Below are 121896 nucleotides of genomic sequence, written 5' to 3' on the forward strand. Positions count from 1 at the left end.
AAAACCATGGTGGTGAAAAGCTCACGGCAAAACAGGCTGATTTTCTGACTTACCAGTTTTAGTATCTTTGGGAAATACTTCCTGACAGCCCTGGACGTGACAAACATATAAACGTATCAGTGAAACCAAATTACATGACCTTGGTACATGGACTTATGTGACATGGAGTTCTGATGGACACAATTCGCTTTGCCTTTTTTGACATGCATACAACTGAAGCTTCAAATTTTCAGCACTGCTTTCAAACTTATTTCTCAAAATTTTTTGTCATACATGTTTCAAAACTTTTGCAGCTCTCAAAATGTTCAGGCTTACCTGTTGGGGAGTACTTACATTCAGCCACTCACAGCTGACAACAATAAGCAAAACAAGTCTTGCGAGAGAACAGCCATCTGTCTGCTTGGGGCACATCGTACAGATTACAGTCAGCTCACGACTGACCGAAAATCAAAGCAGACACCTGTTGCACATCGTAAATTACTAGCCAACAATTTTGAAACACTTGTCCTTTTAAAACTTCATACTGCAGATGTGAAATAATTGAATATTACTCCTTACTTGTGTAATTATATGAACAACATTTTTTCCATATTTTCAATGTGTTCCCTTTGCAACCTGCTGTTCTCAAGAAATTGTGCTATTGTGCATTTTCGTTTTCATAATGGCATCAAAAATTTGATTGGTGTGGATAAATTAAAACATTTCTGGCAGTTTTTTCTTCTGTTAACACCCACACAAACAAAATGAACAATGTAGTCATGGCGTGATCACCTTGGAATACCAACAATGCAATGCAATCTACTGACAACAGCGCTCGTCACCTTTCTTTCATGTGTCTCAAACTGAAGAGTTGGGAAACATCTTCATGCCACAGTTGGGCTGCCATTTACCTTTGTTGCGCCATTTTTGACTGGTTACAAACAGCATCTTGGTGAGTGGAGTGCTAACTCGTAGTACCATACCAATAGTGTGGAAGCATAAATCAACATAGATAAATTTGATGGTATGACTCACACCTCTCATCTCTCACAAAGTTAATCCCTGGCTGCGCCTGCTGTAGGCCGCCACCCACACGAGTGGCCAGACCCGTCATTGGCTGACAGTCTCAGGAAATCAACAATAGAGGGCAGTATAACTATTTAGTCAACCATCTCCATGTTCAGTGACAAGGAACTCTCCTGGTAGACTTCTTATGACCTGGTCTTCTTCTGTGCAGAATTCTCCAAATAAACATTTTGGCAGCTTTATAGTTTACTCATCAGGGTTCCCAATCACTTCAGACGTACACAGCACTATTACTGGTGACTTTTGCATTTTCAATATTCAGTGGTATTTCCCATATCAATTTATGACAGTATCAACACCTCTACAGTCAAATCTGATATCAAAAAATATCTCTTGCATTATAAAATCCACAATTATCTGCTGGTGCTTGTTTTTTTCTGGAAAAGTGGGTTGCAAAAGGACAAATCTACAATCAAGAAATGTCCAAAAGTCTTCCAAATAAAGTTTATCCAAAACATATTTTGTAAACGCCAATTTGTATGCATCTTTCACGAGTATGGAGCAAATTTCGGTATCGCACATTGCAACATGACAAGCATTTCTACTCTAAAATTTTCCAGGTCCTCTGTCGGGGAGAGTTCATGGTCACATTATGAATACACAAAGGTGTAACCAGCCACTGCTGAATTGTGTTACCTGATATACGAACTCTGATCGCTGAAATTATCACATAGAGGGTTTCCATCCAGAATGAGCTCTTCAATTTTCAGCCGTTTAATCTTTTCAAGCTCCTTCTCGTATCGTAGCTGCAGGGAAAAAGAAGAATACAGTTCAAGACAATTAATCAGGAAATACATAAATTTGTCTCACAAAAGTACCAGCAGATTACTTTCCATGTAGACAGAAAATTTCTAGTTTCCAGTAACTCTTATCCATTTCTATCATATGGTTTTTCTGGAGAAGAATACTGATGTCATTAAAAGCTAACAGACATACACTGTAGGAAGATTTAAATTATTTTATGGACTACTTTACCCTTGTTGCAGTAAGTTATTCTCTTTCTACAGTGATTTTTGAACAAATATATTCAAGCAAATGATTGCATTAATATCTTTATAAATGCATCTACGATAAACCAAGGTGTATGCTCTTCTAATATTATCTAACAAAACCAGTGTTTGTTCTTCCCTTTGTGAAACATTTCGTACACACTGGGTTCAACAAAACATGTTTCCTGGCATGAGTCATTCCTTGAACTGATGCAATATATTATAATGCTGCATATTAGAATTTCAAAATTGTTATGGAATATACTGCGCATATACGTGAAGTATGCAGAAGAAACATTTTGCCCAGGTAAATATTGCGGTAATTTTGCTACACAACAAAATACATTTTGTGATACATAACATTTGCTACTAAAGTTTAATCATTAAAATAAGTGTTCAGTTTATGAAACAGTTAAATATGTCCCATATAAAATATTGTCTTTGACAGTAGATTTTTCAGTTTTAATTTCTGTGGACACAAATTCAAAAGTATATGAAAAGATGAAAATTATTTCTCTCCACAGGCATAACTTACGTCAGTATCAATTTGAGTAAACAGGAACGATGATAATATATTGACTGAATATGAAATATGTAAGTGGGTATACTGGATGAAGTGATGTTATGATACCAACAGTGGAATTGGTCATCATTATCAAAGAAATCGATAGCAAGTTATCTTTATTTTGTAAACATTCCAGAAGATCATGTACTTACCGAATTCCTCCCTAGGGACAGTTTCTTAAGGTGTGGTGCTTTGTTAGGAAGGTTCTGGAGATTTTCCAAGAGAGTAAGTCTGTTTTCACTCAGGTCTAACGACTGCATCTGTAAAGTAATGGCAATATTAATGCTCCAGGCTGAGGCAGAATGCACAGATTTAATGGCTGACCCTTTTAAGGTAGTGTCAGGTTACATCAAAAGTTCATTGAAACACCAAATTTCAACAAGAGTTTTTTGCGGGGGTATCAAGTCAATGCTTACATTCATGTTTGTGGATTAAATTGAAAAATAACTTGCATATTTTTTTTATTATTCAAAAATTATTTGAAAAATCAGTTCGCTTCATTGAAAATTAGATTCAATCTTCATGTATTGTTCAAATTCCTGATACACTGTCAACAAACACAAATTATTTTACGAACAAGTGTCATGGAAAAGCATACATAGTTCAATGTCAGCAAACATAGCAATCTTTGAAATATTCTACGAATTCATATCTGAGTTATGGTTCAATGTACATTCATATACACCTATGCATATCACCATAAAATGTTGCCCATATTCCTTGAGTTTACCAGGATGGAAAAAAATTAAAAAAAACATTGTGAGTGTAAAAGTAAAAGTAAAACGGCCAGTAGCTGTAACTTTTGATTTTTTTGTTTTAGATGTCAACTATTGTTTCATGTTCTACTCCCAAAAGCACATTTGAATACACAGTATTGAGCTTGTCATCTCAGCCTGTATACAGATAGACTCCACTGTTATATTTGACAGGTCAATTCTGGTCCGGACTACAATTCAAATGTCAACAATAACAGTGCAATGTTGACGTACGGACACTGTGTTGACAAGCTTAATCGTTGGTGTCCCAACATGCTTGGAGGAGTAGAACAAGAACTTGCAACTGATATACAAAACGAAAGTAGTAAAAAAAATATTGAAAGTTACAGCAACTGGCCCTTTAGAATACATCACAAGTTTGGTTCAAAATGTTATCATTCTATTTCCATGGGAGTGAGCAGAGCACTTCCCTATTAGCAGTTTATGATCTAGAAGCAGATAGATTTTTCGTGAAACCTGCAGATATTCTATTGAAGCTAGAAGCAGACAGACTTTTTTATGAACCTTGCCGATATTCTATTGAAGAATTCTTACCTGTGGGATGTTTTCTTCAATTATTTTCAGGATGGCATTCATAATATTTGGTTTGTGAATCAAAAGTTTCACTCCCTGACTCTGTAGATCTGTGGACAAAATCACTAAGACCTGAGATTTGAATGGTGAGAGGGCAATCTTTGTATGTACATTGGTGAACTGGTTTCAAGCTAAACTCTTGAAGACTTGGCCACGAAATGGTAGAAATTTACCTCTCATATCTCTTGTACATTGAGAATGTCAAGTATACCAGTGTTGCATTGACTTGTTCTTAAACATCATATGTATTGTATATAATCCATTTTAGTGCACATAATTTGCTGACAAGCTGAAGGGTAAATTTTAAAAAGATAGAGGCAGGACTTTCGAATGAGCAAAAGTTTACATTCAGCCTAAAGGCTCAGCGAGGAACATGTGAAATAAATTCACATATGGCTAGTCCTAAAACAGCACTGATTTCCCTGTAAACACACCTGTCTCTATACCATGTAAAAATGATAGGACTGTACTACAGTTTGACATTGACTGGGTTACATGAAGTCATGAAAAACTCCAGAAGGACAGACCTACCTTCATCCCTGTATATATTGCTGAGATTCAAAGCCTGTGTTGGAACATCGTATCTTTTACTCATCACAGTCTTCAGAATTTCCAGCTTGTTCTGATCTAAGTCAGGTACATTCCGTGGAATTCCTGGCTTCATGAGAATGACAATCTGTAATTTCAAGATAGGAGAGAGATTGTTTTAGATACTTAGGGGAATATAATAACCATTACCAGTAACATATGAACAAGCACTCCAGTTTTGCAGCAAAATGCTGGCATTATTGGGGATGGGGAGGTTTCTTACAGTTGTTATTGAGCATGTTTCTGCTACACTTGCTTAATATATGCTAATATATTCATGTTTATGGGCACTATCAAACTTTCAATACTTTCACAAATCTATTTATTGAAACAGAAAATGTGGAAGGCAAAAATATACTGACAAGATTCAAATTTGATAAGACTATTCATAACCTCATAACCACAGGACACTAAACATACAACACTGGCAGTACAGTTGGCAGCTACAAGTGTCCATTATAATCAATAGCAGCAAAGCAGTGACATGTAAATTTGCAGCTCCTCCCTACATCCACTGTCTTGAAACCATGACACTAAAAATCAAGTATAACTTTAGAAAATTTAAGAAGATTCAGAGTCTAAGCAAAAAGTACTGATTAAACAAGACAACATTATCGACTCTGCTGAGTGTTGATAAATCAAGAATTCTGGCTACATGTATGTGTAAAGCCAGAGTGTATGTAAGTTCATCTACATGGTGGGCACTCTTTGTTGCATGCATTAAACCTTCACAATGTATCGGCAACTGATCTATAAAATCATGTGTTTCTAAGACAATGTAATCGGATTTACCTTGCGTCCATCTTTAGGAGTTATCTTTCTGGTTAGCGATCTGATAGCTTCACCAGTTCTTTTGTCTTCAACATAAAAGCTTGCATTGTGATCAAAGTAGTGAAACTGTAGGGGAAAACAGAGATGTAAACATGTTTAAAACTTCAACAATTGATAGTAAGTAATCCCATTAGCTTCCCTCTAAATACTGAACACTGGAGCTGAACATGTTATCACAAACAGTATAACTATTTTCTAGCTTTTTTTTGAACTTGGACCAGCACCAAATGTTAATGCTACGATCAACAACCACTGTTGTTTTATGGAAGTATGCATTGTAGAAATTAAAACTTGTTGCTATTACTTCTCATGACCTTTGTATGTAAGTCAAATACATGTATACAGGTACCTACATAATGTGGTATTCCTAGCCCTAGGTAGAGAGATATTAGCAAGCTTTGAGAAACTGAAACTCTCTCTTAGTCAATCAATTCAGAGTGAGTGTTTCCGTAGATATGCAATTCTAGTCCAAGCTAGCAAAATTTATCCTATCTTGTAAACTTTCAAGGCCTTCAAGTGCAATAGGAGCGCTCATGAAGTCAAGTTAAGTTGTATGACCTTGACAAATGCTGGTTTGATTCCTCACAAATGAAAATGCACCTGTTTAGTCATAAATGTCAGGTTGCATGTCAATAAAAGTTTTTGCACAAACAATTAATTCATAAACATGTTACTTTCATAAGATAACATGACCAGTACTCAAAAAGTCAACCATCATCATCACTCTAAAATATTACCACACATGAGATTCATAAACATAAACATTTTGACCCTTACCGGATGTCATAAATATGCAATTTCTATACATGTAGTTTAGTGATCAGTTTTCAATGTAGGAGATCTGACATAACTGTGAAACAAAACACTGGACTTGTCATACCAGTATTCCCAACCACCAATGGAGGGGTAGTATTGTATATATTGATTGAAAATTTTCCACTCTTATTAATCAAAAGTTATCTTCTGTACCGATATCAATCTGAGCATGATTTGGGTAAAATGACAGATTATGCAGATACATTATGTAATACTGCCAATGCTCACAACCATTACTAACACATTCATTACACAAAACAATGCTTAATACACTCCTACCCATGCACTGCATAAATCCAATCCCTTGGCCCTAGTTCTTTGGGTTTAACAGTATCATGTGTACTTCCTCAGAAATGTTAAATATACAAGGGTACATGTATGCTCATATGAACATGGAACCTGACGATGTGCGTTACAAAAAAGGGGGGACAGATACTATTACCCTCTAAAACGTCCGCAAAAATAAAACCCTTTTTTTATTTTTGCAATGTAACTCACTGACGATAGAAAGTAAAATATAGAATGAAAACAAAGAAAAAAAATGTGAAAATGTAACCCTTGACCTGCCAGGCTTGTTCACGTTCCGTACGACCAAAACAGACTGAGTAAAAAGAAATGCACATTTGAAAAAATCTTTCGGGTTCTATTGAAAGGCTTTCACTAAAACTGAAAAAAAACTTAAATGTTCTTCTTTGGAATATTATATTGGAAGGTTTTTACTACGAAGAGAAATAAAAAAATATGTCCTTTCTTCTGCGCATGACAAAACCACAGAACGGCATTTGCTATATTAGCGTATTTTGCGATGTTTGAACATCTAAAGTCACTACGGGATAACGGCAATTTGTAACGCACATAGTCAGAATTAGCGATGCATTTATTCTCGGTCATATTTCGAATATCTTCTACATGTCTGTCATTTTCATAACTTGATGTGTGCTACGATGCCATTTCAAATTTCATACGTCGTTTTCGCGACGGAATTCGACTCACTTCATCGGTAAATAATGTCGTCCAGAAATGATTTGCACACCCTTGTGTATATATATCATTATGTGAAACGACACAGTGCAGGTCGCGCGAGCGTACGTATAGTACGCGTATATATGCGTGCGTCGTTCCGCCGCGGCGTTTAGCATCGAAAGAATGCGGTCGATGTGGTCGCTTGTGACGTTCACGTAGACACGTCCGACCTTGATCTGGTTTTGTAGCTAAGTCGGCATTTCAATCTGAACGGCATTCTGTTATAAATTTCTTACACAGTTATCATCAAAGTTCGTATTTACATATAAGCTGCTTAGTTTATTCAGACTATCAATTCAGAACAACAGAGTGCCCGTGTCTCAATATGATCAACTGAGGCAGAGTACATGATACAAGACTAGCTAGATCAACAACTTACATCATGTATCTGGAAAGGTTCTTGGCACAAGTTCTGTATGCTTCTTATCAACCAGTCCTTGTCATACTTGCGTCCATATGGTATCTTGAAAAATGAAAAGACATAATTCAAAGCATTTGATTTGCAAATCATAATACTCAATACAGATTCCCTCTGAGCTGTTATAGGCTCTTGCCACTACGTTGAGTTGTGTGCCTCAGCTTTACTGAGGAGGATCACCTTGCAGAATATTGTAATTTACTGGTTGGTATTATGGTAATTCATGAAAGCCCTAAAAACTGGACTCTCGTGTAGCCAGTGCATGATATACAATCTTCACATTTCCATCTTCCATTTGGGGAAAAATATATGAAAACTAGTGTCAATAACATAGGGCTCCCATGTAATCACAATCAATAAATACAGGTATGACCTGTATCTATATCAAGCACTTTCTGACAACATCCACAGACTAAAGCTCCCAATAGAATATATACATACACTGAATGGCAGCTAAAATTAATCAGTAGTTCCGCTTTGATCATCATCATGTTTTACTGAGTATTATACGGGAGAACTTTCATCTAATTAATTGGTCATTCACAAGCAAAAACTTACTGTAATTTTGGCCCATGTCATATCCGGTGAATCCCTTCCCATGTTCTTCTCTCTTTCATTACGGCGACCTTTGACACCTGGATCCAAAGGAAGTCCAAGTCTACTCATTGCCCCTCCTCGAGATTCTCTGTCCATGTGGGCCTCCATCCTGCCCCCTCTGCTTTCTGGGTGATTTGCTCGACGGGACTGGGGCCTTGGACCATATGGAGCACTGAATGGATAAAAAACCAGAACCATCAACATTACATCCATATTGAGTTCCTATCGTTTTTGGTATAAATGTTGATAGTCAAGTCTGGATCTTTGCCTCCAAGATTTGCCTTAGATAATGTACTGATGTTACTTTAATAAATGGCAATTGTAAGGTTTACTTTGATTCATTCCAAACCCAACTAAACAACAACCATACTCAAGTACAGGACACTGCCATCACTAGGCCAGAACCTGTTAGTAATGCACCTGACCTTTGTTATCAAGATTTTTTTCCTATCATTTATTTAAAAAATTGCAGTGAGCCACTTAAAGTACTTCACACAATAATCTATTAGTGACAAAGACTGGATTAAGTAATGGAGCCAAGTTTGGTCACAACACCTCAGAACTGACAATTTGCAACAATGATCTACATCTACATATATATGTAGGGGTTAGCAAATCACTTTTTGAGTCACTAGCCCTTGGGCTAGTAGCTGAAAATACATTTCTAACCCAGGCTCAGTTTCCACTAGCCTGCCAGTGACTTGTTAAATTTTGTGAAGTTCGTGGTTTTACTGCTTGTTCTTCAACTGCACAATGTGAGGAAAACAATTTTGTTTGCACAAAAGATACAGCAAGATTCACCCAACTAAAGCAATACAAACAGTCCATCCATTGCTCAATGACGAATTTCTTTAGACTATGACCATAAGTGCTTTAAAATCACATAAGCATTATAAATTCAGTATTTCTAGGTGTTGTCAAATGCTTTCCACACCGTGACTTGGTTTGCATAGAATTGAATTACAATATTAATTTCGAGTAAAGGTAAGATGACCATTAATCTCCACAGAGGGCGCTACATTGCCTCGTTGCAAGACATATACTTTGTCCACACTTGATGGTATAACAACTGTAGGGTTTCCTTCTATACGACTGGAAAGGGCTTCACATTCTGCAGATAAATACTAATTTCTGGGAGACCAGTCATGTACTACACACGCTCCTGAGACGGACAACAGTAAGATAAAACGGAATGTCAGAGATGTATACGTACAATCTGGAACCGCCGCCTGACGTCGTTGGATCGTCCATGGCAATATCGCCATCGTCGTCCTCCAGTCGTGACCTTGGGTGCGGTGCATTGTTACGACCACGGCGACCTCGATTTCCACGTCCTCGTCGTGATCTATCCCGCCGTCCTCTCCATGACGGGGGAGAGGATCTATCGTCGTGTTCTGTGAAATAAACCACCATGACTTGTTCCTTTAAAACTGGTATGTGGTCAACGGAGTAGGTAAATCGAACGCACTCCTGACTGAGATAATGAGAATGACCATACGGGTAATTACAGCACGACAAAAATAGTTCTGATGATCTCATTACTTGTTTTGCTGACAGAGCAAAATGCCGAATAAGTTATTTTGGAGAGCGTGCTTTATACTACCATCGGCATCGGGAATTTCCCATTTCCCCGTACCTAGGCGTCGCCGAGCGATCAGTTTGAGGTCGAGCGTTGCAAGGTCGAGCGCTGCTATATAATAAACTGACGCCAAGCTGCTGGCTGACGCCAACAAGTTCATCCGTAATACTTACGTCCGAAAGATCTGATTCCACTTCTTGATGTGGTAACCTTAAAATCCTTAGAATGGTGAGAGGACATGGCAGCGTTCTCAAATTAAAACGCTCGCATGTGAAAAGATATTCATATATTTTTCCTGTGAAGGTCAGAAATGTAGCGGAAATATACCACAGCCACAAAAATAGCGGAAGTAGTACCCTCTAACTTAGTTATGTTGCACCCTTTCCGTCTGGCTTTTGATAATTTGACCTTTATTGATAAAAATCCATCGTTGATCAAGTAATACAAGAGGAAACTTTATCATTTGAAACGTTTTTTGCCGCGAACTTGTTATTGTTCTGGGGTAATCTTTACAGAATTTTGATAGTGTTATTTTTCAACAACTTAGAGAGCCGTGTAAATTGCACTGAAGAGGGCGCTCTGCAAAAAAACGATTTTTGTGGCGGGTTCACTATATTTCAGAAATCAATCAGTAGGAGTGAGTGTGTTTGGGTTGTAAGGGACTGGTCAGTTTCTTCGACGGGGGGCGACGGATTCATGGGGGTCACCCTGTTTTTGACTTTGGTGATGGGGGATACCATGTTTTTGAAAGCCCAATACGGGGGTCAGTGTGTTTTTGAATTTCGACACGGGCTCATAAGTTTACTTGCCTAAAGTGCCAGCCACAAATTTCATCATTCAGTTGCATTTTTCGGGGCGCCCTTCGGGCGCATAACTTTAATATTAATAAGACATATTTTCAGAGCCCCCTCCAAGCGCAAAACTTTAATATATCAGACAAATAGTATATCAGCGATATAAGTATGTTTAAAATTTTTCAACGTGCCCTTCGAGCACGTTGCTTTACAATATCAAACATTTTTTCAGCATGCCTTTCATCCGCATGACTTTCATAAATCAGATATATATCAGAGATATCTGGATTTTTAATATTTTTGGCGCACCCTTCGGTCAGTATTTTAATATATCAGAGATATATGTCAGAAATATCTTGATGTCTATAAGGTACCGTTCAGTTTTTACGGCCGGGGGGGCCGGCAAAATCCAGGGGGGGGGGGGGTCATCGTAATTTTGGAATCCGCAAAGGGGGGTCATCGCTTTTTCACTGGTAGGAAAGGGGGGTCACCACATTTTCAAAAACATAATACCAACAATAAAGTTCACTTTATGCCATGGCCATAATCAACCCTCTTTACCGGCGGTCATCATTTTTTCAAAAAAATGCAGGGGGGGTCTATATTTTTTTGAACACCGGCGACAAGATTTTGCCGGCCTCCCCCAGGCCATAAAAACTGAACGCTCCCTAAATTGAAAGTCTGTTTTGCAAAGTGTACTAAGCTAATAATCATTATGAAATCTGCAGTTCATATGAAAAGCATGACAAGTTCCTGATACTTTTCTGTCTCCTCTATGAGAATTCAGTATTAGAAAGCAACATGCACTAACATTTTCACAATCATGTTTTTCTTATAACAGTTCTGGACATCTGGTTATGCATAAACAGAGTGGAGTACATTCACAGCTCATTCAAAATACTGTATTCAAACTTTAGAATTGACAACTTACAACTGACATGACAACGATTTCATTAAAACACAGCATGACAATGTGTAAAATATACCCCAAAAATCATATATACATATATATATATATATATATATATATATATATATATATATATTATTATATCATAATTATTGAATTTATATTCCACCTTTTGTTTTACCTTTGTAGCAGGGGGTCACCCTGTTTTCGAAAGTTGCGAGGGGGAGTCAGCCACTTTTCGACGTCGACAAAAAACAATATGCGCCCCCGCAGGCCGAAAAAACTGACCAGTCCCTAAGATCTCAGCCCATACTCAAGTAAAATGCATCGTACCAGCATCAAATTGCATCATTCTGTTGCAATTGTTGGCGTGCCTTCTGAGTGCCTAACTTTATCTATCAGAGATATCTCTGGATGTTTGCAAATTGAAAGTCTGTTTTCAAATTGTACTCATAATGGTGAGATCTGCAATTTATAAAATTTGCAAATGATAAAAACCTGGTCCTTGACTGGTTTTTCTATGAGAATTATGTATGAGAAAACAACATGAGCTAATATTTCATAATACATTGATACAGTCGCATATATTACAAAAGGAAAATGTCAGGACATTTTTATTCTTATTGGTGCATCTCATAGGGAAATTTTCTCTCTATGTCAGATTCGAGTAAAATGCGTGTTTTTCATCAGTAAAATAACAACTTATAAAGAGTGGGTTTGGTCATAGCTGTTTGTACGGTCTCCAAGAGAAAAGGTCGTTTAAGCTACTGTGCACACCATATTAGACTAAAACTTTGAAAGATGTAATATTGGAATAGTGCTGTTCACGATTACATGGTTTGTCACAAGATACAGCCGTATGCGCGCGACATCGGCACTGCTTGAAATGCGGTTAAATTTTATCATTGTTGCATGCATGACTGTTTTTTGAAGCTTATACACTGAGTTATGAATATGTGAATATGCCTTTTAGTATTCATTGTTACAATAGAAGTCACCTACCAAGTTGTATTTTCATCATACTTGCATGCGTAATTTTCAAAAGCGTAATCTAAAAAAGCGAGCAAATATTTATTTTTGCATATTAGGCCTAATGAAAGAAAAATGACGTCAATTGTAAATAACCCTGTCAAGTAAAAAAGCCCATTTTTCTTGCCTTCTGCCCATGGTTTTTGTAATGATATGATTCCACTTTGTTAATTCTAGTAATAGTGTCCTTTAACCCTTTCACCCCCAGTTCCCTGTATACAGATCCAACTTTACCATTGAAAACAATGGATTTGGGACAAATCATGGTGGTGAAGGGGTTAAAAAGCGTCTGCCCCTGTCATTAAAAAGGTAAAAGAGAAACAAAATCCATATTCAATACCTTGGAAGCTAGGAGAAAAGACAACTTGGTTTCGGAGGATAGTGTATAGTCACTGAAAATAAATCTTTACGCATAAATTATCATAGAAAGACAGAAATTAAACTGGTCTTGTCTTAGTCCTCCTCTAAAGGGAGTGTAGCTGTATATTTCAACTACAGTTTCTTCTACACTCTGATCACCCCATTTACCTCTGCAAAGGTCCACCATGATGGTAAATGGGTTAAAGACATATTGTCTGTATATGTACAGACAGCAAGGGAATTTTCAGTCCAGACGAAAATAATGCATAGGCAATAACACGACACTTTATACATATGAATGCTATGTTGACAAACAACTCTGGCCATTTCTGACGTTGATATACAGAACTAATATCATGATGAAAAATTGTTGTGAAAGATATGGCATAATATTAAGCTTTACCCACAAAGGAGAAAAACAGACTTCAAGGGTTTTCAAGTTAAAGGCCAGTGGCAATATAATTACCACTAAAGTTTTAGATTTACTGATGTTACGTTGTCTCTGCATTAGATTGACATCCGCTCATGTACAACAGTTCCTGACATCTGGTTATGCACTGAAAGTGTGACATACATTCATGGCTCATTAAAAATGTTGTTAATTTCATACTTTTCATGTTGAAATTCCCATGCCAACAACTGACATCTCAAAAGTTTCACTAAAACATAATGTTTAAAATATGACAGTAGTCCTTATATTATGACTAATCAAATTTAATCATATAATTTACGATAATCGACAAGAGTCTCAGAGTTGTCGTCATGTTTTGCTTCATCAAAAAAGGAAAAACAAATAGGGCCATGTTACCCCACCAACGCAGTTGCCGCCAACATATGGTTGTATCGGTCCTGGTAGCTGCAATAACTGTTGCACTATTGGTCGGTAGGTTCTGTAGGTGTGGCCACACCTACACAACCTACAGGCCCATAGGGTTACTATTATTGCATCTACGATCCTTAAAACTTTGACGTTTTCTTTTAAATATTCTGTTACCAAAGCACAAATCTCCAAGCAATAAGCCCTCAACACCCTTCGACCAAATTCTCGCTCAACTGAATATGACACTCTGACAAGACATGAATCTACTAAACTAAAAACTGAATGCACATTATCATTAACTTCAACCATATTTCCAAACCAAATTATGAATGTATTTATCAAACTGAAACGGAATGAAATGAAATAATCGAATGGCCGCATTATGTAGATTCAAGGAATAAAATGTTTAAAGTAAGCACATCGTAAGCAAAATGCATGATTGCATATAAAGTGGTGGCGCGTATTCAAATTTTTTATCAAAAGATCTAAATTTCGGTTTGTGTTTTTCCGATCTCAAAAATGATATTTTTATAAGGAATATTGTTAACACGATTAATATCCACCAGTGTTGTGGCGCGTATTCAAATTTTTTATCAAAAGATCTAAATTTCGGTTTGTGTTTTTCCGATCTCAAAAATGATATTTTTATAAGGAATATTGTTAACACGATTAATTTCCACAAGTGCTGTTGTTTTACTTATTAACGCGATCCTCCTGCCAAGTTGAAAAAATGAACAAGTAAGAATTCAGGACACTTTCACTTACGTGATGATGTCAGACTAACGCGCTTGTACGCGTCTGCAGTTATCAGGATAAAATAATTTTGGTTGCATCAGATTGTGATTGTAACAATGAAAATGACATAGATTCAAGTTTACAAAAAACACATCGACTTATTTCGACAAAGATCAACAAACTTGCCATAGCCATTTCAGCTGAAAACAGCGCGTTGCTTTGCAGTTCAGTTCATGGCAAATTAGAACGGATATTCATACATTCAATAGTCATCAATGCCTGAAGTATGGATGTTCTGTGGTGCCTACGAGGCATAATAGTAGAAAGCCTGGAGCATAAAATGGTTGAATTAATGTAAGACGAGGATTAACTGTAAATATGTTATGACTTTGTTTGACTTATCAAGGGTTTCACATGAATGTGGTATGAACACTCTTCTTTGCAGTTCAGTTCATGGCAAATTAGAACGGATATTCATACATTCAAAAGTCATCTATGCCTCAAGTATGGATGTTATGTTTTGTGGTGCCTACGAGGCATAACAGTGTGGTTTCATTGTTGTAAGATGAGGATTAATTGAAAATATTTCATGACCTCGTCTGCCTTATCCAGGATTTCACAGATGTGGTATGCACCCTCTTTGACGTTTGAAACCTAATAGCTACAAATATCAAAGGAGAGCGTGTTGTGACAAAATTTAGCACCGGATTATTATTATTTTGTTACAGCTACCACGAGATCCGATGTAAATGGGATATGACGGATTTTGAACTGCACAACTACAGGGGTAGGATTTAGCAATTCGACCGGATTTCTGCTTTCTACCACATTATTAATAAGTGGATGACGTTTGTGACGTTTCTATGGTTACCATGAGGAAGACTGCGTAAGCAGTTATGTTGGTTTAAAGAAAGTACCTTTTCAGACTTAAAAACAGCGAAGTTCAGTAAAATGTTTATCAAGTTGCCATGGATACGATACTAAATTTGAAAAGAGTTTCGATGATGTTTCTTAGTAATATACAGGGTCGCTGGTATTTTATTCATGTGGCTTGAAACTTGCTAGATTTTTTTTACATATCGCCCCTCTCCCTCCCAAACTCTAAAAGCTCAAGTTGATTAAACTCCTATGTATCATGATTTTTCCTCGACATTGTTTCGTTAATGTGCATTAATGGTGATGACGACGAATACAACGACGACGACGGCATTGATGAAGATTATGACAGTACATCGAAGCGATTAAATCCACTGTACGAATGATATAATCTCATATTTCAAAAGGAAAACTTAATGTGCCTTGGTGTGATGTTTCTGATGCAATAAAGTTGGACTTTCGAATTCGTTTGTAAGGTACGGTAAGTACAAATTTCTGTCGGCCTGTTTGATAAATGAGGCTTGTATAGTTGTCAGCAGAGTGTAGAGCGACAGTCAGAAGATACCTATGTCAGATAAAAACACTTAACAGTTTGCGTGCTCTCACGGAAAATATAACAAAACTGATCGAGCAAAAAAGATTTGATTAAGCTCGAAGTCGAAATTCTCGAACACTTATCGACTTATTAAGTCTCACAGGTACCTGATGATAATTACTGTAACTGTGAGCCCTGAACTATATATCAAGCTTTAGGCGCTACCCTTATCTCTTCTCATGTTTGTGGCTGTCAAATGACATGTTACAATAATAACAAAAACATATTGTGAGCCCAAAAGGCAGGAAACCTGTGTTGCTCTGAAAACCTAAATATTTGCATTTTTTGGCCGAATTACTCCAGCGTGAAATCTTTATTTGGAACAGAAAACAACAAAATAACACAGACGTTGACAGCGTCCTATTGCATGAAAACTGCAACGACCTTCGTGTAAATTAGTTTGATGATCTTTTAGGTAATTCCATGAGTGATCCATGATTAGCCTTGCGAATTTCTTTATATAAGTATTTCACAGTTGAAACCACTTCACAAGGGACTTCATGAGGAGACATTAACATTTGCGAAAATGTAACATAAGACAACTTTTGCCCCATGTTTCTAGGTGTCAGTTCCGAAAAAGGGACAACTTTTATCTCTCTTTCTCCAGTATGTTGTCGCTCGCATTTTTTTTCCCTTTTTTCGTTGGATACATTGCTGTATTGCAAGGGAATAGTTGTGCAGTATACGTGAGCATCTTTCTCTTGGCCTCTCTTCACGCATCCCTGGCAAAGAGAAGCTGAATAAAAGAACCGTTCGACGGGATGCTTTCAACGTAGTTCAGAGTCATCCGTGTAGGGAGGTGTTGGCAGGCGTTGAAACTGTTCGTACAACGGGTAAACCATATTGCTTAAACACACCGTCCAACAATAAGATCTTTGGCATGTTTTTACCTGTCAGTGAAATCTATTTATTAAATAGTGTGATACAAATACAGTATTTACTTTTTCCTCAACCGGTTGTGAGCGCTATTGATGCCAGTAGATCTTTTGGTGAAAATTGAGTTTTCTATTTATTTATCGTTTGTGATTACATCCCTTTCATATACATTCCAGAAAAAATAGTTCGTTATTCAGATAACCCCATTCAAGCCACGTATGCCATGGTGAGAATCTAACGGGGACAGGTACACCAACATATATATTAACAGCTTACACGAACAGACTGTAGAAGAATACCAGCTGCTCTTTTACAATCATGCCGAAGTAGGAGGATTTGTTTTGTGATTTTGATATTATATTTTCACGACTTTCTCGAAAAATGTTACGGTAAGAGTGTAAACAATGATCTACGTTACCGTTGACAATAGAACTGAAAGTAGACACAAATTACGCAGAAGAAAATAGTGCGGTTTCAACGATGGCTCATCTTTCGTTAAGAACAGCCTATATCATGAGTATAAGGTGAGCTGCAACCGAATATACTCCTACCACACTTCGTCACAAATTAAAGAACGCCCTTGTTGTTACTTCGTGGGCCATGAGCGTACATAACCTCTTGCAAAATTCATATGTGAATTAACGGCGAGTAAAACTACTGGGTCAGCGTTGATTACAGGTCGGCACTGCTAAGCTGGCACAATTCTTTCTCTTTTTAACATATTGACGTTGTGGTAACAATAGAAGAAAAAAAACATTAATGAAATGTTCTCCTTCAACTTTATATGTCTAATCTCACTTATAAGAGTTTGCTTTGAATTGCAAATAAAGAAATAAAACTGGGCCAGGAGATTAAATTATCCCATGAATATATTATATTTCATTATGATGACAGATAGAAATACTCACAGATATAAATTCAGAGATAGAAATACTCTCAAATTAGGTCAGATTCTTCATGAAATTTCGTATATTTGGAAGATATTTCTGACGTTGAATGTTGGTGTGGGACGTTACCTTACCCGATGATCAAGCCAAAATTTGTGGCTTCAAGTTGAATTACCGATTTGTATTCTAAAGTACACGTCGATAAAGCACACGTCACGCGCTGTCACTCGCTTTGATGTTTTCATGACCGCGAACTTCTTTACCTGCAGATTAAGCCCGTGTAAACTTCGGACGTAGCATGGCGAAATGACTGGTAACATCAGTGTTAGTATTAACATAAGCTTAATTACATCGAGAAATAAAACGACGTAATGTTCAGCTACATTTTTCTCAACCTCTTCACTCCTTATTCCTGTAAATAGGTCCACAATCACCGTAAAAAAAAACGGTTGATAACAGAAGGCTTTGGCCAAACCATGGAGGTGAATCTTTGGAATCGTTTTGCTGGAGAAATCAATCAGTACAAAACACACTTGGGTTTTTTTCAGGCTAGCCTTATTTTCTGCTTTTGGAAATATAGAAAATAAGCATAGCAATCTTAGTTCACCCATGTTTTCCGGCGATTCAAGACCGTACTTTGCAATGCAGTGCATATGCTATGTTTGCTCGGGAACTTGGATTTCAAAGTTGTCACAGTAATATCATAAAGACTGTGCTGTCTTTTGTTGGTGTTTTTAAATGTTTTGGTCGCTGGCCTGCACTCTGCCCCTTCGAAAGCTTTGTGCTGTCTTGTCATTTTGCGAGGATAACCATGATTTTGACGTGTCCTCAAATTAAGGTAGTATGAAAGAATCAAACTGTCCCTCAAACTTTCCCGATGGAAACTTTGAACCATTCGCTTTCAAGATCAAGAACAAAAATGAGGGGTCACTGTGCTAATTTTCGTACCAGGGAATACAAATTGCCTAAATTTACCGATATGTGAAATTCAAAATGGCTACCATTCCTGGGTTAACTCTAAGCTTACTGGGAAACAATTAAATTTTCGGTTTTCACAAAATAAGACAGTAAAAAATTTACCCCGAGAGCTTCAAAATGAGCCCACATAAGTGGTAGATCAGAAAAGTATTGTAAAAATTTGAGAGTCCGAATGTCTGTCCCCTGGGTGCGTTCTTTGAATGTAGAGTCGTACGAGCTCGATGTCTGTACCGTTTTCAGAATCTAGTACAATCATACGCCATCGCATGGTAGGCAAGAGAGCATCGTTTAAACCACGTTGGATAGTCAGCTTTATGGTTGATGAGAAATCAACATGCTCACTGTCAGACAGATGTATGTTTACACTGAAGGTACTACTGTTTGGAATGATTTTGATGATTCAAGTAAAGATGATATAAGTGATGCCGTCATCAGAAAATTGTAACTTCTTAGGATTTCTATGAGAAAATGTTTAGCTGCGTATAGTTTTTCTCTCTGTAAAATGTGTATCTTTCAGTAAATCCGGTATTTCCAGCGTCTTTAATACTGTCGTGTGCCTATACAGTGGTTTGAACAAGCAACTGCATGAGGCAGCCCACTCACTCTTCGACCGTAACTTAATTTTTAAATATTCGGATGTAACCCTTTTCGCACATCCAATAATGTTTGTCATACATCTATGTCACAAACATCGTTCCCATAGGAATCGACAGGCTTTATAATCATGTTTTATGTGTGCTCTTTATATCAGCTGTTTGAAAATGAAATAGCATGCATTTTTATCCAGATAATTCAACGCTACTATTACGATTTTAGGAATTTGGCATCTCCGCTTGCCAAGGTCTCTTGTCCGAGCAGGTTGATGCTCCCCGAAAACAGGTAGTTAGTGGGGGACTGGGGCGAGGGGGTACGGTGCTGTTGTCGAAGTAACGGACCAGCGCGAGCAGACGATGGGAGTTTGGATGAGATATGTCTTCTTTTCGTAACACATTGTTGGTATCGCAAATGTACAAACAGCAAACGTATTCAAGTTAATGTAATGCATGAATTACGATACCGTGATGATGGTACATGTACTCTCAGTGAGCAAAATCTGAGACTAACGTGTTTGGCCTTTGACTTGCATCGAAATCTGTGCGATCGTTGGCCTATCCTTTTAGTACACGGCTGTTAAGTAAAACGCCGCCGATGCACGATGCGCCTATTTACACAAGGCCCCTATTCTCCCTAGTGCAGAATTATTTAGGCAACAAACGGCACAGAAAGTGCCCATGGCTTGTGTTCCAATAGTCACTCGCAAAGATCAGTATACTTCGCCGTATACGGAGTAGTCCCTTTGATTTTGTTCATACATCAGTTGTGTTAACAATTAAAAACATGAGAGTTTTGACGTTTTCACAGTTTGAAATCTACAGAGACATCTGATAAAATTACGCACCAATGTCAACTTTGAGCTTAAAGTTGATGTACGGTGCGCCGGAATGGTGCGTGACCGACTTGTCATCACTTTCTCAGGCTATGTTTACGGTTCAACAAGCCACCACTTTAAGGTAAACGGAACGCCTTAAACAAAAACACTGCTAATGTAGCCAAACAGATGAAACTGATATGAAGACAAGCAAAACAAACAACATACTACTAAGTAGGAAATTACGTTCACTTTTACTCTGAAACTATTAGCCTACCCTCATTTCTACATCCAGAGACATACGGTCCTGACTTCAAGACAAACGGTGATAGATTGACCTCTTTAATGCCCCTGGGCATTCCCATCAATATTGTGGTTATTTTGCGGTTGGCACATAAGTACGCATACTGTGTCAAACGTCCCGTCGGCAAAGGTCGAACGACATTGGTCCGTCATTTCTAGGCCACTTGGTTTTGGTGTGGCACCCCTCTATTCCATTGTGCGTGCTCATAAAACCGTGAAGCTGTTCAATTGTGCTTCATTCATACGCCTCATCTTTGGAAGTGCGGACGTGTAACTTCATCTCTCCACATCTGATCTTTATCGAGCAAGCAGACTACAGGCGGACATGGAGCTCAGATTCGTTGTACTTATCGGTGTTGTTGTTGGTGTTGTCGGGGCCATGGCTTTGGAAGCTAACGTTGAAGTAAGTGGTGATATTATTTGAAAGAGTGCATTTGACCAAACACTTGACAAGGTAAACAGGAGAATGGCGGTTTGATTCAGAAGGACATGGTCTTTTTAACAGAACTGATGTTTGACGGTGTTGGTGTCGCCAATTACACGTACAGGCGACTATTTCATATAAGCTTATTCTCTACTAAGAGCTGGAGATTAAGCTTGATTTTGTACAATTTCAAGTGATTTCGTTCAAATTCGCTCATCTTGGCAAGAGACATGTCTAGTGACCCATTCATTACCTGTCAGTCTCGCTCGGTTCGGAGGATATGCATTTCATCTACAGTCCCGTGTAAGATATCTTATTGAAGTTAATGTTGGTGACATGATATATTGCAGTGGAAGAGCAATTAAATGATTAATAGTGTTTCTCTGAGAGATGTCAACATAGGTTTAACATTTGGATATGATCCCCAGTTTGTTTGTTTATTGTTATTCTGAAAAATAACGTGGCCACTGTTTTCCTGTTTGTAGTTTGCCAAGTCCCCATACGGTCACAACCGTCTGTTGGTACGTGTTTGATTTACCGACAGGTGAATTCATGTATATGTATACATAACGGTACAGTGCTTTCACAAGAGACCATTCCATATATAAACAGTCGGTATTTTGTAAAAAGTATATGCCCTGACGAAACCATTGTCATGAAAGTTGCGATTACCTTTCTCTCGGCTGGTTTACCATTTGTTCCTGTTATTTGTTGTTTAAATGTTGCAATGGCCTAGAGCTTGAACATATGCTGCCATTCCATGTAGGTTGAGAAACGCAAACATCTACATTGACAGGCTCTCTGTGTTATATCAAGCCTTTGGAGGGTGCCAGTACATGGTGGCAACTATAAATGTCAAGGTGGACTTTTGTGACTCGTTTGTCTCACCTTACATTCATATTCTCATCCCCCCCCCCCTCTCTCCCTCCCTCCCTCCCTGGTGATTTGGTCGAGCGGTTTTGACTGCGATTTCTTCGCTGGGTGACTAGGTACCGTACGTTGTGAGTTCAAATGCGATCGAAAATGAATTCCGTGTGTGAAGACATTGAAAACAGGCTGTTTGGCGTCAAACATAAACGATGAATTACCTTTTTATCGTGCACGCCATGCCCGATATTACAATTATTCTTTTCAACACAGTATTTAGTTTAATATTATAAAGACTTGTTTATTCGAGCTACTATAAAATTTATGAAAAAATAGTGGCGCCGATACTATACAGTCCACGGGACAGCATGAGGTAGCGATATTAATTTCAATGTCGCAAATACAGTCAGTCATTAATTTATGAAAAATTCACAACCGGGGTAGTCCAGTGTAGGATAAAATACTTTTGAATTTCCTGGTTTAACCTGTTCACCATTTTCCCTGTAAAAAAGGGAATATTGTTAGTAACAAGGGGTTAGGGCCAAACCATGATGGTGAAAAGATTAATTCCATGAACCATAACAACTAATGCGGGCTGAGCAAGATACAGGTAAGTCTTCAGATACAATTTCCAGAAGAACGATGTGGTTTACAAAGCAGTAGTTAGCGCATATATGTAATTAGTGAACGACAGTGCATCGACCTGCATTGGCTCATCCATTAATCTTTGGCAGCGTGACCAGAAACAAATTACACCTACGGTTTGGTTGGTCTGGTTTCGTATTTCGATTAGTATTATATTAGGAACATAAATTTATGGGCCGATTCTTACTGAGTTGATAAACACATCCTACGTGTGTCGCATCCGTGTGACTCTGACGCGACGTGTCGTTGGGCTAAATGCCACTTTTTTATGACCAGTGAATGAACTAGTGGTTTAATGTTGGAGCTACCTTCAAACATATCAAATATAATGGGCTATGCCAGGTAGGAAAAAGGTTTTGGTATTACGTGTAAAAGGTTCAGCGTGGAGTTTTGTCCGGCCCCAACTGTCGGAAAACAAAATGCTTCAGAATTTTTATAAAGAAAGACATGTCTCGACAAATCGTGTGATTAGTTCACTATTAACCCTTTCACCACCATGGTTTGTCCCAAATCCATTGTTTTCTATGGTAAAGTTGGACCTGTATACAGGGAACTGGGGTGAAAGGGTTAAAGCCACCTGTTTCGCCCGGTTTATTAATATAACTCTAAGTAAAAGGAGTTAAACGATTGACAATGAACAAGGTAAGGATTGTAGAGGCGACCGGATGTTTGCCTTCCCCAACACGTTCAGAGGATTTGTGACGTTTGCGGTTTCTCCATGGTAACCACGGGGAAGACAATTATCGTTCATTGGCGAATACAGAAGCCGTATTTTTAGAGAGGGTTGCTAGTATCTGCATTTCCGTCGCTAGTGTGAGGGAGAAGGCAGCGGCATGTCCTTAATAAAAGAGTGCAATAAATAAGCTTCTTAAGGACAAAAAACAAAAATGTTTCTGAAGACAGGGTTTAGAAAGTCTCACAAAGGATTTCACCCTGGGTTACACCCATTACACTTCCATAAATCAAGCTGGACATTGTGGGACTGAATGAGTTTAGTATAAAACATTTCTTGCTGTGACCGATAATTATTGCAAGTCAGGGGGGGATAAAGTATTGGTTCAAGGGCATCAGCAGGAAGACACCATTGAACCGAAAAGGGCAAATGCTCATGACGGAATGTTTTTACAGCGGGAACTAGTGTACAAAATACATGTAAGTAGGAAACAACGGGTGCTATTGGCAAAAGCTACAGGGAAGCGTTCGCACTTCCGAAATATATAGAACACCCTGTCATTTGCGGACATAGCAAGTTTGCAAGTTTACACGTCATTAGAAAACCCCGGTAAAGGATAAATGCTAAATAATTATTGAGTTTGGCTGTGCATGTATCTTGAACGATTTCGCATTAATGTATTTGAGAAATGTGTTCATCTGTCTTAAAGTACCAAGCTGAACTGTTGTAACTGTTTGCCTTTCACACCATGCATTATAAACATGCATAGCGATGACTTGGCCTTCTTATTGTTGTTTAATGTCTGGGTGTACCTTTATATCGATGTACACTTCTTTTACCTGCTGATAAAATATGCGGTAAATGTCCCCGTGATTTGTCCATAACGGTAAATTCTGTTTCAGTGTTAGTCATGACCCTTCATGAAATGCAGAGATTTCATTTCATTTCGTTTTATTAGTCATTAACTGCTGACCACACAGTGAGGAAACAGTCTCTCAAATTGGTGCTACGGATACAGTGCTAGTGAATCACTAGTTGCGGATTATGAATAGCAAAAAATAATAATTTTGATGAACCAAAGCGAAACCATGTACAGTTGCTTGTCTTTGAGGGTACAAACACCATTCACAGTCATCCCACGACGATATCACGTCCATTTACTCTGTACACAACACATTTCCTCTGCCAATACACGCAGTGCACGTACCAAGGCATTCCTTGCGGTGTCTTCTCGGAGATGTGAGTTTTTCATCTCACTTTTCACCGAAGAGAGATTTTCCACCTTCGTTTTACTGTCATATGCACTTCCAATTTATATTTCTCTCCTTTTTTGTGACATTGTCGACGATTTTGTCTTGTTCCCACATGAAGGGTGGGTTCACTGAAAACTGTTTATGTCCTGAATACGAGACAGTTCATGACTGGATTTGCACACATGCCTTTGTCTACTTCCGCTGGTTCACAGTTCATCACTGACGTATAGATATCAAATAGATGACGCCGTCAATGCAACACTGGCTCTGTCATTCAGCACCATCTTTACGTTCACCAAGTCCATCCGTCCACCAAATCAGATAGTCAAACTTTCGCTCACTGGTGCCACACAATGACGAAACCATTCCCAAGTTTACCTACGAAGAGAACAGAATATAGTTGATAACAACTCACTGATCTGTCATTCTACGATGAACTCTATCCAGAATTGTTGTATTAAAGGGATATAGTCGTTGGAACACTTTCGATAAAGTTTTACGTTAACCATTTCTGACATTCTCTCTCTCTCTCTCTCTCTCTCTCTCTCTCTCTCTCTCTCTCTCTCTCTCTCTCTCTCTCTCTCTCTCTCTATATATATGTATATATATGTATATATATATATATATATATATATATATATATATATATATATATATATATATATATATATATATATATATATATATATATATAATGTGTTAAATATATAAAAGAAAGCATTGACAGACGTCAGTTAGTATATTGTATGGCTGTTTGACAAGTAGAATTACTGTTTGTGCTTACCCACTTGTCACAAAATTACCGGGAGAAAATTACAGAAATTTATGATAGTTATTTTTAAGCACCCTTTCATGTTTAATAGCCATTTTACAAGAAAAAATTAGTATGAGCGAACTAGAAGTCAGCAAAACTTGTACTGAAACTGTCAAGCTCTCAGAACGCTACTTTACCTTGTTGAGACAAAACACAGTGATATTAAATGGTGACCTTTGATTTTAATTCTCGCCCAGAAAAGTGAATTACTTTTGTTCCAACGGAGGAGTAATAATTTCAATCTTCGATTTCGAAACTTTCGGAAAAGTGGAGATCAAAACGTATCACCAACGTCATAGATATTAAGACAGCTAAGTAAAGAAGTGGCAGGTTTCACGTATCTGTCAGATATGTTTGCACAAAAAATGCCAAAACGAGCGACTTTGTCATGCAAGCACTTATTGTTAACAATTATGCAACACTTTCATTTCAGACTGCATACGCGGATGGTGCAGGATACGATCATGACGAAATGGTCCTGAAGGCAATGCTAGAGGAGCTTGAACGCAGATCACTGCCATTGCTTGATTCCAGAGAAGCGGAAAGACAGCCACCTGAGAAACCAAAGTCAATCAGAGAAGTGCTTCTACGACAGATTGCTACGAAACTGAAGGACCTTGATGGCACTTTTGCAAGACAGCCACCACAGAAACCAAAAGGTCGTGACGTTGAAGTTGAGAGACAACCGCCTCAGAAACCGAAGGGTCGGGATATTGAAGAGGAAAAGCAGCCACCTGAGAAACCAAAGAAACCAAAGTCAATCAGAGAAGTACTTGTACGGCGGGTTGCTATGAAACTGAAGGACCTTGATGGCGCTGTTGCAAGACAGCCACCGCAGAAACCAAAAGGTCGTGCCATCGAAGATAAGAGACAACCACCACAGAAACCAAAGGGCCTTGACATCGAAGTGAAGAGACAACCGCCACAGAAACCAAAGGGTCGTGACATTGAAGTCGAGAGACAGCCACCAGAGAAACCAAAGTCAACAAGAGAAATACGTCTTCGGCAAGTAATAAAGAAACTTATGGGCCTTAACACTGCAGATGAGACAGAGTCTTCAGCTGAAGCAAAGTCCTTGGTGTCGGAATTGATAAAAACGGCTGCCGAACGTTAGATAGTGACGATGAGATGAAGTACAGCCACCCACTGCATCGAAGTTAATTTAAAAGTTGTCGACCTCTCATAAGTAATGAGGTATTAGCATATTCTACCAAGTGCAATTTAGAATTGCGAAGCTATTCAGTCATTAGATCACCATTTTCTTTCCAACTTTCACCGAAAATCTGGTCAGAAATGCCATATTGTCCTGAATGTTTCTAAAAAATAGTGTCACTATGCTTGATTTCAAAGCAAATAGATGGGATTTTACTTTCTTATGAACAACTGAGCTCATGTTTACAATACTTTATAAATATATAAATTACTGCCATCATTGATTGAACATTCGTATCTTCATATATATTTCTAAGTATTTTGTTGGAACTCTGGTCGAAAGTAAAAGGCAGTTTTTCAATCTTAGCTAATTACTTTTATGAAGGCTGGACAAACATGCAACTTACATACCACAGGGTAAGGTACGTGTATTTAAATTTGATTCATTTCAAAAGGTAGGCCAGGAGTACATGCTTCTGTTCCCGAAATTTTCCTTCAGAATTGACATCTACCTACAAGCATCATATCGCAATTATGAAGAAAATACAAAAGTCTTGATTTTGTGTAGTCCTCCATCGACAAATCAGACAAAAAAGAGATCAATTTAGAGACTTTGAAGTGAAACACAACCGCAACATTTTTTTCACCTGATACAAAGCTGAATTAGATGACAACGGCCGATGAACGTTAGATATCAATGACGCACAAAGTCCTTGACATTTAATATGACAAACAGCCACCTTACAGACGAAATCAGAGACGCTTCTGATAAAGTTGCTACAACTCGTACTTCAGGGATGACTTTTTTTGAAGGCACTCTATCGCAAATCGATTCAAGCAGCTTCCAAGAGACTCTTAGAAGCCGAATTCAAAAAATTCCCTTCTTTATTGTGGAGTATGAAAGGTAGATTTTAATCAGAGGTATTGTCACCATTGAGGGCGATAGACTCGGAAGAATGGCGTCCAAACCACTCAAAAGATGAAAGTGATGAGCTTGCAGTTACTAGTGTGCAATAAAGGACTTACTCTTAAAACTCCGACAGAAAGCACCATGTAGTTTAACAAGTAAGATTTCGAAAATTATAATAAGTGTCATAATAATTTCAACTCCCCGCAGTCTTTGACCAGTCTGTCATAATTTTGTCGCCAATATTACTTCCGAAAACTTGCAGCTGATCATTCATATACTAGTTATATATATATATATATATATATATATATTATATATATATATATATATATATATATATATATATATATATATATATATAATATATATATAACCATAATATCTCATACCACGATAATGCATAATACGTATGCATTATCAGTAGGTTAAGGGGATATTGCTATATCGCTTGGTCGATATTGCTGTCCGTGTTATTTCGAAGTCATACTTTAGCGATGATTCTTTTGTCAATAAATTCATCTGCATTTTATCTTTTCTTCAAAAATAGGTCGACATTAATTTTAAATACATTTGTTTTAAAACTAAAAGGACATCTGTATGAACTTTGACAGGGTGGTTGTGTTTTACGTGCAAATGGATCCTTACCAACACAACGCATTGTGTACACTATTGTTATTGTTGTCAAATTAATTTCAGTCCGAACTGAAATTCACTTGGCAACAACGCTAGATTGGCAAGCATGGTTCTTGAGCAGAAGAAGAAACTACGTTTCACGGACAACAAAAATAGTGCAAAATAGAGCTTAAGTCGCTTTACATATATATATATATATATATATATATATATATATATATATATATATATATATATATATATATATATATATATATATATGTGTGTGTGTGTGTCTGTGTGTCTGTGTGTCTGTGTGTCTGTCTGTGTATACACACATATGTGTGTGCACCTCTCTCTCTCTCTCTCTCTCTCTCTCTCTCTCTCTCTCTCTCTCTCTCTCTCTCTCTCTAAACATTAGCAAATGGAAACAAGTGGCACCTGTCACAATCGAATTAATCTTGCTTCCACCAAACACATTTGTAAGCGCTCTTATCGGAATATACATTTTGAATTCTCTTACACTGAGTACTGGCATGATTAGTACTATTACCTTATCTAACCAGAGCGAGGCTCGCCCGAGGTTTACATCTCACACAAGGAGGCTTCAATGGCTCGTTGGAGTTGAAGTTCATTTAAGGTCATGCTTTCGAAAATGTCCCTGCTGTGAAGGCTACCGCCGGGGTGGTCGATTCCCTGTGCCGCTTCTGGAGTTGAGATTGGGCTTTGAGCAGACAATTCGGAAGAGCGTCGGTCGACGGCGGAAGGGTTGACTTGGCCAGAATCGGTAAATGAGAAATACCGACGAGAACCTGACGGTGATGATACAGAAGGTGTTGGTTTCGATTGTTGGCCCAGGCGCAGTGACAAATTTGGACGAAGGGAATCGAGTCCGTGCTGTATTTTATGCACTGGTCTAGCACGGCTGTCATTTCCCTTCGGTTTGTTGTCGCTTTTCTGACTTCCATTTTGTGTTATCATCGCACAAAGGTCTAATTCGCGACTGTCCATTTCGACAACACCAGAAGATGCACCTCCGGCTCCACTGGTAAGAACGGTGCCACTCGCACCTTCCTCGGGATTTCCACCGTCGTCCAATAAGATACCAATAGCGGCTTCATCAGGGTTTTCGCCTTCATTAAACACGCTACTGTAATCAGGTTCGATGGGATCCAGTCCTGAAAGTGGTATCTGCGGACCAAGCCTTTCACTAACCAAGAACTTGGAGAAGTTGTTTTGTGGTACTTTGATTTCCACTGCACCAGGTGGTAATTCAGGTGGAGTCGTACTCTGAGTTGACTTCGGTGACTCTTTCGATGGACCGGCAGCAGCAGATGATTCTGTTGCTGGATCGTAAGCAACGCTTGTGGCAGATACATATGATGATGAACCAAAAACCAAGCTGGTCGCAGATGCGTATAGCGAGGAACCAGAGGCCATGCTCGTTGCATCTGAATATGATGATGCACTAGAAACCATGCTTGTGGTGGAGGTACATGGCGATAGACCAGAAACAAAACTAGTCGCAGATGAACATTTCGATGGACCAGAAACCAAGCTGGTCATAGATGATGAACATTTCGATGGACCAGAAACCAAGCTGGACACAGATGAAGATGGCGACGGACCAGAAACCATGCTGGTCATAGATGAACATTTCGATGGACCAGAAACCAAACTGGACACAGATGAAGATGGCGATGGACCAGAAGCCAGGCTGGTCATAGATGAACATTTCGATGGACCAGAAACCAAGCTAGACACAGATGAAGATGGCGATGGCCAAGACAGCAAGCCAGTCGTAGAAGAGGATACTGATGGACTGGAAACCACGTCAGACTCTGATGCGCATGTCGATGGACTGGAAACCATGCTGGTCGTAGATGAACATGGCAATGGACCAGAATCATCGCTAGGTGGCTCACCATCTTCACGATCAGCCTGGCCGTAAGAATATCCTAAGACTATAGCCACACCATTGCATACCTGAGGTCCGTTATTTTCATCATCTTCTGGATCTTCATCGTCTTCTTCTGAATCTAAAGAACAGATGAATATCAAAGAGTGAGAATGAGACAACGGGCAAAGAACTAATTTTGACAACGGGGTATTTCAAAACTTATTCTTTAAAGGTGTCGTTCTTGCGAGTGAACCATTTTTTTCAATAAAGTGATCGGGTTTAACAGCCATAGGGTTCGGGGATTTTAGAGATGAGGGGCAGGGGTCGGATATTATTGGGTACAGAAAGGATTTCTAATTTACTTTTAATCAGCTCAAAATACAATCAACTAGCCTGCAAAAAATGATGCAGAGATGTTTTGTTAAGACAAACTATAAACTTTATCAACAGGTTACTTAAATCTCTTACGAAAAATCATCTTAGAATGTACCGTCAGGCCAACTTTCACAATCACCCTCACTGAATGAAGTCCTATGAAGCCTATACTCAGAGTTTCATCGGTGACTTTAAGAGCCGTCAGTGTATTATGATAAGATATATTGTGCAGGACAAGTAATATAAATGACTAATTTTTAGCCCCTAGGGTAATTAATTAGCGCATATTTGCCCTCCAACTAAAACTTTTTCGACTTACCCGCACGCACTCAAAACTTCATTTCTACCCACTCCCCACATATTTATGCCTATTTCCCCTCCCCATTGTGAATTGTTGAAGTTCCCCTGCCTTGTGGCGAAGTAAACTTGCCGATTTCCCCTGCCCTTGAAAAAAATTTCCTTAAAATTTTATAATTCCCCTGCAGACATGAAGCTCCCCTGCCCCGTGATGTCCCCCTCCAAGGAAACACCATACCCATATTTAATTTTGTAAACAGGTTCAACTTCCCTTGTCCCCGTTTTACAAGTAACTTCCCCTCTCTTCGTTTTTTTTCCCCAATCCCGGTCCCAAGGCAAATCAATCGATATATGCCCTGCCCGACAAAAAACTTAAATCTGCTCCCTGCCAGTTAAAATATGTCCCCTGCCCAAGCAAAATTAAAATTTCCCCTGCCCTCAAAAATGCTCACGGAATAGCTTTTTCGATGAATAGCTCCGTTTGCTGCATCTGTTGTAATTACATACTAAATATCACAGACTTGCTGTAGCAAAGTATTACATGGTGTAATGACACATGATAATTCAGTTAAGTCGTCACGAGATCGACGCTGGAAAAAATGACGAGGGTTCGAGTTTATCGCGTGCGTAAGCGTAAAAATAAAAGTTTGCCTGGATGTAAATTATCTTGGAATAAATCTAGATGGATATTAGCATCCTAAGTCTTCACAAGCAGATATATTTGAGGCAAAGCCCGGGAAGTCATTTCTGTGTCAACACAATTCGTTTGGAATGTTGTTTGCCTGCCGACATTTTCAACAAGAATCTGATCATTTCGATAATCAAGTTTTAAAACGCCTACTTACTGATATATTACAACTTTATGTAGGCCTACATGACGGTATCGCCGACATCGTCTGTCATCCCACTAAAAACACAGTTTTAATGATTAAAAGACAAACCCGAATTATGTACGCAGTGTTCTTTTACACCGAAAAGACGTTGCAAGACTCACCGGTAGGCCCGTCCGCCGTGTTCGCAGAATTTTTTGCTTCGGCTGACCGCGCCCTGATGGTTTCGGCCACTTTGTGAAACATCAAAGTAAGCACAGTAATCGCAGTGAAGAGCATGATGGAGAGTCAAGATTCAAGCAAATTAAATGCTGTGAAGAAACAGAGAGATAAGACTTGCACCATAATAGATAGCGCGTATCACAGGAATGTGTTTGTCATCAGAACTGGAAGACGACGCGTTACCATGTCGACATAGGTCACGTGGTTTCCAAATTCTCATTGCGTCTTTACATCTCGCTTTTTATCGCGGACGAAACTCCGCTTGAAGATTGTACGCAAGTCCCTCCATGTGACGTTGATCTTGATTCTCTCTACTTGTGGCGTTAGGCTGCATGCTTGTGCCACATGACTTGGAGTGAACGGGGAAGTTGTGTACGCCTTTCAATCACGGGCATGCTGTCGGTCCTGGCATGTCCAGGCTAAATAAGTCTTGTTTGCATAAATTACAAATAGAAAAGCAAAGAGACGAGCAAGCCGTAAAGCAACATTAAAACTATAGTAGCAGGACAGAGCAGCAAAAAGCAGCAAAAATAAAACAACGACGACAAACTCTACAAGGATAAAAATCTCCGTCGTGAGCACCATTCTGATACAATTACTCCTATCATCAGACTCAACTTATGCCCTTCGACCCTATTTGTTTTCCTCCACTTGAAGGAAAATTCCCGAGACTTTGTAAAAAAATTTGTGACCACACATGATTACTGCTGCTCGCTCTGACGCCAGCCTGTTCTCCGTCACATGTGGATAAAGCAATAACAATTAAATCCGACAACATTAGATCAAACATAGACGTGCATTTAGTTAGGTATATTGGAACACTTGTACCATGTGTACTGTATGAAACATCGAATATCGCCGCTATGTGATTTATCACTCAATGACTTCTGACTGAACGTGACTAACATTCTCCAGGAAAAGTCCATTCATCGTTCCAATCTTCGGACAGTGTTCCGACTGTTTACGAATACCACCGAATGAACTATGAAAGTTACAATGGCTGACCATCATATCGTTTTCTAATTTCCCGGTTGTTGGGTTACAGAGCAAGCGTAATATTTTGAGGTATTATAGCTCACAAAGAGTAAGCCAGACACGCTACTGCAGTTCGACTCTGATTTTTGGGTGGTGAAAAAATCAAAACAACTGAGCCGAATTAATATTTGAGGTGTTTTAAATATTCTACCCCTTTTTTGTCGAAACTTTATGTTGTTCTACCAATAATTCAAGTAGCGTGACCAAACACTTTAACGAAATCCTGCTCCGAAAGAAGAAATCTAGTGATCATTGCACCCTAACCATGCAAAACCAATTTAACTCAACACGCCATAAGGTTACATGACTTTGACAACAACTAAATCCTTATACTGAGGAAATGTGAACGAAAAGTGGACAAGTTATCAGCTGTCCCGATTCTGTCTATCTGTGACAATAGGTGTAATTTCCAACCTTAATCTGAAATCACTTATTTAACTTGTACATCGAACTATGCTGAAACCTTAAAATTTAAACCCACCTGTAGTTCTGTGTTGGATAATATGAAACTAAAATAGTGAAATTATATAAGTACCTGAATGAAGAATTCATTTTCAAAATTACAGAAAAAAACCGCAGCTCGTTTGAATATTTTTCACAAATGCTTTCGGCCTAGCCAAAAAGAAAACTATTAAAGTTTAAAAAGCCAAGCTTGCGACCCTATGAAGATTTCACAGGAAGAAGATATTTGTTTTTTAGTTTGGCCTTAATATTAGTAACATATTTCATTGAAATTATTCTGGTCCTTTGTTCTGGTTGCTGTTGCCCGTTGCTTCTTTTGCTGCACTGTGATTTTTTTTTATTTGTGTAGTTTGAGGTTTGCGTGTGTTCTATAATGAGAAAGCGTCATTATTTACGGCCTAGGGGGTCGGAGGAATTTGTTGTTTAACTCCGAAATTTCGAGTAACCGCCCATGAATTAAGTAACCCCCTCTCTATCACAGAAATTTTGACTACCCCCTTAGAAAAGTTAAATATCAATGCATGTATTTGTAAAATGTACACAAATACAGCAATAGTAAAGGCATTTCAAATCCTTGTGTATCCGGCTAGATTATCATCAGTTATCTCATGACGGTTTTCAAAGGTGAAACCATCAAAATGAAATTCAAAGTCACAACAAAATATAGATGCAAAAGCTCACGCTATAACAAGTAACCAACTATATAGTATTATTAAATTTGGATGGGCATCATGACAGACTTTTCACTAGGATATCTGACAAGACAGAATTTGAAAGTACATGGGGAGAACAAGAGAGAGCTCGAGGGGGAAAGAGTCAGAAGGGGTTTCCTTTTCTTGGGTAGAACATTTGAGAAATTGACATGTGAATGGTGCAGCCTGGTGCAATCACAGAGCTAGAGATGTTTTGATTTGGTTTACAAGTAAATCTGTTAGAACACCCAAGGGGAGAGCAAGAAAAGGGGTGTCCTCCCTCTCGCATCAAAAATTTTGAGAAATGTAATGTTGCAATCTGACAGGTGTTTCACTATGTTTGCACTCGGTAAAATTGTTTGAAAATGACAATGAACACTGTTATTTTATTACATTTTTTGCATGATCATTGTTTAAACCACAATATTCAACAACCAAACAATGGCATTACATTTTGGGGAAAAAGCAGTTCTCAGTTTGCCAGAGATTGAAGACCAAAGAATATACAGGAATGGAAAATCTGTGACCTTCTTGTGTCATTTCTCCAGCTGCCAGCTTCTGATCCAAAGCCTGAATATGGTACGGTTAGTTGTCAAAATGTTATTGAACTAAAGTCAAATAAAATATATGTTTCTGTGATAATGAAGGGTGAACTCACAACAGTTTAGTTTTGTCCTAGATCCTGTGATGGTTATTTTAAATATCAAATATTAAAATAGGGTCATTCGTTTCTCTGGTATACCGGGGCCAAATTTTGCAAGGTATCCCGCCCGTGAGATATAGGCTTGATTTCGAAAGAGAATGGTTTAAAGTTTCATTACGAAAAATGTGAGCAAAAGTTTGTCTTTCAATTTCGAGGCGGGGGCACTGATGGAGGAGTGCCAATTGCTCTTTCAGTGTCAGCCAATCCCAATGCACGTAGATATGCGGGAAAATCAATTGTAATATTGTCACATTCTCGAACCTTTCACCAAATACTCACTAAGCGAACTTACATTGGGAATTTAAAAAAATATGTCAACGGGCTACATTTCAAGGCATAATTGGCAAGATTCTTTCCTTTTTCTTTACTTGTTCTTCACCCCTTTCATACAGTTTCCATGCCTTTTTGTCTAATTCGGTATTGCAAATAAAATGCTTATCCAGCACTAGTAAGAGGAACGTTCTGAAAGTTATGATGTTGATAGGAGATGCCAAGGCTTAATTTGTTCAGAAACAGATGAGCCCATAGCTCAGAATCGGGGACGTCGTGATGTTCAAATGATGTGCTACTATGAGAGTACCACCATTGATGTTTTTTCAGTATTAAACATGGTCCTTTATGAAAAGCAGCCGAAATTGAAGTTTAAACAGTATTTTTATTGCCAGATTAATAAATGACAACACAGCGAGGAAACGTTCTCTCAACATAAGGTGAGACGGACACAGTGATTCACGGGTTGCGCTTATGAAACGAAGAAAAACCGCAATATATCGATCTTGAGTAAAGAAACCGAAATTATGTGAAATTGCGTGATTTGAGCGTACAAGCACCGGGAAGGTTCATCCGACGCACAGCTATCCATGATAAATGCTTGCTTCCCGTTGTTCACAATTCATCACTGGCCAAAAGGTGACACCGTCAATTCGTTGCTGGCTCTCTCATTCAGTACCGTGGCCGTCCGTCCACCAAATCCGATGATTAAACTTTTGCTCACTCGTGTCGCACATTGACGAAATCCCCATCAACTTTTACCTATAGGATAAGAAAAATAAAATGAAGAAGATGACAATTACTCTCTGATCTGCCATCCAATGGAGAACCTGAGATCCAAAATAAATGGATGAATGTATCATACTTTGATGATTTTGTAAGACGTTTACAACTTGTTCACTACTCCAATGATCCATATCTAAAAAAACTTATCCAGTGTCTAAAGTTTGTTCACTATTCCGATATCACGTATCTAAAATATTATCCAATGACTACAACTCCATTTACAGTAAAATTTGGCGAACTTTGTTTTCTGCTCGTGAAATACGCATTATTCTACTCCCACAACAGGTTGATATACCCAATTTTCAACGTGACATCACAGTTTGCAAGTTTGTAATGTTCAATGTTATGGTCAATATCAAAATGGATTGAACTAAGGGCAAGCATTCTTAGGTCAGCAATACCATCGCATAATGTATGTATTCGGTTGTGCTGGCAAGGCTGATACTTTGTAAATTATAATACCTTACGTAAGGGGATAATGTAGATTTTAAACAAAAACAATAAGAAAATACTATCAAAAGTGTTACCCCTTTAAGTGTAGTATTATAGAGGGTGCCGCTAACATAAGGTACGGGCTCATTTGTCGTTTTCGTTGTTATGTAAAGTCCAGTTTCTTGTTCTGCTCCCTAAATCATGTCAATATGTCAGGTTTTCAACTATCACGGTCTATATGTGTGTCAGATGTGCCTGATATCCAAACATTTAGGCATCTGATAGGGAAGAATGCCGAGGCACTGCAGTCACACCACCAATATCACTGTAAGGCTGCGGTCACAACAAAAAAACTGAGGGGGCTGGTGGAATTCGGAGGGGATTCGAAAATTTTGGGGATAGTACAGGGGTGGGGGCTTGGAAGTTATGTTCTGTCTATGGGGGACCTGAATTTTTTTTGTTTAATTTATTTTGTATGATTCCAAAATTTGGTGGGTAATTCAATGAAAAAGGTTAATAACATTTTAATATCATCCAATTGTTCTAATGTTAGTAATAATTAAATAAGATCTAGAACCATTTTGTCGCATTTTATGACTTTCGTCTGGACAAAATTTAAAAATGTATAAATTTTCGTAAAAAAACCCCAAACAATTAGGCTCAGTATCGGGGCAGAAACTGCGACTGTTGATATTTTTTCTATATTTCTATGCAATATATCAAATACAGTTTCTTGCTGTACTCCACAGCATCCTGAAACACACAATATTCAGTTTGTCGACAAAAGCCTGCATATATAAATATTAGGTGATAATTGAATCAGAGTCCAGACTGAAAGTCATTTTCAATGATACACATGCACGGTACACATACACAGGCTGTGTTGGCAAGCAGTTCAACACGCTGTATGGAGTAGAACAAGAACGCAGTTGTATATACTGAAAAAAATATTGTCAAAAAGATCAATTAATACAGCTACTGCCTTGCTACTACATACGGGTATTGTCATTGTCATTGCATACCGGCAGTGACAGAGATAATGTAGCTTTGACTATTTTGTAGCTGAAGAAGAGTTTGGATTATAATTATATGACGGTCATGCTCTTGACATTAAAAGATACTTGTACACAAGATTAGGCCAGAGAGCAACACATGGAAGAGCAGGAGACTTGAAAGTTATCGGGATGTTTTAAATTCTGGCATATGAGAATAATCAAACATTCAAGAAAACAGACGGCGTCACCATGTTTGATTTTCTACATTTTCACAACCTTCTCATAATAGGTAGGGTTGAACATCTACGAGCAGAACTCCCCAATACATGTTTATTTTTTCTTTGCGTGCATCCCTGATAAACATGCGGCTGTATGATAAATGGGGGGGGGGGAGACTTGAAAATTTTAATCATATAGACGGGGGCCTTGAAAAATTTATAGGGTGTTGAGGGATGATCTAAAAAAAGATTCAATTGCGATTCCTCCTGCCCACCCCCCCCCCCTTATTTATGAACGCAGCCTAAAGAGCTCCAATGTGTGAACAGAGGGACAATGAAACTGTACACTGTGTCACATATTTTATTAAGTAAGCTGCAGGTTATGACTAAAATGTTCAGATAAATATTGAACATGCTAGTTTCCTTGAAAGCCAAATGAAACAATCCAAATCAAGTTCTCAGACCTCCTTAGCTCTCTGGCAATATATGACAGTACCGTCACCATACGAATTTTAAAAGCGATCCTCTGCTGTGATATGATTTTCCATTGAGTACACACGAATGTCAGAGTAATCAAAATTGCGTCAGAAAATCAAATAATTCGTTCGTCCGAAATCATTTTTGAAAATATTTCTCTTGGACATCATCATTAGCCTGTCTGTCTGTCTGTCTGTCTGTCTGTCTGTCTGTCCCTGTCTCACACACACACATACATACATATAGGGAAATGTTAAGCCCGTCAGAATTGAATATTACATACCAAAAATGACCATAAAGACATTAGATTATGTGATGGCGGACTATAGAATAGGGTACGGCCTTTAGTGTTATGTCAAAAACTATCTTGTTTCCACCAAAATACATTTGTGAACACTTTCATCGGAGTATACACTTTGAGTACTGGCATATGAATAGTACTATTACCTTATCTAACCAGACCAAGGCTCGCACAACGTTCACATCTCATACAAAGAGGCTTCAATGGCTCGTTGGAGTTGAAGTTCATTTAAGGTCATGCAGTTGATAATCTCCCCTTTGTCAATGCTGCTGCCGGGATTGTCCGTTACCCGAACTGGTTCTGGAGTTGAGGGCTGGTATTCAGCAGACAGCTCTGGAGTGCTTCGGTCGGTGATAGTAGGGTTTACCAGGGCATAATCGGCAAATGAGAAGTATCGACGAAAGTCGGATAAAATTGATGGTGATGATGAAGAAGATGTTGGTGCCGATTGTTGGCCCAAACGCACTGAAATATTTGGACGAAGGAAATCATGTCTGTTCTGTGTTGTATTCACTGGTCTAGCACAGCTGTCATGTCCCTCCGCTTTGTCGTCGCTCTTCTGCCTCCCATTTTGTCTTATCATCGCGCAGAGGTCTAATTCGCGAATGTCCACTTCCGCTGCACTGGTAAAAACGGTGCCACTCGCACCTTCCTCGGGATTTCCACCGTCGTCCAATAAGGTACCAATCGCGCCTTCGTCAGGACTTTCGCCTTCATTAAAGGCGCTACTGTAATCAGGTTCGATGGGATCCAGTCCTGAAAGTGGTATCTGCGGACCAAGCTTTTTGCTAACCAAGAATCTAGAGAAGTCTTGTCGTGGTACTTTTATTTCCACTGCACCAGGTGGTAATTCAGGTGGAGTCGTATTCTGAGTTGACTTCGGTGACTCTTTCGATGGACTGGCAGCAGCAGATGATTCTGTCGCTGGATCGTAAGCAACGCTGGTGGCAGATACAGATACAGATGAACATGGCGATGGACCAGAAACCACGCTTGTCCTAGATGAACGTGGCGATGGACCAGAAACCACACTGGTCCTAGATGAACGTGGCGATGGACCAGAAACCACACTGTTCTAGATGAACGTGGCGATGGACCAGAAACCACACTAATCTTAGATGAACATGGCGATGGACCGGAAATCACGCTGGTTCTTGATGAACGTGGCGATGGACCAGAAACCACACTGGTCCTAGATGAACGTGGCGATGGACCAGAAACCACACTGGTTCTAGATGAACATGGCGATGGACCAGAAACCACGCTGGTTCTAGATGAACATGGCGATGGACCAGAAACCACACTGGTTCTAGATGAACATGGCGATGGACCAGAAACCACACTGGTTCTAGATGAACATGGCGATGGACCAGAAACCACGCTGGTTCTAGATGAACATGGCGATGGACCAGAAACCACGCTGGTTCTAGATGAACATGGCGATGGACCAGAAACCACGCTGGTTCTAGATGAACATGGCGATGGACCAGAAACCACGCTGGTTCTAGATGAACATGGCGATGGACCAGAAACCACGCTGGTTCTAGATGAACATGGCGATGGACCAGAAACCACACTGGTTCTAGATGAACATGGGCGATGGACCAGAAACCACGCTGGTTCTAGATGAACATGGCGATGGACCAGAAACCATGCTGGTCGTAGATGAACATGGCGATGGCCAAGACAGCAAGCCAGTCGTAGAAGAGGATACTGATGGACTGGAAACCACATCAGACTCTGATGCGCATGGCGATGGGCTGGAAACCATGCTGATCGTAGATGAACATGGCAACGGACCAGAAATCATCATCTTCACGATCAGCCGTAAAACTGTAAAAGTATCTTAACACCATAGCCACGCCATGACATACCTGAGGCCCGTGATTATTTCCATCAGCCCTTTCTGGATTTTCATGATCATCTTCTTCTGATTCTAAAATAGACGAACATCAAAGATTCAGAATGCGCAAAATTGTAACCCGACTACAAGCAATGTTGACTAAAACAAGGGGTTCTAATTTAAGTTGAAAAAGTCCTAGTTTATAACCATTTTTTAAAGGAAAACTATCAGCAAGTACATTCAGAAATGTGGTTTGTTTAGAGAAAATATCATTAACATTTACAGGTAAATGTTTGACAATGTTTACTATTTGAATAGACAATCATTGAGACTCTGTCAATCAATCACTGTCACTGAAAAAAATACCTCCTTTCAAGTAAGGCTGCAGTCATGAACGTCATTTCATTTTCAGTCTCTTCTCGGCCAATGTAATTTTTTGCGCTTATCTAATTTATTCGGTTTTATAATCGTTTCTTCTCCTTGGGTTGCAATACATTGGAGCCTATTGAAATTATTCAGCTGCTCGAGCTTTGTGCATAGATATATCCAAACATACAAACATACCAGAAACAATTTTTATCTATAAGAATATACATACGAAAACAAACATAAACACTCACACACAGACACGAACAATTTTATAGTTGAGCTATTTTAGAAGATCACGGAAAACAAAAACAAATCATCCGGTCACTCTTGAAAATGCAGTATACTGGACATTTCGGGCTCTCACTGACTGCCGGTGGCATCATCAATCGCAATTTCAAATTTATACACACGTGAACATGATATCACTGATTCTTTTCGCCAGTGAGATACAATTCAAAGATGGTGTAATAACACATTCTAAAAAGACCGTTTGAGATACATGCCCAAGTGACCACTAGACCAAATTTCAGAAAAAGTTACTGAAGCGTTTCTGAGATACCTGCGTCCACAGCATACGGCCCACTAATTTAGCCCGCAATGGATCGACGCCGGAAGAAAGAAATATCCTTAATGGCGGGCATGCGAAAAGTTCAGATCCCCAAACGGATTTTAAAAATACCAGAAATAAACTTAGATACATTAAAGCATATAAGCTTACAGAATGAACCGATTGATCTTAGGCAAAGTTCGAGGAATTCATTTCAATCTACACGCAATATTGAACTTTTTTGAGTTTCTTAACTTTTCTTAAATAAACCAATCTTTCGTTATTCTAAATCCCTGATGCATTGTGTAACTTTTTATACATGACGACGTTATTGGTAATGTTTACCCATTAAATTATAATATCACTGAACAAAAGACAAAACTAAATCGATTAATGTGCGCCGTGTTCTTTTACACCTAAAAGAAGTTGCAAGACTCACCGATAGGCCCGTCCGCCGTGTTCGCCGAGTTTTCGGCGTGGGCTGACCGCGCCCTGATGGTTTCGGCCACTTTGTGAAACATCAAAGTAAGCACAGTAATCGCAGTGAAGAGCATGATGAAGAGTCAAGATTCAAGCAAATTAAATGCTGTGAAGAAACAGAGAGATAAGACTTCGATCATGATAGATTGCGCGTATCACAGGAATGTGTTTGTGATCGGAACTGGAAGACGACGCGTTACCATGTCGACATAGGTCACGTGGTTTCCAAATTCTCATTGCGTCTTTACATCTCGCTTTTTATCGCGGACGAAACTCCGCTTGAAGATTGTACGCAAGTCTCCTGATTGTCTTTTCCATGTGACGTGATCTTGATTCTCTGTGCCATGGGGTGTGAGTTTGATTATCTCTGCCACGTGACTTGAGTGAAACAGGCAAATTGTGTTGGCATTTCAGTCGCCAGATATGTCATTGCAATGTCGGCCTGAGGATGCGCAGACTAAATCAGTTCACTCTATGCGTGGTAAAGAAAAAGAAAATAAAACTAGTAAAACTGATAATTAAAAGGATGGGCCTTGTAGAGGAAAAGAGAATTAGAGAACGTATAGGCCAACTTGTAGTACACAAACTAACACACAATAAAAATTAAATTACAAAACATAACATGTGATAACAACCAATGAACTTGATACAATAACAATGAACACTAGTACTGCAGTGAGCATTATCCTGTAATTACAATGTACATTTTCATGTAACATACGTCGTCGTCGTCGTCGTCATCATCATCATCATCAGTAAGCTTATACTCTCAGTATAATTGAGTTTATAAATTTTGTGAAGTCTTGTTTCTCAGGTATACAATGTCGTCAGCCATCAGCATGATCAGATTGGAGTTACTTAAGCCCACTCTACTATCTAAATTTTCCTACTGTAATCACTTGGTGTTCAGAAAATTTGCGACCGTACTTCGAAACTCGCTATTCAGGTAAATGAAACATACGGAAATGGCAAAAATTTCAAAAACTCAGATAAAGTTTTTCATCGATGACGGACTTAATGTCACTTTTTTGCGTTAATTCATGTTGATTTATAATAGTTGGTATGTTTTATCATTATTTTTATTTTACCGCCATGGGCCCCTGCATCAAGTTTCCCCAGAAATGAACAGTGCACATCTAAATTCAAAAAGTTCAGAAATGTATACCGCAATGGTCATGTAGCAAAACAAAGCAGATTAGTGCCCGCCACATATTAACTACGACGATCAGAATTATAGAACAAGAGAGTCAGACGTTATTGTAACGCTTTAACTTTGGTAAGACCCCCATGCTCGGTTCATGTGTACCAACGGGCATGCTAGCGAGGCTATGTGGGTCACTGACAATTGATGTGAGGATACCGTTAGACATTCATTTTGGCATAGCAAAAAATCATTCTAATGACATTGATGTAAAAAGCGAGAAGACGAGTACAAGTATAATACATCCAAGGAATGCAGGACTACAAGTCGATCCATCCAGTGATAGAGTTGATTCGTCACTGAGAAAAAAGTTGAAGTCATTATGTATCTCTTGTCCATTAAAACTAGTGATTAATTTTGCACATATTGAGTTTTGTTCATTAGTTTGGAAAGCAAACATGGAAACTGATCATTTGTGTCAGGCAACCTAGCTTTACAATGATGTATGTCCGAAACCTAAGTGGAAACTGTTTGTAAAACCCAGCATGTGAACATAGTGTCGGCCTTGGCTTTGACAGAAAATGACAATTTGATATTAATTAGCATAATAGTCAATAATTTTAAATGCCATCGAGTCGAAGCCGATATTCATTATAAAGTAAAAATTCCCAAGTTCTTTACACAATTTTTGATTCGACCCTATGTAGTACGATGTAGACTTATTTATCACTCCATTTAGATATTGCAGTCCTGCACATTCATCGATTAAAACAATTTGACAGGAATTGACTTAGGTAACCCAAAACCCGGCATTTCAAATTTTACAGCGCTTTAATGTCAACTCTTCGATCCACTGCCATTCATATATTAAAAGGCTCAGTCTCTCAGCAGGTATGTTAATTAATTTATAAGGACATCATAAATTATGATTCGTCGGTGTAAAATGGCGTGAAAAATAACATTGCAGCGAGCGGCACTCACAGCAGTTGTCGAAAATACTTCATATATGAACTTTGATCGCGAAACATCTTGTGACAATTAAAAATTTTCGTTGTAATTTTTCAGAAAAAATAATAAACAGTGAAGAGAATGTCTATGTTGAAGGGACGTTACATGAGATCGAGGGAACTTCAAGCTATATTAGAACACAGGGCAACAGAGACATTTGATGCACTTGTTAGGTTTCTTGTTGAAAGAATGTAGTTGATACGAACAATGATGCGAAAGTGCAAAAGACATTGATGTAAATTTCCACGCACCGGGCGAATTGTATTTTATATGCTATTTTACATTATCTCTCCACCCATGTTATTTCAGCCGAAGTAGGCCTATCCTTGTATAAAGTGGTTTGATCCAACACAGGACTGTTATATACAAAGTATTAGGTTTTGTTGCCATTCTGAATTCAGTCTCTGAAGATGAACTTTTATCTCCATCTTACCATGGTGATCTTTCTCATATGAGTTATAGCCCATTGCTGAACACTCAAGGAATATACCGCCGGCAAACGCCAACTTTAGAAGCTTGTGTTGCGCCCTCATGAGTCAAAATTCATATATCTGACGTACAAGTATGACGTATGGAGGGCATACAACTGGACATCCCGCGAAGAATAACTGGTATTCTACTACAAAGTAAACACTACACCCCTTGTATCAGAGAAATCGACGTTTATTTCATCAAAACTCTTAACGTTTATGATTAGCCAGCAAAATACACGTATTTCAATTATTTCATATGTTATTTTTACGTCTACGTTTTCTCACATGGCAGCTTTAATTAATACACCCACAGAGGATACCTTTTTTAAAACAGATTATGCACTGAAAAAAATCTCAGCATAAGATGTATCCATACAGTATGGATAAATCTGGAAGACACCCGAGGGTATGGCCTTATCTTCAAGAATCAAAGCAGTCACTGTGCTAAGATGTGCATTTGCCACATCAAAATTAAACAGCATCACATAACATCTGATAAATAGGACTACCTGTGGTGTGGACCAAATTATTAACGAATATTCATTGAAATCAGGACAAAGAAAACCCTGTTTAACCTGTTCAACCCCAAATGCCTGTAAACTGGTATGCACTCTCCATTGATACAATAGGTGTTGGCCAAATAGGCCTACAAACCATAGTGGTAAATGGTTTAACAGCATGATAATTCATTAAATGTAGCATCTTTTTTGGCAATCAGCATTGATCAAACAAAAAAAAATTGTCTAGTGTGGGTGAATCAGATTGTCAGAAATACATCGTAACACCATGGGCATCAACCTAAAGGGCAGAAAATAGCTGTAACTTTTTTGTTCTACAAAAAATGAACAATCTTTACTTTTCCCCAAAGATATTTAAAGTATTAGTCCTGACTGTACAAACCACTGCTACAATATCCAACATTACTGATCACAGATAAATGGTTAAAATCATACTTTGACTTAACCCTTTCATCATATGGTTTGGCCCTAAACCAATATTATCAATGGTGGGTATGGACCTGTTTACGGGGAATTTGGGGTGAAAAGGTTAAATTCAGTCTTAAACACAAATCTGCCAGAGCAACAATCAACATTAAAAGTCAATGGCGCTTTCAGTATGAGATTGAATTGCTTGTAACCAATTGACTCTGATTAAAGTTGGAACAGAGTTGTGATGCCAGATTTTCATACTCTATAAACTTGGTTTGCTAGAATATTTCAGCAGTTTTTGAGGAACACTTTTAGGTAAACTCCATTCTCTTGGATTGCGTTCCAGGCAAATATGAAGACATCTCCCATGCAATTCCACTGTCTACAATATTTGACAGTTTTTGACCACTGATCAACTTTCAAAGACTTCTAGGAGTACATTACTACACACTTTTGCATGATTTGTGTAGAGCCTGGACAAAGACAGACAATACAAGAATTATATTCACACGCTAGATTTATTGATAAAGAAAGCACGATGGATATACATACACTTGCAAAACCTACATAGTCTGATGTATTACCAAATGGTTAAGGATGAAAACTGTAATTTTACAATCATTAAAAGATAGTATCTGAGAAAAATTCCTGGTAAAATTGGTAGGACTTGAGATATATTTTTCGCCACACAGTCCACCACGAGAGGAAGAATTAAAGAGGTTGGGTTGGTTGCAGAAATTAAACTACAACAAAACACAAAAGACGTTTTGGTAATGAATTTCAAAAAATTTCACCAACGACAAATAACAACCCCACCAGTTACACTCTACTTCATATATGCATGCATTTTCACTTGCAACGATCTCCTGATTTTTTTTAGTCATATATAACAATTGTATCTATCACAAAATACATGAAGACAGTATAGTTTACACACAGGGAAAGCATCAAGCCATGTGCTTTTTAACAGCTTGTTTTTCCTAGCATTTAAGATGTGGATTGATGTTGCAAACAGCTATCAGAGAAGATATAAAATCATCATTTGATCACTGTGGCCACACATCTCTTTGCTACAATTTCTCTGCCTTATATTTCCCAGTGTTGCTACTCATACTGCTGATGTAGATCACACAGTTTCACTACTAATTCACAGAATAATAGAATTCTAGACAAATACTTTTTTTTGAAACAGGTTTTTTTGTTTGGTGATAACAAGAAATATAAATATATGGTGTAAGTGGTTTTACAATAAAAACAATTTGTAGCCACCTCCCTGCCTTTTAAAAATATACATGTTCACATGATTTCTAGGAAGAATTGCTGAATTTTGTAGTATTTAATTAACAATGCAGCATTGTGATTTGCTGAGAAAGGTAGATATCACTGCACTGATGTCCAACACTAACACAGCCCATGCTTTAACATATCTGCATATTCTGAATATTCGTACCTGATTTTAAGATTAGAATACATAAGAACTGTATTTTATTTTCTATGTCCCTGATGTTCCTTCATGGGTTGAATTCATGGAATGTTAGAATGTGGCTGGAAGGTTAGGAAAGGTGTCATCAATGGTCTTTTCATTACGACTTACAAAACATGAAAGAAAAAAATAAGTAAAAGAAATATTGCTCTTCTGTCTAAATTTGAAATTTACAAATAATTATTTGGTCCCAACATCTCAACTGGCTAGATACACAATTACTAGTTCATCACAGTTGGGAGAGTAAGAGCAGGTTTTTATTCTGTATGCAAGCGTATTAATACTGCAAAGAGCATTATCAAGAAATCTTGGACAGATTTGTTCATTTTGTGATTATCATTGGCAGTATATTTTGTTAAATGAAAACACAAAACCTCTATTGTATCTGAGTATATATGAAAGTGCAATTTATAAAGAGGTATTAAACAATGGAGACTTTAAAAGTACAAACTACAGCTAACGAAAGAAAAGTAAACAATAAAGGTAAACAAAAAAATGAAACATCTATGTGACTTGAATGGAATGCTTTTTTAAAAAACAATTTTATGCGCGTTCACCACGGATGCGGCGAGCCAGCTGGATGTCCTTTGGCATGATGGTCACACGCTTTGCATGGATGGCACACAAGTTGGTATCTTCAAACAGTCCAACAAGATAAGCCTCACTGGCTTCCTGTGGAAAAAAAGAAACAAAAAATACAAAAAAAATTAAATGATGTGATGACAATTAGATTATGTTTTCATGTTACACCTTTTTGTAAAGAACTCATGATTTGAACATCATTCATTTAAACATCTCTTCCAAAAAGAAATGTAGTTTTAGTTCCATTCTTAACCATGATTGTAAGTGTTTACCTATTGTTATATGAGGGCACATTTGCAGATAGGACAACTGAGTCGTTAGCCAGTCAACCTAAACAAGCTACAGATTATGACATGGTATGTTACTTTTTGTAAAGTTTAGTAGGCATTTACAGCTACCCCCCCTCCTCTACAGTTGGTGCATTCAGACAACTTGCTAAGCCGAACAGAAAGTGTGTCACCCCTTTCAAAAATAGGATTATAGAAGTGGTCTCACTATTCCAGGAATGATAGCTACCTTAGTCAATTAAGTTCATGTGTCAGTGTAACTTTGCATATTAACTATTTTTGCTGATCCCTTCCATGGTTGAATGGTGACTAACAAAACCCCATTAAAATTTAATACACCCATACAAGTGTTTCTCTTTAATTTACCTTCATAGAGCAACACCTATGTCAACCATAGCATGGTATTATCAAATTATTTTCAATCAGTTGTATTTTACATTTGAAAGCAATTCCTTTATTCTAAAAACATAATGGAAACACTAGAGTGCCACTTATAAGCAGGCTTTTGCCCTCAATAAAGGTGAAATGTTAAGATGATAAGAGCTTGCACTACAGAGTTTTGAAGGGGAGCCTTTTAATTTCCTAAAAGAACAACATGCTATTTGTCACACAAAAGTATTAAAATTGCAGTCTTTTGCTGACGCTGCATTGTTCATGTTAATTACCCTGATCGGCCATGAATCGGATACAACCATATATAATTACATAGTTTCTCTCTTGGTCATAAACTTTTCTTCCATGATCAAAGTTTGTTTGACTTTTTAACAGGTCATTATCAATGATACAGTCCCCACTTGGTTAATGAATTTGGAAACCATTGACGGATGTGATGGTTGAGTGATATTGTCAACAGATATCTGGAAAACGGTGAAGAAAATGTTGTATTGATGTGTGTGTGTGCAGTTAATGTCTGATCTTGAATTGAATTAGTTAAATTTGAAAAAAGTTGGGTTACTGATCAACAGTTGCAATGTGGGTATATTAAGTCTGAGTGTTGGTTTGTGATAAAGATGGATATGGGTAGACAGATGTAACATTCCTTTACGTGGAATATGTCTGTATATTGTAAATTTTTCCAAATTGTTGATCTGGCAATGTAGGAAGCTCAGTTTTACATGCACCAGTGTTCTCCCCAGCGGACAAATAGCGTGGCGGTGCCGCCACGCTTACGGCCACACCCGCCACGCTTTTATCAAGGCCGCCACGCTTACCACTTGGCCCGCCAGTCTGTGATCACGGCCCTGTTCTTTGTAAAATCTTTTCATTTTCACCGACATTCGTTGTTTGAACGTCCTGTTCATTGTCCTCTTTTTTGTTTACGTTCTATAGGCCCTAATTATCACGTTTACACCTCGTTTTGTCAAGTTCAATTTCAAAGAATCTTAATTTTGAAGGTGTTATAAACGCAATTTGATGTTGTAAACTGTTTACTGACGTAAATAAAAGACGTTCAATTAAAAGATGTTGTCACCGCGGCCAGCGGCAACGCTGATTACTTGGCCTGGGGGGTGACAAGGATGGCGGTAAGGGTACGGATAAAGTACTTCAAAGACTTTTGCCGTGAACATGTCAGCAACACAATCGCTCTGAGCTATTAAAAAGCTAGAAAAAATCAGGAACTCGTCACTTGCTCAGCGAAAATCGTTAATGCAACATGTCTCAGCGCAAGTTTATGGACTCCTGGCTCTGCCGTTCGACCAACCCATCTCCGAGCAGCCCTACGGCAACGTGTTCTCCGACCCCCACAACTGATATGTGTTCACCGATCTTGTCATCGCTGACGCCTGCTATGAAATCAACAAAGAGAAAGGCCGTGAACTCACCATCATCACAGAACAAGAGAAGAGTAACTGGTGTTGACCCGACATGGAAAAAATTATTTCCATGGTTGATTGTAACTCCAGATGAAAAAGGTAGGTGAAATAAATACAGTCGCCCGTTTTCGTTTACTGTACAGGCCTGTGCTACGTCCGCGGTCCGTATAAAATTTAAATACGTAAACATATAGTTTTTGTGTTCGGCATGCGGCCGATTACCCGCAAATTTCACTCCCCGTTCACCAGTTTGAGGGCAAAACTTAACTCTAATGATTAAAAAATAAGAGATCGCCCCCTATTTAAGTGTACGAAAACGCGATTTCACTTACTTCCAAATGCAATCGTAGCACGTGTTCAATGGGGGCCATTTCTTGTTATTGTTTACTATCCGTCAATCATGTGATATCGTTCGAGATGTGTTTTGAGTTTTATTCATTCTTCCTGTCATGGGACTAGTTGTCTTGAGATTTTTTTCGTGATTTTAATAACTAAATGTCAGATCGGTTCGATAAATGTCTTTCGTCAAAACCTTGTGTCGTGTATTGTCAAAATTGATCGGTGTGTTTCGAGGGCGCTCGTGCCGATCCAAGCACTGTATGACTGGAGGAGAGTACTGGAGAGTACTAACTAACAGTTCAAAGTGAGAACGCAGAGATCGTTTGGTTCGGCGTGGTTTCTGATATCTCTCATCCTTTCAGGGGAACAAATGTAGGTCTCCTATTCTAGAAAGTTATTTTTAAGTTTCAAATGCCACCGTAACTTGTGAGTGTTGATAATTGCTATGTCTCTCTAGAATCTATCGTGCAGGGCGGCGGCCATTTTGTTTCGTGTCTTTTTACGTTTATGGCTGTAGGGCTTCAATAACAATTTTCACTGGAACGAACGGCTACAACGTTTTGTAAATCATCGTTGCATTCCTTCGTTTTACGTTTTATGGCAAATATTGCCACACTATCAACCGAAATAACAACTACAAAATTATATTCGCGGTGTCATTTTTTTGTGGCTGGTAAGATTACATTAACTTTCGTGTCACAACCAGACCATAGGAGGCAAAAACTCGGGGTAAAATCGAAGTGTCCCAGATACTTTTGTTATGGTACAAAGTGACCTTTTCGTCTTTCTTTTAGGAATGCTATGCAGGGCATGTCAGAAGTTCAACATGAAGGCCTGAAATGGTTCTGGTGTGTGGAGTGTTATTCTGCCTGTCCAATATGTTGTTACCATTTATGATTAAGTTTTTGATGTCCTCTGTTTGAGAATGTTAATAAAAATAATGATCATGTAAAGCAAATGCGTCTTGTATTAAAAGTAAGATGTCTTCAGTGTAGTTGCAGTTGCAAGTAGAGATCCCATGATACATATGCAAAAATCATGCAAATGATATGTAAATTATATGTAAATATTATGCAAATCAATATGCAAATTAGCCACCACCCTATTTCAAAATCCTGGGGAGAACACTGTGCACAAAAGTAAAGTGTGACTTGACTTGAAAGTACTGGGCACTGAAGGGAATACAAGGCTTCTGAAAGGTCTGTAATGCTAACTTTTGATGATTTTTGGCCTGCGGCCATATTGGATTGTATCATGAAGACATTTGACATGCTTATGTTAGTCATGGAGTGTTGTCCTTGTGCCACATATAAAAGACAACTGTCAAGGCATGGTTTAGTAATGGCTCTGAATATATAGGGAGTAATCCTTGTACAAAGTTTGAAAGAAACTGCTCCAGGCATCTCTGAGTAATATGCGTGAACTGACACACGGACATGACCAAATCTGTAAGTCTCCCACACTTTGTCCATGGAGATTAAAATTAAACTGCAAGCAAGTGCATATTTCAAAGTGAAATCACACATAATGTCTTAATTTGCACTGTCATTACAATGCATTTATTTTGAGATATGTATACAGAACACTGCATTAGGCACAGTGCATGATTTTGCATTCTAGAAAATGATTACTGCATATAACCTATGCCAATATCACTCCTTGATCAGTGAATAGACAGTAGGCTCTGTTCTGCTGTACTGTCTATGGTCTGAGGTACCAAATGAGTTATCTGAAGTGTGACACAAAACCCATTTTTTGGCTAAAGACCAGTGCATTTGCTATTCTACTGGGCCACCATACCAATAAATACTGGTATAATAACATGATCCGATAAAGAATGGGTGTTGTAACCATTCCATGGGAGTACAGAATTGGCTTTACCTTGACACCAGTCAAGGAACCAATCAATGCAAATTATGCTTGCTCACCTCTGCCTGTACTAATAATGACAACCAGTGCTTGCACAAGTTTTTCTTTCAAACTTGCGTTTACATCTCTACAAAAAGGGTTATGCCATTAACAATGTGAATGATAATGTTAATTTGTGACATTTCATGATGCTGAGATCATTATTGCAAATCACAAACTATGGTAGGCATACTCACAAAATAAACATTAAGTGTGAAAAAATATTACCTAGCTAATAAAGAAACAATGGCAGAAACTGAATAATGATGAATTGATTGAATCTTTAATCTATCACCAGAAATCAGTTGAAATGCTTTTAATTTTACTATGGCAGTATAAGGTGACAACTTACTTGGAGAGCTCCGATGGCTGCACTCTGAAATCGGAGATCTGTCTTGAAGTCCTGGGCAATTTCACGGACCAACCTCTGAAATGGTAATTTACGGATCAGAAGTTCTGTTGACTTTTGGTAGCGACGGATTTCTCTCAAAGCGACAGTACCAGGCCTGTAACGATGGGGCTTCTTTACACCTCCTGTTGATGGTGCACTCTTACGGGCAGCTTTTGTCGCCAACTGCTTACGTGGGGCTTTCCCACCAGTTGATTTACGAGCAGTTTGTTTTGTACGAGCCATTTTTTACCTTCTGAAACAAAAAAGGAGAATAAGTAAGTTTAACACAAAACTGTTCAATTTATTTTGATTGTCAACAAAACACACCCGAAACTTGTAAGGGATGGTTACACGAAGGAACTTCACGTTTCCTCCAAAGGAACGTTTACACAACCTTGCCAATGAATGAATTTCATCACATACAATTTCTTCTTCACACAAAATTTAAAAATACAGTTTGTATTATGTGCATTTTACATAATTACTTTCATCCGAATTTTAGACCGAAGTTCAAGATTACGGAAGGACACTATCCCAACGTTTTGAATGCTGTAGTGGTGCACTGACTGAGGAGTGAGGTGCTACATGCTATGGCCAGTTTTAGTAATGGTAATACGACATCAAAGATACACGGACGGGATCCACTAAATGTCAAAAAATAATTGAATTTGAAAATTTTGTTAGCTTCAAAATTGCAAAGTAAAAACAATAAATTCTTGCTAACTGACAGTAATCATCAAAACAGAGCGTATGTCCGAAAATCGCACACCAAACTGCTACCACACATGTAAACATGAATTCAATATGGCCGCCGTCATCAACAAGCTCAGCGCACTTACACTCTGCAACGGTCAAAATGGAGATAATCTACACGTACATGGAGAGTTGTCGATGCGCAGACCCGACAAAATCAGCCTTCGATGTGGGGGAAATGTTTGAAGGTTTCAACAGAACAATCACACCCGTAAAAATATAGAATTCAAGCGAGACCAATCCTCGAAATGCGGAAGTGAAAATATCGCTTTAATGACAGACGCACCGACAGACACGACTACGAAACCAAAAATTCAGACCAAAATGGTGCGCGGCGTCACAAAGGGTATGTGCGCCAACAAAAGGATAGTTAATTTTAAAATGACCTCAAATGTACTGCATAATTTTAGCGCTGACTACGCACTGTATGAAACGAAGCCATATCTGACAAATTTGATCGACATACGACCCGTGAAAATACTCTAACAGATGACAAATTCTGGGCAAATCATCACAGAGAAGATATCACTGGGGTTTTTATCTAACAAACAAGACAAATTTTAGGTTCTAACAAGGCTAAAATGTCGATTATTTACCTTTTTCTGAGACGCGATGAAATACTCTGCTTTTCTCCTGAAGGAAGCCTCGATTTGAATGTGTGATACTGGTTACCTCCCATGATGCAATAAGCTTTGCAGATGCCTTGCTCGTACGAATACGTTAAATATAAAAATACGAAATGTATAATGTTGTGATTAACTAGCATCATTTTGTGGTCACAAATATGTGAATTTCTTTATTTATATAGTAATATCTAAAATTTGTCAATTTTTTTGCTTATATTTGCAGGATTGTTTACCTAATATTTAAATTTCTTCGCACGAGGTTGCAGCCATTTCCGGGTTTTCCTGTGCGCGCAAGACTGACTCAGACTCACGGAATGCATTACACACCATGTCGTGATGTAGATCTACTGCAGTTACTCTCGTGATAGTAGAAGGGAATTCAAGAATTGATGTAGCCAGACCATGGCTAATCAGTGCTTCATATGCGCCACACAGTTTAGTTTTCTGAAGAAAGAGGTGAGCGTTCGGAAACATGTCTGTGAATCTTCAATCAACATGCCCAACTCGCCAGACTCTGTAGATAGGGATTTTGTACGGTCATGTGTCGAGAAACTTTTCTGAACGTTCAAACACACATGTCATTTTTTCAATTTGTTAAAAAATAGTTGTCATTCGCCACATTTCGGCATTCATCCGTTATTTGGTATTGGAATTTCAATTTACATATCAAACTTTCGTTACGATTGACTTTAAAAGTAAAGGAAAACAGCTATGTATACTGTACAATGCATGATGCAGTTGTAGGTCACTAGGTCAGGTGTCGAAGATGTATCAGAACTTGTGTATTGACCTTTGTGAGTAAAATGAAGACATGATAAATACGAATCACCGAAGTTAGTGATTAGTAATTTTTGGATGATTTTGTTTTATGTATTCTTGTTCTACATTCTTGTTCTACTCACTTGAAGGGTGATGAAAAGTACAGCACAGCCACATGTGTACAGTCAGCATTGTTATTGTTTATAATTGAATTAAAGTCCGGACTAAAATTCATTTGTCATCAATAACAATTATTACGGTATTTACACATGCATATACAGAGTATTTGTCAAACAGAATTTTGTTATTCTAGCATGCGGTGGGGAGTAAAACAAGAAACTGCAGTCGACACACAAAGCATACTTGATAGCCCAAAAGGTACAGCTAAATGTCCATTTTGTACAAATATGTTACAAGTAATTGTGTCTAGTTTTCCTGACAAGTGAGGGAACTCATCTTGTTTCCATTTTTCCAAACCTCTCTTATATAGCTGTAATGTTTACCTTCATTTATAGTTTGGCTTTTAATTGTACAGAGAGCACTACTGTTTGTCAAGAAACTTATCACAGCCCAAAAGTCAATATTTAACAACACTTACATATACATATACATATTACAGATATAGCAAATTTTGTAATAGTTTACCTGTAAACTACCATGAGAAGCGTAATAATAACTTGGGTGAAATTCCAATATCATATTTGTTGTCCACATCTGGACTTTCAAACACCCTATTTGAATCAAGAACATTTGTATCAATTGTCAAACTCTTATATAAAAGCACGGATTTAGTAGTTTTGCATATTACTATTCATATAGACTCCAATGTATAGTGAGTCAACATTTTTGGGGAAATTCCAAAATCAAATTACATATAATGCAATTACAGTTATGTCAATTATCCAACGACGTCTATATATGCACTAGTACAGCAAGTTTTATATTGGAAAAAAATTATTCACAGTTTTGTCATAGACTACCATTAATAGTGAATCAACATTTTCGGTGAAGTCCAATATAAAATTTCTTATATACATGTGCACTTGAAACCACCTTATACTAATCTAGTACATTTATATTAATTATCAAATGTCTATAAATACACAGATATTGCTAGTTTTATATTGGAAAAAAATTGTTCATAGTTTTCTCATAGACTGCCGTGTATAGTGAATCAACATTATCGATGAAATCCAAAAATCAGTTTTTTTTATGCACATGCACTTTTTACCTGCCACTTCAAGCAGAGTATATTACAGCTTATGTCCCTAAGTTTAAATGCAGGGCTCGAAATTAGCAGTAGTCCCGCGTCCACAGACTACCAACTTTTCTCTGGGGCTACCAAAGTCCATGAAATGGTAGCCCACATGGACTACGAAATCTAGCCTTGGACCTGAATTTCAGTCATCACTTTGGGACGAGCTAAATGCAGTAAAACCCAAGCTGGACACAGAAATTTGTGACTTTGTGAAGTAAATTATGAAGACGACCGGACGTGCGATGGAACTTTGCAAGAAAGTTTCAATATCTGAACTGACGTAATTGAATGTACTTGAATGACAAGCACAGGAAATGATGGCCAATGAAAACTTATTTTTGTTGCATTTTGATCATAAAGTATCAATCACAATTGCATGGAAATAATTATCTTGTTCACATTGGCACCCAACTGAAATTTGGGCCGACGCAAAGTAATTGGTCTTTTGGGATTAAATTTGGTCCGTGTCCACACTTACCGGTACCAGAATTAGGGCCGACGTAACTTTACCTTCCTTTGTGACCTCTGACCTGTCAAAGTTCAAAATGGCGCATTTGAATATGGCACGCTGTTTCTACTGTTCATGATTTTCCTGTGTTTCTGCGCACAAGAAGGGCAATATGACTACCACTCACCCTTTTAATCATCGGAGAGATCTTCACTATTTTTGGATGAGCATATGGTATATATAAGACCGCGGTGGAGAAATAACCAGTGCGCGGCATTTTTGACATGCCTCTCTAGTCTATTACGTGCACTGTGGAATCGAATGACATGGTCTCGTTTGCGGAACAAAGGTTGGTGGGAAGTTCTGCGTACATGGGATGATATTAAAATGTAAAGACTGGATTGAAAACTTTCGATAGGTGTAAACTTTAGTTTCAAACGTCGTTTGTTTTGTGCGAATAGGGTGACTAGTTCAACTTCGATCCATGGCAGAGGCCTGGTCAACTGGGACCAGGGCCGACGCAACGTGTCCACACTGGCGATTTGCGTCGGACCAAATTTTGAGTCGGCCCTGAGTCGGCCCTGAACCCCCCCCTTCTCACCGGGACCAAACTGTGTCGGCCCAGGGCCGACTCAGCGTGTCCACATTGGTTTTTTACGTTGGCCTAGGCCGACGCAACTTCGTCAATCTGAACAGGCCATATGTCTGCTCCTGCAGAAAAGGCCATGGTCTATTTTTAGCCTGCTACAGTATGTCTCAGTGCTGAAAAGGTCGTATTGTTGTCATGACGACTGTCAAAAGTTGCATACAAATCTGAGAATGAACGGGTTGTAAGTAGGTCACCAAACTTTTGAGTATCACTATCGTCCATTATTTCCTTTAGTTTTAAAGGTTTGCAAGTATTCACATCAAACGACTAGAAAATTCACTTCATGGGTAGAATCTTGAAAAATAGCATTTTCTTGTCTGTTAACGAAAAAGATATCCCTGAACTAAAATATGCATGGGCTACCAGCCATTGTCAGTGGGCTACCAAGAAAATGGTAGCCCAAGTGGACTACCAGGGAAAAAAGTTAATTTTGAGCCCTGAAATGAATTATCAAACATATATCAATGTACAGATACAGATTTTTTTTTATGGGAAAAATATTAACAGTTTGCTGAATAAACTCCAGTGTATCAAGATTTGATATTTTTTGACGAAGCACTAGAAAGGCCACATTTTGTCTGTTAATAGTTGTGCAAAGAATGGTGACCTCCCCAAAAGGCATGCACGAAATATGCCCCTTCATAAATGCTTGCACAAAACATTTGCGGCGCACCTATAATTTCTGTCCCATCCCTTTGAGAGGGGGATATCAAAATTATAGCAAGTCAGAAAAGGGGATTTGAATGCATTGTTATTTTGTTAGGGGTATCTGAAAAAATCTGTGAACTGTTTTGGATTATCTCTCCCCTCCCCCACCCCCACCACCACCACCAAGGTGTTTATGAATACAGCCTAAGGAAAACGAATAATTGTTGGTGATTTTTTTGGTTGTGAAAGCAGATTTTGCATTAAAGAACTTTAATACATTTCCTTGTGCTTGGTTTGATAGTTTGCCTTAAAATAGGCAAACTGATTCTGTAATACTACATTTACAATGCTGAAGGTGTACTTTTTTCTATGGGATATAAAGTTTCTGGCAAGTTGACTCCAATTCAAGTCAATTCAACCACACATCCCTGGTCAGTTAAACCCCAAACTCCAGACAACCCAACCCTAAAATATGATACCTGAGTGCCTTGAACATTCTTAGAGAAGGGGGCCATCGGAACTGCACATGTGTGACTTTCTTGTTTACAAACAATGTATTTGATGCATGATATCCAGATGCATCACGTCAACATAGCTGCAACATTTAAATTTTACGATACTCATCATTAACAAACATGTTTTCACTTTCATCAATCGCCAATGTACCCTAGATACAGTGTTTACATCAGTCGTCGCGGTCTCTGGCAACCTTTGAGCAGAATTCTGATGACCTCTCTTTTTAAATATCAAAGTTATGTACAAATATTCTCAACCCACGAGTCAATGTTACACACATATGCAAATATATTCATGTTGCAGTGTCTTCATGTTCATTCTCTGTAACATTGTAAACTAATGAACCAGTAGACGTTACTTACAGGCCTACTTTTGGCTACACAGTGCAAACAGTTTTGCAGAACAGAAAGGTCAACAATACTACTGTAACTAGGAATGATTGTAATTGTATGGAAGGCAAAGACTCATAACTAAAAAATTTCATGTAAGACCATTTATCAAAAGAACTAAAATTACCTCAGATTCCAATAACTGTAAAATACTGAAGTAGACTCATTGAGTTGTCATGGGTTTTGGGTCAAGTTGACTTTGGGTTGAGTTGACTATGATGTAGGGGCCTTGAAGTATGTGCTCTCCATTACCTTACTGCCATCGCGATAATTGTTGGTACACCCAAGCCCCAATATACTTAGGGAAACCGCTGGGAATTACCTACATGGCAAAGAGATTAGCTGGCACCACTATCGCTATGTGCATGAAGTTTGGCAGATCATCTTTCAGTCTGTTTATCAAAACACCGTTGGGTGTCTCATAAAGTAGAGGCTGTTCATTTTGCATGACCGATAAATTACTGAAGTAAAGCATTGACTTTCTATGAAGTTATTAGTAAATTGCCTTTGCCTATATGTATCACCACGTCTGCAGTAAATTTCATTGATTTCCTGAAGTTTTCTTGACCGTTTTGCACGAATGCCCGAAACCAATTCGCCCGTTGTTTGTTTGTTCTACCGCATACCTATGCACCCTCCGTTGTCGATTTAGTCCAGCAGAGGGTAGAATCGAGACTGTATGATTTTATTGGAACAAAAATATTTCGATTGATTGACTAACACAGCCAAATTTTAAGCATTTTCTTCAACTTTAGAAAATAAGTCATCGCCTTTCCTTGACATTTCCGTTTCGTTTGAAAATGCTCTGTCCCCATAGTCGGTGTGAACGCTAAGGTTTGCCTCGGCCGTACTGACTGAGAGATGACTCCTTCTTTAGCTATACTTTCAGAGTTTCGAAAAGATGTCGCCAAGTATTCCTTTCAGTGCACACTGCAGGTCTGTCTACGTTTGCAGGAAAAGCTATCGTTGCCTTCCCAACAAATTGAATTCGGGCCAGTTGGAATGAGTTGGGTTCTGAGTCACGAGTGGTTTGAAAAGGTTACCCGTTTTGCATTTGGTAGATTAGAAGCGAAAGGAAGGTTATCAACAGCATCGATGAAATGCCTTTTTTCTCACCGTGTTTTCTCATTTCTCTGTATTTTTTCAGTGATGGCAATTTGAAAATAGTAATTTCGTGTCCGCTGATCGTGACGATTTGATAGCTCTCAGAATTCGAAGTACGAAACGTCACTGCCTCCGGGCCGGCCATGCCAGGCCGCGGGAGACAAGACAAGACATTTTCAAACTTTGGGTCATGCCAAGTTTACTTTCTCGATTGGATACGTTGAGGTCAAAATACAAATTTTGCCATCGATTAACGATTAAAAACTATGGCATTTCAGCATTCTTTGAAATTGATGATATGACTGTCCTTTTCCGTTTTACATTATTTGAGAAAACACTACTATGTGCCCACTTTAGTCTGATACCCCCTATGAATAATGATATTATCCGTATGACGCACCCAAATAAATGTGACTGAACAGTGAAGTATGTCTGCTTGTGTCATGTCAAGGCCGAGACTCGTACAGGGTGTACGAGACGACAGCGACTTTGCCTCTAAGCCGAGGTTGTCAGAAATATATCCGAGAAAAAGGTCTTCTTCAAAACCACGAAAGCCGTCGATGAAAACTGTAGAGGTTATGGCTGACAGTTGAAGAATGTTTGTACGTGACAAATTCCCGCCACGCCGCGGACCAGCAGCAACGACTATCCACACAGTAATTTCAACTTGATAATCAGCTCATACACGGAAACCGTCAGAAACCCAAACTTTGTCTGTATTACTTGTAGTTCTCACAGAATTTCGCTACGACATGTCGGATAACAGAACCTCGAAGCCTGGAAGTTTTACAAGTAGTAACTTTTTAGAAACTACATCGGTGCACGGCCGATAAATACGGGTTATTTACACAACTGTCTATTCTCACTGTCACTCTAAGAATACGCATCCACTTTAAAGCGGTCGGCAAATCGGTTTTCTTCGAAACGAGATTATAAATTTAGAGACTTTGAATTTCACTCAAGGAAGCCGTCCGTTTGATGGAAAATTGTCGAAGTACATGCTTGAGGTAAGATGACATATCGCGCGATGGGTGAAAACGTGATAAGGTTCATGTTGTACATCATATAGAAAAACTACGCACATTGTAAACCTCGACGTAAACCGATCACTTTATAAAAATAACAGTTAAAAATACGGATTTCACCTCAATGCCGGACGCAAATTACAGTTTTTGTGAGACAGTGGTAATGACGGCATTTATGATGACAACGCCTGTACAACGAAACAAAGTCAAAACGATAGCATTATACCTTCATGACAGTACCTACCGTTTTCTCTCCTGCACCTTTTCTTCAGGGAAAGTCTGTCGAATTTGGTTGCTTCAACATGTTCCCTAGGCAATGGAATTTACCACAGCAAAAGCAATGTAACTTTACTTGTACAAGTTAATCCTTTATTGTACCATCGTTCACGCTAAATGAACGGCCTCTGCTATAGTGTTTTGTCTAGGGGACACCGCATACGCCACCCTGCAGTGTTTTCGATAAACAAACTGCAAGATGATCTGATGCACTAGTAGTAGCAATACTGTTGGCTAATTAATTTGCGATATAGGGATATTCCCTGCGGTTTCCCTATTGGGGTTTGGGTGTACCAACAATTATCGCGATGACCTTAATGACTTCAAGATTGTTAGTCGATCAATACAAACTGTTTTATGTGCCCGCTTATCATCTTCAGTTCTGCCATCAATATTATGGTAATATGTTGTATTAGGGCATTTTCAATTTTGAATGGACATGTGTTTGTGAGAGAGGTGCTTGTAGTGTAGAGCTTATGCATGCTGCACAGTCTCTTTTGAATGGCAAGCACATTCTCACTCTCAGATCAGTATTTTTGTTTGTGCAGATATTTTATACTTTACACTATAAATTAGTATACTGATATTACGTTTAGTTCAGGTGTGTGTCTACGGTACAATGCAACCTAAAGTAAGACAAAAATTGTTAGTACACATTGAAACAATGAAATTGTGACATAGTTTCTACAGATAAAGACAACCATATTCATATCTGTCTTTGTTTCAGTATGGCTGTGCAAACTGTGGTCACTCAGTGTGCAAAAAGTGTCGTTCCAAGCAGGCAGTGGTTCCAAAGCTTGGTACAGCTCCACAGAATGTGTGTACGAAGTGCTATGATCAGCTGACAAATCCAAAAAGTTCAAAACAGAATGTAGAGAATGCTGCAAAATATTCACCGCCTGCCAATTTCAAGAAGTAAGATTGATTTTTTAGCTGTAAATGTGACATTAAAAGAACCTTTTCAGATTTACAGAGTGGGTTTTTTGAGTGAATCTGTTGTAATATGTGATTGTAATGTGTGAAAAGTAAATTCTGTTGCTCCCAAATTTCATGGCAGCTCTACTGTTTTCAATGGCCACACTTGCTCACTGTATGACGAAATGTGGAAACAGGGCTAGAAGAAATGCCACATGTATGAAATGAAGGAATTTTCACAGTCTTGAGCTCATGCTGTATGTACAACAGTATTGAGGAAGCTATTAGATTCAGTCCCAGCCCACTTCTGTAAACACTTTAACTGACTATTGTATGTCAGTCTACTTCTGCTCACCATTCATAATATTGCCTTTGTTTCATCCTGCACTAAATAGTGCTCTGAGCTTTTATCAGCAAAGTGATAAACTTAAAATGTACATATAAGCACTACATCACTTACACATATTAATCCTCTTTTAATCCTCTTTCTGCCAGGCTCTATAGACAAACCATGGAGAAAGGGGATTAAGTGCTAAACCTTTTGATAAAGCACGGGTAGCCGTGGATATAGGGAGGGAGGAAAGGTCGATGTTTGGTCTAAAAGCAGTTTTTTCACAATTATAACAGCAGTTTTTCCTCTAAGTGTTCCTTCAAAATAAATTTTTTTCTTCACTTCAGGCAAATCAGTTTTTTTCTCGCAAAGAGACAATTAATTTAAACAAACACAGCCACAATACAATGGAGCTTCATTACGTGTAATATGTCTTTAACACATACGTACACAATTAATATGTATATGTATATTGTAGGGTAAGGAAGTCGCAGACATTGACAGTGTCTTCATGTGCTGATTGTACGTTAATGTACCAACAGTGATTGAAATATTGGTAGCAGTGATTTGTGAAGCATCTACATCATCTACAGAAAGCGTTTTCTGTACAAATTGAATGAAAACTCTTCCTGTCCAAATACGGTCAGAGAGACCATTGTTGAAATGATAAGAGTGCCATTTTTGCTGAGTAACATTGATGAAAATCTATTGAGAACTTCACTGTTGTTATCATGTATTATGCATGTACAGGAGACTTGAAAAGCAGGCAGCTCTGGAAGCCAGTGGAAATGCTGTCAGCCAGAGAGATGCCCATGTTCCAAAGAGTAGGCCCAAAAAGTGTAAAGGGCTTTCACCAAAGGATAAAGAGATTGCGCAGAGGTTGGAAAAATTAAAAGAAGAAAGAATTAAAGAAAGAGGCAAGATAATATTTTTCTTTATTTTCACCATTATCGGTGTAATAAGAATGTTCTATATGTTTTCAAATGTACCAAGGACTGGTATTAAGATCCAGTTCCTAAAATTACATGAAGACTTCTGATAGTAATACAGTCAATTTCATCACAGCCGTAGCTTTGATAGTAAATTTAGATGTCATTACTTCCACAATGAATAGTAATCCAAGTTCATATGATGTGTCTGCATCTCAATGTATCTACAGTATTCTTTTCAAGGTTTGTGTAATGTTTATGCTATACAATGGTGCTAACTCTAAAATGCCTTATACTACAGTGACAAAGCTCATCCAGGAAGATTGCTTTCTTGTCTTGAAGTGTTTTGGCTCATTTCATTACCAATTATTTTGTCCAGCCAGCAAATTTCAACATTTCTGTTGTGAAGAGTTTGTTTGCAATCTTTATCTTAGTCATAAAGAGATAATAACTGAATCTAGTGGCAGTTTTAGATTTAAATGTCATTTTCCTGAAAGTTCTGGCTCAGTGCATCAAATTTCATTTCATTTCTTTTGATCACATTTTGCACTGTTTACACTATTTGAATGACATTGTGACATTCTGGCGTTCTCAACAGGACCTATACCAAGTGTTGAGGAAATGGAAGAGAGGTTAGCAAAGCTGAAAGATTTGGATCCCGAGGTTATGAAACAACCAACTAAGCCAGTAAGTGAAATACAAGAAGTGATGTGCAGCTTGCATCACTTGCAGCTACTATCTATGCCTGTAAAAAGTTGTATTCAATGACTTACAACTCAGGTCATTACATGTTTAGTCTGAGTCCTCAGTTGCAGAAGCTCAAGGAAAACATCAATACATTTGCATCAAAATTTCTATTAATCAAGGAACCATTTGTCTTTGTAAATGCCTGTACATGTCTATCTTCTCAGCAACAATTTAGTTCATGATTTCTTGAATTTGGTCAGTCGTTGCCTAACATATGTGCAGTATACAATTTGTGCACTATATTGACTGTGCTTTTCAATCTTAACCTTGTCTTTGAGAATATGCCACGGCCACCAAGGCTGTATTTTAAGTAGCTCCAATACATTTGGAAACAGTATTTAATTAAATTAGGCATAGGCAAGGTATTTATGTGTTTCATCATAAAATTTACATGGAAAATGGCTGCAAGAGTGCAAGATAATCCCTTGTGGGCTCCCATTGATCCAAAGTTATAACGTAGTGAAGACACTGCATTGCTCAAAACTGGTAAAAACCTTAATAATGAGAAGTAAGTTTCACAGAGTAATCAATGAGGCATTTTGAATAAATCATGAGAAGAACTTCAAAGAGTAACAAGCCCCAATTTTCAACCGTATTATTTTTGTTATGTTCAGTGAGTGCCTATGAAATCCATGTGCATTCTAATTGACAACACAGTATTACTAAGTTTTTATGTGTATTCCATGACACAATTTTGAATTACATTGTACAGTGTGTGTGTAGTGATTTACTGATCATTCACATTTTTTTGTAGGTTTACCAGCCACCAGTCCAAAAATCCTTTGCTGACCAGTATGAGGAACTGTTCTCTGAGATTGCTGAGGAAGTCGCCTTAGATGCTAAGATACATGGCAACCAGCAGGAAGGTATGGATTTGATGGAGGGAGTCTTTGAAAAAAGTGATTCCAATACATGTATCTCTCATTGAATCTTTATCTCCCTTGTAAGGTTTACCCCTTTGATTGCCAAATAATGGTAATCCCAATGTTTTCAATCGGAATGAAGGACCTATATATAGGCAATATGGGGTGAAATAGGTCAACCAGCTGGAATACCAGAAGTGTGTCATACCGTTAAGCAGTGACATCATAATTGGAAAAGCACATGATGAATGTATACCGGTATTAGGAAGACTCACAGTGACTAGCAGTTGGAAGGTCTGTGATTTGTTTTTGGATAAGAACAGCATAAAGTTTGATTTTGTCACAACAGACAATCTTACACCATGGAGTAAGGAAACGACGTCAGGTTAAAATACAGATACAGTTAGTGTGACATTTGAAGTACATTTTAACTTTATTGCGAACTAGACATTTAACCATGATGTAATCACGTCTGCTAATAATGTTGTGTGTTCACCTGCTTTGATCATCTCCCAAAGGGGAGGGGGAATCTTAAACTGTTCTCTCCACTCTCCTGTATACAGATCCACAATTGAAAATATTGTGTTGTAGCCAAACCATGGTTGGGGGTACTGAAAGGGTTAAGCCCACAGTTAAAAGTAGCCATCATACAAGTGAAGGTACAGGTCGAGACTAAAGGATACTGCTGACAACTAAAAACACAAGATGAATTGAGATGTAAATGATCTATTCTCCAGGTACCCTAAACTACAGTTCTAAATTATAACAGGTCATGCAGAAGCTTAAGTGATACACATTACTTGATAAATATCTAAACAAAATTTTGGAGAAACTATTTAGACTGAGACAAACATTTTTAACAGTACCAGCTTGCTCTAAAATTAAGAAACTGAACTATAGATGTGAAGTACTGTTGTTCAATGAAGTCAGCCAACGCAACTTCCAAGTGATTTTACCATCCCTACATAGGAATGGGCTAGTAGCCTGTTTCAATGTTGCAATGTGGATACTTAAGTATGTTTGTGAACTGCACACAGAATATCGATCCTCTGTATAACTGTATAACTGACAAAATAAATGTTTGCAACAGCCTCACAAATCGTGAGTTCTGATTGTCTTTCAGAAATTGAGGATTCCCTTCAAAAGGATGAACTGCATAACACAGTAATCAATTCCAAATCTGCATCAGGTGAAGAGGTCCCAGTCAGTCAAGCAGCACAGGTAGCTGGATCGGGAGAGGACGGGAAAAAGGTCACGGAGGAAGATATCAGGAAACTCATAGAGGAAGCCAAGCAAGAGATAAAGACAGAGGAAGGGCAGAAGGCCATTGAACAGGAAGTGGAGGAAAGACTTGCCAGGCTGAGACGAAATAGTCAGAGTGATATAAAACAAGATACAGAGACAGGACCAGGTGATTATCACTCAATGTATCAATCACTCTGCTCTCTCATGGACATACCTGTACAAGGCCTTTTTCGATATGGCTGATGGCAAAGCATTTATACTGATTGACAGTGTTATCAAATGTCGTGATATCTATCATGAAGTAGATATTTTGCTATTGTCAAACAGTTTATTTTGAAATATCAAATATTTAGATTGAAACTTTACTGTTCACACTTATGACTTTCTGGAATGATTCATAATGGGGTTTCACTTGTGCCGTAGCTAAACAATTTAGAGATTCTGGTATCTAGTTATGTTGATAAATAAATTTAGTCCCATATCAAATTTAAGCTGTTCACCCCCAGTTCCCTGCAAATGTTCTCAATCGCCATTTATAATAATGGCTTTAGGCCAAACCATGGGTTGAAAGGGTATATTCACAAGATTACTTCGTGGCATATTTTGGTACCTCAGGTGAAACAGTTGGAGCATCTGCTGCCTCTAATGTTGAGGATGGTCAAATCAGTGAAGAAGAAGCTGCAAACAGGAGACTTATAAGATCTGTAAGTCACACCTTTTGAAGTTGTAGTTTATCGACTTATCAATGAAGACAAAAATACAATTGTTTGTACCAATTATGAGAGTGCGGAAATTTGCTGTGATCTGCAATGATGTTATGAGTAGTTATAATTATGTACAGCACAGTTTTGAAACGTGCCATTTCAGTAAATCTGACAAAGAAATCAAAATCCCAAATTTCGCCAATTTTATTCAATACTTGGGTAAACTGCCTTGTATATGGTGTTTCTTCAATTTCCTAACAACATTTTCAATTTGATCTGCTCGAGATACCCATGGTATACCTTGGTATGTCTCATTTAACAATTACAGCTGATTGTGTTGTTAAACAGAATGCTGCATGTAAAACCATTTTGTATGTTGCATTGTAGAGTCTCTTGTGCCCTTAAAATGAGATTTTTCAAGCTGTGCTATTTGAACCACTTTGCTGCGAGGACATGCTGTTGACTTTTACTTAATTAACATTCAGTGGGTCAATTTTAACGTTTATGTGGTCAATGTAATTTGGACCTTACCCTTACCTGATGTGATTTCTGCTCCCAACCCCAAATGACAATGTCATTTAGAGGTTCCACCCCTCTCCTCCCTCTTGTTTTGGAACACTTCAATGAACACCGGGCTTTGTATACATATCAGTGACCAGGTCAGGTGTTGCATTTACTCATTCTTTGAAAATGGGGTGACTCATCAATATTACTTGTAAAATGAATAAAAGAATGCAACAGTGCCATCTTATGGTGAGATATCATACCCTCCATTTTGAAAGTCATCCAGTTCATTGTTTGCCTTGTCTTTGATTTGTTATTGGTTCATTCTACCCTTTTGTCACTGGCTTCAGATATTGGCAGAGGATGCACTTGATGAAAGGGTGAAATCACAAGGTTATGGTGACCTTCTGGAAAGGGCAGTCAGACGTGCTAGTTCCATACAAGAGGTATGCAAAATCAAATCTGTAACCCTTCAGCATTTTAGCAGATGTCTACCACAGCCATACATGAAAACTATCAGCAAATTGATCTCAGAGTGTGTTTTTTGTATTTGTAATGGAGGCATTGTAATATTTTATGAAAAATAGTGTCTCACTAAGTTGCAAGTAATATAGTGTGTGACCAAAATGTATTTTCAACTTTTAACATGAAGCATAGGGAGGTCTTCACATAATTGGTATGGGCAATGAAGATTCGTGTGTTTTAATATTCTGAAAGATCTCAATGATATCTTTGACAGCAATATCCTGTGGATCCTGATGAGTTACCATGGTGCTCCATTTGCAATAATGATGCAGTTTTGAGATGCTACGGATGTGAAAGAGATCTCTTCTGTAAAAGATGTTATAGGTAAGGGAGAGCCTCTCTAGCTTTCTTGCTATACCGATGTCCACATTTTTCTCAGGATATGGTAAAGTATGAGTTTTAAAAGAAAGGACCCAACACCTTAACTTCACAAAACATTGCAAATTTTATCTTTTGATATTGTCAACTTTGATCAAAAGATTTGTGTTATCCGGTGCTACCTGCCTGTTCATATCACCATCTATGACAAATACTTTATGTTCTTATCTTTAACCTGTCACCACAAAATACATGTATTTGTAAAACCCCATTTGTTTTCTATGGCAAAGTAGGACATGAAGAGAGGGGAATTGGGATGATCCAGTGCAGGTTTCTGTACAGATAATGTGCATTTTACAAGTAATAGTAAAATTGTCCATTTTGAACTAGCCAAACATGAACCTGACAAGTTGTCATTTAAAAACAACAGTGTAATGTCACAAATTTTTTTGGCAGTTGTGTTGCATAATAATGAGCGGGAAAAAATGCAACAATGTCAGACAGTCAAGAAGAGGAATGATTTCCTACTCTGAAATATCTAGTTTTGTTTTCAGTTTCGGCCATGACAAGTATGATCAGCATGAGACAAGACCATATCCACCAGCTGAGACACAAACATGTGACTCGTGATCCCAGGGTCGTGATAAAGTTCTCTGCCCACCACAAAAGAAGTGAAATATGAGTCAGTTTTGTGAAGAAAATCAAGATGTGCTGCAGTGTTTTGTATGTCAGTCAGTCCTTGTACTGTAATCTATTGATAATGCTCTTTGTACTTTGGAAAAGGGAAGACCTTTTGACCATATGATGCATAAATTTTTGCAAATTCAGCCAAACAATTCTTGAAGTTAAGTCATAGAAGAATTTTTTATTCTAGGACGGAAATTTGGGTGTGAGAGTGAAAGAGGCAATCATCAGACATTGACTGTTGATGAGATATTGTGATGGTCGGGGCACTCTTCAAGCAACTCTAACAATCTGCTAATGCAAGAAAGCTCTCATTGAAGCATGACAATTTTACATGGTACAGAGAAATTGCCAGCAGTTCATCAATAGACTCTAAGAATTAACAAATTTCATCAGTCTAACCATTGTGTACCTTGCTTCCCATATACTCCGTAGGAGAGTGTCAGTCAGCATGATAACAAACCTTATAGCATTCCAGCTGAACCTGGATACAGTCATTCTATGTCAGGCTTGGAGGATTGTGTTTGGTAGACTCTTGCTGTTTTTTGATTTCACTTTCTCAAGGCATGATTGCAAGGTCAAATATTGACCATTTGCATTCAAATAAGATCTTTAAAATAAGATATGTAAAAAAGTTACAAAAAGAGAATGCCACTTTAATGGTAATCTGTGAGTATTATTCATTGTAAATCAGTGATCTCTCAAATGTTCATAACACAATAACCAAAGTTGATAAAATATTTGTTCTGTGTATAATTTCTATTGTAGGTAATTGTAGAGTGTATTATAATGTTGAAACTGTTCATGTTAAATAAGAAATGTAAAAGCTATAGACTACTATCTTTGCCATGACATTCATAGTGCCATGTGAAAGTGCAATAGTGTGTTTTTCTTGATCTAAGGCCATATTCCATAGGCGATTCGTGGCGGCCTTCTGTTTTCCATTGAACCCAAAGGTTTAAGTTTGTAAAGTTAGCTTAAGTAGAGAAATCAGATTAAGGATACACATCTCCCAGGCCATCAAAGATTTCTTCATGCTGGACCTTTGTCCATTTTTCACCATCATTTTCACTGAGAGAGATGAGTAATTTTCTAAGTTTGCCAAAAGAAAAGACTGGAATGTATTGAAAGGCAATTCATTATTAGATAGGTCAAACTAACGTCTGTTGGATCATAGGTTTGAAAATCATGGTTTTTCAGGAGCCTGAACTCCATGTGCTAATAATGCTATCACGATAACCTTCTCTTGTTATACAGTTGTGGTTCCTGCAACCATTAGGTGTTGTCATGGTAATTTATGGATAAAAGATTCTCAGCTAGTGGGTCCTAGTGTGCAATCAAATTGCCATTTGGACTTTTTCTTTATTTTTGTATTGTATTTCTTTGGAAGACATTTTTATCTTGAAGATTTTGTAAGGCAATCTTTTACTTCAGACACGGTGAATTATTAGAACATTAGTTTCTTGCATTTTTCTATCTGTAAATGCTAGGGAATTCACATCCCTGACAGGGCTTAAAAAGTTACACAAATTGTTTAATTCTGCTAAACTGAAAGATTTGTTTGATGAAATATAATTTATGTTGTAAATAATTAAAAGTAAGACAGACTTTAATTTTTTTTTGACAGCAATGAATGAAAAAAAATTTACAAAATATGCTTTCAGAAACATTTGTTCTTCTTCAAGCATTTTACATCATGAATCATGAGAGGGTACTGTGTGCAAATCATTTTGTGCTTCAGCTAAACTTTGTCCTCTTGCTCATAAATGCAATCTGCTGTTTGTTGCCAACTTTGAAATGGCTATAGAAATGTCAACTAAATGAAGATACAAGGTTAAATGGGAACTGGACATTTGACTGTGAAGTGTCCATCAAAGTTTGTGATTGTAATTCATGTATCATCTTCAGAGGAACACATTACAAAGAACAAAGAACTATTAAACCTTGACCTGACTCTGAAAATTTCACAAGAAATATGCTTGGTTTCTTTATTTAATCAGAAACACCGGCATCATGCCAACTGTGGATTTTGATGACACAGTCATCCAGTTAGTGCTAATCTAGCTGTAGAGGGCACTATATGTTTGTGTTGGTAGAGGAGCAGCTGTGAAAATGGTCAAACTGACAAAGATCAAGTAATTGGGTTTTATGGAAAGTATGAAACTTGTTTATATAGTCACTTTAATTCCAAAAGAATTGTAGGTAACATGGTCAATGAACACCAGTATTTTAGGAAGATATTCCACTGAGAACTATTGTCAGGAAGCACGTCTTAAAACTTTTGAAGTTGAGTAATGACAATGGCATATTTGGAGCTACAATGAAACCCATGGACAGACTTTATGGTAATGTTGACAGATTTGATATGTGTCTTTTTGAAATAAAACTCTGGAATGATATGACAGAGATACAATAAAACTCTAAATGATATGACAGAGATACAATAAAAAATAATGATGGCAGGAATTAATGAAAACACTGTAACACTGAATTATAGAATCACTTGCTACATGAGATACAGAATTTGGAAGACAAGAAATTCACTCTTCCTTGATGTGATTAAGGCCAGCCCTCAATTTTGCATATTATGAGATGAAATGTCATTTATGTTCACAGTACTTTATCTAGGCTTTCTGCATTTTGGCAAACCATGCCTCAAATATCAATGAATAAAGATAGAAGGGGGATTACACACGCAATGGAACAATACCAAACCCTACAACCTCCTGCAATGGAAGACATTGATTTCAAAATCCCCCTGCGGTTTTTGAGGAGTTACAGTCCCCCACTCTCACTGTGGCACTGTGGATAATAGACTTCTTCAGCGCTGAATACCGGTACATGGAACTTTGCCTGTAAGATGGAAAACATAGTTGATGATTTTGCAGCTGAAGTTTCAAGCAAGGTAAGATTTGAAGAAGGTCAGGCTTCACCTGGTGCTCTGTTCAATTGCAGTTATAGTATTTATTCTTTATCAGGTCATGTTCATTTTTCTTAGTTATTCAATATTCTTGAATATAAATTGATTTACCTTGTTATGTTCACCTATGTTCCCATGACTTCTTATACTGCTGGTACTCATGTATGCCTCTGAGGTTTTGTTTCATGAAAAAACTTCAATTACAATGTAAAAAAGAATGGACCAATTTTACAGTGTGTACCAAGATCTATCCTGCACACACACTGGTTTCAGGATGGTGGCCCCAGCAGCATTTTGGCTGTACAGAAGCTTTAGATGAATGAGAGCTGTTTGCAAATTGAATTGAACAACACTCAATGTATTGTGTAGAATGTACCATTGGCTTGTAGTACTAGTAATTATCAGCATAAGGTTATGCAATATTTCACAGTCACTCAAAAGTGTCATCAAATTACCTTGTAGGGAACCAATGCCACTGGAATTCAGAGTCTGCATGTGTGACTGTTTTACTGATCCACAAAATACAGTGAGGCTGCAAATTTTTGTGACATATTTTGCTCTATAGATTCTTTCCCTTATTTTCGACAGATATTACCTCACAACATAAACCTTGCTTTGCCTACAACAGTAATTTTGTTCCTCTAAGTTACAAAGTTGTCATTAAGAATTCCTGTTTACATTGGTAATTTTTGGAGTAGAATATGCTTCAATTTAAAGTCGTGTTAAAGGAGCAAGGATTAAATTTTTTGAAAGCTTCTATTTTATATGCAAATTTTTGTTTCCAATTTAACATCATTCTTCCAAAATCTATTGGATGTAGTTGTGTGTGATGATTTTTTATAGTGAAAAGATATTTGAATCGTTATCGACAGAGTACATTTTCTGCATTTCAATAGAAACAAATGACAGCAAATTTTGAAATATTTACTATTTTCCAATAGACTTGATTCATTCTCATATAACAGTATGTATATGAAAGTGTATAGCCATCTTTGCTCACGGCCCAGCCAGGCCTGGCGCTGACTGTGATGCCCTCTTGTGGTCACTGTGAAGAGCGGCGATCTGTAAAACTTTATTGAATAAATTATGCAAATCACATAAAACCCTGAATAGATGTGTTGTATGTTTCGCGCCAGTTGGATGTTTTATTTACTTTCGGAGACCCAAGACCCGCCCCCTACCTGTTGAAAGAACAAAGTCCATTCTTATAACAGTGAAGTATGGGTATTACCATAACAATTGAATAGCAACAGACGAGAAACCTGCTTGCCAGCCTGATCCCATGCTGGGTGCCCTGCCCACTGACAGTCAAATATTTGGTTGGCGCAGGCCGGGACCGGAGACGCGCTCGGATTGTGTATACTTTGGTCGGCGATGTAGGAGCCGGACATTCGTAAACAGCGTTTGCGTCATATTCCCTACCGATCGAAGACAGGTACTGTCCATGTACAACAAATCAATATCGGACGTTGTTATTTTGTTTTCTGCGGTATCCTAACTTTCCAACGCTCAGGATTGTGACCAGAAGAAGTGTGCGTTCGCTGTGTTAGAGTTTGCGGAGTGACCTCTTCCGATATGAACAAACTTGTACTCTGTTCGATACCGGTACTGCTTTCTTTTGGTCTAGCTGTCTCTGGTAAGTGGCGTTTATCTTTGTCATTGTTTAACAAATGTCGGCTTTACGTCCATGGTTCAACATTCATGAAATTTTAAAACAGACGGACGACACCGGACAGCGAGTCACGCAATGCCATACAGGTAGAGCGAGAACTTGAGAAGCGACTGTTCAAGGGCCGGTTCTATCCTTCTACTTTTTTTCTTCAGTTACGTGTCAATTCCATTCAATCCCATGTAAGCTCTCTCTCAAATTTGTCGGCAATGCTTACGATAGTTGTAGCGGCATTTGTATGGCTTTGACAACACTATTGCTACCTCGTGTTTTCATAAGACGTACGAGTATATACACTGTATACAGTGCCACTCCCACGGCAGGAACGCTGAGAAGAAAGGTCAACGGCAACCCGGCGCGGAGCGATGCGGCATGCGGGAACCATGTGCTACTCAAGTTAGTCTCTCGAGTAAATCTAAGTAGCTTTCCTTCGAATTTTCTCATCATTGACACCTGTCGTTGGCTACATTTCAGTGCCAATAGTAAAGGTTGAATCATCCTCTTACCAAAAATTTGTCAGGATATAGACAATCACTGTTAAAATTATGATTTATATATATATATATATATTTATATTTATATTTATATATATATATATATATATATATATATATATATATATATATACATATATAATATTTCATCTACATATATAATATATATTTTGATATATATATATACATACATATATAATATTTCATCTACTATATAATATATATTTTGATATTATATATATATATATATATATATATATATACAACACACACACACACACACACACACACACACACACATATTGTGTGTATGTGTGTGTGTGTGTACAATATGTGTGTGTGTGTGTACAAAGAAATAATATCAGTGATGGTATCTAACTTTCATTTCAATGCATCATAGATCTCAGTAGTTCTGTTACAATCTCAACATGGGTATGATTGTACGAGAGTTTTATTTTCGTAAAATGTGTACGTTTCCATTCGAGTACCGGCCTGGGCTGGGAGTGGGAGTCCATAGATCTGAAGTGAGTTTGACTGTCTTTTCTGTAGAACTTTGGGGGAGCTCCTTAGTTATCAGACAGATTTTAGAGTAGCTATGAGCAGTTGAAGGGTTATGGAGCTTGTGATGATTACAGTCAACTGGGCGCACTTTTACACTGTACACCTAGGAAAGGTACAATCAGTACATATGTTGGAAATTTACGTGCCATTGAAGTCATACAACCACTGAGTGCTTTTACATGTATATCTTCCATTTGAAGAAAGTTCACTGTCTCACCTACTTGCCATTGAATGATTCTTTCATATAGAGTTTTTCCACCAAAAAAGTGTACAAGAATCATCTCAGTTTTCATTTATTGTAAGAAAGAACTTGGTTTGAGACCTAGAAATTGTTTGTTGATAAACAAATACATGAAGGCCAGACTATGGCAACTTGCCAACAATAATGATCAATGTACCTGCCATCTTAGCTGTATCGCATGACCATGACCATATAGGCAATAGAAAGGAAGATCTTTCTTCCTTCCATGGTTCAAGTCACTCAACAAACAATAACCATGCACCTTCCATCACGAGTATTATTTTATTCTGCCTGAAAATTCTGTCAAGGATCAAATCACTTTGAAAGAGCATCCCCAGGCATAATATTGTTTCCATGACAGAAAACTGGCCATGATTGATTGCTGCCATAGTCTCTTTAACCCTTGGACCAGTCGACACTCATTTTATTTGCTGAAATTGATACGACACACTTTAGAAGTAAAGTTTTATATCTTTCCTTATCATGAAGCTGTATATCCTTTTGTGTCAGTAATGAGTAATGATTAACAACATTGATCCTATGGCAATAGACATGTTGACACCATGTCAATAGGATTTTCATCTAATAAATGTTGACATATCAGCTTCAAAATTTATATTGGTAATATTTATGAGGCTTGAAAAACATGGGATCCTGGTAAGCATTCACAACCATGTTAAATTTTGACAGATGAACAGTAACAACCAATGATTGTAGATGACAGAACTGAAAATTGTAACAGCTGTTCAACAGAAATAAAGTTATTGTAGGTGTTTGAAATACTGAGACTGCAGTGCCTGTACTGCCAGGCTGCAGTCCAAATATTTTACTCGTATCCTCCATGGAAAATTCCATTTGTGTGGTTGTGACTCATGCAAAATTTCAATATAAAGAAAACTTTTACTGTATGAATAGATGACCCATATTCAACGATAGGGGTAAATAAATTGATGTTGTGATATTTTTAAGACTGTCACACAAAACTTTCCACATGTACGATACAAAATGTTAATAAAGGAGTTACTTTGTAGCTGCTCTGACTCTAGTTGTACGTATGTATAGTTATCTCACATTTAGGTGTCTGTGACACACTTCTCATATATATTTTATTTGTACGATTCTTGAACACAAATCATTTACTTAACACTCGGAAACACACTTCTTTCTACTTGTCTTTACAAAGACTGTGGCTAGCGTAATGTGTATTTATTTCAGAAAGGAGCTGAAATAAAGTAACAGTCGTTCATTAAGTTAATGTCAAATTGTCTCACACTGCATTAATAATGTTATTTGGCACTAACAAATATAAACCCACCAGATGTTGACCCCATATGGTTGGCTGTTGTTAATTGTACAGCTAAGTATGAAAAAATATCTGTGTATCCAGCAGGCTTAATCATGATTGATTTTCGAAGATAGATCACTTTGACTCCGTGGATAACTTGCCGTGCAATACAAGGTTCAGTATGAATATCAGAGGCCTCTCTGTGGTCATGTACATAATACATGCTGGGTTTCTCATTTACCATTCCAGAGACCTGAAGTGCAAGAAAAGGCAGTTATAAAACTCTTTTTCAATGAAAAGTCACTGATTTGTTTATTTTTTGACAATAGAGGTAGAATGATAAAGGTCTCTCATTCTTAGCGAGGCAGTGTTCGTTCCACTTCATAGAGTACAGCCCTGAACTTAAACTTGACCCATAGACACTGGAGAGAGTCTCTCCCAAGGGTCTATATTTGACCCAACAGATGCCATGGAAATTATCCTGCAGGTTTCTACGGACTTCATCCATCCTGTTGTCCATAGCTGGGTATCACCTTTAAAGTGCCTTCATTTACATTGGCTGTAATGAGTTTGAGTGTCAAATGAAAGGTTTAATTTACTTAAAAAAACTGGTATTAGGTTTCCTTTAAAATTGACTACAAAAGTAAGAAACCAATGGCTTCTCGCAAAAAAAATGGTGTCGCCTGTTACAGTGAGAGAAGAAAGAAATGAATGTATGATGACTTCAGTGTTACAGATGTGCATTTTAATTTTGGAATTTTACTCACTTTGACAGAACCGGTGGACAGGCAATGGAAATGTGTGTAACATGTACAGGGGAGCTAGGAAATTGATGCTCACCTGCAGGTCAACTGAAGTATTTAGCAATAATACCAATGCAAAGAAAGATCTTGAGGAAAATGTTAATGTCAGGCAGTATCAAGATGAAGTTTACATAACACTATCTTGTTCAAAGCCTCTCTCTGTGGTTTTGTCATCATACCTCAAAAGTTTTAGGGCATGATACCAAAACTACATAGAAATTATAGAAACCAAATCTTTGTTAAGACGCACAAGTACAGTGGAGATTGCTACCATCATAATTAAGAATTATTCATGCATCTCATGTAACACACTTTTTATTTGAAAGAATAAAGAACGGCCAGGCCATGATCCAAATGCAAGAAGTAATTTGTGGATTAGCAGCCTTTTTATACAAATAAAGAAAAGTTTTGAAAATGCTTTGTTCACCTAGCAAATCAAGAATTATGGATAAATTTGTCCGTAGAGAATAATGGTATCACTTTATACATGTATGTTTTATCGGCCAAGATAAATAATATGTGGCAACAAATTTGACCCTGCTAGAGTCTGCTTATGATTACATTAAATTTTAGAAATCACCTATCGTAATGTTTTACTCAAAGGCACTTGTAACGTATATTGTGGATCTTTCCAACCACTTATTTACTTCTTAGTCATATACTGATATCGCATGTTGGGAGTTCACTGCTTTAAACCGGAGGAACAAGCACAATAATACTTTCTAGTAAACATATCTTTTCACAATAATGTCATAACAAGGGGACAATAATTTGACCTCCATGAGAAGAGGAATAGAATTCTTTTGAAATTTTTTTTCTGTTTCATCCATGAAAATAAAGATACCATGCCAAGAGCATGGACAGTACTACAGTGTTTGGAAAGAGCGAGTTATCCTTCTTGAAACAGGAACTTCCTCTTAGCTGGATTATCTTAAATCTATGCAAATGTATAAAAGCCACACTACATGATGGGACATGCCATGTTTAGTCCCAGAATCCCATAATTTTGCCATGTTTCAGGCATTCATTGTCATTGAATCTTGCATATGATGTCTGTGAATATAGTGACTAAACTTGAGTCGAAAATATACTGAAAAAACGTTCTGTTTTTTGGTGGAGAACTCATATTTTCAAAATGTGTTCTCCGTACGACCATTTGATCCCTCTTTGCATATGTCACGAAAGTGCCCATCATTATTATTCAAATTTATCATACGGTCAGAGTGATGCTATGAGAATATTCAAAAACTCCCGCCCAGTGTATGCAAATGACTGCGTCATCAGTTATCCCCTATCATGCGCCCACGGTCTTGTAACTTCCTGTTTAACTAGTAATCTCCAGTGAAGGAAAGCTCTGATAGAAATTTGTAGATGAAATGATAGTAATGTTTGTCCAGACTTCCAAGGTATTTCACACCTTTTACATAATACATGCATCAAAATACTGTATATATCACAGGATTTCAGTGGTGTGTTGATCAGTCTGATGACTTCCTTGCTGGAAACAATCAGCATCTATGGTTTCCATGGATACAATACAGAAGATATCAATTTTATACCTTTTGAAATTTACACCAAATTTAGATAGCTGATTTATCATAAGAATTTCACATAAACCTGTTCTATTTTTCTGTTCTGGTATGACAAGAACTGTTGTGCATCTCATGTTTTCAGATACTTTTAGGATATTTTTAAGTTGGAGGGAGACTGTCAGGAAAACACCTTTTCCCTGAACCTTGCTGTTATTGCGATCCATGAAATTGAGATATGATAAACAGTACAGACAATTTCATACTTGAAGGTGCAAATCTTTAAATTTAATAATTTTGTTCATTTTACCTTTTGTTTTTGGCAGAACTAAGCTTTATATATTCTCCAACGTCGAGGTCAGCAAGACAAGACAATCCTGTGATCTTCCAGTGTGGGGCTAGAGGTAATGTTACACCAAGTATCATTTGGTTAAAGAATGGAAAACAGCTAGACACTGGCGACCGTCAAAGATATACGAAAGGAGATGCAGATGCACCTAGAGACTTGTCAGCACACAGTTCACTCAGGTAAGGTTTTATGAACAAAGAGTAACAGTGCTGAGATAATGCTATATAGTGGGTGTTTTGGTCAAAGATAGAGCTGGTGAAATAGTTGCTATATCATTTTAGTTTGCCCTTTAAGTACCACAAGGCAATCACATTTGGATAGAAATGTAACTAGTTCCCAAGTCATCCCCATACTGTTTCCTATAAACCTGAGCTACCACACTTTTCTCCATCTCATTGGTGTTCTGTAAAGATACTCTCATATAGTAATTGTCTCATTCACACAAATGAAAATTGTACTAGTATCTTCATGTATATCTCAATGTGTCACAAGCTTCATTAAGATCAGCTAAGTTTTCGAAAGACCATATGAGTAAAAACTTGATAACTACATGTGCACATTCCATGGCTGTTGCACACGTTCCATGGCTGTTGTCCTATGATTTGACTATGTAGCTCTACCACGGGGAACTTCTGTCATCGTCAATAGAGAACCCTTGTAATTGAACATTAACTATCTCCTCATCTACAGAAAAGCCAGGCAACTGGTATTGTGATATCTGATTATCATAATGGTATGATGTAGCAAATTTTAAATTCAATTGTTGACATGGTTTGATGCAAAAAGATGGGTTTGAGTTTTTGTTAACGTTATATGTATTTTCCATTGTAGTTTGATCAAGAGCGTAATAGTGAAGCCATCACCAGTCTGGGTCATTTCCAAAATTGGCGACTCATTATGATAATATATTCCAGCTTTTAGCCAATCATCGACCACATTACATCATTAATAAAGTACAGGTTACGCTGGGTCACAAATTACCCATCAAGTGTGATCGGCAGTTTTTGGCCGCTTATTAAGCCTCTGTCTTGTGAATTTCGACAAATTTCGACTGTCAACATAATCCACGTGTTCTGCAGAAGGTCAAATGAGTGAAGAAATATTCGAAATATTGACGATTCTTTTCTACCCCAGTTTATCGATTTCGCTCAAGTACCGAGAATCATTTTGTTGATGTTCGTCATCTCTATTAGAAATACTGTTATAAAGGTTATTTGTGAAGGTAGGCATATGGCGTTTTGCAAGAAGGAAGAGCGATGTCAGGGCTTTAAAATGATACCTGTTTTGTAGTTGTCCTACACAGACTAAAAATGGTACGTGATTTTGAAAATGTGTTGACAGAGTGGCCACACAACTGTTCGCCATACGGTAGAATTTGTGATCGCTGCCATCTCCGATACAATGGGGTTTTCTGGGTTTTTCATGCATAAGTTTTCCTAAAATGGATAAGGTACAGTTAAAGCCCAGCTTGAAAAGGCCTGAGATCTGGATTAACTAGGGTGTTACATGTAAGAAGATTATGAGGCGTTTCTGTCTTTTGTCTTCTTTTGAAATTGCAATCATTATGTAATATGTTGCTAGATTTTTGGTTTAAGTCAACCTGGGGGTTTAAAGTCCCTTGAAAAATGATGTCTAAAATATGTGGATTTTGTTCATCCACAAAACTTGTTTATTAATTTCTATTTTCCATTTGCCATTTTACCAATAATTTCCTATCTGTCTGGCATATGATAAGCTACCCATCCAAGACAAAACCCAGCTGTTATGTTCATTGACTCAGATTTATGACTAAACTTTCATTCCATGCAAGCCACAGTCAAAGCGACCATCTCAGATCCACAGACATATCAGTCTAGTATCTATATATATCCATTTTGAGAGCACCCCCCACCTCATAAACCATACAGATGCATGTATGACTATGACATGTAAAATCAGACATGTGTTCAAATTGTTTCATGTGACCAGCATTTCTGTCTCAGACTTTCCCTCAAAAAATTCTTGAAAAGATATCGCTAGTCTTAACAGCAAGTGTAGAAGGCATTGAAGAATAAAATGACACCAAGTGTTATTCTGATTTTCTCTCACATTTGAAACACAGTATGATCAACTTCAAAAGATGGCCTCTTATCTCAAAATTCAAAATACCCTATAGAATTATTTTATCAGATTATAGACAAGCTTTCTCTGTGTAATAACCACAGCTGTTTCTTGGCACCAGACTTATTGAGAGAATGCTATTGCGAGAATTTTACAAGAGAGACTTGAGAAATAAAGTCAGTCCATTGCATTCCCTTTAAAATAAAATAGAATCACTGAGACAACTTATGGTGCACTATAAAACTGAATAGTTAAAGAGGCAGCCTTGAAGCAGTGTTATTTTTTTCAATTTGATAACAATACTGTCTTGCTGATGTCAAAGTACCAGTCAAAATTCATTTCAGTTACCTTCTAAGTTATAGGGCTTTTGTTTCCCACAGTCATAAAAATAAAATGGTGCGCACTGTCATCTTCATTGCATCAAAGTTTTTTTTCATCACAATTAAAGTAAGATCAGAATAACTTCTTGATGGTGCTTGCAAGGTGAGAAAGGTTGTATTCCTCATAATATGGGTTTCATGTCCTTCTGTGAGGAACAGAGGTTTTGGCAATAAAAACACTCATTTCCTTTTTCAACTCAACTCATGTTTTGTCCTCTTCATCATCAAAAGTTATGTGCTAAAGGCTGCTTAATGTAAACAATGTAGTCAGCCTACAAACTGGTGCTGTGTGTGTTTTACAGTAAATGAGATTGATGATGTCTGCGACCTCTGTGAGAGAATTGATATTCAGTGGAGGGTTGTGGTGCTGGTACAACATGAACTGATTTCTTGTCTTTCAAACTTTATTTGTATTATCGTCCTGCTTTATACCTTTTTATCCATCCACCTAATTTTTTTTTGGACTGCAAACACATCAGCTGGTACAAATCTTTTCATAACACCAGTACTATTTGATGGAGTGCTTCACAAATGCAAGGGCATAGCTTCTTTATGTCATTTTATCGCCATGAAAACTTTTACCACATAATCAGTTTCTTTCACCAGTTTGTTTCTGAAAAGCTTTGTTTTTGGTACCAATGGATGGCAATCAGTTTCCATTATGTAAATTTTCCTGTCATCTTCAAAAATTTTTTATGGCCAACACATGGCTAAAAGATGTCATTTTGTCATTGTATGTAAAACCTGTTCTTCCAAAGACAAGATAGAACTGCAAGGTTTAATATATTTGGAAAGATTGCACATTTAACATGTTTAAACAAAGTTACTAGGCCCTGCTCAGTGGTATGTCTCTCGCAAGAAACCATACCATGGTGGGCCCCCTAAGCTGTCACTGTAATGCCGGAAGATCATGCAATATTGGCCCTCCTTGTATTTTAACTCAGTATCTGACAACTATCGTCATTCAAAATAGATTATTTTGTCATTTCTGTTGCACTGATGGAGGTGTCTTGCAGATAAGATACAGTAATTATTGATTGCAGATGATGTGTTGTTAGGTGTGACGTGTAAACAATGGTATTATGCAGACAATATCCGAAGTACACATATACACTGGTTAGAGTATTGTTACGCTATTTAGTCATGGCACATCAGTTGCAAAGAGGTTCTCGAATATATATAAATCAAGAAATATCTGATCACTAGCTAGTTAGTTACTTTCGCCATACGACTGATGATAACCTTTTGACTTTTACCACCAACGATCTTCTCTTCTTATAAATGACTTCAGGGCAATGGCAGTTTTGCTGGATTTCAGATGTGTGTATATTCCAAGTCGTATGTTTACTTTTTGACGTGGCATGTGTTGTAAATTAGTCAGATGCTGTGTTGGCATGTTTAGTGATCATTGATGAAATTCAAAATTCAGGCTTTCATCCAAGTGTTGTATGACACAGTTCTATCGATATAAAATTATCTTTAAAAATGTACTGTCATGGTAACTGACTGTTTCATCTGTTCTGTACTGGGGAAAATTATTTTACATGATGTCTTTGTCATGTACCACATTTAAGGACAGTTCAAGTTATCAAGTGTAGTCGTAAATTGATCGTGGAGGGTGTATAGTTTTGGGATAAATTAATCACAGCTTGACGTTGATAGGATTGACAAGATTGGATCTGTATGAGTCATGTTACATCTTATGTGTATGGCATGCTAAACTTTTCACACAATACAACATTCTTGTGAGCCAGACATGATTTCTGCTGCGCGGACCTATGCAAGCATCAATTTACTAAAAGTCAATCTATTACTGGTAGCGCTAAACTCTTGCCGTAAAGAGGCGCGTGGTTTTTCGACGATAACAGTACAAAGGTTTTTACATTTCTTTCGGTAATTAAAGAATTAATGTACTGTCAAAAGGGAGCTAGAAGTGTCTTTCCCTGTCAATTTTGTCTTGTTCAACCTTTTACCTTCAGTGAACATGTGTAGACTAGTTGAGAGTAAAAGGTTGAATAAATTCTTTAAAATAATTTTCAGTGAATTCTTTCAGGAATGCGAATGACAGTTAACACACGTAATCCAGAGACAGAATTGATATTACAGATTATTGTAGTAACATTCCATACATGTTAGAGATTATTCAACGGTTTGTACTGCATTGTTGGAGAGAAAGTTTAAAATGAACTATGTGATACAATAATAGATGTACTTCTATTCAATGAGTTTCTATTCATGTAAATACATGCACAGCCTTTTCTTATCTACCCTATGCAAGCATTAGGTAAACTTATTCATATACAGTAAGTACTGTACTTTGGTTTTATGCCGCTGTACTTTAGTTAGCCTATTACTATATTACTTTTCCACGAAGATCCATTAATTAAAACAAATGGGATTTTAAGGGAGAATGTTTTCGATTGGTCGATTTGGCAATAAAAGTGTTTACTGTTTTATGATCTTAAGTAAATATAAAAAGCGTACACATTCCGTTATTCTCTTGTTACTGGAAAAAAGTTTTAATCTCAGATTCTCAGGGATTGATCGATACAAATTTATTAGTAAATGTTGATTCCTTGTCTGTAAGTTGGCCCCATTACGTCATCACAAGCATGTCCCCATTTCTTTATATTTTAAAGACTCTGCAGCTGCCTTATAAATCTATTGTTAGCAAATTTTGTTGATGGCTTCAAAAAAGCAAAACAGAATGAAGCAGAAATTATTTAATGCAAAACAAACAATAAGAACTTTGTAACTATTCCACTTTTAACTCACTGGCGGCAATTTTATAATTTAGACAACCTGAATATGATGGTGATTGTGAAAATACTCATAAGATTCTTCCATGATCTACCCTTGTGTTTCGTTAAATAAAAGCTCTACATCAAGAGAAAGTGAAGATTTCAATATTCTTGTTAGCAGCTATCAGGCCAAAATAAACTCAATTTAGACATTCTGTAAAACATTCCCTTCCCTGAGAAAATGAAAATATTTATCTTGATGAAGAGTTGATCATGTGTACAGTATGAATGAAATGCTCTTTGTGACAGGGTTTACTATAAAATACTAGTAGACTATAAATCTTTCAAAATCTCAAATTAATATCCAAAATACACAACTGTCATGATTAAAACCTGTGAATTACCTAAAATTTCTCTTTGACCTCTGTAATGATACAAATTTACAAGTGTCGATATAACATTGATATCTGCAGAACATCTTGGAACAGCAAGAGATGAAAAAATTGTGAGCAGTCATCCGTGCACCAGCAGAAATAAATCATCCAAGATCTGGTATACAGTTACTTGACTTGCATTAGTCTATTTCTGTATTATCTCCTCACAGCTCATATCCTTCTATCGGCTCATATGGAATTCCACACGGATACTTATCCAGGGTGTCAGTGAATGGTTAATCCATCAGGGTCAAGGTCCCTTTCCATGCTATCGTATTCCATATGTTGTGTCTTTTGAAGGGAACAGGGGTTGTACATTCTTAACTGGAATGATACTGTATCAAGTAACGTCAGAACATTCCATTTTAAAATACATGTTAGAGAGTATTCATTTTATCTCAGTAAGCTTGCATTCTAACCTAAGTTTCCTGGGGGGGTAAAAATCAAAAATATTGTAGAGGGCTTGTTGTTGAATATATAATTTATTGATAATTTTCTGGAAATATTCATTGCATTAGTTTCCATCAATCAAAGTCCCCTGCTGTATTCTTTCAAAGGAACATTTCTTCACACTGTCACCACCAGAACTGCTTTTAGTTTCCATCAGGTGGGTTGACCTGTGTATCAGGAAATGAGGATGAAACTGAAAGTCTTGAGTCAAAATTACTGACATAAAAATCATCAAAGTAACCTGTACATTGTGTAACTTCAAGGATGAATCTTGTGTTCATGAACCGGACATTTTCTTTTTCTTTTTTTGTCTGTTAACACTTTTCAAGTGTTTTGTAAACCAGTTACCGGGCAAATCCACTTGTATAATGAAAAGTTTGTGGTTCCTGACCTCCAGCCCCAAGATTTGCCCATTATAGATCTTTTTATGACATATTGTATGTAATTAGCATTCATCATAACAAAGAAAGCAGTAGAACTGTAATTATAGGGTCACTAAGGTACTTGTTGCTTTTCTACCAGCCAGCATCTGTCTGAATGTACCTGCACATTGCTCTGTCCCTAGGTGTGGTATCTGTGAAACATTCATCTTAGATGTATATCAAGACAACTGTTTAAGCTTTTAGGCGCCTAACGCACAACTCAGCGCATAACTCACATGAAGAATTATTATTTATGGTAATCCACATTTCACGTACAACATTTTGTAAACAGAATGGTTAAATTGTTTCGTTTTCTTGCTTTTCTGCTCATATGCAAAGCACAAAGTGTAACCTCAAATGGTTTGGGCAATTGTAGCAGGTCTTTTAGTAGGGATTTGTCATAAAAAAATCATGTTAAATAATAACTAGAAGTATAATTGTAACAGTACAACAAAAAAAATCATAAAAACCTAATTTACTACCCTGGCTGTTATAAATCATACTCATATAATAATACCATGCAGTGACATTCTCTCTGTTGTCACAAGTACCATTTCCTGTTGCCATTATATATTCTTGCCACGCCACCCACCTTCTTGTTAACAACAGGTTTCTTAGGAAATATAACATGTACTTGCAAGTACTGTGAAGCAGCGGGTACTTTAGACCAAATTTTGCAGGAAAACAATTATTGGGGCTGCATGTGCTATTAGCAGCTAAAAGTGTAGGCGTTGCAGGTTTACGCCTTGTCTGGGTTTATTGTAAGGATGACTTAATTGTTATGGCTAGAAGAAAGTGCTTTTAAATTTATCCAGATGTTGGTAAAGTTGTCATTTTTGAAGACTTGTTTTGTAGTGCAATTTTAAAGGAGATATTTCGATATTTTATATTTTTATCTCATTGCAAAAAAGTTAACTTTATTTGAAGGTTCTGTCACCATGACAGAACAAGAAAATTCCTTTCGTTTGTATAGGCATTACATCGATGCAAAACTGAACAGAAACATACTATAAGCATCAGAGCTCCTCTACAAAGTGCTGATACAAAAATGTCGTCCTTCATTGGTATTATAACGTCTAACTTGAGAAAGTTGTTGAGTCTGTGCTTCTGTCAGTATGGAAATCAAGACACCATTGTGATACCTGGACGAAGGCCAAACATTGCCACCCTTTTTGAGCAACCCCGGGCAGTGTTTATCTTTGTGCAAGGTGTTGTGAATGTGTTGTCAGGTGATGAGAAGCAAGGCAAAAACAACACAGAACAACGTCCAAATACCTGCCTGCTTTTTCTTTCTATTATGTAATTCTCTGTAAAGTCTCAAACTGACTGTAAGCTAGATCAATTTGTAATGATTTCAACAGAAAGTGGGATGAGAATGAATAGAAGACAAAAATTGCATGGCAGTGTAGTTATTTAAGAGTTTCCCACTACACTTATTTCCCTTCTCAACTGTCTGTGACTTATCAAACTTTGGTAATAATTTATCATCAGACAAAGTGACAATAGGATCCAAATATCGCTTGACAAGCACTGTGTAAGTATCATGGACATGTATAAACCATCATATGTGTGTTGCCTTGCAGAGAGACTTTGAAAGTGGTGTATATACTTCATCTTTTGTTTCTATGGTAAAGGGACAACATAGGCACTAACAGTGCTCTGATTATCAGTCAGTAGTCTTGATATGATAGGGGAATGTCAGGTGGGGGAATGTCATATCAGTTTACACTAAGATATGCACACACCCACCAGTACCAGGTCACCATAGTTAGAATATATACAGTTGATAGAAACTTGATCACTTCATACCATGATTTCATAGTGGAACACATCTACAACAATTCATTCTTGTCATTGATCCTCACTAGATATTTTATCAACTGTGTACAAGACAGTCACTGAGTCATGAAATTTATCCTCTCAGTGAAAAGTGTTAAAAGACGCCATTTTTCCTGACAAAATTTGAGTGATATGTAAAGTTGTTCAAAGAAAAAAGTGAACATGTATCCAGCAATGTATACACAGTAATTAAGCTTGACATCAAACTTCCAAAGTCAGACGGGATTATTTAGAAATATTAGTACTGAAATCAAACCACTTTAAATTGTGCTTACAATCGAAATCAGAATACATTTGTTGATCACTCGACAGCCTTGAGGTCTCTCTTCACAGCAGTTAATTTGTTTATTTTTCTGTCTTTTTACTGTCCAGGATACATTCAGTACAGAGAGCTGATGTTGGTTCGTATCAATGTAAAGCTATTAGCAGTTACGGAGAACTGTTGTCTCAAGAAGCCAATCTCACTGTCATTGGTAGGTTTCTAATTTCATTGTCAAATTTTCATATTTGCAACCTCAATATTTTCTGTAAAACTTTTTAAAAGTTTACAAAGTTGCTGTCCTGTCGACCTGTTTGCCATTCAAGTTCTTTAAATGTAATCAAAGTGTTTATGAAAGTTTTAAAAGATTGTTGTAGAATGGGTAACCTATTGGCCCTGTTTCATTTTACAACACAGGTCACAGTCCCTCCAGCAAATTGTGGAGGGACCGTTCACAGGTCTTTCTAAATGCTTACGTATTGGAATATGCTAATCAGATAGATTCCATTGGAATGAGTCTGGAACTGATATGGAACTGATATGCAAATGACTTAAATATTATCCATTTTGCATCACTGTGCTATTGTACCGCTGTGTGATATTTGCATTGTCATGTGCAAGTTACAACAGAACAGCTCAACATCCTCAACATTGTCACATTTATATTTCAAGAATGCAGATTTGACTGTGGGTCGTTGAACTTTGTATTCTAGAGCCTTGAATCACAAACTTTGAATAAGTTTACGTATCCAACTGTCTGCAGTTTTGGCTTCTGTAGCCTTGTGTAATCTGTTCATCCCGGGGGTCATAAGATAACACGATGAATGCAGTATATTATAGACATACACTCTGAGGCTGTAGGCTAAAGAACAAACACAAAGAATCAAAATATTCAGGCTGCTCATTCTCAAACTGTTTACGGGTCATCGACCTATTCCAAGTATAAATTTGTTTACCATTTCTCTGTATGACTCTTATGACAATCTAGATTTTATCATTGGTCTGAGATTTGATTTATAACTTTTTCTGTGTTGAGTACGATTGTCTAGAGCCCTAACTACAACAAAAGTGAGTTTCATCGCCAAGATCCCCAGATATGGCTTTAAAAATCGGAGGGACAGACACTAGTGTCCTGAAATCAAGATAGTACATATAGTTTTATCTGCATTGGACTTGTACCGTACATGCTCCCACTGTCAAATGGCAGTGATGACAATTTATAGATCATGTGTAAGCAGTTGAAAATTGTGCGTACACATCTCGAGTGTTTTCAAACTTTGATTTCAAACTTTGATTAGTCTTCGAACGCTGGTAAATTACATTTACTTGATACCACAGTGAATTTTCTTTGCCTTCAGGGGCACAATCGTTTCTTTCTTCCATTCTTTAGAGTGACCTTCCCAGTACCAATTGATGTGGATGTCTTATCCGAGAGCTTAAGTATTACCCTGGTGTTCTAAATTTATCATGTCTGGACATCTGACAAAAGCACTTCAAGACCGTATCTGGTGCGCATGTGCCAGCATTTCTGTTTACAAACAATGCTGTTACTCACGCCCATCTGTGGTTTGAATCAGTGTGGCAACAATCAATTTTTTATTAGAAATTCAGTGAAATCAAAGTTCATCTTTCTATTGAGGAGTCCAAAAGCTCTTCCAATTGTTTTTGTGGTTATGTTTGAAAACACGAAAAAGACAGGTGGCCGTTGTGTGAAGACTGTTCTTTTGTTCGGACTTGTGCATTATTAGCTGTTTACATCAGTCTGTTGGACTGAACAGTGACTCAATCTCATTGTGAATATATAAGAAAACACCTGTCTAGGCATTTGACTGAATATCGCCTTTAATAAATGAAATGTTGCTATGACACCACAGTATGCATATTGCATGTGATTCAGGTGGCACACATCTTCATTGACAACCAGCACCTTTTTATAAAAGTTTGTTTAATAACCAAAGACAAGTCTCAGTAGCAATCAGGAGTGGGAAGTCATTCTGTCAACATTACAGACACTGTGTTGGTAGGCGGGGTAGGTTTTCAAACTGGTTATGCTGTTGTGTTTTAAAAAGCTTCAGGTGTTTTGTGTGAAAATTTTGTGATGCGAAATGATACACTAAGCTACCTGTTTGAATATCTTAGCAGCCTAATCATGCATGGACACACAGAATTATGTATTGTGGAGGTGGTTGTGTTGAAATCTCAAGGTCAGGTCAACAAGTTGAAAGGTTATCTGATCCAGGATCTGATCATCATCAATCAGAACCTGCCTGAGCTTCCAGGGCTTATACCCTTTCACCACCATGGTTTGGCCCAAACCCATTGTTATCAATGACAAGTGTGAACCTATTTACCAGGGTATGGGGGTGGATTGGTAATTGAAGTGACTTATTGTAAAAGTCTGACTGCAGAACAGGATGCATCTCAGTTCTGTTCTGTTTGCTGCAGTTTACAAAATTGCCCTCCTCACCGGGTAATACTGAAAACTCAACGAGAGGCTGAGCATGTGTTACAGATCCCAGACTTGCCACCCTGGCTTAACCTGCACTAACTCTTACAGTCCCTGATACTTCAGCATTTTGTTATTATGTAATGAAGTTTCTACTTTATCATCTTTCCTTTCCATCTCCAAGTCTCCGCCACATTTATGTGAGAGTTAACATCAACTTCTTTTCTCCTGTACCATATTATAATTTGTACTACATTGATGTCGACCTTATTGCCTCTATATTATGTGTAACCATTGTCCACCCTACTTAGGGTGAGACATTTCATTAGGTAAAGTGAAGTAAGTTACATATTGTAAGCCGTGACTTTGCCCTATTTTCCAGTATTTTTGCTCCATCAACAATTTCTCATTTTTTCTCCAAAGATCATGGTGAAGTGCATATGTGTTCAAGCTGTGATCAATGCAGTCTGTACAATATGTTACTGTAATGTCCAATGTCATTGTTTACAGCTGACTTTCAGTCTGGATTAGAAGTCATCTGTCAGTAACCATCGCGTATTGTGTAAAGTGCATTGTCCTTGCCAGGCTAAGTACTTTGTATTTGAACATACTTTGGAGAGAAGAAGAAAATGAAACAAAAATATTGAAAATATTATCATAACTTGTATGGTTCATGATGTCCTTTTAAATTTTGTTCTAATGTAGTGTAATACAGTAAGATGACCAGAGACTATCAACTTGTGTTCCATTCTGAATGATAGCATCTGTCTCAGTCAATCGTTTCCCAAAGTTTTGTAAACACTATTGTTTTTGTTTCTAACTATCAAATGAACCCAGTGATCAATTGTTACAGAATGTCACTATAATTCTTTCCTGTGGTTCCCAATCTAGTTTTTGCCATTGTATGCTAATAAATTAACTTGCAAGGTGAACTCTTTTAACAGGTACCTTTAAGTTAATAACATTTTTCAACCATATACTTGTACAGTGTTATCAAACTATCCACATTTCCTATTATTTCACTGCACAAGAGCTGTCCAACAATGACCACAGAAGTAGGACACTATTGTTTGAAATCATTTTGTGGTTATTTTTTTTATGCAGGAAGTCCTTTATTTTTATTCAAAAGATATCAAATTATTGGTCGTGTGAGGTCTGCCCATGCCCTAAAGGAGGGTCATATATGGAAATACGTGTATGTCAGTGACCTACTTGTGTACCAAAACAATGGCCACCAAGATATTTACATGTTACATTGTACATCTTGTAATAGAGGGCAGAGTTCTTACATGTACAACTGACAATCAGACAAGATACAGCTCACTGGCAGAGTGTAGAAAACTCTTCACATGAAATGAAACTACAATAAATAATATCAGCCATATTCGCAATGTATAATATTACCCCAGTATGACAAATAGCAGTTACATGTATTAGTTAATCCCAGAGTTTTGTATAATTTGTAATCTAGTCTAGACATTGTGAGAATCAAATGCCTATATTTTCTGTATCCTAAGAATCACATTCCAAGACTTGAAGAATTTTCTCCAAGAAAAATGATCACTACTAATGGTGCATCTTTAACGACTGAATTGTTGTAGTCCTAGTGATGTCCTGAGAGTGCTTTGCTGTGAAAAGAAGGCCTGCAAAAATTTGAGACAAATTACTTAAAATAGCAGAACTATCTGGTGTCTGTACATATGTATTCAGTTTTCAGAGCCTTTAATAAATCACATAGATATCATATAGATAAAGGCTTCCACTAGTTCCAGAAAAGTGAATATCTTCCATACAGTGTGAGTCACTATCATCCACAAGCTGTGATCATTTCAAGGAGGGAGATCTGACTAACTGCAGGATTCTTCAGACAAAGACAAAACACCGGGGAACTTTAACACTCTTATCATGAAATTTTATCTGCGTGTTTTTTTCACCACATCAAAGAACTCTTTGAACTGATCTGCATGTACAAACAAACTTCAGTTCACATGCAAAGCCTGGTTTTCAGGATATCACAATGTGAATGAAATGGAATATGCACCCCGGCCTCAGGTCTGGGCCTCAGGTCATGTAGATGAGTCGTGATCAGCGTGCGAAATTAACGCTGGTCCGCTGGTCCGAGACCAACAGAATCCCCGACGGACCAGCAGTTTTTCCAGACCACTGGTCCTTCGGACCAGCGCAAAATTCACGCAATAAATTTTGAAAACCGATTTTTTTTTGGCTATGTAACCAAATATTTGTCATTTCGATCCCCGCTTGCAGTTTTGCTACTGCAGTACGAAACGAATCACCAACTCTTCAGACAGAGAAAGAAAGCCGCGACAGCCGAAACATTTTGAAACAACGCACGCAATGGCCGATTTCACGGGCAGGCTATTATTTTGACCAATCACAATTCTTGATACTCACAAAGTTTGTTAGAAAGGTCATAGGTCTTGCAAGTCTGCTGTCACACATGCGCGACCTGACTACGCTGTTGCGGATCGCCCTACCAATATGTGGCTTTTTTGACGGGTGTGAGCTCTCCAAGAAGAATACAAAAACAAACGACAAGGAGAAGCAACAGACACGAAGGGAATATGAGGCCAAAGAAAAAACTGTGCTGTTCCGGTAACCCGACCTACCCTATTTTTTTGCCTGCTGACCCTAAACTTTTTAGAGCTACGTAAACACGGAAATAAAAAAAGAAAGAAAAAAAACCCGTAAAATAAGTGTTCGTTACCTAGCATTTGAGTTTTGCTTGAACGAGGATGTCTCTTATGCTTTTATTCCTTTCATATGTATGATACGTTTTTTTCTGGAAATGTTGTGGCCAGTGTTTGATCGCCCCGAACCCCTGAAAAGTGCATATTTTAAAATAAAAATATTATGGAAAAAAATCCCTGCCAACCGTGTTATCGGAACAGCACAATTTATTTCATTTTTTTGCCTGATCAAGGAAGACGAAAACCGCGATCTTTTTCAGCATGCATGCAGAGTTCCATATAGAATAAATGAATGAATGAATGAATGCTCAGAATGAGTTCCGCGAATGGTTGTTATTTGATAAGTCAAAGATGTATGTACTGCATGCCATGCCGACGAGTATACAGCGATCTCTTTGCCCATAAGGTAGCCGCATATCTTGTAAGTCTGCTTTCTCAACTTATTCTAAGGGTCCGTTTGTGGTTGGCACAAACAACTTTAGATACTCGAATTTAGCCTCACACAGTCAGTCAGGGGTTCATAAAATCACCGTGGAACACACTTAGAACCGCAATGCGCCACAGCTGAGGTAACACTGCAAAACTGAACAGTGCGGTCTCCACAAAACTCTGATATCTCAGTATCTGCTCCGTAATGCCCATGGCATATGTATGAATAAACCGTCCATCAAAAGACTTTGTCTGGATGGCTTCACTCGACGTCAAAAAAGTAGTTGCTGACAGATGCTGTGACAGTCACTGCATCTACATCTAACTCATGAATTGGAACCGTGCAAAAGGAGGCAGATGCTACAAATGCAGTTGCTACTGAGTGTGCTGATCTGGACACTGATATAGAATAATCAGACTATGAATCTAACTTTGAGTTGGAGACTCTAGCTGCTCTGAGGATGATGATGCCCATGATCTGTTTGAAATAGTTGATGGTGTAAATGAAAACTGGAGACTTGTTCCCATGTAGAAGAGATAAGCTTACGAGATGAAAACTGAAAGACTTTATTTGAAATGAAAACTGAGACTCTTTCCCTTGTTAATGGAAATGAGGACAGAAAGAATTTTTCTCATATTAATTTGAAATGAAAACTGAAAGACTTTTCCCCCATGTTTTTTTGAAATGAAAACTCAGACTTTTCCCTTGTTAATTGGAAATGAGGACTGAAAGAATTTTTCTCATATTAATTTGGAATGAAAACTAAAAGACTTTTCCCCCATGTTAATTTTGAAATGAACTATCAAACCTTTTCCCATAGAGATCTGGTTCTGGGTGATACCTACCTCCAGTCATGGCATATATTATTGAGCAAAAAAAAATTAAATTTTAAAATACATATTTGTTCATTTATTTGTATCAATATTATATAACAACACCACAGTAGGAGAGATTGATAATGTACCATGTTATCAGCTACTTTCAATTGAAAGTATATTTTGAATGGGTTTTTGTTAAGTTTTTTTGTGGGACCAACATACATCTAGAAGGACCAGCAGATTCCGTTTGCTATTGGTCCTTCGGACCAGCATGCATTTCAAGTTAATTTCACACACTGGTCGTGATGGAGCAGAAGTAAACTTCAATGGTGAAATGGGTCGTAGCACAGTTCTTGTTTTAAACTCAAAACTACATAATTTTGAATTTAAACCAAGGGGTAGGTCATAGACTAATCTGTTACTTTACTATGAGCATTTAAACACTGATCAACTTATTTGGCAGAACTTTATTTCCAAACAGCTCAGAGTAGATATGATACATCAGCTAATTTCTTCTTTATCATTTTTTGATCTAATTTTTGCATCATTGTTCTCACATAGACATTATATCTTTTGAGTTTTCAATCAAATGCTGTCTATTCGATAAGAAATGTAAATATTTATTACAACTCACATACTTTCCTAAACAGCCTGAGATAGTTGTCTCCATTTGTTTGTATAAGGATGAGGTACAGATGGAAATTTCAACTTCATTTCTTTTGCCCAGTGGAATCCAAAGAAAGTTAGTGATGAAGGAATAAATACACCACCACCCCAGTATTTGATAATTATTACTAACTGGTGATGCAGATTTAGCGTAAACAGATAAAGTTGTGGAACAAACATCAACATCATTTTGTTTACTTTTGCCCGTTGTGGTCACGGGTAGAAGGTAATACAGAGGAAGAGGTGTTGTGATGGTAACATCTGTGAAATACACGTATGCTTGGTATGTGCTGGTGTACATTGACAGCCAATGTGATTAAAATGTAATTTGTTGATTTGGGTCAGAGTACACGTCGGTGTGCCGGATCTTTAAGACTTTCTGGTTAAAAACACCAATGCTTGACCTGTGCCATTAAAGAAAAAGAACATTGGATATCAGAGGGTGTGTCTGACTGCATCAAGTGTGAGTACACTAATACATCACATCAGTCTTCGAGCAGTCTCTTAAAATTTGAAATAAAGAGACACTTTTTCAAAGTGTTTGTCGATGCAGTTACGAGATAAATCTTGTGAGAGAGCAGGTTAACGGATACCGGGATAGCAATTTATTTCAATACCTGAAGTTTTCATAGTGAAATTTCTTTAAAATCCAATGACAAGTGAAATATGACACATGAGACAGTGCTCTCTGGGAAAAGAGTGACTTCAAGATTCAAGGAGAAATTACTAACAGGGAAAGCCATGGCATTCCTTTGAAGCTGTACTTTTGGTTTCCTAGTAGAGGCAAAGTTTCATGTGGGTGGAAGAGTGATACGGGTATACAATTGTACATGTAGCTGCCCAACAAAGGAGATCGTAAACCTCTTCCAAACTGTAAAGCCATAGCGCATAATACGTTGTAAGTCACAGGCCTCTTTACAGCGACAGCTACTGTAACACATGTTCTGCTACCTTGATTTTTGAGTGTGTGTGTTTAACTTCAAAAATTTTTGGAGTGAAAATGCTCTGGCTTGCCAGAATGATGTGGTGTGTGATGTGTTCTCCTATATGGTGACTAGAAATCAACAAAACTAATTGAAAAGTTGAAATGAATAAGATTTACTCTAAAAAATAACATCAACAACAACATAATGATAATAACAACAATACTGTAGATTTGAAGGTGTAGGATTGAATCCCGAAGTCATTATCCATGGTCTATAGGTATGCCATCTAAGCAGTGACAAACGCTTTCAATTATCGACACTGGGGAGAGTCGTTCAGTTTGATTCAATTCTCCATCAGAACCTACAACCTTTAACCTTGCTCATGCCATATCTCACCAGGCAGACTACATTGGCAGACAGATTATCGTAGAAACATGAACTTAACATTCTCAAGAGATTCTGAATATGAAAGAGAAAGCATATCACTGATAAAAGCTTTTTGAGGAGTTAGTAGTTTCAAAGAGTTCATAAAGGTCAATCATTGTCTGTGGGAAAGTGATGACAGTGTGTTTAGGCATTCTTCAGTGACTTATCTTCCCTTGCTTTTTTTCCCTCATTTTTGTGTAGTCTTGTGTGTTCAGTACACATTAGCATTCCACCCTCCAATGAACTGAAGCATTATGGCATGTCAACAAAGAACTGCCTTTATCAGCTGTCAATCTTCCATCGCAAACAGTTTTCACTTTAGACAAGTTCTTCTGAGAACATATCAACCATGGCAGCTTTGTTTGATTCTCCCACAGCCCATGTGTGGAAAATTTTGACAAGATTCAGTGGTGCAGCACTTTCATTGAGACAGTGTTTGAGTTTGGCTTGAAGGAATTTGATGCTGTATTTTAAAGCAAGTGTTGTAGGTCATTCTTGCCACATGAGTGAGCATAAGCCTGGCAGTGTTCACGATTCACTTGAAATCAAGCAGTAACATGTACAATTGTGGCTAAAACTTGACACCTTGTATTGATTTATTGGCGTACCTGAGACAGGCTGTGTTAGAAATCCATTAACCCGATATGAATTCATTTGAAGTTCTAGAAATGATACTGTTGTAACTTTTGACATGTTCTTAAAATATTTGTCCACAATTTTACAAGATTTTTCAGCAATTCTGTAGGTTACATGGTGGTGTGAAACACCTACAAATCACATAATATGTTGATATTTGATCTTGTGAATGCCATATTTCAATACAAAATGTAAGGGCCCGCTTTTTTTAATTTTTTTATAACAGCTAATGTCACGTATATTTCCAATAGTCTGTCCATTTTAATGTTAAGGTTTAGTCTCTGTACAATGCTGCAGGTACAGCCATAATTTTACAGACACTTTCTGAACACTAGTCCCTCTCTTCTGGACTGATATTTTCTCTTGTCAGTGCTGTGCCAAATTGTATACAACCCTTTCGTAAGAATGGCTTGAGGATTCTGGTACAAGAAGTTCTTCCTACTAACTGTTTGAACTGACTCACTGTAAAGTTTGAAGTTGTTTTCTTTTCACAGTTTCCTGGATGTGTTACAGCTCATCTGAGTGTCCAAAGTTTCTGAGAAAACTTCAGATTTTGATTTCCATGAATTACAAATCAAAAAAGGCACTCTGTTAAAATAGGCCTTCCTACTCATATACTACAACCTATTATAAGTCACATGTACCATCAAAAGAAGCATTTGTGTCCTTGAATACCAGTGGGAGTATTCACATCTTGTAGGTCCTGCATTTAAATAGAAGTGAGGTCAGAGTTGAAAGGATGACTGTCCAACAAAGCTGTCTGTGATGAGCTTACCAGTAGGAATGAGATGTGACAGATACTGAGATACTCTATGATAAGAAATCATAATACAAATAGTCAATACTTGAGAAAGCCTACATAAAATACTTCTTGGCTTTGTCAAGTGTTAACATTTGTTTATTCTTGCGGCAACATTTCAAACACAAGGCCTGGCTGCACAGGTTGCACGTGGGAATGATTTTCTCACCCTACAAGCACAACTTCAAATACAGTAATGCAAACAAACATAGATACACTTTGTGAACATTTTTAGATTAAAAACTTAGTCTATAAGTGCTTTCAAAGTCATTTGTTTTAGTGAAATATTTTTACATTCACTTTCATCCCTATGTTCAGTTCCATATTGTATATATCATTTCACAATGGAAATAAAAGCTCTTCATCAGTCCAGTCAAGAGATATGAATTTGATTTGTCTGCCATTCAAATGGCTGTAGATCAACATGATTTCTCCACAAGGTGTATTATTTTCTTGTACATCTCTTGTGTCTTGTAGGACCCCCAGCGTTCACCTTATATCCAAGCAATTTGAATGTTAGTTCAAATAAACCCTTTACCCTGACGTGTAATGCAGAAGGGCCGTCCTATCCTGTGACAATCACCTGGTACCAGAATGGTATTGCAATACCTGATGTTCCAGGCCATGTTTTGGAAGAAGCTCAGCCAGGCAATCCAGCAATTCTTCAGAACAGAGGTATGTTCATGGTATCATCTCCTGTCTGTCTTCATAATGATGACGCAAAATGTTGTCTTTTATGTACTTTATCAAATATCACAAAAAGAAGTGGTATCGAACGAAGTCTGTTATATTGGCCTCTCAAGCTGATCATATGTTTAGGTTTTAGGTTCGTTATTTTTACTAATCATTCAAGATCACAATTACGTATGGTTTCATTTTTTACAAATTTTGCAAATTTTCTGAAATCAGTGGCAATAAGAACCACGCTAATTTGCAAACAAGCAATTTTATTGTACGGATGTAAATCCATAGGTGAACTTATGAAAAAAAGTTTTTTGACAATTCATATTATTGGTATAATTAGCATATGTCATTGAAAAGATACAATGTGGGTTTACATCGCAGGTTGCTTGTATTTGTATGAGAGTGTTGGTTGCTACAGAGTCTCAGTTGAAATAATGAGTACATTTCAGCCATTGTCATTGTCTGAAGATGAGTGCTGTTTGTGAATTAATCCCTTCATTGAAAAACTCGGCAAGTTCTGTCATTGATGAACAACAGAGTGAGCTCTTATTTGTCATAAAAGGAAATTGGCCATCTCTGTGAAGACTTTTGTTTCTGTCCTTCATGTAGTTATGTTGTAATCTTAACACTGTATCTTTTATTCTGCATTCCAGGCATTACTTTACGGTCAACGTTTATGTGCCGTGCTACAAATGAAGACGGAGAAACATATTCCCAAACAGCATTGATTAATATCAAAGGTAGGTCAACTTCACTTCATGCATCGTGTACACAATCATTTCATTTTTTACAAAACTTCCTGTTCTTTAATTTTAAGCTGTATTTTTGCTTTACATTTTGCTTTTCCTAAAGAAATTGACATCAAACGTCAGTAACATTGTCCATAAGGAAAAGTTACAGTATTTAAAAAAAACAGACTTACACCCAAGTGTGAAGAAAAAATACTCATGAACTCAAATTTTAGTTCACGGGTATTTCATTTCATGATCATCTTAATAGCTATTTCTTCCAAGGTTGCCCTCGGTCTAAATATGTTCTGAAAGAATTTATCTAAGAATATCTTAGTTGATGATCATAGTTATGAAGCACATACTCATGGATCAGGAGGTCATAGTGTGAGGAGTAATTTACTGTGTTGAAGATAATGAGATAGCTGATGTAATTATCTGTGATAAAGTAGAGTTAGATATCTTAAAAAGTGGGTGACTGTATGAAACTCAAATTTTAAATCAAGACTTAAAACAAGAGTCTGAAATAAGCCAAAGAAAAGTTATCAATCTTTGAGAAAAGAAACACACTTGCAAAGTTCAGATTATTAAATAAGAATTACATTTACTGTTAATATATAAAGGGTAGAGTACTCAGAAAAGTATGTATATTTCATGGCCATAGCTTTTCACAACTCTCTTATCTTGAATACCATAACCCTATATATTGTACTGAAAGTACTTTTTAGTAATCCTTTATGATGGGGCAACTTAGTTACTATATTTCAGCAAATTTGAAGCAGTTCATTACTTCAAAAAGCAAAATAATAGTTTTCTAGGTTCATCCAGCAATATTTATAGAGAGACTCTGTTAAGAAAGTTGAGTGACTTTATATGCAACCACTGACATTTCTTCTGCAAAGATTTACTTTGATGTTTCAGACTTGACTCAAAGAATCATCGAAATCAGGGTATTGTTTACATTCTATAATCTTTGATCTTGTCTCATAAAAAATGCGTTATTATAAATATTATTGAATATAAAAATAAAACCACAATTCTTTACCTTTGTGACCATTTCCTCAAATGTAGTTTAGAGGTAAAATGGTGAGATCAGTTTCAATAATCCAATGTTGTAAATTTTGTAGGTACCAGGTCATTTCCAAATTTAGTAACTCATAAAATTTATGTTTTTCAAGTCAATCATCAATCATATCAACAAAATTGGTGTCACCTCTCTTGGCCATGAGTGACTTCCCGAGGAATGGTTTGGTGTATAATTTAAGTATTTTACAAGTCTTTGTCATTTGAAATTCAGGAGTCAGTAACAGACGAATATGTCCCAAGTGCTAACACCATGTGCATTATTGACTGCAATATGATTTGTAAAATAACTGATGCAATCACAGATATTTGTAATTAGGGCTTTTTAAATAATTGCCATTTCTATCAAAAAGATTATTGCAAAATCATTTTTATGCAGTCCTCTTTTGTATTTTGCTGTCAGTTAGCTTTGAGATCAACAGATAGAACTCAGAAATGTTAGAATGTGACATCTTTCAAGTGTGAAGCAAGGTATTGCCATAGTTTTCAATATGAGATACCTAGCTTGTTTACTCTGAGTAAATACTGTATCAGGGTTATTGGACAAGTGCTTTTGCAAATATTTCTATGTCACGTGTGTCTGTGTTTAGTATAGCGTCTGTACAGTGTATAGAGGATCATCTGTAGCAAAACTGACATATTGATACTACACTAATCTGTGTTTCAGTCACTTTAATGCGCTTACCAATTGATACATTTGCTTCAAACTAGTGTACTCACATATGCCCTTCTCCTCAGTGTTTTTAAGCAGTGCTCTTCCATACTTTTCACAATTGTTTTGTTTTGCAGAAATATTTTCATTACAATAACTGTACACAGTTTGTATTGAAATGTTTTCATTATTTCCCACTGTCAGTTTCTAAACCAATACATTGACTACATACTCACAACTCACACGTTACCTTTGTACCACAAATCACAAAAAGCTGTCAGTGGCTATAAGAATATATGATCCCTTCTGCACATGGCTTGCCAATTTATATATTGCTTATAAATATAGCATCCAGGTAAATACAATATTCCTTCAGGTTTATAAAGGTTTGTACTTAGATCTCTCTTTACATATGTGTATCTCATTTTGCTGTATATTGTGTTCCATAATTGTCTTATACTATCAGTTTTCAATTTCATGACTCAAACCTGCAACCGTGACATTTATTGCATATAATAAAGATAATTGTGTGATTTGTTTTTGCTTGTTGTTTGTACAACAGTCATTCTCCAACTTTGCAATTTTGTCCTTTCCAGAGAAGCCAGAGCAACCTTTGAATGTAACAGTTTTGGAAACAGGCCCTCACAGTGTCAACATATCATGGCATCGTGGGTTCGACGGTTATTCACCGTATCAGTCTTGTTCTGTACAGGTGAGGTTGCAATCATATTCTGAGAAAAAGTAATATAATTGCCTCTTGTGAAGCTGAAGATGAAATAGCCAGTGGTCCAGTATAATGATTCAACATATCATGAAAGACTTCTCTGTCAGTCTTGTCACTATAGGAACAACACATGTATACCTTTTCACTAGTATCAAAATTTGATTCATACCAAAATATATGTAGTTTGTGACTGTGCCTTGTTCTGTGCTAGATTTGATGGTAACTTTCATAGTACCTGTAAGGCTACAGTTATCACTACCAGAGTGTACCACACGCTGTGCATCTACAGGCTTTTTCCAAATTTTATTAACCCTTTGCACCCTGACCCCCTGGTACTCTATGACGTCATGGGACATTTCTGTCCGAGCGAGTTCAAAGGGTTAAGAAGTCATTAATTTGGTTGCATTTGATTCTTCAGTTGAAAGTGAGAATACAGTGGACACTGTAATAATACATGTATCTGTTATTTATTTATGTTATGTTAAGTATTTGTTAAATAGCCAAGTATTGTATTCATGTTTGAATTTATTTTTATTGAGCTGCAAGATGTCTTCTTGTCTTGTAAATTTTTCAAGTTGTCATGCCAACAATATATCCAATGTTCATTTTACAGTTTGTTGAGGATAGCAATTACAACAATGGCTCGGTGGAACACTGGATCAAAGTTGAATCTGATTCCCTCACTGAACATATGCTTTATGACCTGAAAGCCATCACACTATACTGGATCCGAGTTTCCTGTTCCAATGAGATGGGCCCATCAACTTGGTCAGAGGCTGCTAATGCTCAGACTCTCATGGGAGGTAAGTATATGGTGTCAAGAGGGATTTTCATGTATATTTTTTTATATTCAGAAAAATATTTTGACTTTTTGAAATTAAAAAGTTTTAATTCCATTGCATGTATAGAGGTACTGTTGAAGGAATTAGTCAAAATTATCAAAATATTGAAATGGGATACTACGAGGGATCCATATCTCAAATCCTAACTAGCCACTAACTTCATCAAACACTATAATTCCTGCTTCATGTCTGCCCTTGTCTGTAAGTAACAACATTGAAAATATCAAATTTTAAATTCCGATGTTGTGCATAAGGCAAACTACCACATTCAGACTTTTTAAAGTAAGCAGTGTCATTTTGACAAATGTTTTCCTTTCTTTTTGTACAGTACCAAGCAAGGCACCACAGATCATAGATGTGTATCTGGTTGGCAATGATACAATAAGAATATCTTGGGAACCAATTCGATTGGAGGACATCAATGGAATATTGTCAGGATACAAAGTCTGGTACATTGACATGGAAAACAGTGAAGAGGTTGGTTGGGTTTGTTTGGCTATCTCCTCACAGTTAAAGATTGACATTTAATATTCTAGAAAAAAATTGATGAGTTTTCAGAATGGTGCATATCTTGAAGTTTACATTATGTGAAATGATACATACCAAAAACACAAAAGATTTGACTTTGAGAAGAGAAAATGTGAGCTGTTATTATGTACATGTACATTGGTCAGCATTTAACTCAAAACTCATTCCACAAAATATGCATTACACCACACTGTAGCAGACTGGTGAATGCAACCATATGTATGCTAGCAGAGGTATTGCTCTTCCATCTCATCATGATATCATCAACTGCATTGGCACAGTATAACTGTCAACGTTTGCAATTCCTCCACCAGACAACTCTATACAGTGATTCAAACACTACCACAGCTGAGCTGCTTTCCATCGATCAGTCTGTCAACTACACAGTAGAAGTATACGGATACACAGAGAGTGGAGATGGTGTCAGAACTGAGCCGTTCATCGTCGGATATGAAATATTGAAAGAACGTAGAGTAGCACTTCCTCCAACATTATACCCACCAGTTACAGGTAACCAAGACAACAACTTGTCACTAACTTCTATTCAGAAGGTCACTGGTTTACAGAGATATGTTTAAATCAACATTGTTTGCGAGTTTTTGTGTGCAATGTGTCATTGCTTCATGTGACTTGGGTCTTGGAAAATCCATTTTAATTTGTTTATTTTATTCACAATACCTACACCCATACTCTGTAGTATTTAGCTATCTAGATGATGTTTTGAGTAACTTAAATACCCAGGGTTCACCATTTTGTCAATAGTTTGACCTGTGGTTCATACATCCATAAAATGTATTTGCAATAGTAAACAGGTTGATTAACCAACACATGCACCAGTTTGTTTTGTTACACCACCTAATCCAATATGGCTGACTGATGTTTATAGTTGTCACAGTATCTATACTGTCATATTGAGTGTTCTAACCAGTTAACCAGGAATGCCCAATCCAGTTTTCCCCATGAATTAGTATGTTTGTACAGCTAATAAATGTGTGTCTCTTTATTCTATAATCATCCCATCTTAATACTGCCAACTGGCGGCTTTTCCTTCCAATCTTTGTTATCTCTGCTGTCACTTCTTAAACATACATGAACTGATTTCTTTCATGAAAAGCTGATAAAGAAGAAAAAGTTTCATCGACGGCTTCATATTTGCCATACCCAGGTATGCATGTGATAAAATGAAAAAACCGGCTTGCTGTCATTTTCTGAGAAATTCTTCAGATGTTAGATGAAATCACCAACTGCTATCTCGCGTGAGACAGGTTTCATCCATTTATTCATCGATAAATACTCTGTTAAAGTTGTTAATTCCATTCATTGATTGGTAGAGTGAGGCACTTTGTACTTTAAAAGTTTGCAAAAATACTTGTAAATATAGTGTTATCATGCCTTTCTTGTAATCCAAGTCAATAATATTGCCATATTACTTACATAAACCTTTCATTTAAGCTTAATCTGTGTCCCTTAACTACAACCATAGAACAGACATTTTAAACTTTCATTTTTGGATCATTATTCAATCTGGATTGACCGGTATTAAGCCATTTCTTTAAATAGGTTGTAGATAGAGTCATATAAATAGGTTGTAGATAGATTCATATAAATATGTTCAGTGATGCATTAGTCTCTCGCAACCATTTTACATTGCATCTCTGGGCGGTTCAAAAGTTTGGGTGTTTTGTCCGATGTCATGGCCATTTTCCCAAAGCTTGGACAGGTCATTCAAAATGACCAGATGTGTCCAAAGCTTGGACATTTATCGGACATAGATGTTGCCTGAGAATGTCGGGCAGCTCATACTGTCACAATTATTCATACACATCTATAAATTCATACATTCTGCTGAGTCATCCTCCAATATTCCATGGAGGTTTTTGGCAATTCAGCAGTTTAATTCTGTTGATAATACTAATGTCACTTTGTACACAGCCCACACTGATATTTTCATTTTTTGTTAGCATGGACATTGCATCCACTTATAATAACAAAATAACCATTAAAAAAAGGGTTTTAACAAATACTTACGTCATTTTACATTTTGTGAACTTCACGATCTGTTAATGATAGTAAAGAACAAAGGAAACAAAGCGAATTCAACAAACACACAAGATTTCTCAAAAATGTCACTTATAACTTGGAGTGGATCTCTTTGATTGCTGTATTAATTACTTTGTTTCAATGAAAGAGTAAAGTTACTTTTACCTTCTTGTATGATTAGCATATTCAATCAGCTATTTTGTGTAGAACATACTGAAATTTGTTTCTCCCATTGGAACAGACATTTTGAAAGCATATAATTCAGAAATTCTGCATCTGGATTCCAACAAGAAAGTGTGGAGAATGTAAGTGTCAATACCGGTATATCAATTCCAGCCAAGGTTTAGAAACTCTCAATAATTTTCTGTTTTCACCACAAAAGAGTTGGGAGTGAGTCAGCCACAAGGCAGCATAGAATGGTACATCATACTGGTAGCAGCAGTAGCGGCTGTGATCGTTGTCGTTGTCATGGTAGTTGCTGTGTGTGCTTGTCGGATAAGGAGGCAAAAAAAGGAACGCAATGACAATCTAGAGGCTGGAATGTAAGTAGAACACTATCCGACTGTCATTTATCAATTGATCAAGAGAGAGATATCGAGAGAGAGAGATATCGAGAGAGATCGAGATCGAGAGAGATCGAGAGAGATCGAGAGAGAGAGAGATCGAGAGAGATCGAGAGAGAGAGAGAGAGAGAGAGAGAGAGAGAGAGAGAGAGAGATGGATGTATGCATGTTGGTTTTATACTCATGAAAATGATTTGAGATCTTGAAAGTCTATATCCCTGTCTTTCAGGGTCAGTAAACGCTATTCCTTCATCAATCCATTGTCATGGAAACCAATAAGAGGACGAGCGCAAACAATTTATAAGCCCAGCAAAAATAAAGTGGTAAATGGAGTATGTAAGTAATAATTATTTTGTGAATTTTAGGTTTGTTTTCCTAATCAGAATCATTCAAATATTTCTTCTATATGAAGTAATATTTATGTATTAATAGCCTTCTTTCAGAGTTTGTCCCTAACAAAGATGATTTGATTGTCTTTTATGTTGCAATGAATAAAATGTAATCATAAATAAAAAGTAATACACAAACACCAAACTCTGTCAATTTTTTCATCAGGTCTGTCCGGAAGCTATTAATATAACAATGGGGAGACCAATAACCTGATTTGCTTGTCCATATTCTCCCAAAGTATCAAGAGTAAAAACCAGAAATGAGTCCATGAAATCCTTTCAAAGTCGTTGAAAATTCTTTGATATATACACTTCCAAAAGTATATGTTTTTCAACTTTGCCTAAGAGATTGCTAATCACACTTTTAAAATGGTGTCCTTCATAATCCAGAATAAAATCAAGGGTCGCCTGGCATGGCAAGTTTTTGTAACAGAAAGGCGCACTACCTCAAATTATCTTTACTTGAAATTCAAAGTGACTGCCCGTTATCTCTGCCAGTGTCAAAGAGCGAAATTTCTGTTTCCACAGAAACAGACCAGTGAAAACCCGATTTTCTCGACATTACAAAATGAGTCGCTAAAGATGCAGACCAGTTATGAATAATAAGATCATTAGAAGTCCAAACATCTTTCCCAGAAGAGTATTCTGATCTCACCTCAGATGTATTTCAAAAAGAGTCACATTAAGGATGTCTTTTATCATTGATATGTAGCATTTTGAGAATGAATTGGAAATGTTTTGTTCTTCTGACGAGAAACAATTTGCATGGAACTGAAAAAAGGTAATGTTTATACTACCGATCATTTCTTTGCCAGTGAAATCACTTGATATGGGAGAGGAACTAAATACCAAACTAACAGAGGCGTTACTACCCACTCAATGGCTGTACCTTGGTGTGACCATCGGAGAAGGTAAGGATAGGTGTCCTAAACTATCTCTAACTGTTACTTTGAATTTGTACAAGTAAGTGAGAAGTGAGAAAAAATATTGAATTTGCATGAATATGTGCGGATAAATTACCAATGATTCAAACTATGTGACTTACCCTTATCCATTTGATCACTAGGTGAATTTGGTATGGTAAGGCAAGGAAAATTAACACGTCCCAATGACTCAGAAGCTAAAGTTGCTGTAAAAACTATGAAAAGTAAGTCTTCCTAAAATATTCTGTACATCTGCTGTTGTGTAAAAACATTGTGTGTAAAAGACACCTACTGTTAAAAAAGACTGAATTTCATCTCATTTTTATGGGCAGCAAAGTTAAATGGATACATGGATATATCGTTGTGTTCCAGGTTTCCCTGTCTTGCACGGAAAAAATTTGATATACATTATTGACAGAAACACACTTGTATGATGACAAATTTCAATCAATTTTGATCAATATAGTTGTAAAACTGTACGGAGAAGTAAATATGCTTCCAATTATAGTGAGATAAGATTCTATCACTTCTGCCCATCATGTTTGCTGGTACTTGCTACTTCCAGTAGTCTCCCCCATAGTGATGCTTAGTTTCAATGGCAAATTTCATACTCCAAACATTGCAATGTACACCCCTCTGCTAGTGTCATTTGAAAATCATTCATATTTTGATTTTTCTTTCAGCATCACCTACAAGGGAAGAATTACTGGCTTTCATAAAGGAAGGCATGACAATGAAAGATTTCGACCATCCAAATGTTATGAAATTAATAGGTATGAGAACATGATGTTAATGTACAAGTGTTATGACAACAAGCCTCATTTCCAGCCAGAGAAATTTTCAAAAATACAAAACAGAGCATCATATGCTTGAGAGATTAGTCATCTGTGACCTTGAATTAGAGTATATTGCTAACGATTTCTCATTAACATATTTTTTATGAATGAATGAAGTAGTTTACCACAACATTGGTTTTTATTTATCTCTGTGACCTTGGACATCTGTTCCATCTGGTCTCTCAGTATGATGACCTCCATTACCCTGACGATGACCTCAAAATCCCTGACATGTGTACAGATAGTGGCAGTTTGTGACATTTTACCCATCTTACCCTCACTGTATGTAACACTTGCAAGGGCGGCTGTTTTGAAATGAAGTATATTGCAATACTGTGTACCTTCATTGAAAATGACACATTTTTAAAGTCAGACAATTGTGTGTGAACATTACTCTCTGGAAGAAATTGTAACTTTAATTCTTCATTAAAGACATCAATATGAAATCAACCCACCTGATCAAGCCAAGTTTACTATACTTATAAAAATAAGTTTGAAATGTAATGTTGTTAACAGGGCCAAAAAAAGACCTCGAGTGAAATTACAATTTCCTGTAAAACATTGTAACATGCATGACTGCTGTTAAATGGAAATAAATTAATTGTCATTGTCATTGTTGTCATCATTATCACCATCATTGCCCAAAGTTTGTTGACATCGATGTTCTACGGAATGTTACAGGAATCTGCCTTGAACAGGATCTGACGTCAGAAACTCCTTGTGTAAAACCCATGGTAATTTTACCTTACATGGAAAATGGAGATGTGCATAGTTACTTACTCAACAACAGGCTGTCTGGAACACCTCAGGTAAAGAAAACCATTGTTAATTTCTATTCATCTGGAAAGGAAAAAGTCATGTTAAATTTGTTGTGTAAGCCATGGAAAGAAAACGAGATATGTGCACAGGTCAGAGTTCACGACTTGATGAATAAATGACTCTATCTTTGTTTGCATGATGTGTTCTAGCAAGTGTCCAAGGATGTAGGTATGAGATCGTGGAGGAGAGTTGAATATTGGCCAGAAAAATAATATTAAATCTAACCGGCATTTACTTGATCTACATGTAATTTGGCCAACCCTGTTTCTGTAGATGTAGATGTTCCAAAGTTTATCTTGTACATTTGATAAATTGCCTAGCCATTTATTTGATAAATTGCCTAGCCATTTATATGACTATTAATTAAAAAAAACAGGGAAACAAAATACAGATTTGAAAACCGAACTGCCATAAATGATATCAATACTGTGTTTGTATGTACAAAGAGTGTTCCTGCGTAACCTAAATATCTGGTGTGACTACCTGTTTCCTTTGGTATGAGATGACAAGAGGTGCAATGTTTGTACAAACTGTTTGCATCGCTGCCCTAATCGGATATAATAGGTCAAATGTCAAGGTCCTATCCCTCAGTGAAGCCTGTTTAATGGATAACGTGTACAATGTGTTGATGAGTTTGGATTTCCTGTACAGTTTCCTGTGCAAAGAGTTCTTACAATGCTGTCAGCTGATGTTTCTGGTCACGGCAGCCATATGGCAACACATTGCATCACATGAAAGGGTCAAAAAGTTACTTCTGGTCATCATAACAAGCCAATCTGTGTTCTTTAAATTCAACAAGGATTTGGAGAAAACTAGTTTAGGCCTGAATGTTAGGGAAAAGAACTTCTCTAGGCAACTATTTTCAATGAAAACCCAAAATTTTGTAATTGCTGTAATCCATTTTTTCCAAAAAAAATAATGAGGGCATTTTTTAAAGTCTTTTTGCCCTATGAGTAAAGTAAAACACCAACTGTTGGAAAGGAGGGACTACATCTATTCATTAATTCATTTCAGTATATTTTTTGACAAAGCACATAAAGATCAACAGGAGAAAATCAAAATATGAAAATCATATTTCATTATTCCATTGCTAATATGTTTATTAAGGTCTGTTTGTGCATGATTATATCAGTTAAAAAAGTTTTAAAATTATGCACATGTACTGGAAAAATTTTTAAGGGGTATGGATGGCAAGGATATTTCTTGCTTTCCTGATTAGAGGCTGCACAAACCAATGTTAGTTAAACCCTGAAGAAAACCACCTCAATTGTCAGGTCAAAGGTCAAATGCTGAAAATATTTCTCAAGGTCATATTAACTAGTCAGACAGTTGAACAGTAGAGGCATAGTAAATACTGATCAACTACTATATACAACGACTAGTAGAATAAATTTCACACATTATTCATTGTTGACAGCTTCAACTATCAAGTACTGTACAGTTGTTGCAGCCTCTGTCAGTTTATTGTAATTTCTTTGGATATATTAGCATTTTTTGAACATTTAGGTTCTGTGAATTGTTTTTGTCAAACAAGATGGTCTGCAAATGTATCATCTTAACTGTGAAAATCCGCCCACTCTCTTTTCCTGAGAAAGAAAGAGGTTTCACTTTCAGAATTTTAATCATCTCACAGGACATTCTGAACTACCTTCCAGTGTTGACAGACTAATGTTGTGTATGCACCATTTACAAGGCAAACTTTTTAGCCCTCCGCAAATATACACCATTTCATCTTGTTCTTCAATGATATACCAGTAAATATAGAGATTAGGTCACAGTGCTAGATCAGCAAAAGTTTTTCAAGTCAAAAAAGATTTGATCTCCCAGGAACTATTGGGGATGATAAATGTCATAGCCTGATGAGAGATTTTTCCGGGCAGGAAATTGAAGTAGCAGATTATTGAGGACGGAAAAGCCAGTAGTCATTGCAATTTACTAATGCAACTAATATGAAAATGAACACAGTAGCCATTCTACTGTCAAAGTCTCTAGAGATACTAGAGTAGATTGAATGCCTCATAAATCACCTTGGCTCTGCCTTTACGTCCTTGGTTTCAAGAGAAACTGAATTCTGTCAGTTTTCTGCATGCTGTGAACTCTGTTGTAGATATCATTTTATTTGACCATCAGTGGAACACTTGCTATATTTCTCACCGTTGTCAGGCTGTCACGTCCAGCTATTCACAATTGATGGGCATTCACATAATAATTAACCTGACTCTGTGTTTGTCTTTCGTTTTGTCTGGACTTTGCAGTATTTACCAGTTCACCGACTTGTCTCATTCATGGTGCAAATAGCAAAGGGAATGGAATATCTTTCTGATAAAGATTATGTACATAGGGATCTAGCTGCAAGAAATTGTATGTAAGTAACCTATTATTTGAGCAGGGTTGCTGAACAATTTACAACTATTACCACAAAACTTTTTGTGAGACTGTTTGTTCAGGTTTACAGGAATTTTTGTGTTCTTTTTTATTCTCTTTCTTGTTTAAAGTTTGTATGAATCATGAACATTTTCTTCAATATTAATATTCTTCGTTCCTATGCACAGACAGCATGTATAAAAGGGACAAGATCATGTAGTCAGTGAACCGGAATTCCAACCGGACACTTTATCTCTCTGACCGTTTGACCCTCAGTGATGTCTGCCCTCTTGAGACAAGAATTTGTTAGGTCTCATACACCCTCACATTCGGGGGGGGGGGGGGGGGGGGGGCAGTGTTGGTATATCAGTAACTTCTACATTTGGAAAGTTGCCTAAAAACTTCTGACACAGAGAAAAGCTGTGATAGTTTTGTGGAAATTTGTTTTGTAGATCAAAAACTTTGTTTTTAGCCAAAAAGAATGTGGAAACAAAGTTCACCTTTTGAAAAGTACAGCTTGTTGGTGAATAGTGTACATATTTTCTATTAACCGATGTATACAGCTCCTGAACTTAGTTTGTTTCACTCCACATTTATATATTTCTTTTTATAGTCAAACACAAACTAGTAGATGTTTACACTTCTCTGTGAGACGTATCACAAAGGTACTGCAGCTCAGTACCATCAACAAAGCCCAAAGATGCAGCAAAATCTGTTTACTGGCCATAATAGTGAAGTTTTCCTTACTTGACCAAGAGCTAGCAATGATAATTTACAAACTAATCCCATTATATTCCTCCAGTCAGTTATTTTATCATTAATTACTTGGATTTTATATCCTGGACAATGAATTTTAGAAGCTTTACGATTCAATGTGTTAATTTTTGTCTGTAAATTTTGCAGGCTTGATGAAAATTTAGTCGCAAAGATAGCTGACTTTGGATTGACGAGGAAGTTGTACAATGAGGGTAATTATTACCGAATGGGGCATGTAGCAAGAGTGCCCGTGAAATGGATGGCTCTAGAAAGTCTCGGAGAAAACATCTACACAACAAGCACAGATGTGGTAAGTGTTTCAAATGTTGAGCTGGAATTTGTGCAAGCACGTATGCTTTGCCCCTGCCTCTGAGCCTCCTACCACAATAAATGTATGTGAAAGACATGTTCAGACTTGTTTACATTGTGATAATGGAAATATTTTACATTAAATTTTGTGATGCCAAAGTCCAGTGTTGGCCAAGACTTCTGATGCTCAGGACAGTACCCAACATTTTGAACAGCGCCACCATGAGGACAACACTATAGTGTAACACTAGAACGAATAACTATTGCCACATTTCCCTTAAAGCGCAATGTGGCAATAGTTACAGTGTTCAGATGAGGTTACGATATTCAGTTGTGATTGAGGAAAAGTCATCAACTTTGTGATATTCAGTCCACATAATGATGAACTCCTTTTCTGTCATGACAGTGGTCATTTGGTGTCGTCATGTGGGAGATATTTACCCGTGGCAAGACACCGTATCGTGGAATTCACAACCATGACATCCATGAATTTCTGCAAAGAGGAAGAAGACTAAAACAACCAAGGCAGTGTCCCAATGAACTGTAAGTGTATCGTCATCTCAGTACATCTCAGTAAAACACTTCAAACATTTTGATTGAAATTCAAATTCAAAATGTTGTTAAAGTTTATATACTGTCCTAACTTTTCACAAATACGGGCTGTAAGGCTATAAGATGCTGCCGTATTCTGAAATACTGATTTGTATGAATTCAACTGAGAAAACAGCAAAAGTATTGCCCTGACTATATCTGCCCTTTAGTAGATCAATATTTTCCTGTATTGGCTATAGATTCACATTTTACTTGAGCAGACAATGACTTACATGTATGTGTCTTATTCCCCATTCATTGTACATATTCACATTTTACACTCCCACTGTGTCACAAATCAAGCAATCTTTGACTTCATATAGCAGCTACAGCATAGGTTAAATCAGTAGATGCCTCAGTGGGATTTTCAAAAGTTGATTTCTGTTGAAAAATGGCTTTCTAGTGGAAGAAATCCGTAAAATTAGCTTCACTCATCAGATTTCAAATCTGCATTTTGATGACATACCAAATGAGCCATGAATGGCACAGAAGAGATGGAAAGCAGTTATCAATGTTATTCAAAACCTCTGCAAGATTAGTCTTGTAATGGCCAGGTCCATTGAAATTAAACCTTCCAAAGCTCTCTACTTAGTTTATTCATACCAAGCAGTATTATATAAAGTTATTTCTGTTTTCCATATTGATTTGACCCGATGGATCATTGCATTATCTGCATACCATTCACCACCTGCATATTGAACCCATGACAATTGCCAAATATGTATTTTTGTCTTTAGGTATGATATCATGCTGAGCTGTTGGCTTCTAAAACCAGAGGAGAGGCCCAAGTTCTCCTATCTTGCCAAAAAGCTGGAAGAGATCCATGAAAAACTGGAGACTGATCCGGATGAAGTATTCTACGAGAACACAAGAGACAGTTTGCTTGATAGACAATTTAGTACAGATACTGCGTATTCAAACAGGGTTGAAAGCGGCAGTGACAGTGAGGAGCCAACCGAGGTGGAGCCCCTCACACCAAAGGAGGAGACTTCGTCAACTCCCCGGGAAGTTGATATAGTGCAACATAGTGAACCAAGGAAGTCGTCCAGTGGAAACAGTTGTACAGAGTGTTGATACCCTTGATTCTTTAGATTGCTACAGCAGTGATCGTTGGATAGCTCAAGCCAAAGAGTGTTGACTGTACAAATTCAGAGCCAATGAAGATTTGAGTATTTGAATCCTATGCAACAGGCGTTCCAAGCTAAAATTCTGTCCACAATTTATGTTTGATCTATTGTGTATAGGGAACAGTGAGATGCATTTAGCAATACAATTAAAATGCCCAAAACTGTGATGTGCGCACATGAAACTTATAACCCTACATCCAAAGGGAATATTTCTGCCAATGAATAGAATTTGAAGTTTTAGGTCTACAAAAGGTAGTATGAAATAATTTTGATATATGAGAAATCTGAAGCCATGTTTGATCTGCCTCATGTCTGTTTTATTTCCGGCATTATTTTAGATTTATGAGTGATCAATGCTCAGAAAAACTTATTCAAAACTAGAGGGGATAGATATTTCATATTTAGATCTTCACTGCCATTTGTGAAATGTCAGCAGTTTTCCCTCAACAAAAGTGTTGTAATACATGACCTCCTTGAATGTTATCTGAAATTTTTATTTGATTCTCAAGCTCTTCTTTAATCGTTCGTCTTCCCGATTCTGAATGCAGGAGAAAGGTTCTTGTGAAGTTCAAAGTCATGTTACTGATGGAAAATGGGTTATAGGATAGGATTTAGAATGAGTTGGGACAGAGCAATTGATGATGTCTTTCTCAATTTGATGCAATGTGTGAACCAGACAGAGTTCATGTAATAGAGTATTATGTTCCACATATCAGCTGAAAGAAAACAATGTCTTGTGCAATGGGTGCCGTAGTGTTTTTTTGTTGTTGAAATTTTGGAGTTGGTGCTGTCTTAATTATTTTTATACATTGCCATGTAGATATTGAGTACACTTAAGCTCCTGCTATGATTGATAATGACACATAGATGTATTTTGGTGCATATTTCATATCATTGAGGAGTTTGCTGCCTTTTTTTCCAGCCTTCTACACCTTTGTAATACCGTCTCTGTTCAACTTTTCATTGCTCACATGAAAAGACATGAACTTGGGACAACTTGATCTGACGTTAATGAGATGATGTCATACATACCTAGGTAAAAACACAAAAAATTAGGTAAACCTGGTTATGCCAAGTGCTTGGTTTCATCATAGACAGTAGCTAGAGTCAATGGTTTCATCAAACTGTATTGAGTAATGGGATCACAACAATGAATCAGGCAGGGACTTGGCTCAAGGGAAAGGAAGGCTGAATTTTGACAGTGTGCTGAAAAAGTAGAAAAATCTTTGGAAATTGTGACAATTTTATTTTTCAGATTTTTTTGTATATAGTTCTTTTAATTTTTTTGCCCAATTTTCATGTTGCATGTGCATGTGTACCATAATGATTATTGAAATGCAAGGAATACCCTGTAGGACAGGGCTTTTTCTACCATAACACTATCACATTTACTCCATCAGCCTTGATGTTAGGTTACTAGTATACTGTTCACAATAGTCAGAACTAAGTTTATGATTTATTGTCATTTTGGTAAATTTTCTGTCGGTGTTGGCCTTAGCATTGAAACGACAGGTTAGAACAATTAATGTCTCAACTCAAAATTAATGTTCATAAATCAAATTGTTCAGTTTTTAAAAAGGAATGAGTTCCTCCTAGTCTTCCTTTGCAACTAAGACTCTTGCTCCAAGTGTACTTTATATGAATGCTAGTACAATATGCAACAACTGAAAGATATTATATTTTTAGAATATGTCAATACTTTTCTACACATAGTTGATTCAGTGGTGTGAATATTTATTAATTTCTTTTCCATAATAATAATTGTATACTCCAAGTGAATGCTACAGATCACCAGCTATTTTGTTTTTCAGAAAAAATATCGCTGTCCATCTACCCAGTCTATTATTCAGACTTTTAAAAGTTATATTTGTGCAAAACTTATATTATTACTCAAGATTACTCTGTGCTTCAGCAAAAATTGTGAATTTGGAGATCCATTGCCCAATCAACTCTGTTGCTGTACATATTTGTTGCAATAATGTTTAGTTTTGAATGATAGACTGCATTTAAAACAAACAGTGCAGGTTTTTGACAATATATCTGAGTCACATTCCAAAATATACCAAAAACACTTCCACATGTAAGTTTAATACCCAACCCCAGAATCCTTCTATCAAGCAAACCTGGTTTATCCACATTCTCTCCACTGAGTTCAGTTCATGTCGGATAGAAACGATGTCTGTGTTTATGTCCATGCAAAACAGAGTTACTATGAACCCTTTTGTGGAAAAATAATGTTACGAATGCACTGCATTCCTCAACTGTGCATGGACAGACTGGTTTATCTGAAATATTTCCCATAACAATAAAACCTTCTATTGCAGTTGAAGAGTTCATTGTAAACAAATGCACACTTTGAAAATTCTGACAAAAAACTCAAACTTTGCTTGTCACAGAGCATTATGATTCCTTCCATCTACTTATCCAGTGTTTGACATCACTGTTAAGGGGTACCTGTAGCTTTAATCTGCTGCTTCATCACACCAATATTGGCCGTTGGGGGCGCACTTCATTTGAAAACAGACAAGCATTCAATTATTAGACTTGGTTCAAGTCGGTGATTGTATAAAATAAATTCACTCCGGCTAGGTTTTCATGTGTTGATATTACTTTGTATTCCACAATACGATCATTTGCTGATATTTGTCTGAGGTGAACTCTTTAGTAGTGGATTTGCACATTATGTGAAGTGAACGTAATCGGCAATAAGTTTCTCCAAGAATCTAGCGATAACTCAACTAGCAAAGTCAGGAAAAAACAGTTGCAATAATACTCTGCTAGATTGCATTCACTAAATTAGTGTTTATTCACAGACTTGGACCAAGTCTTACTGGGAATGTAAAACTGAGCCGTGGAATAGCTGACATGTGTTCCATTCTAACATTGATTGCATGTGCAAATTCTAAATATTGCCTACTCCTTAAAATTTATGATCACTGATAAGGCCAGTTCAATGAAATAACATGGATATGTGTTTACACAACAGATTGTAAATTTGTTGGATCTTCAACAGCATTTGTACAGTGGATAAAACCAAAAGCAAAAAACATGATGAATTTATAAATCACCTTATGAATGTTTTATATGTAAATTGACTGTGAGATTAATGAAATTTTGCGCTTTTTGCAATATTTTTTATGTTTCTCACAAAACAGAGTTTTTTAAAGAGTTGACATTTTTGTAACTTTTATCTTGAATTGTGACTGCAACTGTTAAGTCAATAAATCTGAATTTATATAACATGTGAAATGTTTGTGTTTTTTTGCCGTGAAACTCTGAAAGAAAATAGCACGTCTTCAGTTTTAGATGCAATGCAAGATGTGAGGTAGATGAATATTCCACAGTGATAAATTTAGGAATCATTAGCATAAACTTTCAATACAGAAACAATGCTTATTAATATAATTTGAATAATTGAATACTAATCCACATCGCATCTTCCACTGAGAGCAATTTTGAAGAAGTTACAAGTAACATGGTGCGTTGGTGTACATCCTTTGAAATGGATCAGCTATGTTCTCAATGAAAAGCTGCTTGTACTCCATCAGCATAACTTTGATGTAGACCTAGTCTTTTTGTTGCATCTGCAGTGTATGATTTTAGACATTTACAATATGATGACTGACATACTTTTATTGTACATGCGCATAATCTTTGGGAAAAGAAAATTTTGTTTTCTTCATGGTATTGGGGGGAGAGAGTTTTTATACTTTATAGGTGTGACTCCTAATCTAAAGTCTTCATATGGACCAATAAAATTTTCAACTCTTAAACAGAAACTTCCTCTATAAATGCCGGATTATAGTAAATCTATGCAAATGTCAAAAAGCCATGCTACTGATCGGATGTGTCATGTTTGGTCGTAGAATCCCGTAATTTTGTCATTGAATCTTGCATACGATGTCTGTGAATATATAGTGACTAAACTTGAGTTGGAAATAAACTAAAAAATGTTCTGGTTATTGTCGGAGAACGCATGTTTCAAAATATGTTCCCTGTACAACCATTCAACCCCTTTTCGCATATGTCACGTAAGTGCCCATTATCATTATTCAAATTTATCATATGGTCAAAGCGGTGCTATGAGAATTCAAAGACTCCCGCCCAGTGTATGCAAACGGCTGCATCATCAGTAATCCCCTATTATGGTGCTCTAACTTCCCATTTAACATCATTGATAGGATGGTAAAAATCATGATTATTCAATTCTCTTATCAATTATAGCCTTACCATTTGCTATTTAAATTTGCAATGATGATCAGCGCTTTTGTTATGTTGCTCAATGTCCCTTGTATACATTCTGTGACAGCAGTAATATAACTATAATTCTCTATATCATTTGTTGGTGTTCTCCACCCACAGCAAGACCATGATCATCACTAACATTCACAGGTATGTATAAATGCCCGTGTTTTCATGCAATTTCACAGATGTTACAATAACTGACCAAAAAATCTCTGTTCACACATTATAAATATATTTTATTTACAACATGTTACTTGTAATCAACATAGATTACAAACACATTAATCACTGAAAAGGAATCATTCAGAAAGCATAATTCTTACTCAGCTCAATAAATTCACATGTATTGTTCATTGCCAACATCAACTGCTGTGCAAAAAACTAAGAAAGTTTAGGAACATTGCAAAACTGGTAAAATTTGTGAAATCTTGAATAGAGATACATTGAGAATGATTTGAATAAAGTTAAAACGATTTGAATGAATACCAAGAGCAATACAGCATGACAACACAAAATTTTCAAAATGGTCCCATTTACAATCAAGAAATGTCAATACATTTAACGTACGAACCAACTACAATATTGTTAATTACTGTTCAACAAAAGAAAGCCAGTTAATAGTCATGTAAGAATCAAATGAGACAAGCATTTCAGTTTTCTTCAGTGAAAGTTTCTATTATTCTCATTGTGAGTTTACTTGCACACTAATATACTACAGTCAGATCACCATACACATATTTTCAGCTGGATATTTCAATAATGCAGTGAAAACAGAACTAAATCAAACTAAATCAAAGTGGAAATACAGCTTATCTATTAAGAATTACATTAAACATTTGATATGTATTTGAGTTCCGCCAAAAACTAGGAATTCATATCAAGTGGTCAGAAAGATATTTTCCTTTAATATCCCTTTCTTATAAACTGTGTTTACCACAATGCAGGCTGTCAGTTTAAAATACATGTACTTTCCACATTTACACTGCACTCTCACATATAAATTTAACACATTTTATCATTCATTTTGGCAAAGACAATCAAAAGTGTACTTCCATGGCAGAACTTGCACTAACGTATCATGACCTTTCATCAGTTGCAGTTCAAAGGTGACATCATGTTCAGTGATTGTTTCCGTCTCTTGTGATGAGAAGTACCCAGTATTTTCTCACCAAGGCCTTACATCATCCCATTACAAAAAGCAACAGAACTCATCAAGCCACAACACAACATTTTTTGGAAAATCATTTGAGTATGAGCATTGCCAATCACAGTCTTTGAACTTCTGGTTCAAGGTCACACTTTACAAGAAAATTTCTAACCATTATCATAGAAAATCCATTACAAAGTGTATTCTGCTCAAATTTCTGTAAATACAACATACACTTTTTCTGACTACTTTTCTATATTAAAACTCAGTATGTATTAAGTGAAAAGCTGTCCAACATGTACAAATCTACATATAAAATGAAAATCAAATCAGATATTGCTAAGACTGAGAACTGTGGTACTTTCTCAGAGCAAACTTATCTCAAAGGACTGTATTATATTTTGTCATATGAAGTATACATATTGATCAATACGTGTGGTACAATACAAGTAATAAAGTTTCATGTTTTATATATAAACATTCAAGTTAGTGCATTTGTCACATTGATTGGTCACGGAACTCAATCACACTTTAACATCTTTTTCAGCCTCTGAATGCATATGGACAGCTGGGATGAACCATAGACAGTAGAAGGGACTGTCTATTAATGATCCAAATCAATTACAGATATAAGTATGCTAGTTTCTCTCACAATCGTAATCAGAACAAACTAAGTTCATCAATACCAAACAATGAAAACATCCTATGAAAGATGCATGCAATATAAATATCTAAAATTACAATGACTAGATGTTTGTACTTTACTGAAGTATATGACAACAAGAATTTCAAAATAGTTTTGCTGGCACATTTCACATAAAATGAGAAATTCACAGTACTTTTGCTGAAAAGGACACAAGTAATTATGACAATGCACATTTGTAAACATCTTCTCAAACAGTACAGTTCAAATGTTTCTTGATAAGGCATGTCCTGTGCAAAGCTACCGAACCTTCTCTACCAAAATGCAAGATTGCATAAAATCAATTACATTGTTAATGTTCTAATGGCAAGCAAAATGACACGGGTTTCATTTCAATGTTTGCCTCAAAGTTGGACCTCTATACAGAAACACAGGTTGATTAGGTTTGTGTTCTGATGCACGATACAAGGAATTCAGCCAATCATATGTAAATTCTACGTCTTTGAACAGAAACTTTACAGGATCAAAATAAGTTTTTGTGTAAAAGGCTTGTATTTGAATACATATGTACAAGTAAACAAAGAACTATAAAAATAAACTAATGTGACGCAGTTAAAAAAAATTCTTAAAGATGTAATGGCTGGCCCAGTATATATAAGGATGTAATTCCTGCTTTGCTTTCAAGTATTCTGGCTACAATAAATTTAATGGTCTATTTTTACTTATTACAGAACTTATAGTGAAATTTCTTATGATAAAATGACATCAATAAGCCCAGTGATCAAAGAATGTTCATACGAGAAGCAAAGTGTGATCGATGGATGCCAAGGGAAAGGCCAGTATATACACATAGCATATTTCTTTTCATGGGTCCAATAAATGAGTTTTGACGGAAAATGGCCGGCCAAAATTATATAACAAATGACTGATCAATCTATCAAGTGTCCAGATAAAATGAATACACTGCAGTGCATTTGAATTAATTCAAAATCTTGGTAAAGAATTCCAATTTTAAAAGACATCGACAACATCTTACATTCTGGAAGTGGAATATTATGTGAGTAATGATCAAAGATACTTCACTTTTCATGGCCTTTTCCCACGCAGACACCCACCATAACACCAAGTAACTTTGGTAAGAAGCAATAATGAGCTATAAACCTATTTTAGGCATATCTCATACACAAGAATGTTATAAATGTACTTGTGTTGGTGATTTGAGAATGGTAAAAAAACTCTATTTAAACATGATATGCGTGTCACTGGACTCGGCTTGTTATTATATCTAAACTTTTACCAACTTTCAGTTTTACTGATTTGGCAGGGTACACTAACTGCGACAGAATGCCAGCTTCTACTAGTTCTAGGCTCACTGAAAATCAGTGCAATTTCTACTCACTTCGCAGGATGAGTGTGAAGGTCAAGTAAAATGTTTTTAGTATCCTGGCATATTGAGGACTCCAATATTCAGTATTATTTTCTTTGGTTCAAGCAACTAGAAAACAAAATACCAACAAAGGTCCTTGCTGACTAAATGGTCTGTCCTTTGACTTTGTTATGTAGGAACCAAACATTTAGATTCCAACTTCTTGATGTCAGCATAAAATTACATTGCACCATACAAAGAATGTAAGTATACATATAACTCTCATTAGCCGCTTGTAAATAACAAAAATCGAATCAAAGCACAAATGACACACCTCTGTTCATTGCATTATCAAAACATTAAACTTTTAACCATCCATGGTTTTGCGAACCCACCCAAACCCACTGTTATCAATAGTGATTATGGACTTGTTTACAGGGAATTGAAAGTGAACATGTAAAATATGGCATGTTGTTTATACTCTAGAGCTACGAATTACATTGGTAATCAGACACTCCATAGATGAAATTAATGTCAAAGAAAAGCGAATTTTACCCATATGGGTAAACCACAAATTTTTCCTTGTCTGTGGGTAAACACAGAAAATGCAAAGCTACTTTTTTCCAAATGTCCCTAAATTGATGGGAGATAATAGTGTTTTCACCATGCAAAAACTCTATAGACGTGAAAGATTATTTTTGTCATTAGAGAGCCTGCTGTGAATATACTCTTGATAATGTATCCAAGTATAACAGTTTGTCTTGTCTGTTTTCTGTTCACATTTTCATTTTCCTTAACATACAAAATTAGGTTTTCCCAACACAAAAGAGCAGTGGTTTTGAATTTCAATTTTGACTTATGGGCACCTTTATGTACAGTGTATATATTTCTTGTCTTGAGATTTTTTGTATTATTACGGGTACACACCTGTTATGAAAATTTATGAACTTTCTCAATTCTTCTATTAGAATTCTCCATTATGAGTGATGGTCTGGAATCCAGCTATTGGTTTCAGATTCTGAGAGCCAAAAACCACACAACTGTTGACCTGCTAGATTCCAGAATGCTACTTTACTGCAATCCGTTTCCCTACCACTTGCAGGCAGTAGGCCTCTAAAGGCACTGCACTATAAAAGCAGTGGCAGGGCTATGGATCACTATGAGAAAACTCCTTAAAGTAAAAACTGACATTTATAAAATCACAGTGGATAGAGGGACTGTGATGAAATTAAAATCACTTCCGGGATAAGTACAAAATAGTTTGTGAGAAAATTTTTACAAAAGTACAAAATGCCACGAAAGTGAATTTACTCTGCCTTTCCGACCTTGCTAGATATTCTTGTACTCTTTGTGTGATATCACATTGATGCCATCGCCCTCTGGTGATGTGATGCCAGGTATAAGAAAAGACAACAACCAAAACTTTCCAAATGTTTCATGGAGGTTTGCCGTTGCCATGTACCATGGTAATCTCATGATGGTATTAAAGTTGAATTCGTATCGAGTTTGTCCTCCAAGAACTAACAGCATGTTGAAGGCGAACAGACCGCCTCCAAGCGTGAAAGTCATCAAAGACAAATACATCAAGAATATTATACCGAAGACAGGGGTTGGCATGGAGCCAAATAACCAACTGAAAAAGGTGAACGGTAGAAAGTAGATGATTTTGGATCCTCCATACATGGTCCCGTATGTGTGATTGATGTACAGCACAGCGTACACGATGCCAAAGATTGAACCGCAGGCTACGTAGAAACAATAGACTATGTAGAACCTCTGATTGCGATATCCGATGCAGCGGCCGATGAAAAAGCAATGCTCTTCGCGCTTCAGAATACAACAGTTACAGAGCGGGCAGTGGTGAGCTTTTGGCGGAATGTGGTGTTGACAAGTGATACAATGGTGCCAGTTTTTTGGCACTAGGGTCGGCGTCGACGTCCCCTTGTATACGCTGTCCTTCCAAATGCTTAGGAAATAGTTTACTTTGATGCTGACCATGAAGAAAAGAAACACCACTGACTGGATATTTTGGTAAGACTCGTGAACTGTAGGAATCGATACAAACAAAACGAGGTACACCACCGCAAGGTAAACCGACCAGTAATAGGTGATAGCCATATAATTTGCGTACAGTAACAGCTTACGGGATCTGGTCATTTTCCATAGTTCATTCGACACCTTCATTCCGAAACCTCTCATGGGCTCCATGGTCACGCTGGATGTTTGTTTGGTCGGCGAGCTCGAATGTACGTGCACTACGCTGCAGGTAAATAAAATTCACTCAGGACGCTGGGCCAGGTTTGTCTTGAGACAGCTTCAGCATGTTATATGGTTTCGGATTTATTTTCGGACTGGGACTCGGACAGAAAGTAAATTAGATTTTCCCTTTAGAGAACACTGTCAACAGGAATCATCAAATATAGAAGGTATCATCACTAGAAATAGTTTAAATTTCAATCGCTAGATATTTTATGTAACACAGAATCAATATTAACTTGCTACCACAAGTATACTGGCAAATCTCTCCGGTTAATAGCTGATGAGAAAGACTTCCATGAATTTGAACAAGAATCTATGCATGCACTTATCGCCGATTATAATATGCTTGGCTGGAATCCGGCAATCTGATTGGCTGGAGCCGGGGTTTATATTCTCAACAA

At 37.2% G+C, this 121896-nt stretch overlaps 8 protein-coding genes and 1 long non-coding RNA gene across 12 annotated transcripts in view; 5 read left to right on the forward strand and 4 right to left on the reverse strand.

The window, feature by feature from the left end:
• LOC139150308 (nuclear RNA export factor 1-like) overlaps nucleotides 1–10171 on the reverse strand; it is a 17585-nt gene extending 7414 nt beyond the window's left edge. The window contains exons 1-10 of the mRNA XM_070722600.1: nucleotides 9994–10171; nucleotides 9455–9635; nucleotides 8203–8413; nucleotides 7606–7689; nucleotides 5349–5453; nucleotides 4500–4644; nucleotides 3930–4018; nucleotides 2772–2879; nucleotides 1702–1811; nucleotides 54–90 (exon numbers count right to left, since the gene is read on the reverse strand). Of these exons, the coding sequence (XP_070578701.1) occupies nucleotides 54–90; nucleotides 1702–1811; nucleotides 2772–2879; nucleotides 3930–4018; nucleotides 4500–4644; nucleotides 5349–5453; nucleotides 7606–7689; nucleotides 8203–8413; nucleotides 9455–9635; nucleotides 9994–10060 (1137 nt within the window). The 5' untranslated portion in view covers nucleotides 10061–10171. The remainder of the gene's footprint in view (nucleotides 1–53; nucleotides 91–1701; nucleotides 1812–2771; nucleotides 2880–3929; nucleotides 4019–4499; nucleotides 4645–5348; nucleotides 5454–7605; nucleotides 7690–8202; nucleotides 8414–9454; nucleotides 9636–9993) is intronic.
• Nucleotides 10172–20573: 10402 nt separating this feature from the next.
• LOC139150309 (msx2-interacting protein-like) lies at nucleotides 20574–27404 on the forward strand. The gene is made up of 2 exons (XM_070722601.1): nucleotides 20574–20794; nucleotides 25501–27404. Exons 1-2 carry the CDS (start codon nucleotides 20717–20719, stop codon nucleotides 26179–26181), a joined length of 759 nt encoding a protein of 252 aa, XP_070578702.1. The 5' UTR covers nucleotides 20574–20716; the 3' UTR covers nucleotides 26182–27404.
• Nucleotides 24133–29181, reverse strand: LOC139148841 (uncharacterized). The gene is made up of 2 exons (XM_070720271.1): nucleotides 28295–29181; nucleotides 24133–24631 (listed from the first exon to the last, which is right to left on the reverse strand). The coding sequence occupies exon 1, from the start codon at nucleotides 29179–29181 to the stop codon at nucleotides 28327–28329; it is 855 nt and encodes a 284-aa protein (XP_070576372.1). The 3' UTR covers nucleotides 24133–24631; nucleotides 28295–28326.
• LOC139148842 (uncharacterized) lies at nucleotides 29180–29692 on the forward strand. Its single transcript, XM_070720272.1, has one exon. The coding sequence runs from the start codon at nucleotides 29180–29182 to the stop codon at nucleotides 29690–29692; it is 513 nt and encodes a 170-aa protein (XP_070576373.1).
• Nucleotides 29693–45025: 15333 nt separating this feature from the next.
• Nucleotides 45026–52807, reverse strand: LOC139150314 (histone H3.3A). Of its 2 annotated transcripts, none has more exons than XM_070722607.1 (3): nucleotides 52680–52807; nucleotides 51292–51583; nucleotides 45026–46681 (listed from the first exon to the last, which is right to left on the reverse strand). In XM_070722607.1, the coding sequence occupies exons 2-3, from the start codon at nucleotides 51571–51573 to the stop codon at nucleotides 46553–46555; spliced, it is 411 nt and encodes a 136-aa protein (XP_070578708.1). In that variant the 5' UTR covers nucleotides 51574–51583; nucleotides 52680–52807; the 3' UTR covers nucleotides 45026–46552. The 2 variants fall into 2 exon arrangements, with proteins under 2 accessions (XP_070578708.1, XP_070578709.1); XM_070722608.1 differs by lacking the exon at nucleotides 52680–52807 and adding an exon at nucleotides 52170–52451.
• Nucleotides 49316–49989, forward strand: LOC139150315 (uncharacterized). The gene is made up of 2 exons (XR_011556219.1): nucleotides 49316–49403; nucleotides 49826–49989. It is a non-coding gene; the product is annotated as an uncharacterized lncRNA (long non-coding RNA).
• Nucleotides 52808–52932: 125 nt separating the features above from the next.
• On the forward strand, nucleotides 52933–69520 carry LOC139150312 (abscission/NoCut checkpoint regulator-like). Its single transcript, XM_070722605.1, has 10 exons — nucleotides 52933–53165; nucleotides 60509–60696; nucleotides 61778–61944; nucleotides 62555–62643; nucleotides 63458–63569; nucleotides 64690–64977; nucleotides 65427–65515; nucleotides 66370–66465; nucleotides 66759–66868; nucleotides 67417–69520. Exons 1-10 carry the CDS (start codon nucleotides 53112–53114, stop codon nucleotides 67490–67492), a joined length of 1269 nt encoding a protein of 422 aa, XP_070578706.1. The 5' UTR covers nucleotides 52933–53111; the 3' UTR covers nucleotides 67493–69520.
• Nucleotides 69521–71556: 2036 nt separating this feature from the next.
• Nucleotides 71557–115078, forward strand: LOC139150310 (tyrosine-protein kinase Mer-like). Of its 3 annotated transcripts, none has more exons than XM_070722602.1 (20): nucleotides 71587–72102; nucleotides 77375–77576; nucleotides 86136–86236; nucleotides 96355–96552; nucleotides 97215–97301; nucleotides 99621–99736; nucleotides 100362–100551; nucleotides 100919–101067; nucleotides 101433–101628; nucleotides 102233–102283; nucleotides 103541–103700; nucleotides 103951–104057; nucleotides 104926–105021; nucleotides 105177–105257; nucleotides 105717–105806; nucleotides 106551–106678; nucleotides 108944–109053; nucleotides 109956–110118; nucleotides 110524–110660; nucleotides 111446–115078. In XM_070722602.1, exons 1-20 carry the CDS (start codon nucleotides 72042–72044, stop codon nucleotides 111780–111782), a joined length of 2760 nt encoding a protein of 919 aa, XP_070578703.1. In that variant the 5' UTR covers nucleotides 71587–72041; the 3' UTR covers nucleotides 111783–115078. The 3 variants fall into 3 exon arrangements, with proteins under 3 accessions (XP_070578705.1, XP_070578703.1, XP_070578704.1); XM_070722603.1 differs by having other exon boundaries at nucleotides 102242–102283; XM_070722604.1 differs by lacking the exon at nucleotides 102233–102283 and having other exon boundaries at nucleotides 71557–72102.
• A 1318-nt stretch (nucleotides 115079–116396) lies between these two features.
• LOC139150319 (palmitoyltransferase ZDHHC22-like) lies at nucleotides 116397–121551 on the reverse strand. Its single transcript, XM_070722617.1, has one exon. It carries the CDS (start codon nucleotides 121442–121444, stop codon nucleotides 120566–120568), a length of 879 nt encoding a protein of 292 aa, XP_070578718.1. The 5' UTR covers nucleotides 121445–121551; the 3' UTR covers nucleotides 116397–120565.
• Nucleotides 121552–121896: the final 345 nt, after the last annotated feature.

Source organism: Ptychodera flava, chromosome 14, assembly GCF_041260155.1.
Source record: "Ptychodera flava strain L36383 chromosome 14, AS_Pfla_20210202, whole genome shotgun sequence".
Classification (NCBI taxonomy): Eukaryota; Metazoa; Hemichordata; class Enteropneusta; family Ptychoderidae; genus Ptychodera; species Ptychodera flava.

Bases quoted from the DNA above. Each gene is read 5' to 3' on its own strand.
- LOC139150319 (XM_070722617.1), bottom strand. From the start codon at position 121,444: ATGGAGCCCATGAGAGGTTTCGGAATGAAGGTGTCGAATGAACTATGG.
- LOC139150314 (XM_070722607.1), bottom strand. From the start codon at position 51,573: ATGGCTCGTACAAAACAAACTGCTCGTAAATCAACTGGTGGGAAAGCC. The intron at 46,682-51,291 runs GTAAGTTGTCAC...TTTTTTCCACAG, and splicing joins CAGCCATCGGAGCTCTCCAA to GAAGCCAGTGAGGCTTATCT.
- LOC139150312 (XM_070722605.1), top strand. From the start codon at position 53,112: ATGGCTAATCAGTGCTTCATATGCGCCACACAGTTTAGTTTTCTGAAG. The intron at 62,644-63,457 runs GTAAGTGAAATA...ATTTTTTTGTAG, and splicing joins TGAAACAACCAACTAAGCCA to GTTTACCAGCCACCAGTCCA. The intron at 64,978-65,426 runs GTGATTATCACT...TTGGTACCTCAG, and splicing joins AGATACAGAGACAGGACCAG to GTGAAACAGTTGGAGCATCT.
- LOC139148841 (XM_070720271.1), bottom strand. From the start codon at position 29,181: ATGGCCTCTGGTTCCTCGCTATACGCATCTGCGACCAGCTTGGTTTTT.
- LOC139150309 (XM_070722601.1), top strand. From the start codon at position 20,717: ATGGAGCTCAGATTCGTTGTACTTATCGGTGTTGTTGTTGGTGTTGTC. The intron at 20,795-25,500 runs GTAAGTGGTGAT...CTTTCATTTCAG, and splicing joins CTTTGGAAGCTAACGTTGAA to ACTGCATACGCGGATGGTGC.
- LOC139148842 (XM_070720272.1), top strand. From the start codon at position 29,180: ATGCTCGTTGCATCTGAATATGATGATGCACTAGAAACCATGCTTGTG.
- LOC139150310 (XM_070722602.1), top strand. From the start codon at position 72,042: ATGAACAAACTTGTACTCTGTTCGATACCGGTACTGCTTTCTTTTGGT. The intron at 99,737-100,361 runs GTGAGGTTGCAA...TTCATTTTACAG, and splicing joins ATCAGTCTTGTTCTGTACAG to TTTGTTGAGGATAGCAATTA. The intron at 103,701-103,950 runs GTAAGTAGAACA...CCTGTCTTTCAG, and splicing joins GACAATCTAGAGGCTGGAAT to GGTCAGTAAACGCTATTCCT.